The sequence below is a fragment of the Podarcis melisellensis genome, assembly GCF_964234715.1.
Source record: "Podarcis melisellensis genome assembly, chromosome: 8".
Taxonomy (NCBI): domain Eukaryota; kingdom Metazoa; phylum Chordata; class Lepidosauria; order Squamata; family Lacertidae; genus Podarcis; species Podarcis melisellensis.
Genome location: NC_138540.1, coordinates 62,316,966 through 62,438,861, shown reverse-complemented (window position 1 = coordinate 62,438,861; position 121,896 = coordinate 62,316,966). Strand labels below are relative to the sequence as shown.

Genomic DNA, 121,896 nt, shown 5'->3' with positions numbered 1-121,896 from the left:
TGAATTGTTGTCAATGGATTCTCTTTTTCAGATTTTTGCACTCCGCCGTTAAGTAGCTGCTTTGAATGAATTGGTGTTGGCATGACCTAATGAGACAGGCAGCTAGGGCAGGCTTTGCCAACCTGGTGCTCTCCAGTTATTTTGCACTGCTTTGAGTTGCCTGGGGAGTTATAGTGCAAATCATCTGGAAGGCACAAGGTTGCTGAAGGTTGAGCTAGAGGAAACATACCTGTTTCAAAGCGCTTTCTGGCCCATCCTTCACTTCTCCCTCCCACCCACCTGGTGCATGCGGAATTTTCACTAAGTGCCGTAAATGATGTCATTGCTGCACCCTCTATGGAACAAAGTTTCTGGGTTTGGGGTATTTTCCCTCCCGCCCCCCTTAGATGTTCTACTTAATGAGTTAGATCTCCCTGCATGTTCTGTGTACTGGAGGCTCCCTGTTCCATTCCTGCTTAGGTTTGGCAAAGCTGTATATTATGTCCTCTTGATAGTCCACAAGAGCACATAGGAGGTGGCATTCTTTTTTTTTGTACCACAGACTGTCCACTTTGGGGGGCGTTGCAAGGCTACCAATAAGATATTTGAATACGCATTTTGGAGCATTTAACCTTGCACCTGAAGTCTGTCTCTTGTCGCTGTGTTGCCCTTCTGCAGCTGAAAATGTTGCCAAATTCTCACAGGTGTGCGTGCAGTGTGTGTGTGTGTGTGTGTGCTCGTTTGCGTGAGGGTTGGGGAGGCAGCATAATTATGTAGTTATCCGTTGTTGGCTCTTGTTTTTTATTTTACCTGCACTGCTGCTAGTTCCAATTTAATGCTTATATTTGAGCAAAAGACACTGGGCTGGGTGGAAGATGATGATGAAGAAGGCAAGAACCTGTGCCGCGAAAGATTGCAAGGAGCAGTACAAAAACTGGACTGGGATTCAAGGTGGCCCTTAGGTTTGTGCCAAGGGGCTTATATGAGCCCAGTGGAATATTTAAACCCCCCCTCCCGCCAATTTTTTAAACTGCAGGCCCCAATGTCATGTCAGAAGCTACTGTTGACATTCTTCTCGGTTTCCAAAGCAACTTGACATACAGCATAAAGGGGCTGTTACCTGTGGAGAAATTATTCTTAAATCTCCCTTGGGCTTGTGGAAGGAGCTCCACAGTTCTTGGGAACTGTGTCTATGGCTGGTGTGGCTAATCTCTGTGGCCCTCTAGGGGGCTCTGGACTCCAGCTTCTATCAGTCCCAGGCAGCATGGCCAATGGGACTTGCAGCCCTCCAGACATTGCTGAACTACAAGTAAGGGCGAACCAAAATGAAATTGATAGGATGTAAAATAGAGGTATGGTAACAATCTTTTCATTTGGTGGGTGCAAACTTTCTGAGTTACACACCACTCTTCAGGCAGAGGATACACAGTACAGAGGGCAAAGCTGGGTAAATATGCGGCGACATCTAGATATTGTCTCTAGTGTAAATCCTTACGTGGAACCAGAGGTTCTCTTTAGTTTGCAAAATGAGCTGTTCTCATCTGAAGAATTCTATACAACTGCAAAACACGAAAAAATTCTCTGGCTACCAAACATTTGTCTGAAAAAAGGAAAGTTGCCGTGCCTGGTTTTTGTATCATAATCCTTTTGGGACCAACAAAGCAGCTTCTGTCTGTAGAAAACTGATGTTGTAGGAAAGCCTAAAAGCGTCAGCATTGCAAGGATTCAACAAAGAATCCCCTTTTAATATAATGTTCAAAGCAATTTGGCAGCAAGGTGCAAACTTGTTGTGTTGGTCCTATCTGGAGAGAAATGTGAGCAACATGGCAGAACAGCAATAAAAAAAGTGAAACCCGTATCACGTGTGCACATGTAATTTTGCACTTCCAAGAAATTGTGAAAGTTTTAAACTGATGGCAACTCTGGTTTGTGTTCAATTTTTTTTAAAAAAAAAGAAAAACTGTTACAAGGAAGCGTTGAAGTGTAAATAGAGAATGTTCACAAAACACGCTATTGGTTGAGTTTTGTTTTCTTGTTTGTGTTTTTTTAATTTGAAACTGAACATTGTATGGTCCATTTATTAAACAGATTTGAACAACTGCTGTACAGTCCTTATTGAGAGGAGCAAACTGGAACTCAAATTTTATAAAGAGAGTTTCAACACGGATATGAGTTTCTTCTGTGAGAGGCAGACATTTCACTTAAAAGTATAAACAAAATCCACATAGAATACAGTTGTGCTTTTTTTTTTTAAAGAAAAAACCAGGATGTCAATATTCTGGCAAAACTGGTATTTTATTTCTTGAACAAGGTTTGGTGCCTTTGGTGTGCATAATCCAGAATGCGGATTGGTGTACAACTAATCCAGAATGCGGCAGCTAAACTGGTGACTGGGAGCGGCCGCCGAGACCATATAACACCGGTCTTGAAAGACCTACATTGGCTCCCAGTACGTTTCCGAGCACAATTCAAAGTGTTGATGCTGACCTTTAAAGCCCTAAACGTCTCCTCCCCCATCGTTCTGCCCGGACACTGAGGTCCAGCTCCGAGGGCCTTCTGGCAGTTCCCTCACTGTGAGAGGCCAAGTTACAGGGAACCAGGCAGAGGGCCTTCTTGGTAGTGGCGCCCGCCCTATGGAACACCCTGCCATCAGATGTCAAAGTGATAAACAACTACCTGACATTCAGAAGACATCTGAAGGCAGCCCTGTTCAGGGAAGTTTTTAATATGTGACATTTTAGTGTATTTTTCATCTTTGTTGGAAGCCGCCCAGAGTGGCTGGGGAAACCCAGCCAGATGGGCGGCGTACAAATAATAAATTATTATTATTATTATTATTATTATTATTATTATTATTATTATTATTAGGCCATGCACCTCTGGATACCAGTAAACCACATGCCCAGCTTGTAATAAATGTCCCACTGTCATGTATTATTATTATTATTATTTAATTAAATTTGTAAACTGCCCTTCTTGCGAAGACCACAGAGCAGTTCACAACAGAAAAATGCAAATTGAGAACAAAAAATACATTAAACAAAAACCAATAACGTCCCCCCATCACGTTTAGAAGGTGATAGAATGTTAACCAGCCAACGTAGAAAAATGTTTTCACCTGGGGTCTTAAGTATGTAATGATGCCAGACGAGCCTCCTTGGGGAGGGAATTCCACAAATGGGGAGCCCACCACCCTCCAAACCTTTTATGGAGGAGGCACACAAAGAAGAGCTCAGATGATGACTGCAGGGTCCAGGCCAGTTCATATGGGGAGAAGTGTGTTGGGATACTGCCAGGGAGATAAAGCCCATCATGGCCCCCACTTCTCCTCCGGACGATCCATCGATCTCCCGTAGTTACAATATCAGCAATTAGCAACACGAGCTCCAGAAAATAGCTTGCCACATTCCAGAGCTGATGCACGCTCTATCAGCGTCCTTGAGGTATTGCTGTTCTGAGCTGTTGATTGCTTTATTGGTAAAAACCAGCACTTTAAATTGGGCCCAGAAACTAGAATCAGTGTCATACACTCTAAACTGTCTTGCCTCTGTGATCAACCTGGCTGCCAGCTGAAGTTCCTGAAGTTTCTTCAGACACCTTTTCACAGTCCCTGTGACCACTCATCACTACTCCCTGGGCTCTGGTTCCTCCCACCACTACTCTGTTTCCAACTAGTCCATGGCACTAACAAAGTCATCCAGCATAGCAGGACTAGACAGTGCTCTGGACACCCCTTGAAATTCATCTGCTGTAACAGTGGAGTCAAGAACCTGGTAGATGCAAGCACATTTATTCTCAAGACAGCTTGCAAGCAAGTTACAGTGAGCTACCTGCTTCAGGTCAGACTGCACTACTTGGAAAAGCTCTACCAGATGGCACAATGAGGATGCAATGGAGGTACCAAACTCTGCTGCCTTTGCTGCCTTCACTGCCACTAGGTAGGCCCTATGATGAGCCCGCCTGAACAGGTGGCCCTCCTGAATGGACTGTGTTTAAAGGATGGACTACAACACTTCTCCCTGTACAGCAGCCTTTGTCCAAAATATCTGAGGGTGCCAAGTTGGGGGAGAATTATGCGTCTGTAGAGTTAGTGGGACTGAAAATTCATAGCATGTCAGTCCAAGCACTACAAAACACTGCTTTTATTAGTTACTACTTTATAAAGTGCTGTACAAAGATTTAAAACAAGATGGTTCCTGCCCAGAAGCTTACAGTCTTACAAACACACACAAAGGGACACTGAGCCAGGTTGCCTGTTCTTTATGCGTTAGACTGTGTGTATGTGTCTCTTAAGATAAATAGTCTTGTTATTTTCAGGCAGAGACACTGTGTAAGTGTGAAAGCCATACATTTTTTCCTGTTTGGGAAGGGAATGTTGCATTCAGAGTTGTGGATTGAAGCCCCACATTGGGTGAAAGATCCCGCATTGCAGGGGGGTTGGACTAGATGACCCTAGTGGTCTCTTCCAAGTCTACAATTTTATGAAAACTCAATAGTGTTTACAAAAAGAATAAATAACGGTTAAAAACAAGCAATTAAAAGTAAAAAAAATTTAAAATCAGATAGCTAAAACTATATTAAAACTACATTACATATAATTTTCTGTTTTCATTTTTAAAATCAACCTAACTTTGTATTTATAGTTACATATAAATTGTTGCCTGGTGGGCGGGGAAATGCACCTTTTGCAGCTGTCTAAAACTTTAATGCAGTTAAACTAACCGAGTGTTAGTTTGCTAACTATTAAAAATATTAAACAGCCGCGGAATTTAAAAGTCCTCCAACTCTCGCGCTTACCTCAAATAACACATGCCGAGACTCGAACCCGCGGCCTTTCGTTCATTTACGGCGGCCAACCCCATAACCACTCCTTCCTTTTGCTTGTTCCCGCCTCCACACGGCCCTAGCTCCGCCTTCTAAATTTGCATTCGCCGAGGGCTGCCCGGCAACTCTCGTACGCATGCGTGCTGCGTTTATCTTAGTTGTTTAACAACAACGCGAGCGGGACTAAGCGCGAACTTGCGCGGGGTTGAGGTAGAGCGAGAGAGGCTGAAGTAGGAAAAGAACTTCCGGCGGCCAGAGGTGGTGGAGGAGAATGCACGCATGCGCGTGAGCCGGTGAGTGAGTTAGTCAGGCACCCTCCCCCTCCTGTTACAGAGTCAGTCATCGTAGAAAGACTACAGAGATAGTCTTCGCCTCGGAGCCGAAAAAGGGAGGAGGGGCGGCTTCCGGTAGAGAGGGAGGCGCATGCGCGCGCCTGCGGGCACCCGGGGACTGGTCCCTCCAGAGCGAGGCTCAGTGTGTGCCGAGTGGAAAGTCGGGTTTCTCAGTCAGTTAAGTCAGTCAGTGGAGAAGGGAGCGAGCCGGGGCTGCGGGCGGCCACGCAACTTCCGCTTCTTCACCCGTCACCGCAGCCCGAGACTAACTGACTGACTGACCGCCCGTGGGCGGCTGGGGAGGGAGAGTAATAACCTGAAAGACTCGAGTGGCTGCGTTGTGTGAAGAAGAGGCGCCGCCGCCGCCGTTGTTGTTGCCGCTGCTGTCTCCTCAGGCCCGGCCGGACCGGGACGGCGCCAGGCGAACGACGTGGGGGACCCGGCAGGAACCGGACCGGCACCCGTAGCCTGAGAGCGGCCGCGCCGAGCTCCATGAATGGAAATCGGCAGCGCAGGTGAGGCGGAGGCGACGCCTGACGGGACGCTCTACTCCTTAGGAGCCGCTGGCAGCGCTTGGCGTGGGCTGGATCTTGATACAATAGGTGGACTCGTGGAGGGAAGTTTCGGGGTGGTGGTTGGGCGGCAGTTCCCGAATAACTGACCTTGAAGTTATGGGGCTGGTGGCAGGTATGTATCTGCCATTTGGGTATGGAGGCAACCCGGGGCCCTGGTGTGTTTTCCTCAGAACTAAAAATAAAATAAAATATGCGGCTGAAACACAACTAACTGCATGAAGTAAATGTCCTCTGTGGCCCAAAGTATTGTTTACTGATAAGTTCCACTTAACTGACTGAAGTTGAGCTTATTCCTAAGTGCATTGAGGGTTGTAGCTTGAGGACCAATCCTATACTCTTGAGATGTCTATAAAATCAATAGTTGGATAGGACCAACGTGTCAGGCTGTGTGTGTGTAAGAGCTTGTAGGTAGGTGGACCTATGGAGAAGCCTGGGGAAGTGTGGGTCTGAAATCTTGGAACAGAATATGGGGGGGACTGGTGTAGGTGTTTTTGCTTCAGCAGGGTGGTCCTCCCAAGGTGTTTGTGGGGCAGCTCGGACCCTGAATATTTTATACATAGCCGTGGAGCAAGTGGCTTGATTATCATTGCCATTGGAGTAGAAACTTGGAATAACTGAGGTAAATGTGTTTCTGATTTGCAGTAGATACTATATAAAACCACATGTTTGCTTTGGTGATTTATCTATGCTAAAAAATTATTAGCTTCTTGTAACCTATGGTTACCTGAAAAATCAAGAAATGCATGACATAACTGATATTGAGAATGCAGTTTTTCTTAAATAGTATTTTCCCCCTGTGTATTTGTGCCTGACCTCAGATGAACCCTGGTATGGGTGACAGGTAGATGTGGTAGACATGTATAGCTTGTCTAGACATCAATATTAAATTCATAAAGTTGCTCAAATTTTGCAGAATATTTGTAAATCCTACTTGTCCACTTGAAATGATTTTGGGTGAATCAGTGGCTGAACTGAAAGAAAGGACGCTTCCTGAAAGTTTGGGAGTCATTTGAATAACTAACTGCCTTGAGATATTTGCTTTTTTGGATTCTCAAGTGGGAGGGATTCCTGTTCTTTCACAATCATTTCTTTAAGTTTGTTTATAAACATAAGCTGCTGTGTGGGTTTGTTGTCTGTTTTTGTTTTACCAAAACAGTGATTTAATTTTTAAAAATATGGACACGTGTTTGAATAAGTGTTTAAGCAATACTAGCATTGGATCATAGGTGTATATGGCCTGAGGGCATATGAAACAAGCATTCCTGGTCAGTGCCATATATGTCATTTTTAGTACTGTGACAGAATAAAAGTAGGATTTTAATGCACTAAATAAATAGCTACTTGTGTCTGAAAATACTTGTGTTGCAAGTTAAATGCATTGGTTAGATCATACACACACCAAAACAAAAGTTTTCTTTTCACGATTTTAGCAACGTGACAGCTGAAATCAGTTGCAGAACAACAACCCCCCCCAAAAAAACTGCACTAACATGTAACTTTGTATCTCTAGAGCTGCTTAACAATTTATAACTGGAGCCTGAAGTTATTACTGACAGTGTTGACCAATGAATACAAATGCTTGGATTTTCATGTTACAATGTTAAATGATAGCCACAGCATTTGTTTTCTTAACAATTTTGGATTCCTCCATTTTAGATTTCTAGCTGTTAAATGCTGCTAGCTTTAATACCATTCTTTAAGATAGGGTGCTTTGATCCACAACTTTAGCAGCTAAATTATTTTGAAATTAAAACTTTTACTAGCTTGATATGGCACATATGTAAGAAAGCCTTAGCACTCAGGTGGAAAATTGTAATGCCATTTGATACAAAGATATGTAAAGGTGTGTTGCTTTGTAACTTTGGGTTCAAGCATTAAGGGGGGGGGAATACTGTAAGTGTGTGTTATATGCCTAATACAGAGATAGACAACTTAGTAAGTTTTTGCTGGTTTCTTCCACTTTGCAGGATACTGTTGAGTAACACTTTTTAGAATTTGTTTGGCTTCCTAATGAAGAATAGTGATCTAATTGTTGTCTGTATGCATAGTGGTCATTAATGCCATAAGTTAGACTTAGTGATATGTACATTCTTTATATTCCTTCTTATTGTACAAAAAATTCCTCTTTTAATGTGGAGAATTGAACATTATTAATCCTGGAAAGAAGATATTAGTATAATTGCAGAACTGTGTGTCCCTAATAAGGTACTGAAAGAATCAGGAAAAATTTGGCTCTTTAAGTCTATGATTTTAAGCTTGTTTAGAAGTATCTTCATTAAAACCAGAGATTAGGTTCCAAGTAAACATAGCTAAAATAATGACTGCAAATCTTAAATTCTGCAAGCCTCAACTAGTTTATCTGCCAGTTGCACCCTCCCCAAAACTACTCTTATTTTCCTCTAACTTTCATATGGTTAATAATAATAGCATTAATACTATATCATACCTTGTATACAGAGTCAAAGTCATGTGGGATTTCCCCCCCAAAGTTTCATTTCTGAACCATTTTCTTACAATTCCTTTCAAGTCCTCTCTGCTTTCATTCTCTCTGTACATTGGGGAAATGCCATTAACATTTGTTTTCTAGAGAGGCGTACATTACTGTTTGATGGACATAGTAGCAGTGATGGCTATATGCTACCTCCAGGGTCAAAGACAGCATGCCTCTGAAAACAAACCTGTGACTACAGAGCAATAGTAGGAGAGGATGCCTGTGGGCTTCCCATTGACTTCTGGTTGTTCATTATGGGAAACAGGATGCTAGATTAGATGGATGACTTGATCTAGCAGGGGTGGTCTTATGCTCTTATACCTTGCAGGTAGCCTTTCTTTAATTTTGTCATAATTGGATATTCAATTCCAATATGTCATTATAAAAGCACTAGAACACAAGAAATGGTGTCTGGGTTTGCTCTACCTGCTCCTCTCCACCCAATTCCTTTTTCTCATGTGTCTGTTTTTAGATTGTAATCCTAGACAGGGACTCTTTTCTGAATGTCATTTGTAATTGTGAGCCACTCTGGGAGCATTTTTTGGTTGACGAGTGTGACAAAAATGCTATGAATAAATAATTTAAGAGGTCAGTAAATACTGAGGTGAGCGGGACTAATGTTTCTGATTTCTGAATAAAGTTTGGTTTTATTATGCATATTTTTGACATAAGGTTGATAATATTCTTATCCAAATAATGGATGCACTAAGAAGGTGAGCTTTGTGGTGCTAAACAACCTTGGCAATAAAGTCAGAGGATCTAAAGCTGGCTCTCTGGAAGTTTTGACTGTCACAGGAGGAAAATAAAAAGATAAAGCTACTCAGGCAGCTAGGGGCTCTTAGTAAAAAATATTTAATTGGTGTTTAACATGTTTGTGGGTGTAGCTGAGGATAGTTTGCAAAGCAGAGTTCTGCATTTAGCTTTCTTGGGAGTTCTGTGAGTCACTGGTATAATTGATCATCTATGTTAAACCCACATCTTAATTAACTTCATTCTAATGGTCTGAATAGCTTCAGAGAAAAATGTTTTATCAACCTTTGGAAAAGATCTACAAAATATTCATTATGTGCATCTGGAAATGCAGCAGTTACATGAAAACTAAGTTAGAGCATAAGGGACAGGTTTGGAGATCTCTTCCTTCAGCCTTAGGAACTCAACTGTCAGCTCCCTGTTTCTGAGTATGCAGTGTTTATGTTCAGAATTGCTGGCTGCCTAAAGGATGCTATAAAATTTGAGATTTTACTCTGGCATCAGGTATAGAGATAAGAAGGAACATGTCACTTGCGGCATGGGTAGCACATTCAAATTTAATGCTGACGAGGTCAAAGTCCTTCATTAGGTCTATGAAAAAGATGTATGAGGTGCATCGCTGCTCTCAACTTTTCTCCTGCAGTTTTCACACTGAGAGAATCATGTCAACTGTTGATCTCTAAGCTCTAAAGGCTCATTGTGACTCTGCTAAATTGTTGGGTGTGTTGCAACTCTGTTTAAGGCAAATAGCTGGCGAGATTGACATATATGATAGATACAAGACTTTTACTTATCTGCTAGACTGTACTGTTACACGTCTTACTCTGAAGTATTTTCCCATAAGCGTGTGCACAATAATTTTGCACATGTGGGTGGGGAGATACCATAGATCTTCTGCCAAGCAAGCAGGGGTTGGGTTTCCCCCTTTACTTGAGGAGATATATACAGCTGACATTTTAGTCATTTGGTGGTATTTTTTGTTTGTTTAATTATCTGAGGTTGTTTGTTTGTTTGATTATCTTGAGGTTGTTTTTTATTTATTATTATTATTATTATTATTATTATTGTTATATCCTGCCTTTCTTAAGAACATAAGAGCATAACTGAAGCAGAACAAAGGCCCATTTAGTCCAGCATTCTGTTCTCCCTGTGGTCAATCAGATGCCATCAGAAATCCACAAGCATAACATGAGTACAAGCGAACATTTTCACTGAACATACTGCCCTGATTTTGGGAGTAGTCCATAGTTATTGTGACTAGTCGCCGTTGATTACCTTATCATCCATAAATTGGTCAATTCATTTTTTTAACCCTTCCAGGTTTGTGGTCTTTCCTTCATCTTGTGGTAGCAAATTCCACAGTTTAACAATGTGTTGTGTAAAGGAATCTTGCCTTTTTTCTGTCCTGAATCCTCCAAACTTCAGCTTTGTTGGATGACTTTGCTTTCCCCTTCCTCCACACCATGCATAATTTTTGTACACCTTTATTGTGCCCCCCACTTAATCACTTTTTTTCTGACCTTCAATGTCCCAAACATTGTTATCTTACCCCTTAAGGGAGTTGATCTTGCTCCATGATCATTTTGGTTGCCCTTTTCTGGCTCTGCAACATCATTTTTTGAGGTGTGGCCACCAAAACTGTACGTAGTACTCCAAGTATGGTTGTACCAGAGTTTGTGTAATGGTGGTATGATAATGGCAGTTTCATTTTCAGTCATTTTCTTGTGGGATGCTACAGACTGCATCTTCGAAGATGAAATTCCAGGTGGCATACATAGGTTTTTCAAGCCATCTCCCATCCAAGACTGAACAGATACATTCAACTTTAGCAAGGTTACTGCTTCCTGTGCCTTCAGTCCAAATGTCTTTCTTTGTTAAAATTTGCAAACATACTAAGCTAATTTTCATAAATGTTACTTTTTTTTAATACCACCAGCAGGCTGAGCACACTTAATATACAAACAGTTGTAAAATCATTTGAAAACAGCAATTGTCAGGCATGCTTAAGGGATATTCAGTGTTCAGGTAAATCCTTTGATAACATATCCTTCCTTGTTTTGAACATTTTGAAATTCATATTTAAAAAAGCAGCCATAGGACAGGCTTCAGTGCCCAAAATTCACCAGGTGTATTTTGAGACTGGTGTGGGTCCAGTTGCGACCACATGGACATCTGTGGATGCCAGGTTGGGATCTGGCATCTCCATCTGGCTGACCTCTCTAGCTTTCTTAAGCAAGTACTGTAAGCATTTACCGTATATCCCACCTTTTTCTCCAAGGAGTACATGGTTCACCCCCCTCCTCAGTTTACTCCTACAAAAACCTTGTGAAATAGGTTAAAAGGCTGTGACTGACCCAAGGTCAGCCCATGAGTTTCATGATTGAGTAGGGATTTGAACCCCTAGGTTCTAGATTGACACTCTAACCACTATAGCACACTGACTATAGGTAATCCACCTGGATTAGCAAGGTGGATCAGACCTGGCAAAGCAAAATGTCACTTAGGAAGGATCTGAAAGATTTTCCTTGAAGCTTGAATTTGTTTTATTCTGGATTGTTTTATTTGATGCTTTAATGTATTGTAAACTGCTTTGAGATTTTTTTCTTTAAAATATAAAGTGGTATCAAAATGAAATAACTAATTAACAAACAACAACAAAATTTCATTGCCAAAAAGGCGCCTAGACATTCCATTGTGGTGACTGAGGTTTAAGGTGCCATTTGGTGATTAGCTTCTGTATCTGAGATTCTTTTACAAATGATATTTTATTAAGACTTCATAATACAATAAAAAGAAACTAATCTAGACAAAAATAGACAAAAAGGGGGGGACAAAGGGAAAGAAAAATGCAAAGACTTAGCTTATATATCTGAGTTTCTAACACTGACAGGCTTGTCTAAACTGTGGATGAATAGGGTTTTTGCAGCACTGTATCCCCTTGACACATATATCTAAGTGATGCACAGAAGTACCACATAAATATTTCCTCCAAACCTTTAATGTGCTTATTGTGGTTCTGAACTGTGACATGTTTTCACATAAAATCAGATTGCGTGGCTAATCCCTCCCCCCCACGGTGGAGAAAGAAGACACTGGACACAAGTATTTAGGTTAATGGGCGTAAATGGCCACAACTTTATTGATTACAGGTAAGAGAGGTATTGGCATTAGGCATTGGCCCCTATCCGACTATCCGGTTCTAACCGGGAAGGGTTAACTCCAACAGGGGGAGCCACCCGAGATGCATATCCCTAGGCGCTCCCCGAGGGGTTACCGCTCGGGGGCGCGCTTTAGGCCCTAGCCTCCGTAGGTTTCGGACGAGGCGTCGCCCCTCGGAGTCCTTTAACGAACTACCCTCCATGCATTGGGGGAGGTGATGGCGCTCCTCCCCCCCGAACTCATTTACATGACAATAACCCTGCCAATGCCTACCGCCAAACCGAGGAAGTTGTGACGATTTGCTACGAGGTAGGCGAAAAACCAAATGGCTCCAATAAACAGCCAATTAGCCAAAATGGAAAATTCCTACCCGGCCCCGTGAGGCGACCAGCCGAAGCCCATAGCAATGTCGCAGGCAAACCTAAAGGGCGGGTGGGAGGGAAAACGTGTCGGCTGCTGCAGAGAAAAGGGGCGAGCCCAGGGCTGCCCTGACCTAAATGGCCTGTAGAAGGCACGCCCCTGCCGCCAGCCGATTGGCTGGCGCGCGGGGATACCGGGGAATCCCTACATCATCCCGCGAGGCTGACTCCAGCCCCGCGGAAGCGTGGGCGGGATCGGGAGCCCGCAACCCCACCTCCTCCTGAAACTCGGTAGTGGCATTGCGTGGCTAATCCCTCCCCCCCACGGTGGAGAAAGAAGACACTGGACACAAGTATTTAGGTTAATGGGCGTAAATGGCCACAACTTTATTGATTACAGGTAAGAGAGGTATTGGCATTAGGCATTGGCCCCTATCCGACTATCCGGTTCTAACCGGGAAGGGTTAACTCCAACAGGGGGAGCCACCCGAGATGCATATCCCTAGGCGCTCCCCGAGGGGTTACCGCTCGGGGGCGCGCTTTAGGCCCTAGCCTCCGTAGGTTTCGGACGAGGCGTCGCCCCTCGGAGTCCTTTAACGAACTACCCTCCATGCATTGGGGGAGGTGATGGCGCTCCTCCCCCCCGAACTCATTTACATGACAATAACCCTGCCAATGCCTACCGCCACCCGAGCCGCGTTAAGCGGGCTCGCCGCCAATACCCTCAGACCTGTAACCAATCCTTAACTCCCTGGAAAATATCAGCCAACCAGATGTCATTGCCGGCATCGGATAGATGCACGCCATCCCAGCGATAGAGCGTGTCATTGCTATACTGAATTTCAGGGTGCTTGATCACCCGGCCGCCCAAAGCAATCACCCTACGGGCTACCGTACGCTCCACAATCCTCCTGGCCCTGTCCACCGCCGCGGGTTTCTCCGCATCCCGCCAAATTCTCCTTTCCAGCAAAGAAGACCATATTATTGTAATGCTTGGGTAGGATGCGCTTAACGACTCCAAGTCATTGATAATATTCCAAATTAAGCCCACCCCTTTACGATAGGCCAGATCATTCTCGCCCAGTTGTATGACCAAGGCGTCAGGTGGACCCTCATCAGAGATTCTTCTGGCTAGGGCTGGGTAGAACTCCTCCCAGCGCATACCACGCCTGGTAATCCAAGACACCTTGACATTGTTAGGTAGCCGGGGTTCATCAGCCCCACTGCGCTCTAAGCGCCGCTTCGCCCAATACGCGATACTGTGGCCGACAATCCACAGACGCACCGAAACTGCACCTGGAAAGATAGGATAAAGAGCTGGGTCAGGAGAAAACACGTGATGGGTAGGGGATAAGAGGGGGGTGTTAGGTTAAAAGGGCTTTCGAATATAACTCCTGAACGCATTGGACTTCCAACGGCCCAGATCCATGATCCTTTCGGCCGGTAAACCCATATGAGCGGCGGTGGTGGCGGCCCCAATGCGGAAGGAATGCGCGGCATAATCCGCTTGCGGAAGACCAATGGCCGCGATCGCCTTGCGCATGACCCTAGTGAATTGATGTTTAGAAAGGGGGGATCCGTCATCATGCAAGAAAAAGGGGCCATTCGCTTTCGATCTTAAGCACAGATATCTCCTAGCGTCTTTTACAGGGCAGGGGCCAGCCCTCTGCGTGGCCTGAAGACGAACGAAGGCTCCCCTACCGAGCTGATCCGTCTTAGAACTACGGATTTTTAGCAAAACATGCGAGCTAGTTACCGTTACATCCTCCATCAATAGTCCCCTGTTGGCCGAGTGGTCAACGCAGACCACCTCGCCTATGCGCAAGGCACCAAAGAATGCAAAAGAGAATGCGGCAGAGAATAGTCTGGCCTCATATCTCGACCAACAAAGGATCCTTAGCTTCCTACGGATTTGGGTGAGTATGTCAAGTGTTATGGGCCTTCTAGTGTCGCAACCCTGCGGCCTGGACCTGCGCCAGCCCTCCAGCATCTTCCTAACCACGAAATGAGCACAGGGGTCGACGGAGAATAGGGATTTGGAAAAGAAGGATATCGCCGCCGAATGGATGTTGAGGGTTTTGGGCGCGCGGCCTAAATCGCGAAGGTGAACCATATACTCAATGACTTCAGACTTGGATGGAGGCCTGCCCGGCTTGAACCGCTCCTTCTTCCTGCGGAAAGACGTAAAATCTAGCCATGCCTTGTTATAAGACCTAAGGGTAGAAGGAGCCAGTGAAGACAATACTCCCTTTATTGCTTCTCGCTGCCAATACTCCAGAGATGCTCCGGAAACGGTTGCGGCTGCTGCTGCGCATCCGGCGCCAATGAGCGAAAGCGCTCCATCTGGAAACGAGATAGCGCATCCGCGATGTTATTATCTATACCAGGGACGAATTTGGCAGAAGCGTGTAGGTTCAACCGCAGGCACGACAAGACAAAGTAACGCAAAAGCGATCCTACTCTCGGGGAATGTGCTGACTGTCTATTCAAGACCGAGACTACCGATTGGTTGTCTGTCCAGAAACATACCCTATGGTTCTTGAAATGCTCCTCCCATATGTGGATAGCGACTACAATGGGGAAGAATTCCAAGAAAGTCAAATCACGAAGTATAGGTTTACCTTGCCAGGAGGGGGGCCAACGCTGAGCACACCACTGACCCCTGAAGTAAACGCCGAAACCCAAGGACCCGGCTGCGTCCGAATGTACTTGGAAATCTGACTGTAAAGCCAGGCTATCCTGCCACAGTGATACACCATTAAAACCATCCAAAAATTGTAACCAAACTTGAAGGTCCGCTTTTACTGTTTTAGGGAGGCGGACCCTATGATGCGGGGACCGTAGACCAGCGGATAGCTTTGCTAGTCTGCCACAAAAGGGACGGCCAGGAGAAACCACGCGGCAGGCGAAATTGAGGTGACCCAGGAGGGATTGAATTTGCCTCAAAGTGACCTTTTTTAGAGGCAGCATTTGGCCAATGAGCTCTCTTAGGGCAACTAACTTGTCGACTGGTAAGCGGGACGTTTGGGCGATAGTGTCGAGTTCTATACCCAGGTAGGTCATGGTCGTAACCGGACCCTCGGTCTTCTCGCCCGCCAGAGGTACCCCCAGCTCGCTGGCCAGGGACTCGAACGCCCGGAGCAAGGTCCTACACTCACCAGCGTTACTCGCCACCAGGATAAAATCATCGAGGTAGTGACCCACACCCGCGGCGCCAGTTCTAAATTTTAAAGCCCATTCCAGGAATGTGCTGAACGTCTCAAAGGCTGCGCAGGCAATCGAACAACCCATGGGCATTGCTTTGTCGATAAAGTAAGCTCCCTGAAACTTGAAACCCAGCCAGCGATAGTCGTCTGGGTGAACCGGTAGGAGGCGGAACGCAGACTCAATGTCGCATTTCGCCATAAAGGCGCCCCTGCCAAATCTCCTTACCAGCTTGACCGCCTGATCGAAAGATGCATACTTAACCGTGCACATCTCCTGAGGAATAGCGTCGTTCACTGAGGCTCCTTTAGGGTAGGATAAATTATGAATCAACCGGAATTCACCCGGGGCCTTCTTTGGTACCATACCAAGCGGGGAAATATGGAGATCACCAATGGGGGGTGCCGCGAAGGGGCCGGCCACCCTCCCAGCGGTGACCTCCTTCTGGATCTTTTTGATGGCAATGTCTGGTCTTTCCAAAACTGATTTCTGATTGGGGGGGCAACACGCGTTGGGGGTAAAGGCAACTGGAATTCTAAATCCCAGGGAAAACCCTTCCTCTAGTAGGCGGGCAGCTTGTCTATTTGGGTAAAGCTTCAACAGTGTTTTCAGGGGCTGTAATTTAATCGGGGAGTACGCCAGAGCGAGGGAAGGATTAGTAACGAGACCCGGTTGTTCCCTGGGGGGGTCCCGAAGTTCCAGCCTGCGCGCCCCGGCCACCCCGGTTAAAGTGGCCCCTGCCTCCACGAAAGGGCTGCTGCTTCCCCTTGTAGCAGTTGATGGCGGGATGGCTGCCCAAGCACTTGTCACATTCATGTAAGTACTTACACGACGCACGCTGACAGGTCCCCTTATTGAAGTCCCAGCACTGCCTACGGCGCTGGGCCTCCACCTTACCAGACTTGGACGGGTCGAGGGTTTTCTTTTCAATGTTAGGACCCACGGTTTCCATCCAGCAGTTGTTGTCCTTCTGGTCCCAGCGCGTCGAGGACAGCAGCGAGGCATTCCTCCGGAACTCCTCATCATACGCCATGGCCGCGTCGTCCCCAGCCAACTCCCGAGCCCTCCGAACGTGGGCCAGATAAGAGGCGAGGTGCATGCCACGTTTAGGGTAACAACCTGACACTACTGCCATGAAAACCTGATATCCGTTAAGCCAGTTCTCAAAAGTTCGCTCAACCCGAGGTGTCCTGTACCTCTTTTTACCATTATACCTTCTTTTCTCCCCTTTTCCCCTAGTTTGAGCCGGGGGCAGTAAGGAAAACATATCAACATACTCTCCGTTCAATATCTTATTCCTTTTTCTCTTGGAGAGGTGATTCCCCAATACGAAGTCGGTAGCGGAGTTGGTTGAGACTTTAACGTCCTGGACCAGAGCACCGTCTTTCCATTCGAGAGTGCCATTAAAGGCCTTTCTGTGAGAGTTGGCCCTCCTTTCATGCACCCACAGGGGAAGCCCTGTGTCTTCGCCCTCCCCCCAATACGTTTCCATGGGAACGTCGCTGTCCCCGTCTGAAGAAGACGTACCTGTCTCCTCGTCGGAATCGGAAGAGTCCCTTTTCTTGCTCTTCTTGGACCGATGCTTCTTCTTCGACTTCCTTTTACCGCTACGTGAACCGCCGTCACGCGGGGCTGAGTCATTGCTTGCCGAGGCCACCTGCTGAGGAGGCAAATCCTCATCCGATGTTGACCCCTCAGAAGAGCTCTGCCGCGCTGGATTGTCCTGAAAAACACTAGGCACATCAATTACCTCGCGCCGCGGGACGGCCTGGGAGGCTTCTGCTGCCTTGGCCCTGCGAGTGTTAGCCTTAGATTTTTGCGGCGCTGCTTTACCCTTGTCGGGGCCTGGGTTAGGTTTCTGGGCCCGTGCTGTTTGTAAGCGTGTCCTGGGCCTACTAGCGGCCTGCTGAGCCGTAGAGGCTGCACTGGTGGAGGGACCGTCCTGGCCCTGCTGACTAGGAGGGGTGTCAGGAATAAAGTCCTGTGGTACCTCGACAATGTTTGGGGAGGGGGTAATGGGTGTCCTGCACTGAGTATAAAATGATTGAAGCGCAGCAAAAAGCTGAGCCACCACTTGGGGATTACCAGGACCCGTTGGGATCAGGGCATTGCCAGGTTGAGGAGCCAGTGGATTGCCATTGGCTTCCATGTTCAGGGGTAATATGCCCAATAAGGCTCCCAACCTCCCGAGATTTGATATTATTAAGCTAGTCCACTTGTTCCCTTCAGTCCCGAATTTATTTTGTTTTATTTTATTTTATTTATTTCAATTATTTATTTATTTATTTATTTATTTTTATGTGGTTTTCTTTATATATTTAATTATTTGTTTAAATTTGTACTATTAACTCTATTTATTTATTTATTATTTATTTATTTATTTTTATTTGTTTGTTTATCGAATTCTATATATAACTAACCGACAATTGCTATTTCGCTTGATTTTGTCTATTTATTAGCGTATACCACAGCTAGAAAATAAGGTAAAGCACGATAAACAAACCCCTGTTGTTTTACTGACTATTTCTTAAATTGCAGTCATAAGGGTATCAGACCTGGAACCTTGGCAGTATCAGCACCACGCTCTAACCGAGGGAGCAAAGGCCCCGATAAGTATCTAGGAAAATGCAGGTAGCAAATCACCGCGATTAAATTAACGCCGCCACCAATGGGATAAAGGGTTAAGCGGTTGTAACCATTAACAGCTGAAGGAGCAGAAGGCCAAACCAATTTGGGGGTACGATAGGAGAAAAAGGAATACCACAATCAAAATAATCAAAAGCCGAATGTTATACTGAAGCTTTTGGGCCGCTGACCAACACTTGCCACACACAAAATGGCCGCCGCTAGGCCACGCGGTACACTCAAAATGGCGGCCGGGCAGATAGCTAACACTTGCCACACACAAAATGGCCACCGCCAAGGACGCTCAAAATGGCCGCCGCTAGGGCCACGTGGCCCTCTCAAAATGGCGGCCGTCCGGGTCGTTGCCCGGGCAACCGGGACGCCGGAACTCAAGAGGCCGCTGAGGATGTCCCTATGAAGAGTGAAGATTACAACAGCTGCCAATGATCCCAGAAGAAATGCGCACCGCGTGTGCTTAATAACACGACGGATGGGGCCAAGCGAAGACAGGGAAGGGGGAAATGACACACGGGGGCGAGAGAAAAGCGAAGAAGAGAAAGAAAAACGGACGGGAGAACGTACCGCCAATGCCGCTAGAATCACCACTCCTCCCCCACGCTCCGCCCGCGTTACCCCGATCCCAAGAAGAAACCTCCAGCGAGCGCTGCAGCGGCTCGCTAAACGAAGATCCACCGGCGAGATTCTGGAGCGAAGCTGCCCGCTGTATGGTCGGGCCGCTACGGGCAGCAAGAGGGCAGCGTTAAAGGCAGCACTAGATCCGCGGCTCGACCGGCAGCCGCGCAAGGTCGCAACGATGGGGAGCTCCCGTAGCCGAGAAGACGGAAGCGCCGAAGAGACGGATGTATCAACTGCTGAGTGGAAGCAAGGAAGTCGCGGCTCAAGCTGACGCCAGCGGACAAGCCGCTGCGCAAGGTAACTGCGCGAAGGAAGGTTTGCAGGAAACGACCAGCCAAACACCAAGAGTTGGATCCGAAAAAAAAACGCTGAGATGCGAGCAGGATCCAAAACGTGTCGGCTGCTGCAGAGAAAAGGGGCGAGCCCAGGGCTGCCCTGACCTAAATGGCCTGTAGAAGGCACGCCCCTGCCGCCAGCCGATTGGCTGGCGCGCGGGGATACCGGGGAATCCCTACATCATCCCGCGAGGCTGACTCCAGCCCCGCGGAAGCGTGGGCGGGATCGGGAGCCCGCAACCCCACCTCCTCCTGAAACTCGGTAGTGGCATACTGTTATACATTTTCAAAAATATTGTTTGAGACCAGTGACTGGTGGCAATAGATGAAATGTAATAACTTGGTCTGTAATATATTTCTTCATGGCAGCACACTGCACATGCCTCATTGGAAACACATCCAGTTTTAAAATTCTAATAGTTTTCATTGGGTCTGCATGCACTGCAAGGGAAGGTTTAATCTTTCCTCCCCAACTGCGACACTGACAAAGGTAATCCCCCACCCCTGCACTACTATCAACATTAGTGGGGGGAAACTCCCATTGGTGCCAGTGAGAGATTTTCTTCTCTAAAGCTAATGGCAGTGTAGGAGAGATGATTCATCAGGATTTTGATGTAAGGGTTAAACCACTCTTCTCTCATGCTGCAGTCCCAGTGAAAAGCGTGCCTTTGTCAGCCTTCCCCCCCCCAAAAAAAACCCCACTCTGTCATGCATGCAAGATACCCATTTAACATCCTGTGCAGTTTGATACTGTAGTCTTAAAATGTATGTGGATGATTCAACTAACAGGGTGCTGCTAATTTCAAGCATACATCTGTGTGCTTGTGGGATATAATTCGAGTAACTTTGTTATGCAAGTTGATCAGGAACCGAGGTTGGACAGATTTCTAGCACTTTGCGTTACTGCTTAGATATGCTGCCTTTTGTTAACTAGAGTTCTAGAAGTTAGTCCAGTACTCAAAGATGATTGAATTCTACCTATTGTAGTAAGGCAGGGTTTTCCATTCTGTAATCGCTGTCTTTAGCACACATCAGGATTCTAGCCTCCTTACCCACATATAGCATAACACCACCCAAATTGTGTGTTAGTAGTATAAAATGTAGGTGGGCCAGAAATTGTAGGTTTAAAAGTTCCTGGAATCAAGAAATAGTGTTGCAAAATAGAAAGCACAAGCAAGTTTACTACATGGTACAGGAAAGGGAGGTAGGACGCAGGTGGCGCTGTGGGTAAAACCTCAGCGCCTAGGACTTACCGATCGTCGGGTCGGCGGTTCAAATCCCCGCGGCGGGGTGCGCTCCCGTCTTTCGGTCCCAGCGCCTGCCAACCTAGCAGTTTGAAAGCACCCCAGGGTGCAAGTAGATAAATAGGGACCGCTTACTAGCGGGAAGGTAAACGGTGTTTCCGTGTGCTGCGCTGGCTCGCCAGATGCAGCTTGTCACGCTGGCCACATGACCCGGAAGTGTCTTCGGACAGCGCTGGCCCCCGGCCTCTTAAGTGAGATGGGCGCACAACCCCAGAGTCGGACACGACTGGCCCATACGGGCAGGGGTACCTTTACCTTTACCTTACAGGAAAGGGAAATTTATTGGGTTGTTAGTTGACTTGACCTGAAAGAAAACTCAGTTTTAGGGATTGGATGGACAAAGTTTGGAAGATCATCATGGTTCATAAACTGACTTGACAGATATGAGCTAACCAATAAACTAAAGCTCAAGTGAACTGATGCACATGTCTTGCTACCTGCTTAGGTTTCTTTTCTTGGCTCGTATTGATTCTCAACATAGGAACACAATACCTGATCATAGTACATGTATTTCTTCTTTGTAGCATTTGCAGTCAGTACTCACCACCACTTTGTTGAGTGATAAATACATACATTAAACACTAGCCTTTATAGTCTTATTGCTATGTTCATACTTAAACTCTGGTCTGAAAGAAATGAACTAGTTAAGTTCAGTATTAATATTCTGTTCTCTCCTTTCTTATAATAATATGTAGGCAGTTAACTCTTCAATGGTTTGTTTTACTTTCATTTTGTATATTTGAAAAGCCTTGAATAAATGATAGGTAATATACAGTGAGACCAGACATCTGCATGCATAATGGAGCTTCCCTTCTCTTACCTCTGACAGGTACCCCAAATCTGCTTCAGACAGTTGAGGACCCTCCAAAACAGATTTAGGGGATCACAGACTGTAAGGTAGAGGAGAGAGGATGGAATTCCCTGCATGCAGCACTGAATATGAGCTTTTTAAAAAAGCAATATTTTCTGATCCTAGGCAAGGAACATTGCACAAAATCTGTTCACTCTGCCTTTCTGAACAGGGTATTCACTTAGCCTGTAGAACAACTCCATCCCACTCAACCTTCCAGCCCCGAGGAAAAGGCGTAGTAGTGAGAAACCAAGATTTGCTATTTGTATAAGAACTTGGCTTGGGAATACTTCTGTGTTTGCAGTGTAATTTATTTACTTAAAATTCTATGCTACCCATTAACAAAAGATCTGTGGATAGTTCTCACACAAGTTAAACTGAAGTAGAAAATGGAGAAGTGTAAAAAGAACTTTGATGTAAACGTTGAGCAGCTAAAACAGCATCAGAATAAAACCATCAACACAAAACAATTGTTTCACAGAACTTAAGTCTTCATCTGGTGCCAAAAAGATCCCAGTGTTGAGCCTTTCTGTGGTGGGCATTCCTCAACCAAGGTGTCACCGCTAAAAAGTGGCACTGGTGATCATCCACCTCACGTCATTTTGCAGCGATACCTGGAGAAGGGTCTCTTAAGATATTGGTGTCAGTCCACTTGTGCAATGGGAGTTTCCTTTTCTCTCCTGCCCTCCCTCCCTCAGTCTCAAAATCTGCTCTGGATGAACCTCTGGAGTAAATGGAGGGTATGTAGAACTGTAATGAGGTAAGAGAGGAATGGGAAGTCTAGTTGCATCTGCTGATGTAACATTCAATATCACTTGATCTTAGGGTCTAGGCAGTTATAATATGGGAAGAGACAATAGTTAAGGTAATGTATTATAAACACAATCCATATTGTAGCAAATGTGGCTTGTATCACTTTATTTCTTTATATTTGAAAACTTTTCAATAAAATATTAATACCAAAAAGAGATAAATGTGGCTAATTACCTATATAGTTGTTTGACCTGCTTAATTTTTGTTATGTTCATACCTTTTGGAGGCCTTGGTGGTTAGGATTTGTGATGAGATTGGTGCATAAAACAAGTCACTTTGAAATGTTTGCTAAGGAATTTTCATATGAATCTGGTCTTTTAATATATGTGTCTTGTGTTTATTGTGTTTTGTGAAAGCTTTTTCCAATACAGAGCAGCTTGTATATAGCCCCTGAAACAGTGGGCAGGGCAGATTTTAGTGTAGGTAGAAAGAAACATGATGCTATTTTATCTATGATTTGCTTTTCTCCACATACAAGAGATAAATTAACAGCTGATGTTAGAAGGTGGGAATATACAATTTCTGTCAATGAGTAGGTGTGAAAAAAGGTGGGGTCATTTTTGAGTTTGTCGTATCTACATATAATGACATTTGTTGGTTGACTCATTCCAATACTGTAGCTCCAAATGAGTTTCCAGTGTTTATCTTTTTGAATATGTTTCTTTTTGTTTGAGACAGTGTTAGTAAAATGAGAAGTGATAATATTACTTCCTGTACAGGGAATTTCTACAGAAAATGCTAGAAACGGAAGAAGCAATGTTGCTGCCTGCATAGCTAGATATGCCTGATTGCACCTCTTGAAAATGCATCCTCCTTCTGTTTTGGTAGTATTGGCTTTCTATTAAATACTTAAGCTACTGAAGCTGATTGCTGTGAGTAGTGAAACTTCTAATTGGCTCAGTAGATATGGTTCACTTCTGGTTTCACTGTCTTTCAGCCCCATCTTCAGTTTTGCTAATCATTGTATGATCTTTTCTTTAAAAAAAACTTGTGCTTCAAAAACATAGGAACTAATTAGAATGTGGTTCATTACGTAGGGATTGACAGGGTTCATTACGTAGGGACCATCTGGTGGGCTGAATACAATGGTATCATTCCATGAACTGAATGAATTCTCCAGTAATGGAAACTCAGGATCCAGCAGAGGCTCCTGCTCACAAAATGGTGGTGGTGGAGAGGTGCTTTTTGCCAATTCTTGCTTGCATGCTGTTCTAGAGGGTTTCCTGCTACTTCAGAGCTGATTTGGAGAAGCTGCAAAGGGGGGGGGGTGTTGATAAATCACCTCTTCAGTTCCATAAGCAGGAGCCTCTTTTGGATCCAAGGCTACTCCGTGAACGGAATTCTCTCTTTTTTGCAATGCTACATTGCCAAAAGATAAATTTGTTTATTTACACATATTACAGTGTGAAGGCCCTCTACTAAGGGGGAAACAGTGTTTGCGCCTTTGTGCTGAAAGCTAATGGCTTAGCAAAAGGGTAACTTAAACCAGTGGTCTTTACCCTTTTAGGGTCAGGACCCCTACTCCCTTTATCCCAAACATGCATTTGAGAACCTACTTGTTAATGTTTTGCTGTATCTTTGAATAGTGTTAGTGCTGAAACCCACCTTAGGTCAAGCTGCGACCTTGCAGTGGGTTCCAACTCACTGGTTGAAGGCTGGTGGCCTACCAAGGCACTTTCTGGAAATCCTTTGCTCCAGGAAGCTGAACTGAGGCTTTCCCTCTAGCATGGGGATTGTGATGTTGGGCTGTTCTCTTTAAACAGAGGACTCTTCTGCTAAAGTTGGCATACTTTTCTTTATATTTTATTCAAATAATTTTAAAAAATAAAACACCTTTAAGAAGGTGAGGAAATTTGGAATGAACTTTGGAAACTTTAGCTTTCTGAAAGTTTGGCTAGGTCTGAGGATAGTAATGAGTGTGGAAAATATGAAGAGGGTGAAAGGGAAACTGGTGGAATATTAGCTTTCTCACCTTGGCATATTGATCATGCTGGCAAGGAACAAGCGCAGAGGCATTGCAGGAAGTGTTAATTAGATGTATTAAATGCAGCATTTATAATAGTAGTAAGAAAGTTCAGCAACCTTTTGTCAGGCACTGATTGGACCATACTGGAGAATACTGTGTTAATAACTGGCCATCTATATCTGAGAAGGATGGATTCATACTGAAAACTGATGTAAAGAACAAGATTATTACAGAAATGGATGGAACTAGTCCAGGCATAGGCAAACTCGGCCCTCCAGATGTTTTGGGACTACTACTCCCTCATCCCTGACCACTGGTCCTGTTAGCTAGGGATGATGGGAGTTGTAGTCCCAAAACATCTGGAGGGCAAAGTCTGCCTATGCCTGAACTAGTTCAAATTCTATTATATGTTCCTCACAAGCTCCATTGTGAGAGGGAGGAATGATTGTGGGTCCTCCCAGGTGACAGCTCCATAAATGAGTATGTCATTTTGCCCCACCTTTCAGTGTGAGCTTAAGTTAGGGAGACAGTTGAAACGAGAGTGCTGCTGCTACCTTGTATATTTGATGGGTAGAGCTGGTTGTCTCTGCTGCATATTGGATCTGCTAGAAGTGGTTATGGTATCCATAAAGGTAGAGCTAAAAGACCGGTCAAATTTGACTATGGGGTGTGGCTCTCATCTCTGCTTTCAAGCCGAGGTACCCATATTTCATTTTAGTATATAATGATTTTTAAGAGGCTATCTTATTTAATAATTATTTCCTGCTCTAAAATACAGATTTTTAATTGCAATTTTGCTGATACTTTTATGAAGTTGCAAACAGCTCATATTTCTTTTGACTTATGGAGTGGTATATAAAATCCTTAGAGTTACTTGGCCTGTTTGGCTTCAATGAAGGAAATAGAAGTACAGTACATGTATATAAGTAGTTGCAGAAATGTATTGGAATTATTTAAAGGGCATAGAGATAGTTGCATTAAAGAAGACTGAGGGCAGTGGAACTAATAGCCGCCACATTTTACACAAGGTTTCAAACTGCTAAATCAGTGGTAAGAAAGAGGGCCTTCTCAGTAGTGGCGCCCACCCTATGGAACGCCCTCCCATCAGATATCAAGGAAATAAACAACTACTGTATTTGACATTTAGAAGACATCTGAAGGCCACCCTGTTTAGGGAAGTTTTTAATGTTTGATGTTTTATCTTGTTTTTAATACTCTGTTGTAAGCCGCCCAGAGTGGCTGGGGAGGCCAAGTTAGATGGGAGGGGCATAAGTAATAAATTATTATCATCATTATTATTAATAATTCTCAAAGGGTTTGGTGTGTGGCAGGAGAGGATGGTAAGTGTGGAAGGAAGATTCAGAGACAATCAACAAAACATTTAAACAATTCAGTGTAGTATAGTGTAGTATCAAAACATTTTTTTTAATTTTCAGAATATGGATAGATACCTTTTCAAAATGAGAGCAAGACATCAAGTGATACTGAGGACAAATCCTAGCTGTGATCCAGAATCACTGTTCAAAGAGAGTGCTGGAGAATAACATTGACTATTCTTCTACAGTTCTCCATGACATAGTGTTGTCAACAGGATTTTTTAACTGTGACAAATATGAAAGATCAGAAAAGAGAAAGGCTTATTTGTGTTGATGAGGAGATGAAAGTTTGTTCATCTCAAATTAGACCTAATATAAATGAGATTACCAGGCACAAGCAAGCTCACACCTCTCACTGAGTTTGTATGCATGCTTAAGCTTTGCCTGATCACAGAAGAAAACTTTCCTTTAGGTAAGGTTGGTTAGGTACAATGTGTGGGTACTAGCATTTTTGTGTGTTGGTTGGCTTGATTCCTTGAATAATTATTTCTTTCCTCTGCAAGCACATTCTCTCTGCTAATGGCATAGCTTGGTTTGAATTGAGTGGATCTGTGGCAGGGTCTGAGTACTTGGTTCTGCAAAGGGGTCAGATTAGGTGATATTTTGGGCAGGTTACCAATGTTACATGCTTCTGAGTCTCAGCAAGCTTTTTCTGTAGCCTTTTCAGTAACTACTTTCCCCCCAGGGTCTCCTAGGGTAAACATGTTTAAATACATTTATTTAATGTGTCTGCTACATATTGCACATTTGAAACTCTAAACTATATGTTATATTTATTTGACAGGACCCGTTGGGGCTCAGCCCCTGCTGATGGTGCCCAGACGACCTGGCTATGGCACTATGGGCAAACCCATTAAACTGCTGGCCAACTGCTTCCAAGTTGAAATCCCAAAGATTGACGTCTACCTCTATGAGGTAGATATTAAGCCAGATAAGTGTCCTCGGAGGGTGAACAGGTAAGTCAGGGTGTTTAATATTACTACATCAAGCAGATGTTTAGGCAGTACTTGATGAAATTGGATGTTGGATGTTTTTGTAAGACTATAGCTGCTTTAACAGCTGGGACTAATCAGACAGCCTTGTTTGAGCAAAATATGTTTGCTCTAGTTTCCCTAGGTATTTTGCATGGTTGCTGCCCAGAGCACTGTTTTAATCTGTATTACAATACAGAGCACATGTGAATGTTCGTACAAGATACAGAGCAAATGAGGACCATCTGTAGACTGAACATGCCTTCTTTTATACTGGCACTCTAAACCTGGAAAATAGCAGAATTAAGAATTGTTTTTGAAAACTGTCTTTCTTTAGTAAATGGGCTAGTGTGTTTAGAGGCAAGTATTTTATTTGTGTTAGGAATCACTAGGACATTAAGTATTCAGTGAGTAAATGAGAAAACATCACATTCAACCAGGAATTAAAAACAACTTTTAAAGTTAGCATTTGTTTGAAAAGAATTTGATTCCATCTTTTCTGATAACACCCTTTGTACAGCTGAAGTTCTATAAGTGGTCTCATGTCTTTATGATATTTTCCTTTTGCAGTTGGAACTGTTTGCTTATTTGTGTGATGGGGTCAATTGCATTCCTTGGTGGGCTGCTTAATTTCTCAATGGAAATGCTTGCTTCAGTTCCAGCAGACAGAACAAAAATTCTGCCAGTCCCAGTTTTGATTTGGATTGGTTCTGTTTATGATGCGAAATAAGGCTTTACAAGCAAATTATAATCTGTAGCTTGAATGCACCTCACTTAGCCATTTGTAGAAGAATGGCCTCATGATTAATTAAAGTAGATGCTAGTTATATTTAATAAAATTAAAATAAAAGCTGGGCTGTAAGACTTCTGTTCTGCCTCTTGTGATGGACAGTCACACTTTCCCCCAAGAGTAGCTTATGTTGAAAGTGCAGTTTGTAAATGGCATTAATATTGAGTAATGTAAAGGTAAAGGTACCCCTGCCCATTCGGGCCAGTCGTGTCCGATTCTAGGGTTGTGCGCCCATCTCACTTAAGAGGCTGGGGGCCAGTGCTGTCCGGAGACACTTCCGGGTCACGTGGCCAGCGTGACGAAGCTGCTCTGGTGAGCCAGCACCAGCGCAGCACACGGAAACGCAGTTTACCTTCCCGCTATAAAGCGGTATCTATTTATCCACTTGCACTTAGGGGTGCTTTCGAACTGCTAGGTGGGCAGGAGCTGGGACCGAAAGACGGGAGCTCACCCCGCCGCGGGGATTCGAACCGCCGACCATACGATCGGCAAGTCCTAGGCACTGAGGTTTTACCCACAGCGCCACTTGCATCCCTTATTGAGTAATGTAGGCAGAGCTTTATGCCTTCTCTTAGTAATAGTTCTTCTTTAGCTTTTATTCTTGCAATGAACAGTTTGTGGAGCTTTCTTTCGTTCCCAGATCCCACCTGGCCAGTCCTCTGCATGGTGAAGCCTTCCAGGCAAGAAAAGACATTTATCCAGCCTGATGCTGTAGAGAAATGAAATGCATATTAAGAAAAGTTTAGTTTTAATTGGTTTCAAATAATGCTTCAATATGCTTTTAACTATTCAGACGCTTGCAGTAGAGTGTGAGAGAGTGTGTGTGTGTTTAATGCTATCCTGAAAGTCTTTGCATCCAAACAAGTGAGAACTCTTTCCTGGGCCATTAGGTTAAAGATGCTCACTAAAACGCTTGACAGACTGATTTAACTTTAAAGAAAGTAACTGTCCAAAGTCCCCAGGATCAAATAGTTTTAATTCTGTACTAGAGCTTTGAGATGTTGCTTTTATTGATAAGTCATACTTGGGAAGCAAATGTAAGCATGTAATTTACAGAAAAGGCAGATTACTTGAACTCTAGCTCTAGTAGATACTGCAATATGCAGTTGGTGTGAACTCATGCTTTTATAACTGAATGATTTCATACCTGCTGAGAAGTTTCATCACCTAGTGTTTGTACAGTGTGGTGGTGGATGGCTCCCAAGTTCTCAGAATAACTTTATTTTGCATTTAAATTTTTGTTTGCTATGACCCCATAATGTTGCTGGATGCTACTATTCAAGTATATTCAAGATAGCTGCTTTGATCTTCGGGTTAGCTAATGTGCAGTGGGAAATCATAGTTTATAATGAAATGATTTTAGAATGTTGTATCATTTTACTGTTGTTAGCCGCTCTGAGCCCGGCTTTGGCTGGGGAGGGCGGGATATAAATAAATAATAATAATTATTATTATTATTATTATTATTATTATTATTATTATTGAAGTATTGTGTTCCATTGCTGTGCACCTAGTCCTCTGATACATGCTTATTCTAGAGCAGGGTCATCCAACTTTTCACACCAAGTGGGCCACAAGAGTACTTCATCGTGGAACCTGTGGGCTGCAAACTGCTTTGTTGCGTGGGGGGGATGGGGAGTGAGGCCAAAATTTGATGCCCATGAGGTGCTGGGATTAGTATGGAGATCACGTTGACGTGTTTTCCCTTTTACTTGCTTAATATACTGTGTTTATCTGTGAAAAGAAGTGACAAAAATATTTTTAACAGTCTAGCAGCCAGGCCTCTAGGATTTAGCTGAGCTAGGACAAGGAATAAGGATATTGTTGGTGCACACCTGATATGTATTCCTAAGGATGTCAAACTGAGTCTGGCTGGCCTTCAGGAAATGATAATGAGGCAGAACTACAGTAGCATCTTGCTCTTGGTAGCATCAAATACAATTTTACTGAAAGTGCCACAAGCCATATAGGTGCAACTCCTTGTCTAAGAGCAGGTCTGAACACAGTCATTGTGCAATTGAGACAGCTCCAGATGATTTGAGGAGGAAAATTAAGGCTATAGTCCACCAGCATCATTTGTTTTCACTAGACTTCCATACCATCAGATGCACAGTCTGTATTTAATTACATTTTTATACTACTTTCAGGCAAAATTCTCCAGTTTGTAGTAGTAAAATACAGTCAAGTATGTAACTTAAACAGACAGTAACTCCATATACAGTGGTACCTTGGGTTACGTTCCCTTCAGGTAACGTAATTTCGAGTTACGAACGCGGCAAACCCGGAAGTGTATACTTCCGGGTTTCGCACCACGCACATGCACAGAAGCGCTCTTCGCGCGTGCACAAAAGTGCTGTATCGCACCGCACGCTTGTGCAGACGTGGCGCCTCTGGATATGGACTTTTCGGGGTAAGTATGGACCCCCAGGACGAATTAAGTTCATATCCGGAGGAAAACTTTAAGAAACAATACTTCAGCTTAAGTTCTATCTCAATAAAATTGTTTTAGTTTTCCCATCTTGTATTCTGAATTCCCTTTTCACTCAGCTTCATGGTGGTCCTATCTGATGTGTTGGTAAGTGGTTTGTTGCAAAGGGAGGCACCCATGTGTCTATTCCAGTCTTGGTGGATCAATGGCTACCTTTGGTGTATTTCCCTTCAGCTTTTGTCCATGCCCTGGTAACCTGGGTTGGATTACTGCAATACATTCTAGGTGGAGCTGCCCTTGAGATTGGCTGCAACTAGTGCAAAATGCAGCAGCTTGACTGCTCACAGAGCAGACAATCACCACCATGTCATTCAGCTGCTAAAACAGTTGCATTGCCTGCCAATTAACCATGAAGCTAAGTTCATGGTGTTTGTTATGTGCACAAAGCCCTATATAGACTGGGACCAGGATACCTCAGAGAGTGTTTAACTCTCATATACCCAATTGATTCTGTGCTTTGCAGATCATCTGTCTCATGCAGAAATGGTTTGTATATATGGAATTGTTCTGAATTGTTTTCATTGATGTTTCTACACAAAAATTGCCTTGAGATACTTTGTGGAAAGTTTACTATAAATGGAATAACATAAATAAACAAAACTTTATTGGCAGTACTGGTAGTGCAGAGATGCGCCTTTGAAAACCTCACTCCCACTGAGAAGCATTCCCCATGATGTTTAGGGCCATGTCACTCGCTACACAGAAACAAACTGTTGTTTAAGCCATCAAATATATACTCAACATGAAGCCACAGCCAAACTCATGAATCTGATATATGTGCATTCTCGAACACATTCCCATTGTGCCACGTTGTGTACCCTTACAATCTTGAGGTATCCACCTAAGACGACTAAATGTGTGAAGAAATCCTAAGGCTGGAAAATAACTCATCATAATATTTTATTTTTACTCTGCTCAGCCAAAAAATCTCATTGAGTAGTTTTTCCTAAGATCAGTAATAAAGATCAGGAAAATAAGCAGAGGGGAGAGCAATAACTTTTTGCCCTCAGATACAGATAGGTAGCCGTGTTGGTCTGCCATGGTCAAAACAAAAAAAATTTCTTCCAGTAGCACCTTAAAGACCAACTAAGTTAGTTCTTGGTATGAGCTTTCGTGTGCATGCACACTAGCAGTGTATCTGAAGAAGTGTGCATGCACACGAAAGCTCATACCAAGAACTAACTTAGTTGGTCTTTAAGGTGCTACTGGAAGGATTTTTTTTTTTTTTTTTTTTGCCCTCAGTTCAAGTATCCATAAAAACTTCATTTGATTTTTTGCACTGTGATTGGGAATTTCTTTGCAATGAGATGGGCAGTTTTTTCTTCTGTTACTGCATTAAACTTGGGAAGAAAGTTCAATGCAACTTATTATTTCTCTACGAAGACTTATGTTTTCAGTGGCCTAAGACAACAATGACTTTTAACAGGATAAGATGCAGCCGCAAGGTCACTGTGCTGTAATTGTTGCCATCACCAGTCAGAGGAGTTGCAGTAACAAGAAATGTTCACTGGAATATGTAAAGAACTGAATTGTTCTCAGCTTTGCATAAGGAAATTAAGAGTGTTGGAAAGCACAGGGGCGTAGCATTTCTCTTGTAGCAGTTAAACACATGCAGCAACCTGTCATTTTGAGTTCTTTTTATTAAAATTTTATTTGGCACTGAGGAAAAAGCAATAACCATTCTCTCCCATCTTATGCACACTCTTAAAACTTTGTTTTGTTCTGACTTCATAATTCAGTGAACCATTTTTTAGATAATTGCTCTGTAATGACTTGGTTAAATGCTGAAAATATTAAAATGGGCTGAAATGTAGTGTTTTTCTTACTTTCTCCCTTAGTGCCATACTGTTTTAAAATTATATATATTGTTTCCCTAGGGAGGTGGTAGATTCAATGGTGCAGCATTTTAAAGTGACAATATTTGGGGACCGCAGACCTGTTTATGATGGTAAAAGAAGCCTTTATACAGCCAATCCGCTCCCCGTTGCAACAACTGGGGTAAGATAGTTTGTCCTTCCATAAATTCTAATTGTAAGATAAATGAAATCTTTTCTGAAAATGTTAAGGTTTTATTGATTGTTATGGTACATTGCAACCACTTTGTGTGGTATTTTTACAAAGAATGGCAGGTCTTGGAGGACCTTACTATCTAAATCTGGGCGATGGGAGAAATGACAGACAGGATGAGGGGGAAGGGGAGGAGTGGGGATTAATGGGTTGAGTATGCACAAATGCAGTTGAGTTTATTTTAGTTGGGATTGAGGACTAAATAGTTGAGTTTTTGTGTATGAAATTGACAAGGTTTACATGGTAATTGGACACATTTCCGCTGGACACAGTCTTGCAACACAAATGGTCAGTCTAGTGTGGGTGAGATACATTGAGTGTGCACACACATCCAGTCTGCAGCAACATAGCCAGTGGATGCAGTTCTTAATTTCACTGTGAGCTCTGGCATATCCTGGCAAACAGGCAGAACTGTATTCTCTGAGGGCCAAACTACATTACATTTGAAATATGTGATCACATGTCACAACAAAAGAGCAGCTACACTGGAGGGAAAAGTTCAGGTTTGGGACTTCGGCAAGGTGGGGTTAAACACATCCTACCATCCTCCCAAGGGCACAATTCTCCCTTAAGGACATTAGCAGTAGCTGCTGTTGTGGCCACTTTCAGCTTTCTTTCTGAAGCAAATGGTTTCAGCTTTTATTAGATCTGTTGCTTGGAAGGAAAGGGTTAAACCTTGGTGGTCCTGATCTCTCTGCCACCGTTGTGGGTTTTTGTTGTTGTTTTTAACATGAAATGCAATCGCACACTTAATGCATTGTCTAGTTTGGCCATAAGACAGTGTTGGAAATCCAATGACCCACCAGATTTTGGGCTCTAACTACACTCACCTCTATCCATTGCCCATGCTTGCTGAGACTGATGGAGTTGGGAGTCCAAAAACATCTGGGATCCACGGGGTTCCCTGCCCTTGCCACAGTAGACTGGGTTGGATACATTTAGAAATTCCCATGACAGCTGCTGTGTGATGCATCTGATGCAGAATCTGATTACAGTGGTACCTCTGGTTACGAACTTAATTCGTTCCAGAGGTCCGTTCTTAAGCTGAAACCGTTCTTATCCTGAACCGTACTTTCACTGCTGGGGCCTCCTGCTGCATCCTGGGGCAAAGTTCGCAGCCAGGAGCAGCTACTTCCGGGTTAGCGGAGCTCCTAACCTGAAGCTTTCGTAACCAGAAACGCTCATAACCAGAGGTACCACTGTTGTGCTGATGTGTTTGATTTTCTAACTTCACTGGTGATGAGAGGTAAAAGGATTCAAGGCACTAACATTAGGCCTTGATTTTCCCATGGTTTCCCATTTCTGTATGTTGAATTAATCTGGAATGCCATTTCATTGTCATTCACATAGATGCCTAGCATTTCTTCAGTCTTCTATTTGGTAAAATAGGTTTAAATCCTTCAGTACAGTTTGGCCAGAGGAAGAAAAAGAGTAACACTTGCAGATAAATTACTTACTTTAGGATTCTACTTCTCTGTATCCTCTCCTATGGCTTTTTCTCTTAACAGGTTGATTTGGATGTAACATTGCCTGGAGAAGGTGGTAAAGATCGTCCCTTCAAGGTGTCAATAAAGTTTGTTTCCCGGGTGAGCTGGCACTTGCTGCATGAGGTTCTGACAGGACGAACCTTGCCTGAACCTCTGGAATTAGACAAGCCAATCAGCACTAACCCTGTTCATGCTGTCGATGTGGTGCTACGACACTTACCCTCCATGAAGTAGGTTCCCTGTCATTCTCTGAACACATTATCTATCTTTTTAAAGTTCATCTTTATGAATGGATCTCTTTACACTCCTATGCACATTTTTCAGGGTAAGGGAGAGAAAGGGTTCATCCACATTTTGCATTAGTGATATGAGTAAAGGTTTCTCAGTTTTGTCCACTGAGCACATTGCTACTTCTAGACATGTACATAATTCTTCTGGAAGACCAATGGTTAATTGGAAAGCCTTTTCACAATGAGGTCGTTCAGAAGTGATCAAGGACATGAGATGCTCGTGTTGGCAACTGGCAGGCAGTAAGATAATGGCCACAACAGAGCAGTAAAAGAATACCAATCACACTATGACAGTGTTTTGCTTGTCTAATCTACTAAGACTACTGTGGAGCCACATTTGTATGTTTTATAGCAACTTTCTGTGTATGTATGCTTTCAGAAGTCTGCTATTTACTTTTTCTTTAAATTTTGTTGAATCTTTTCATCATACAGTACAATAAAAAACAAACTAATCTAAATAGAAAAAGAAAGGAAGAGCAAAGGAAGTACAAAGTTCTATCTCAAAGGAAATTTTTAATCCTTGTCTCATACAGAAGGAGGTGGACCCTTCCAGCTCTTACCTTGGAGCTTCTCTTCTCCCAGCTTCCCACCTTGGGATATCTTTCCTTCCCCACTTCTCACACAAGGCCCTTCATCAACCATCCATCACCTTCATGTGTGTCCAATTCCCTTAGTAATCCAGAGTAGAGGACACCAAAAGAAGCAAAACAGAAACAAAAGCAAAGCAAGGGAAAAAAATAAGAAAAAGAAGCAGGAAGATAAAAATAATAAAAGAGATAGAAATAAAAAGGGCTTCCGATTCTCCATCTGTCAGGTATTTCATATAAGGATTATTCAAAATATTCACAGTATTCACTCCACGGTAGTACCCAGCTGTTCCTCTTTCTGCTAGGCAATATTTTCCCAGTCTTCTGACATCTCAAGTTCATTCATTTTCCCTTCCACACAAAAAGTCTAAAAGGGGTTCTCCAATTATTATTATTATTATTATTATTATTATTATTATTATTATTATTATCATCATCATCAGTACATGTCCACAATCAGTACATGTCCACATGTTCTTCCAGTTTAGCACAACAACTTTACTTCCAATGCTGAAAAACAAGAACTTTTCATCTTTATTCACACAGGAGTCTTTCCACTGTGGTCATATATTGAAACAGTAATCCATAGTTATTTACTTATTGTATATTCATTAATTCACACCCAGTTCCATATCTTCTGATCCCATTTCTATGGCTGTGATCTTCCATCCTAATTTATCTTTCCAATTCTGATTCTTTCTTTTCCAGAAGAGTTGCCAAAGGCTTGGTAGCTTTTTCTTCTAAATTCATTCCAAATTGTACACAGAATCCTTTCTCAGCTCTATCTCTGCCAACTCAGAACAATCTCTCAGTCCATGGCTTCATTCCACTTCTCCAACATTCATAAGTCCACTTCTTGACTGTTTTAGTCCTCCAGGCACCTGTGTGAAGGTCCTCTCCATTTCATCATCTACTGTCTCCAGCTTTACCATTCAACTCTCCTGTTGTGACAGTACTTTATCAATATTGTTCTCCAAAGGTTCTGTGTCTTTTTTAACCTCATCTTCCCCATGTTCATTTTCATTCACCATCTTATCCACCTCAGCTCTTACCTCTTTTAGTTGCTCATCCAATAATTGCTGCACAATGCCAGTGGTCAGTGGGGTGTCCAACAGTGTTTTTACCATACTGAGTGTTGGTCTTATTAACAACTTACTCTCCACCTTAAGATGTTACAGTCTCTGCCTTAAAAGCTTGAATTGCCTGTCTCCTTATCAGAGCACATTCTTTTCTCAAAGTAGCATAGACAAGATGGAAAGTTTAAAACAAAATAAAATGACAATCAGAACAGCCCTTGGCCATTAAAAAAATTAAAACATGCTCTTTGTTATTGCTATTATTTTCTGATGGAATTCTCAGAGGGGAAAAAAGATTAAGTCAAACAACTTTTGTATACTCTTAATTTTTATTCTATTTTTCACCGAGGAACCCCAAATATAACAAATACACAAACTTCAAGTTATTAAACCCAAATAAAGCCATGTGTTAAAGCAACCCCTTGCTGGTTGTGGATTTTAGAGGGATCTCCCAGCAAATATTTAACACAAAATTGGGCTGACTACCTGGTAGTTTAGTCAATAAAGGCTTAATCATTCATTGAAGATCTCCTGCATAAAAATTACAAAACAAAAGAACAACTTCTGTTGGTCCCACCTTCTGGTACTGTAATTACAAGGACAAAATTTTGAGGAAAGAGTAACAGAAGCATATCTGCTCCTAAGTTGAGAAGGCAACACATTAAAGCTGCTCCAAATGTCCTAGGTTATCCTCCTTGTCATTGTATTTTGAATCCAGCTTGGGAAGTTGGAGAGTCCCTCATTTGCCAACATATTTTGATGCCTTCCAGCTTCAGCAAATCATTCCTATGATTTCAGCAGGCCCAGTAATATACTGGATCAAGCTTGAAGCATGAGACTCCCATTTTCAACCCCAAATGAGGTTGACAGGGAAGTGTCTATCCAACCCTTTCGCATGAAAAGTGTGGAATAGGTGCTGTAAAAAATTAGTCTCCACGCTCTGACCTTTAATCCCACTTCCATATCTATTGCAATTTCAGACCCAAGTTAAATATGTAAATATATGTTACTATTTCAAAGCAGGACCTTGCAAGGCTGTTTATTTTCATAATAACTTCTGCCACTTATGGAATTGCAACTCTTGGAACATTTGAAAGATTCATTCCTAGATTGGCTATGCACCTACCATCTAAATATTTAGCTACAGGAGTAACATAACTTCTTCTTGATATAGGTATACACCTGTAGGCCGCTCCTTTTTCTCTGCTCCAGAAGGCTATGATCATCCCTTGGGAGGTGGCAGGGAAGTATGGTTTGGATTCCATCAGTCTGTTCGACCTGCAATGTGGAAAATGATGCTGAATATTGATGGTAAGCCAGTTCTCTGACAGCATGAAGAAGTATGTTGTCTCTACAAATGGCTGTTGTATCGGAGTATGAAATAGTATACATATATAGATATAGTTCATTGCAGTAAATTTTGATAACTAATCAAAATAGTTAACATGCAAATTGCCTTGTTCTATATATTGTTCCTGCCAGCTTTTCTCCTTTGTAGATGGTGTGAGGTGTGCTGCAAATATTTTCCTTCATAATTTTTTGAATTATAGAAACACTTAAGCCCAAGAATCCAAGAGCATATGATAGAAATATTGTCTGCTAATTAGAGTAACAAGGTAGATGGGAAAGCAGGCATTACTAATGAAAGCCATGCCTTTCATCAGGCAGTGATAGGTGCATAAGCAAAATCACATTGACAGAACTTGAGTTGGTTAATTACTAACAGGTCACTGACTTTGGTATGATTTCATGGGGGAAGGCATCTTAACACTGAAATTATTTGTAATACTTGCAGTTCTGAAGAATGCCCCCCTCCCAGTTTCTGACATGAAGGTGCTTTGCTTTTAATCTTATCGCTAGAATAGACAAGGTTTAAAAGTTATGAGCAACATACTAATTCATATTTAGGTTAAACTGCCTGTGTGAATGTTGTATTTGAGGAATGAAACTATTAGCGCAGGATAACTTCATTCTGTAATGTGGTTTGAAGATGAAACCTGTAAGAAGTCCACTGAAACTTCTTAATTGTTGCCCATCCAGAACTGGGTACTTATAAAATGTTTTCTAATTGGTGTAGCAAGTTTGGTTACCATGGTGACAAACTGCAGCAGGTTGAGGTTTTTGGGGGGATGCACACAAGCTATTTGTGTTCATTCAGTTAATCAGCATCTGTAGGCGTCGGCTAGCATGCGTCATGTGAAGTTGGCGGGCTGCTGGTGGTGACGCATGTCTGAAGAATGTTTTGTTATATTTGTATGGGGACATTCTGTTTGGTGCACTTGAGGCCTGGGAACCTCAAAAACGCCTCGTTAACTGTTTCACAGTCTAGTAATTCTGCTGTATGGAAAGCATTTGAAACGTATTGCCTTGCATTCACCCACACACAGCATGGCAAAAGTGGCAACAAATTCACCCCTAAGTTAAGTAAGCCTTTATAATGTAGCAAAGTCTCAAATACCCCTAAATGCTTTTTGAGTGATGTTTTACAGTGACATCATGTTTAAAATATGGGAGGAAAAAATAATTTTGGACGCTTGCAGTTGTATTATCTTATTGCAATTGAGTAATTTATTTGGAGCGCTAAACATTCCTGAAGTCCTCCCAGTTGTGAAAACTCATTCAGGACCTTGAAACGTTTTTGAGGTGTCATGATCTTATGAAGATCATTGAAACAGGACCTTATCTGCAAACCTGTCTCCTCTCAGCTGCTTTGAGCATTCTTCAATACAATAGTCATTTGTTTTGCGCCATATGGTTGTTTGTAAGCTTTGTAATTATAATGATATTTCGACTATTGTTAACTTCTTCTTGCTAATATATTGCTGTTACAGTTCAGTGCCTTTCAGCATTTTTTAAATGGTGTTGTATAGAATTGTGCCCTTATATGTGAATTTGAGTGCCTGCTATTTCCCCTCCCCCGAAACTAGATTAATGGCATTTTTTTTTGGACTTGCTTTGGAGATCTTATTAGTTTGGGAGAAACTTCAGGCTTGAGTCTAACTTGCAAGTTTAACATTTTGTGCAAGTATGAAAATATGGATGCTGGGTGTTCTATTTCTTCGTGGGTAGAAGGAGAACTTAGGCTGGTTGAAATTTGACAGAGTGATATAGGAGTAAATGTGCATAATTATTTGTGTAACTTACTATGAGACTTCCACTGTTTTGCTCACTTTGGTAGTCATGAGTTTATTGCCCTACATAAGATTAATTATTACTTGTTTTCAATATGAACCCTCTAAATCAGTGTTTCCCAAAGTGGTTAATATTGCACCCCTAGTTTTTGTTTTTATTTATGTGGGCATGTACAAAGTGTACCTTCCTTGCCATTGATAAACCTCTGTATTAATATATATTTTTACATTTGATGATTCCTGTTATTGGTGATTGATGATTAATAAATGTTGATTAAATATTGATATTTTTAAACTTTATTTCATTTACTTTCCTAAGAATTTGCAGAGTGGATGGGTGATGACAAAGGATCAGTAAACTGAGAAGTTTGGGGAAACTTGCTCTAAATTCATGAGATAATAATTTTAATTAGAAAATGTACTACATGGCATTTTGTTGTCCCAAAGCATAGTGGTGATTTTAATGATTTCTTCTTCAAATGTATACACAGAACTAATTATTGTGTACCAATGGTTTATTTTAGTCTTCAGAAAGAAGCCATTTCATTTGCTTTTAAAGCTTTGGAAAACTTATACTTTTTAACTGCTCTATTTTCTGCTCTTAGTTTCTGCCACTGCCTTCTACAAAGCACAACCTGTAATTCAGTTTATGTGTGAAGTTCTCGATATTCACAACATTGATGAACAGCCACGACCTCTGACTGATTCTCACCGGGTAAAATTCACCAAAGAGATAAAGGGTAAGAAGAAAATAGAGCACTCATCCATGTAGAGTAGCTTATAATTCTCTCAGAAGCCTTTCCTCTGCTCTTCTTGAAGTTCATTTAAAGTGTATATGATTCTTCATCTTTTGTGCTGCTCATACACTAATTTGCATGAAATGTGTGTTCTGGTAAGAGATTTGTATTCTGGAAAAGGTTGCCTTTATCCCAGCCCCTGAAAATCATACAAAGAAGTCTCTAGTCCTCTTAACTGTGGAGACTTGAACATGGATTGTCAAAAGGCCATACTGTCTAGGAGCATACTTCTTCAACATTGTATCTTTGTCTCATAACCGTTAGCCATTTTTGGCATCAATATTTGTTTCATATTTTCACTTAGTATTCCTTCAGCCACCACAGTGCTGCTGCTTGCCAAAATAAGATTCTCAGCGTACAAACTGAACTGTTGGCACTAGTAAGTGCACCTGTATAAGTTAGAAGCTCATGCTCTTCTGCTTCTTCATCCCTCCTCTGGCACAGCCATGAAGAGGTGATTTGAAAGCTTTGACTGATAGATTCATAAAATCATAGAATCACAGAGTTGGAAGAGACCCCCAAGGGTCATCTAGTCCAACCCCCTGCAATGCAGGAATCTCAACTAAAGCATCCAAGACAGATGGCCAACAGTCCTCTCTTTAAAAACCTCCAATGAGGAGGGTGGCTTCACCTCAATCACTGCACACAATGCTGCTAGAGGAAAGTGGTATAGTGTACACTCATGTTTATATGTCATGCTATTTTAGTCAAATGGCAGTTTGACAGTAAAGGTCCCGGAGCAAGCAGAGCGAGAATGCATTTATTATCTATTATTATTATTATTATTATTATTATTATTATTATTATTATTATTAAATTTGTATACCGTCCTTCATCCGAATATCATAGGGCGGTTGACAACATAAAAATACAAAATGAGAACACAAAATACATAATAAAACAAAAACAAGCCAATACCACCCCTAAAGACTTAGCTCACCAGATTTCATTGGGACACACAATTACAGATAAGAGTGAATGTATTTTGGTAATGTCATAGGTGCCAAGCCATGCAGTTTCCTGTACATTTGTACCATCTTCTCCCAGTTGCCTTATCAGCATGAGATCAAGTCATGTGTATGTGCTTGTGCAAAAGGGGCCCAATGGAAAGTTGGCATTATCTGTCCAAAGGTCTATTGGACCCTCTTTTCCCCCAGACTCCCTTGCTTTGCATATGAAATGAGACATTCAGAGTAACCATTCTTTGTAGAATTGTTCCATAATAAGAAGCCTGATGGCATTCTTATTCTGCTGTACATCAGTATGCATGTTCTGTTATAAAACAGCTTGTGCATGTACCATTTTGGGTGCAGCCATTCTGTGACATCAGTAGTTCTCTTCCCCCCTTTGTTTTCACATAGGTCTGAAGGTTGAAGTGACTCACTGTGGAACAATGAGACGAAAGTACCGTGTCTGTAATGTTACACGGAGACCTGCCAGTCATCAAACGTAAGCAAATGTTTTAAACAATTGACTGGAATGTTGCATACATGGCCACAGTAAAAATCCACCATCCAATTTTTCTAGAATTTGGAATGCATGACACTGTATTGGTTTTTTATTTACACATACACATAACTTTATTGGGGTCCATAGACCCAAATTGCACAGTACTTTTTAAAAATACATTGTTGCTGTTGTTTTTATTTTTGTATTATTCCCTTGTATTCATGGATGCACACACTGATTTGAAGCCACTTTGTGTCCTTCCTAAGAGAGGCTCCTTAGAGGCCGGAGGGACATTACTGGAACAACTCTTGGGTTGGGGCAATTGGCTAAAATGTTTTAAATGGTTCTCATTTTGGTTCCTCTGCTTTGTTTTTGTTGGGTTGATGTTGGTTCCGTTTCTGAGCACAAATCAAAGTGTTGGTGCTGACCTTTAAAGCCCTAAACGGCCTCGGTCCTGTATACCTAAAGGAGTGTCTCCACCCCCATCGTCCAGCCCGGATACTGAGATCCAGCGCCGAGGGCCTTCTGGCAGTTCCCTCATTGTGACAAATGAGGTTACAGGGAACCAGACAGAGGGCCTTCTCGGTAGTGGCACCCACCCTGTGGAACACCCTCCCTTCAGATATGAAGGAAATAAGCAGCTATCCTATCTTTAAGAGACATCTGAAGGCAGCCCTGTTTAGGGAAGTTTTTAATATTTAATGCTGTATTGTTTTTAACACTTGATTGGGAGCCACCCAGAGTGGCTGGGGAAACTCAGCCAGATGGGCGGGGTATAAATAAATTATTATTATTATTATTATTATTATTATTATTAGTTAAATATTTAGTTTGGGCTGGTGGTTATTTTATTTGGGTATAACTGTAATCTGTTTATTATTGTTATTATTGGTTTCTATTGATTTATTGGTTTCTTTGTTGCTCGTGTAGGATATTTTGTTTTTTTAATGTTTGATGCTTTGTTGTGTTTTTATATATATTGTAAGCCGCCCAGAGTGGCTGGGGAAACCCAGCCAGATGGGCAGGATATAAAGTTTAAAAAGTTATTTATTATTATAAGACTGACATAAAATAATGTTGTGTAACTTCCAGAAAAATCACTTACCGTAAATTTCGCTCCATAACACGCAGATTTTTCCTCCTAGAAAGTAAGGGGAAATGTCTGTGCGTGTTATGGAGCGAATGCCTAGAGATGGCGGGGGAATCTGCTGCAGTTGTGAGCTGTCCGTGGCTCGCTTTGAAACAGCAAAGCGGGTGTAAGTGGCTCCTGTCAGCGAGCTGAGCTGGGGAGGAGGGAGAGAAGCAGAGCGGGCTTGGCTGCTTTAAAACAACCCCGTCCTCTTTAAAACAACCTCTCTCCTCCCCACTGAGCTGCTAAGTAGCTGCAAAGCTTTTCAGCCAGCCTAGCCGGGAGGAGGGAGAGAAGCAGAGCGGGGTTGGCTGCTTTAAAACAACCCCGTGCTCTCTGTCCCTGCCTGCAGTTTTTTGCTGTCCGATGTTGGATTAGCCACTATAGGGGCTGTGTGTGTGTGCTTGAGCTATCGTTCTCCTCCTCCTGATTCCCTTTCACTCTCCCTGCGCTCTCCCTCCGACTTTAGAATTGACACTCTGTGTGTGTGTGTGAGAGAGAGAGAGAGAGTGAGAGAGAGAGAGAGAGAGGGCTCCTTCTCCTCCTGCTTCCCGTTCACTCTCCCTGCGCTCTCCCTCCGACTTTAGAATTGACACTCTGTGTGTCTGTGTGTGTGTGAGAGAGAGAGGGCTCCTGCTCCTTCTCTTGCTTCCTGTTCACTCCCTCAGCGTCCCTGTGACTTCCAGCGCCCTGCGACTTTAGGTCCAGTGTTCTCTCTCTCTCTCTCTCTCTCTCTCTCTCTCTCTCTCTCTCTCTCTGTGTGTGTGTTTTGACCTCACTGCGCTTGTTGGGGGAGAGTGTTGGTCGTAATTTTTCTTGATTTCTCTCAGAGTGGTTACTATCATGGTTTCCTTGCCGGGGAGGAGGGAGAGACGCAGAGCCTGCTTGTTCTAAAGGAGCAACGCCAGAGAGGAGCCTCTCCTGCATTATCAGCAGCATCCTTCTCCACACCCCCCACGCCTGCTCCTTGTCCCTTGAGTTATTTTCCTTCCCTCCCCACTTAAAACGTGGTTACAAAGCACGGATCCACATGGATCCTCAGGATTTTTGCACTAGGTCACCCCAAATTCACCATCAGATCACATAGCATATCCATGGCTACAGCCTGCACCAAAAAACACACGCACCCACTGTTTCATGGGGCCGCAATGGTGCAAAAACGTGGTTACAAAGCATGGATCCACATGGATCCTCAGGATTTTTGCACTAGGTCACCCCAAATTCACCATCAGATCACATAGCATATCCATGGCTACAGCCTGCACCAAAAAACACACGCACCCACTGTTTCATGGGGCCGCAATGGTGCAAAAACGTGGTTACAAAGCATGGATCCACATGGATCCTCAGGATTTTTGCATTGGGCTACCCCAAACTCACCGTCAGATCACATGTCTGTGGCCACAGCATGAACCACAAAAATCATACATCCACTGTTTCGTTTAGAATATTTTTTTCTTGTTTTCCTCCTCTAAAAACTACGTGCGTGTTATGGTCAGGTGCGTGTTATAGAGCGAAAAATACGGTAATTTTTTTCCAGAAGGCAGTTAACTCCCTCAGTTCTCCTCTGATTAAAACTCAATTTCTCTTTTCAGTTTCCCATTGCAGTTAGAAAATGGTCAGACTGTGGAGAGAACAGTAGCACAGTACTTCAGAGAAAAATACAACCTGCAGCTGAAATATCCTCATCTTCCTTGTCTACAAGTGGGACAGGAGCAGAAACACACCTATCTGCCTCTTGAAGTAATTTATTCAGAACACTGTTACTTTGCGTAGCCAAAAAGTATTTGCCAGATGTTTTAATTGTGTGCAGTACAAGCAGTTTGCCAAACTTTTTATATAAAGGAAAGATTTTGTGGCTTATTTTTTTAAAAAGTTAAATAGACATTTTTAAAAATACACCCATTCTCTACAGCCATGCCTGCCATCTAAGGCTAACTCCATTTATCTGATGAAATGAGCTTTAGTACATGAAAGCTTATGCCATAATAAACAAGCTAGTTTTTAAGGTGCCCACAGGACTCTTCATTGTGTTTACGGTGTGCGTGTATGTTACAAAACTAGCTTTCAAATATTTATTCATTTAAAAGCTTTGCATTTAAAAATATTTAAGTGGTATATAAAAATACAACATAAAAGCAATATAAAAACAGATAAAGCAATATAAAAACTGAGATGCAAGTGTAAAAATGGAAAAAGTAAATCCAGTAACATCAAGATCTAATTTTATGGATAAAGGATATGTCTTTACAAGACATCTGAAGCAACTGATGAATGATGAAACAAAAAAAATTCCTTCCAGTAGCACCTTAAAGACCAACTAAGTTAGTTCTTGGTATGAGCTTTCGTGTGCATGCACACTAGCAGTGTATCTGAAGAAGTGTGCATGCACATGAAAGCTCATACCAAGAACTAACTTAGTTGGTCTTTAAGGTGCTAGTGGAAGGATTTTTTTTTGTTTTGACTATGGCAGACCAACACAGCTACCTATCTGTGATGAATATGGTTTATGTATGGCAGGGGAGAAGGCATACTAAAGGGAGGTGACAATTATGGAATGCACCTGTTTTCAGGTCACCACCCGGTGATGCTCGGTAGGATTTGGTGCAATAAAATGCCCCCCTGCACACTGCATTAAATAATGTTGCTGAAATGAGGGAAGTTTGGGGTAAGTAGGTTTTTGTGTGGAAGGATTGCAAGCTCTATTCACTTCAAGAACTGGCTCTGACTGGTGGATTACAATGAACATATGAAGCTACCTTATTCAGTCAGATTGTTGGTTCATCTTGCCCAGTATTGTCTACTTTGACTGGCGGCTCCTCTTCAGAATTGCAAGCAAGAGGCTCTTTCTCAGCCTTGCTTCTTGTTAATCTTTCAGCTGGCAATGCTAGGGAATGAATCTGGAACCTTCTGCATGGAAGGTATGGGCTCTGTCAACTTGTCATAAGAACATAAGAAGAGCCTGCGGAATCAGGACAGCAGCCCATTTAGTCCAACATCCTTTTCTCACACTGGCTAACCAGAAGCCTGTGGTAGGAAGGCAGGATCTGGACCCAATAGCACTCTTCCTACTTAGGATTATCCACTGTTGGTGTTCAGAGGCATACCTCCACTTTCAGTGAAGGTAGAATATAACCATTGATAACCTTATTCAATATGAATTTGTCTAATCCTCTTTTAAAGCCATTCAATTTCTCCTATGCTGAATGTTGAATCTTAGGAAGATTGATAACTTTAGGAAAGCTTTAGAAAAGCTAACTTTTGTGGAAACATGTACTGCACTGAGGTTCTTACCACATAGGAACGCTCACATTACTAGAACACAGTTCTAAAATTGCTTTGGCAAGCAATATGATAGGTTCATAAATGATTTCAACAAATTTGTTTAATGTACATCATTAGACTGACATGTTCCATTTTTGCAGGTTTGTAACATCGTGGCAGGCCAGCGATGTATCAAGAAACTAACAGACAATCAAACATCAACCATGATAAAAGCAACAGCAAGATCTGCGCCAGATAGACAAGAAGAAATCAGCAGATTGGTTAGTTTGCTTTTGAATCAGAAAGAGGACTTGTGTACCCTTGAATGGCTAATGAAGATAAAACACGGCCTTTCCTAGTTTGTTCTTAAATCCCACAGCCTCCTTTTTGCCATTTTTTCTGCTTAGTGTTGTAGAGTGTGTTGCTACTGACTTCATAACTGTTATCCCCACCTCTGAAATCAATTAGTGAGGACAAAACTTGGGTTAATCTGCTTTGTACATGAAAGTTAGTGCAACATTTATCTCATTATCTCTGCATCTTCAAGACTTATAAATACCAAGACCTATGGCTAATTTGTTTCTTCTAACCTTTAGTAAGATGCTTTGTATGTTTTTTTCATTTGCGTGAGAAAGTTGGGTGTGATTTGCCCAAAACTGTCTGGTGGGCCAACCTTAGAGGCCTAACAGGCCTAATGAGGCCCATGGTCTGTAGGGAGTGAGTACAAACCTGGGACTATGCAAGCCAGGCTATAAATGTTATATGCCCTTGTGCAAAATGGACCTGTTTTGGAAGGAGCTGTACTCACCCTGAAGGTGTAGATATAGAGCTTAGGGGCACTTCTGGCTCAACTGCTGTGCTCAGTGGTGCACAGCATCTTCTAGCAGGTTTGGCTGGTGATCCAGTTGCAACCCTGTCTGCACAGGGGTAACTTAACTTCAGTTGTCTATACTCTAATAACCTCTAATTTATATTAGTGCAATACATTAAACATGGGACTGCCATTGAATACTGTTAGGAAACAGTGACCATATTACCAAATGGGACCAGCAGGTCTGAGTTTATTAAATCACTTCTGGCCCAACTGCAGTGGCTACTGATTAGTTTCTGGGTTCAATTCAAAGTGCCGGTTTGGACTTATAAAGCCACCATCCTCAGGACCCCAAAGTCCACCTCTTCCCACTTGAACCAGCTGAGACCCTGTGGCCCTCAGAGATCCTTCTCTGTGTACCTCATCTGAGGAAAGTGTGGAGGGTGACTACATGAGAATGGGGTTTCTCACTAGTGGTTCCCTGTTTGTGGAATGCTCTCCACCAGGAAACACACCTGGCACCTTCATAGTCACTTTTTAGGTTCTAGGCTAAGATGTTTGTATTTAATTAGCCCGTAATTAGCTCATCCTTAGGTAGGTATGGGTAGGATGTCATATTCTATTGTTCGATGAACATTTTAGGAATGTTGCATTGTATGTAAATTTTTAATTTGGCTTTTAATATATTTTACTTGTTTGTATTTCATCTTGCTGTTAAGTTGCTTTGAGATTTGTTTTTTTCTAAAGAGCCTAACAAATGCAATAAATAACAGTAATAGTATGTCATCGTCTACTGAGGCTTAGGTTGAACTTTTGGAAGAAACTCTGCTTATATTTAGTTGTAGATGCTTTAGATTTCTCTTAAGAAAGGGCAGCTTCCCCTCAAATGGAGCATGATAAAAGGTATGTGCTCTCCTTGCCACTGGTCTAGGAAATATGCATGCCTTAATTTTGCCAACCTTTGAGCTTCAGCCTTAAGGGCATAGCAGCCATCTTTAGAAAGTTTTTAAGCATCTTCAAATGAGGTATGAATAGTAAATATTAATGGAATTTTTTTCAAATGGCTTGTAATTTAAGGCAGCCAAGTCTGTCTTGAAGAATCACAGAAGGACCTTGTTCCACATTTGGAATACGTTGTTTACTTTTGACTTAGAGGAGGAGAAAGGAATTGAACCCTTAAATTAGCACTTCTGCAATAGCAAGTGTATTCAATATGGCTGTTTTTGGTTCCACTTTTATGCCAGGTGAGAAGTGCTAATTATGATGCCGACCCATTTGTTCAAGAATTTCAGTTTAAAGTCCGTGATGAGATGGCTCATGTGACAGGGCGTGTGCTTCCAGCTCCCATGTTGCAGTACGGAGGGCGGGTAAGAAACCCTTATTTGTTTGTCTCCTAGTGTAATATTCAGATGGGATTCTAACTTTGATTAGCGGCTCTTCCCTTCGTAGAACCGTCTGAGTTTAAACATCTGTGGAATGATTTATTGATGCACATACTGTAATTTACCAGTACATTAATTTAATTTTTTTCTCCCCATTTATTTCCATAGAATCGAACAGTTGCCACACCAAGTCATGGTGTGTGGGATATGCGGGGAAAACAATTTCATACTGGTGTGGAAATCAAGATGTGGGCAATTGCTTGCTTTGCAACACAGAGACAATGTCGTGAAGAAATACTGAAGTAAGCCACCTGTTAATGAGGCAGTGAGCTGTTTCTCCCTTCCTTCCCCTGCCCTCATGTTACACAGTTTTTATTGCATGGTAGGTCACCGATTAGAAGAGGCTATGAGTTTTGTGTTTCTGCCTTAAGACCTGTGAAGCTGTCCAACCTTTGCTGCTGACATTGTTCACAAATGAGATTTATTTACCCAAAAGCTGCCTTGCTGCTGACAACCTGTTTTTCACATCTTTACTTTTTGGTTTATGATTGAAATTCAAGGGGTTGTTTTGACACTTTGGCAAGGAGGGACTGAATGAAGGGTTAAAGACGTGAGATGGGCAGTAGCACCTGAGCAGGACAGTTTCTGGGGAGCTGTTCTCACTTGTTTTTCTTCAGCTCTCTTGAACTGTTCCACCTGCTGTTCCGCTATGCTGCAGTTGCAGCGTCTTGGAGGCCATGCCAACTTAACTGCAGCATGACAGTATATTTTAAGATTTTATTATATAGTAAAACAGTAACCATTGGCTACAAACATTGGCCACAAAGCCTCTCCTTTGTGTGTAGTTTCTCCTTTAGCAGCCCCTGACAGCCTTATGTGTGGTTAAAAGCTGTGCTGGCAACGCTTTTAATCATGTGTAATGCAAACCAGTGATCAACAGGAACTTGAAACAACATTTTAAATGGGCTTGAGAGTGGTACCATCATAACCATAAATCTTGTTGAAGGCTCTCACTACAGAAAGAAGTAGCTGGAGGGAGAAAGTATGTGATCTGTGCACCCACAACTTTAGGGATTGGAAGAAAAAGGTATTCAGGGTTTTTTGGGGGGGGTATGCTTAGTTTCTATCGGTGGATGGTTCATTATTCCTCCTTCAGAAAGCTTTCCATTTTTTGCCAGGGGTTTTACAGACCAGCTGCGCAAAATTTCCAAGGATGCAGGAATGCCAATCCAAGGTCAACCATGCTTCTGTAAATATGCACAAGGTGCCGACAGTGTGGAGCCTATGTTCCGACACCTTAAAAACACATATTCTGGGCTCCAGCTCATCATAGTCATCCTACCAGGGAAAACACCAGTGTATGGTAAATAAATATTAAAGTTGTATTTTGGTTCAGCTTGTGCTTGATCGCTTCTGTTTTCAAACTTTCAAATGGCAATCTTAGCATAGCAAGTTGCTGTAGGAAATGGCCAGTTGGACATGCAACATAGGTCAGACTTGTTGTATGTGTCTTGCTATTTTGTGAGGCTGAGAAATAGACAAGCTGGAAGAGGGGGAAATGATGTTCAGGATAAGATAAAACTCTTGCCTGGAAGGAGAGCTTTGCATTCATATTTGCAAGGAAGGAGAAACTTTTGTCTTGGGTTTTCTTTCTCCTGTTGATCTCTCTCATTCCAGCTAAGCTTCATTGCTTTCCTCCCTATTAGCTGCTAGGGAAGATTAGCTCCATATGAAGAAAAGCAGATCAGCTCCTCTTGTCAGCATGAGTTCAATTCTCTCCAGTTTTCTTTGCCTATCAGGAGGGGACCTCATTCTGTACTGAAGATATAGAGTTGTGCTGCTTTTTTAATATTGTACCTTTCTCTTGACATCCTGTGCATTGGGCATGACTTAGTGAGCTGACATTGCAGGGACAGATTTTAGAACTGTGCTGTGGTGTAAAATATTGAAGTCCCTTCACATCAATGCTTGTTTCTCAGCCGAGGTGAAGCGTGTGGGGGACACACTTTTGGGGATGGCCACGCAGTGTGTTCAAGTCAAGAATGTCATAAAAACATCTCCTCAAACCCTCTCTAACTTGTGCCTAAAGATTAACGTAAAACTGGGAGGAATCAACAACATCCTTGTACCTCATCAGCGGTAAGAATCCTACCTTAATGTTAAGGCAATTGTCAGAATTGTGTACTCTGTAGAACTTAAGGGAATTGCTTTTCCCCCCAGATGTGGCATGAAATGATCAGTTGGATTGAGCAATTAAAAACCACACTGATTGGCATAAAGTGTAATAGAGAGCACTTTAAGACAATCAAAATGGTTTTTAATTGCAATTATTAAGCATATATAGTCATAACTTCAGATAACAAGTGCCATCTGAGAAAATATGTTTCTCAATTTTCATACTTGGGGAATGCCTCTTCTTAAACACCTACTGCAGCATGTACATGTATAAACTAAAACAGGAATGGTGGAGAACTATGGCCCTCCAGGTGTTGTTGAACTTCTAATTATCCCTGACAACTGGCCATGCTGGTAGGGGTTGATCGTATCCAGAGGACCACAGGTTCCGACAATCCTCAGCTAAAGGCAAATTACATTTTCCCTGCAGAGCTATTCTTCCATATTCAGATTTAATTTATTGACTTAAAGAATCTTAAGAATGTGGTTTTTAACCAAGTTATAGCCTTACTAATGTTACGTGCTTGATTTGATAGCCAAATTCATTTGCTAAAGCAACGTTGGTCATCACAAAAGTACAGTCGTACTTTGGAAGTCGAACGGAATCCGTTCCGGAAGTCAGTTTGACTTCCAAAATGTTTGAAAACCAAATCACAGCTTCTGATTGGCTACAGTAAGCTCCTGCAGCCAATCGGAAGCCCCGTCGGACATTCGGATTCCAAAAGAATGTTTGCAAACCGGAACAATCACTTCTGGGTTTGCAGTGTTCGGGAGCCAAAACGTCTGAGTTCCAGGGCATTTGGGAGCCAAGGTATGACTGTACAGACATAATAAATATTTGTAATTTTTGTAGCTCTTATCTTACTGAAAACTTTAATAAGAAACAGGGTTTGACACAGCTAAATCTAAGTGATTTGGGGAACTTTATAATTTAAAATTTTGATAATTTGATAACCTTAGACTTTCTTGATGGTTTTGTGTAAATCATATTGTAATGGCTATTGGCTGTAATCAATAAAAATCTGACTGATTAGATTGCAAAAATAAATAAATACATGCAATCAATTTGAAAGGTACATTTTAGGAGATTGGATCCCATTTTGCAGGATAATTTTTGTCTGATCCGTCCGGATTACTATAGCAACCATACCCCTTGTATATAATATAATTATTCCTATCATCCAGTAAGTAACAGTTTTTGTCACCACTATTCAAAGAATAAACTGTACCATGAATCAATTTCAAAAACCTATCCCTGAGGAATTATGCAGCGAGCAGTATAATTCACAGTGAGCAATATTGTCCACCTCTCTCTGGCCACACGATTTGAGTCATCAGCTCCAGTCACAGGAATGTGAGACTGACTGTAAGATGCCCTCTGACTTGCACATCTTTAGTAAGCCTATGTATTCAGAGCTTCCCTGCCTCCTACAGCAATGTGGAGTGTTTGTTTTTATTTATTTTAAGTAAAGGAAGTCTGGTACATCCAAAATCTGTGTGTTCTAAAAAACTAAACTCGGGCATTTTAATTTTCTGTATGAAGATTTCTAGACTCCGTGGATGCATTTCAGGAATAGTTGCTTACCTTCTAGAATGTGAGGTGCATAGTCTAGGACCCTTCTGAGGAAGGCAGTAGATGAAGTTGGGATTTGAGATTGACATGTCACCTTTTTTTTTAAAGACCTTCTGTGTTCCAACAACCAGTGATTTTCTTGGGAGCAGATGTTACTCATCCACCTGCTGGGGATGGAAAGAAGCCATCTATCGCTGCTGTGAGTTGCATTCACATTTGTGTGTGCCCCCCACCTAACCTTCGTTGAATACCTTAGTTATGAGAGAGTGAAAGAGAGAGAACGTTCACAAGCATTGACTGCCTTAAATAGGCCCCTTGTCTCTGTCTCATTAGTTCTCCATGCCTAATACAAAATGACTGTTGCTTGGGGTTCCAGGGCTAACCATGTGCAAGATGGAGCATTATTATGAATTATAAAGGTTCAGTTTGCACTTATGTAATGCTGCACCATCCTCATTGCAGAAACAGGAAGAAGCCAAAGCAAATCCTTGGGCTTTCACACTACCTTTTCCTCTTGCACAGTGAGGAAAAGGACCACCTTCATTTATGGCACACTGTTTGAAAACCACTGCACTAAATCATCATTTAGTATTTTCAGTGAATGAAGTCAGTGTATAGATAATAACATCGTGATAGCTGTGAGAAGAAGGCAGATCTGGATATGCTGGTAGATATCCAGTTTATTTGCAATTGATCAGCAAGGATTTCTGACTCCCCATTTTTTAACAAAACCAACAGCAGCAACAGAATGAATCCCACCACCCAACAAAATAATACTGCTGAAATGAAGAAAGCTTGGGGTAACTAGAAATAGATTTTGCGTGTGAAAGATCTGGGAGGCTTGGTTTGGCGCTGATACTCAAAACTGTTGCTAGACTCAGAATTAGGCAGTGGAAGACAGGAGTGCTTGGCGTGCTCTGGTCCATGGGGTCACGAAGAGTCGGACACGACTAAACAACAACAAGAAGAACATGTCTTTTATGCAAATACTAGTTGGTGGATCTTGAGGTTATAGTAAAAACAAGCAGATTCCACAAGATCTCTTAACCCATGCATTAGGATCACCAGTGCTATCAGATTCAGTTTTGTCCAAGTGGGTGTGTTTGCTGTGTGTATGTCATGAGAGCTCCACTAGATGTGTATGACAAATTAGCCATGCATTATTCACATGGCGAATGAAGCACAGTTGTTTAGACCTCAATGGATAAAACATACTGCATTCTTAAATGTGGATGACTTTCCAAGCTTTTATACAGCAAAATTTAGTAATAAGCGGTTTTCACAGCTTTCTCAACTGTCACTCTCTGAAGGCTTGTGCTTCCTGCTGGGGAAAACTATTTACGCTGATTAGAGAAAGTGTTGTCTGTCTGGAACGATCATTTTTCTTCATGTGCCTCCCTTGTTTTAGGTTGTAGGTAGTATGGATGCCCATCCAAGCAGGTACTGTGCCACAGTGAGAGTTCAAAAACCTCGCCAGGAGATCATCCAAGACTTGGCCTCCATGGTTCGAGAACTTCTCATCCAGTTCTACAAGTCAACACGCTTCAAGCCGACACGAATAATCTTCTACCGTGATGGGGTGTCAGAAGGGCAGTTTCGACAGGTGTTTATGTCCCACAACTTTTACCATAAAAGGGCCCTCAGAGCAGATTACGGCACTTATAAAACTATTTTTACAAGGGTCATAATTTGGCCCGCAAGCCCATTTCCCCCAAGTGACACCTGATGTAACATGTGATGTCATGTGTGAGGAAGGGGACAACATGACTGCAAAGAAGCATCTGGGAACCTTAAAATATGCTCCTGATAGTACCTGGGCATTTTAATTTGGCAACAAATGCAAGGCTTGGAGTGTAGCTGATCCCTTTCAGAAACAGAGCTTGAACACAGCGCTAGTCAGCTTGATCACAGCGGCTTCAAGTTTCGCTGTGATCAGCTACACTTCAGAGTATCAGAAGCTTTCAAGTGTAGCCAGTCCAAGAGTTGATGTCAAACTCTGCTTTGATTTCCTGGGATTTTCCTTGGCAGCACAGCTTGAACTTCAAAGGAAAAATGGGTCACCCGATGGTCACCTAAGGTTCTTGAGAGGTGGGTGCTCCTGTCAAAGTGGGAATACTTAGAAAGGTGGGCAGTTCAGAACCAGACCCTTCAGTCAGGTCCTAGTCCCCCACAGAATTCAGTGGCCAAGTTGCTTGATGGTTTGAGAATATAACACAAATCCTTTCCCCACTGCACTGGCTGCCACTTAATATCCAGGCCCAATTAAAAGAGATGGTTTCGACCTATAAAGCCTTAAAGGGTTCTACCTTTTAAAGACTACCTCTCCCCATATGAACCAATCCTGCAATCATCCTCTGAGGCCCTTTTGTGCCTCCTCTACGAGAAATCCGGAGGGTGGCAATGTAAGAATGGGCCTTTTCTCCAGGGGTTCCTCATTTGTGGAATGCCGTCCCCAGGGAGGCTCTTCTGGAGCTTTCATTAGGCTCCAGATGAAAGCACTCCTCTTCTCCCAGGCTTTTGGCTAATGAAACAATATATTACTTTTAAAACTGCCAGGGGGTGGGGATTGTGTTTTGTTTGTTAAATATTTTTGTGTTGTATACTGTAAAGTGCCCTTTGATCCTTACATGAAGGGCTGTATATAAACTTAATAAATAATAAACTCCACTTTAGATATTTTAAATAGCGATAGTATGTTCTAACATGTTTGGTTGAACTGGTCACAGGTCTTCTGACCCTTCCAGGGCCATCTCCCTTCTCCCTTTATTGCCCTTGGCTCCTTGGGAAATCATGCCAGTCACCAGGCCATTTATTCTTTCCAAAGATCAACCCAGGACTTGTGTGTACACACACACACACACACACACACACACACACACACGGTTACTCTGGGAAGCCTGCATGCAGAGCCTGAAGGCAACAGTCCTCTTAGCAACTGGTGTTCAAAGGGTAACCTGGAGGTCGCATATACTATCATTAGCACTAATTAGTAGATCTGTCCTCTGTGAATCTATCTAATCCCATTTTAAAATTGTTCTTGATGCTGGCCATCATAACATCTTATGGCAGTAAATTAATTATGCACCATGTGAATTACTTGATTGTGTCTGGCCTGACCCTCCTGCCAATTGGCTTTTCACAAAATGTTTATCAGTGTCTAACAAATCTAAACCCCGCCTCCTGACATCATTCCACTCATATACTGAGACTCCTTAACACCCCATGTCCAGTGGTCTTGCACATGAAATAGGTAGCATTTGTGAGAATTCTACAATAGGGGTTGTAGGTTGCATCACCTTACCTAACAACGTAATCTTACTTGCAAAACTTCACTTCTGCATTTCCCATTGTCATTGCTGCTAGTATGCACTACAATACCACTACAATGCACCACCCAGCCTATCTAGCCAATATGTGATGCCTGCAACCTTTGATATGCATTAAATGCACCCACCAAAACCCATCTCTCTGTATGCCTAATTATCAAATTGACCATTACAAGGAGCCCTAGAGGCATAGTCTCTGCTCAAGAAGATGTTTATTTGTCACCCAAGGAATACTTCCTTTGTAAAGGAGTGTTTTCCTCTTCCTCAGAAAGATGCTCTCCTTCCTCGAGACCCTCATTCTCCATGCCAGCAGAGGAGCTGTCAGCTTGGCAGCAGGACGTTTCTATTATGTCCCTGATGTGTCAGGACCAAGTAGTGATCCATCCACAACAATGGAGCTATATTAAGTTCCCCACAATGAGATCGCCCTCCTTCTACCCAGCACAAAGCACCATATCAAATACATGACCTGTCGCCTGGGTGGGACTTGATACTGATTGTTTAAACACACTTGTTCTAATAACTGCACCAGGATGCTAGCTTCCAGACTGAACTGCAAGTCCAGCCCAAATCTGTATAAATCTATATTGTCTGTTTTGCAGTTCTGCTATATATAGACCTTGGAAGTTCTAAACCAGCAAATACTATAGTGTCTTCTACATTTTAGTAGACTTAAAGGTTAGACACACTTCAAATGTATGTGTGTGTCTCTGCAATAGAATTAAGTAGTGTGTGTATTTTTTAAAATTGTTAATTTATCATGAAGACTCGGGGTGGGGGGGAGAAAACTAGCAGCATCCACCTATACAACAAATAAACAAGGATCTGGAATTTGAAGTGTTCCCTTTAACTACTAATGTTTCAAGAAATAAATTTCTAATTTCATATTTTTAAATTAAAATAGCATAAATTAGTATAATGTCCATACCTTTATACCTCAAAACATTAAGATCGGTGAAGCAATGAGTTTTTTTCTAGAATGTTCAGTAAAAGGCTTGCAGTGTACCATAAAGTTGTCTTGCTGTTACCTTTCCCCTTTTATTCTTAAATATATCAGTTTTTCTACTAGAGCAAATTCTGGTAGGTTTTCTGTCCACTCATTTGTTGCCGTTTTCTTTGTGATCTTGGTTTCTTTTCACATAAGAATTTGATTTAAGTGTCCTGTTTTATTTTCTATTTGAGAGTAAGCTAACCATTCTGTTTCTGCACTATAGGTGTTGTATTATGAGCTGCTAGCAATTAGAGAGGCCTGTATCAGTCTTGAAAAGGATTACCAGCCTGGCATAACATATATTGTTGTTCAGAAGAGGCATCATACAAGGCTGTTTTGTGCTGATCGGACAGAAAGGGTAAGACTTATCTAATTTCAGTGTAGTTGCTTCCAAGTGGATGGCTGAAGAAAGTGTAATGTATCATTATTAGGATGTATGTAGTGGTTTAGAAGTTTCACAGCACTTCAGATGAATCATCTTGTTGTAATCCTTACAACAGTCCTGTGAGATAGCCCATTATGATTTCCCCCTGTCATAGATGGAATTGAGAGGCTGACAAAAGATGGTAGAGGCAGAATTTCAATGGAGGATGTCCTGATTCATAGCATGGTGCAACAGCTTAATTCCCCCGCTTTGTAAATGCTTCAATGAGGAGCCATAGCACAATGGCAGAGTAACAACTTTGTTTGCAGAAGGTCCCTAGTTCAGTCACTCCAGTGAAAAACATATTCAGTAGCAGGGCTTACTAAAGCCCCTGTATGAGACCTTGACAATTTGCTGAGTATCTAGATATCAGGCTAGATGGGCCTATGGGTCTGGTCTGATAGAAAGCTATATGTTTCTATTCTTCCAAGTTTACTGTTCAGTTTCAAAGGCAAGCAAAATTGACTGATACAAAATGGCATTCCAACTTCATTTTGTTGTGAACCTCACCTCTATGTTAACAACAGACTTTATTCCAGCTGCCAGCCTCTTTGTACCATCAGGTTACAAGCCTGGTGTCAGCAGCCCAGTTCTGGACTTGCTTTCATGCACAAAAACTAGAAGCTGATGTTCAAAGTTGAAACAAATAAAAGCAGATTTTTCAGTATTTTATATCATGTGTTCATTGCATAATTATCAAGCTAACATTTTTGTTCCTCTCCTGTGGAAATGCATTCTTTTCTAGGTTGGAAGAAGTGGGAACATCCCAGCTGGAACAACTGTAGATACGGATATCACACATCCTTATGAATTTGATTTTTACCTCTGTAGCCATGCAGGAATACAGGTAGGAACTAAAGTACAAACCTATTTGACTCAGTCTGGGTTTGGTACCATTCGTGAGCAGACATGAGTGGTAATGTAAGTGAATCTGCAGGGTGCTTTCTATTTAAACCAGTTTTTTAAAACAACCAAGGCTGACTTAAAGCAAGCTTTTTATGACTTGAGCTTTTTTTTCAAGTTTGTACCCTTTAGATTTGCCATGGAACAAAAATGTCATATTAGCCATATTAGCCAAAAATGTCATATTTGGCTCACACACTAAATCTTTTCTGTGACATCTGAAGACAGAAAATGTGTTAGGAATTGTCCCCTGGAAGCGCTGCTATGGCTCCAGCATTTGCTGTTCCGTGCTTGTATTCACCCATATACCTTTCGGAAGCTGCAGAAAATATGTAATTGCTGTGCTTCATAAATTCGAAACTGAAGCAGCTTGGCATCAAGCTCTTACAAAGTAAATTTGTTTAGTTACGCCAAGGCTCCTTAAAACTATCCTCACCCTCTGATTATGGGCTGTATCCAATGTAGCAGCAAGTCACTTGTCTTGATCTGCTGGTGAAAAGCTTTGTGCCAGTGGATCATTGTTGCACCAGAGAATGCATAAGCAGGTTGCTGGTAAGTTTGTTTTTAACACAACTGTTGCATTGGTTTTCTCTGTTGTGCAGCATTAAAACTCTCATGTCCAGTCGCACAAGAGCTGTTGCACTGGTGAATGATACAGCCCTATATTTTAGCACTTGGAAGTGTTCATTTGAAATAAGTGACAGGATAGGACTGTGGTGGTGTTCTGCAGGATGCTAATGTGCTGCAGTGCCAAGAGTGTGCAAGAGTGGGCTACAGCAACATGGAATCCCCTTTTCACATTAATAAGAACTGTATTCTCAGGAACACAGTCAATATCCTTGGCATACAAAAACATTTGCTATTCAGTTTAATTTTTATAGAAATGTGATGCAGAAAGTTAATTGGGCATTTGAACTGATGTTTCATTCTCCCTAGGGTACCAGCCGTCCCTCACATTATCATGTATTGTGGGATGATAACTGTTTTACTGCAGACGAACTTCAGTTGCTAACTTACCAGCTCTGCCACACCTATGTGCGCTGCACACGATCCGTGTCTATACCTGCACCAGCGTATTATGCTCACCTGGTGGCATTCAGAGCAAGATATCACCTTGTAGACAAAGAACATGACAGGTAAGAGTAGTGTTGCCAGATGACTTGGCTTCTCCGACCTCTGGGCTAGTTGCCATAATTTTTTATGTTAAAGTATGGCATTTGATCTCATTGCAGACTTGTTCCAAACTTGATTTTTATTTTTTAGTAAAGGTCAGCAGCAGCATTTTCACATGTTTAAACAGTATAGTCAACACATGTGCACTAGGGTGCCTGGTTGTTTAGCTCAGTCCTAGCACATTGTTTCATACTGCTGCATATGAAACCACTGAGTATAGTCAGAGTTAGCTTACAAGAATGATCCATTAACTTCACTTTTTTGTGCAACCCTGATTGGATTTTGAGAGGTGAGTAGGGGTGTGTGCATGCTCCATGGAGACCACATGCATAATTAGACCCCTTTGGGCATTGCCCTGTCTCTCCCACCTCAACTAGCAAACCATCAAATGTGCATGATTAAATGTGTACAGAGTTCTACAGAAATGGCAGCAGGCAAGCTAGTTAGCGATGAGGTCCATTGAGGTAAAGTCGTCATGATTGCCAATCTATCCTTTATAAATCTAGCACTGTTATAAATATGACGCAGAGTTCCTGCAGTGTTCCCATACAGCTCATTCATTCATTCATTCATTCATTCATTATAGAAGGTTGCCCTGTGGGTGTGGTGGGGAACCGTGGATTCCCATAGATGGTTACCCACAACTTTAATCTTTTATTAGGTGTAATTGGGTGCACAAATTATTTGCAACAGTCCATTGTGCTTTAAGTATGTGTTTGTGAGAAAAGATAGCACATTGTTCATGCTAACCACTACATCACACATTTGATTGTACATGTTGCAGGGCAGTTTCTTCAAGCTTTCCCATGATGTCTATGGCTAGCCATTTTAAATGAGTGTGTGAATTTGCCCATAGAAGTGTTTGGAATATGTGTTCCAGTGACTTGTTCTATACTGATAATTGGTGGTGGGGACCATGCATCTAGTACTGAAGTTCATCCATGTGCTGCATTAGTGTAATGTATTGTTTTTGAGAGCTGAAAAGAACACGGAATACAGCTTTCTTAAAGCTCTTTTCCTGGTTGATGTTCAGAAGCAAAGGAATTAGCCCAAGGCTGTACTAATGGCTGCTCAGTGCAGAAATTGGAATTGTTTTTTACAGCTTAGTTGCTTAAAAATATTCTTCTCTCTTTTCCCCGCTATTGCAGTGCTGAAGGAAGCCATGTTTCAGGACAGAGCAATGGGAGAGATCCCCAAGCCCTTGCGAAGGCTGTACAGATTCACCAAGACACCTTACGCACCATGTACTTTGCTTAGCTATAAAAAAAATAAATCAGTGAGACCGGAGCCTATTCACGAAAGGAAGAACTGCAGAATTTAGCCACATACAGTGTATGTTTAAAGAAGGGTCAGTTCATTGGGGAGGGGGATACCTCTGCCACGGCTGAAACTGATCCTATGGGAGGGGGCATGGGCCTTATCCTTGTTTTGACGCAAGGAAGATTGTTTACTTCACCGAGAACACGGCACTTATTATGCAATATGAAACCAGCCAACTGCTTTTGAAGCAGCCTCCAATGGGAAGTGCTGCCGTCATCGTTGTTGTCTTTTCCTTTGTGTGTGTTTTTTCTTGTAGTCTAACCCTTTTTTATGCCTTTACCTCAAGTTGCTCAGCAGCACAACTCTTTCTGCAAAAAAGAAACAATTATTACGGTATTAAAACTTACAGGAGCAATCAAAAAAGTGATTGTTGGGGTGGGCAAGTGAAGTGAAGTAGAGAATGTGCAAAAATGTTTTTATCCTTTGGGTGCCCCTACGAGGGTAGCCGGTGGCTTCCCCTCAATGGCTGTCAGCACTTGAATGTGACCATAGCAAGTGTGTTTGTATGTTTGAGTGAGCAACTCCACAGAGTATGTTGTGGGAAAGGCTGTGTGTATAGTGCATTTGCAGATCCATTGATCCCAGTGTGGTTTAGCCAACTGCTGCCTTTTGTGTCTGTCTTCATTGCTTGGAGTTGCTCAACTCAAGTCTATTTCTGTACCATAACTAAGTTAACCATATACGTTGATGCTGGCAGTAGCAATACAACCTAATGAGATTAATGAAGCTGCTGCTTTCTCCTTGTCCAGAAGTTTCAGCTAATTTTACATCTTGTGTGCCATGTGTATACCTTCTGAGCTTCTTGTGACAGCAGATCTCCTCCCCTGTTTTGCCAGGGTGACGTGTAATATCCAATCAAGTACGGACACTAAGTTGAGGTCTCTCTTTTTTAAAAATGAAAAAATATATATTAGTTGACTCTCTGCCTCTCACTTTAATGTGATTGCATATATATATATCTATATATACGTGTACTTTGAGGTTTAGCTTCCTTTTTTCTTTTATATTTATTAGAGTAATAATAATGCTTTAATTTAAGTCAGTGTATTGGCGACATCAGTTTTAATGTTTAGAAACATAACTATTTTGTTTTAGAGAACTGACAATGTTTTTGCTATCTTTTAGTGCAATAAGCCTTTGCAAAGGAGAAAAATCTGTCCATTTTTGCTGTGCACAAACAGCAGCATTTTGCACCACTAATAGTGGGAGAATGGACATGTTCGTGCACTTAAAAGGACAAAGTTAGCCTTAATTTTGAAAGGAAAGTCTTGTAATAGGGAGGATTCCCTTTTTTAATGCATAAAAGGCAAACCCTTTCATGCTGCTAGCAGACAACAAGCTTTAATACTGTCTAGTAATGCAGGATTTTTGCTCTGCTGCACCCTGGGGTTGGAGGGCATGGTTTTTCCCAGCACAGAAGAAATTCAGGTTTTTAGATCTGTCCAGATGACATTGAGCAAAAGTCTAAAAGGGGGCATGAAGATTTTTTAAAAGCAGTTTTTGATCATGTAGACTTTCCTTTTGAAACTGAGTGCTTCATTTCATTTTACAAATAAAGCTACAGAGGGCTGGGATACACTTAAGTGAGATCACTGAAATGTGAATCAAATGAATGGGCCTCTTTTCATTCCACTTTGAAGCTGAAGCAGAGTATTTTACAAGATGATGCAGATGAGCATTGAACTCAGTAGCAGGGATTCAGGGGCGTTTTGCACTTTGTAAACACATGAACTGCATTTGTGACTGCTTTTTTTGCACTGGTTTTATAGTATATATGCATAGATATATACTGCAGATGGTTCATATGGGCATTGCTAGTAACCCAGCCCTGCTGAAACAAACAAACAAACAAACCGTTCTCCACATGAAAACCATTTCACTGGTTGAAGCATCTTTCTTATATTGTGCTGTCTTCAAAGTGACCCACTATATTTGCCAATTTACTGTATTTTCAGCTGAAAAATCTGAGCCCATTTTGCTCCAACAGGCCTGAACCTTTCCAATTTCTTCTCTCCCCACCCCACCCCCACCAGAAAACTTAAGTACTGTGTTTTATATGCTTTCTTGTGCAGGCATATGCTGCTGTTCATGGTGTCTCAAAATGCTTTACTGCACTTGTGATCTAGTGAAGTTTACTCCCAGTTTCAGCAAAATGGTACAATGCACACTTAACCTCTTGGGGGCTAGAATCAAAGTGCACTTGAAATAATTGTGATGGGGAGCAGCTTGCCTTAGGGGGTTGGGAAGAAGTGTGCACTAAGATGAAAGGGGAAACTGCTAGAACCAAAAGAGTTCTGAATGAATTGAATTGCAAGTGGCTGCTTTCATGCTTCAATCTCTGGAAGTTTCCTAGCTGAGGATACTTCATGCACTGTACTTATGCTTGAATTCCTAGCATGAAGTGACTGCGGGGAGTTCAATACCAGCCTGCTTAGGCCCCATGATGTGGCCAATGGACTCAGACTTCACCTCCTTTGTCCTTCACCCCCCTGCCTAAAGAGAACATACACCACTTGTTGTCAGGGTAGCCTAGTAAACCTCCCTGGAGCTTAAGGTCAAGTTTAACGGTTCTAATATGGGTGCATCACAACAAATCTTCACTAATATTAATGTTAAGTGTTTTCTCTTCCAAGGATTGTCACTTTAAAAGGCTCCAGTGGGAATTCTTACTCAGTGTTTCACAATTGAGATTTTAAAAGTGAGTTGTGGAACATTGGGACCTCTGCCCCCCCCCCTTTAAAGACCTTTTAGCTGTTTATACCAAGATGCACTATAATATTTATTTCCTGACCTGTCCCTAGAATGGTGGCTCTAAAGCCTCCTTTGCTGCAGCCATCACCCTCATCCTTCCAAAGTGAAAATGATTTAGAGCCCAACAGAGAAGCACCTTTAAAATACTTGTACACAGTGCTAGTGTGATTGATTTTCATGTGGAGAGGAGATGGTAACTTAAAAACAAACCGGAATATATTTTAATTTTGAAACTGTCAAGTGCCGATAAAATTTGTAATACACTGGCCTGGTTCACACCTAAATGCTAAGCCATGGTTTGATTAACAAACCACAAGTTAACCACCGGTTGTCTCATAGACGATCAACAAACCATAACTTGTTTCTTCAAAGTTGCTTTGGGTTTTCCAGCTGCTCTTGGTTTGTGCCTATGTAGCTTAGTGAGAGGGTGGGGTGGCCAAAGAAATGTTTAAGGAAGGGTGAAGGGTTTGGGTGTAACAGCAAGCCATAGTTAAAACAAACGAAGGTTTGTAAGCCAACAAAAAAAATCATGACTTCAGGTTGTGGTTAGGCGCTAAACAAACTGTAGTTGGGTTGATGGCAGAGTTTGGAGGCTCAAACAACAAACTATGGGTTAATAAACAATGACTTAGTATTATCTGCGAGCCAGGCCAATATCAATGTACTGGCATTGAAGGCCACCTGTACTACAGTACTGTAGCTGCTATATTTATTTAAATGGAGGTGGGCAATTACTGCACTAAGGAAGAAGGGCAGGTGAACAGGAATCCAATTTAAGAAGTAGTATTCTGATTTTTGTTGTTTCAAAAGCAATTTTAACAGTGTGATATATCAAAGGGTGCTGTCTTAACCAAGATTATAAAATAGCCAGATATTCTTCCTTTGTTTTGAAAGACTTAAGATATATTTTGACGTTTGCAGTGGATGGGTGGAGGTGGGGATGGGAGGAAATAAACGGTACCTCATCTGTCGTGGCAGTTTCCAGTATATTTTAAACAAGATTATATGGACTTTTATTTTTGTACATGCTCTCTGTTTTTGTTTTCTAAAAAAGCTTTCTTGAATTTTAATGTGCTTTCATGAAAAATTCTGCCTGTACAGCCGAGACAGCTGTCTGTTCAGCCTATATAGGTACAAAAGTGTACGTTTAATGGTTTTTTGCACCCAGTTTGGCCTTGTTCTTTGTTCAGTATGCTTATTCCTGCCTAGGATGGTTGCTGTAACTCCCCCCACCCCGGTTGTCCTATTTCTCACTTGTACTTACAAGAGCCACTGTCCTCTCTCCATCACCACTCCATACCTGAGAGTTGCTTGGTGCTGAGTTCTGTCCACCATGAAAACACAGTGCATTGTTCTCCATATGTTTTGAACTACAACTTCCATCAGCTTCAGGCTGAATAAAGCTGAGCTAACAGAATGTGCCCCTCTGTAGGTAGGGACTTTTCTTTTGTGCCATTGGGCTTGCTCTCTGTCAGGTACAATTCCCATTAATTTCAGCAAGTCGGTAGTGCTAGGGCTGGATTTTCAAAGGCAGAATTGACGACTTTTGGGCAACCCTAGTAGTACAAAGCATTAGAGTCCTACTGGCTAACCGTTGTCATCTAAGCAACAGCTGCTAAGAGGGGCATTATTAAAAGACATCAGACCGAAAGGTTCATTCTGTGGGGTCTTTCACACATGTGTGTGTGAGACTGTGTTAGAACGTAAAGATCTCAGGAGTGTTAGATGAAAAATGTTAAAAATAATGGCAAGGGTGCTTCCCAAAGCTTCCTTTGGGATATTTCTGCAAGACTGAAAATCTATCTGCTTGTAGATATCCTTTGACTCTGTGTGTTCCCCTATGCAAATTATTGTGACTTATTAACCACCCATGTAACCTTCCTGTTGTATAGCTTTTCTGCTAGCTGTTTTTGATGATGGCAACACCCTGAATCTGTCAGATTTTCCCACTTGGTAGGTAAGTGATTCATTGAATGGATTTTTAGTGCTATGAACTGATAGAACAATTACCTTTTCAACTGGAAGAGTTGTTTGTGTGTCTGCAAAGTGGGAGCAGGACATATCTTTTTAATCAACTTCCACTTCCCATCCTTTTCACTTTAGGGCAGTTTGTCCATGCATATTGAGCTTGTGGTGAATGGAACCTCAAGCATAGTCTGGCATATAGAAAATGGCCATCATGGGTTAAACACCAGGCAGAGCTTTCACTATTGCCTCAAGCACAGCAATGTCTATTAAGACATGCTCAGCTTCAAGTTATCCTCTGATGACCCTTATGTTTTTTGGAAAGCTAAACAACTCCTGGGGAATTTGCAGGTCTGCTAATACCTGCTTGTTAATTATCATATTTACAAATGCTTGGATTTCACTATGATGAGAGACAAAGCTGTTAGATGCCAGACCCTCCTTTATGACTTGCCAGTTTATTCTCTGTAACCTTGACTTTGCTGATGAAGAGGTTATGACTAAGTAACCACTGGGGAATGAGGAACAAAAACCATGGAGTGGGAACTGGAGAACAGTCTGAAAAATTAAACTGAAGGATTGACTCTACAGGAGGTAAAATGTTGACAGACGAGAATCATGTCTAGCATCTTTCAGTCCCATTTCCATATTAAAATTGTGTCTGAATTACCTCTGGCAGGTATGTAACTATAAAGACCTATTTAAAAATGAAGTAGCTCTGCCATCTGAAACTTGGAGGGTTTTATTCATTCAAAGCAAGACAGTCCTCAAAGTGCCTTTTTAGAAGATGGTGCTGTAGATTTTTCTTTCTTTCTGAAGTTGTATATTGCTGGGTGATGGGGGGATAGAAGCATTTAGTGAAAACACGCCAAGTTCTTGATGATATCACTTGTAGTGTTGAGTACTGTGTACTACCCCACCCCAAAATAATCAGGACCAAGATAAGAGTGGACCATACTATATTTGGGGAAAATAATGGTACTGATAACTTGATTAAAATCCACTGTGTGGATCTAAGATACTTTAGGGTTTTTAGGGCAAGTAGCCCAGGACACTTGTAAGCACTAATTGTTTATTCAGAGGCCACAAACTATGAAATTGTGGTAAGCAGCATGTGCCCCTGAAGCTATATGTGTATCTTTAAAGTTGTTAAAATTCTGAAAATCCCAGCTTTAACTGTAGACCTTTTGTAAAAAGCAGGACCCTAGTCCTCATGGTTGCAATGGCAAATGTTGATGGCAAAAATTTGCAGCATGGTCTTTTGGTGCTGAGCAGGTCTGCTGCCCCGAAATAATAAAAAAAACCTTTTAAAAAGAAAAGTGCTGTACAGCCAGTCTTGTCTTTAAGCTTTTTATCAGTCAGGAAAAAACTAACACTGCACCTCTGTAGCAGCAAAATGCTGTAAAAGTAATAATAACAAAGTTGTAGTGATTACACTGTAAAACTACTTGCATACACCTGCAAAAAAATCCAGTTATGGTCTTAATGGTACCAATAGAATATTTTTCAAGGAAAATTTGTGTCCCTTTGTGGTTAGATTATTGGTCACCTCTGTAGTTTATGTGCCATCATCTCTTTTTCCTGACTATTGGCTGCCATTTTTATGGAAGAGTTTATCAGGCTTTGTCTTTACAATAATGTTCTTGCTATAACTTTGCAACCCAGGGTTTCAGGGGAACTGCGAGGGCAAAGGATAATCTCATCCAAACCTACTTTCATATCCGTCTTCGGCATCCTGGAACTCTCAGTGCAATGCTGGATTGTAGAGGAGGCCAGTTGTTCATTTGAACAATAGTCTAATGCTTTGGCACAAAAAGAAAAAAAATGTTATTTGAATTAGGCAACAGCCTATTTTAATTTGTTATGATGCAGGCTATCGGAAAGAGTAAGAGTTGCGGCCTGCACATACATTCTGCCTGCCTGATGCTCACACCATGCTTCTCCATGTTACATGGCCAGAATGCTGACTGCCTATACTTAAGGATGAATGATCCCTTCTCAACCACTCTCTCCAGAGGTGTGGAAGCTTTTGTGACTCCAAGTGATGGCTGCCTTAATTCACACGTGCATTGCCCATTAATCTTCACATATAAGTTTATATAGTTCCCTTCTTGAATAACCTTATCCAAAGACAGTGTATTAAATTGTTCAGTATGCACTGTGGCATCTGTGCTAATAGTAATTTAACTAACTTTTTTTTAAAAAAAAGAATTATATAACCTGAAATCAATTGCTCTGTTGTTTTTGACCCAGTGGCCAATCCTAGCTGATAGCTTAATAGCACATATGGTATGGTTCTAGTTTAAATGTGCACACATAACTATTAGTTATTCCAAAAGGGTTGAGCAAAATACTGAATACACAGCAGTGGGAAAGTTAAGGGTGGATATTGAAGTACATACCTTTTTTTGTAAGAATGACTTGCTATTAGAATAGGCTGCCTCCAAAGATATGGTGGTATTGGCTTTAACTGTACTAGCTATCTAGAGGTGCAGATGCTACTCTAGTGGCAAAACTCTCTAACTGCAACCCAGTCAACTTTTAATTATTAATTATTCAACTTCAGCCAATTAATCAATTAATTGATCAATTAAATTTGCATATGGGTAAAACCAATATTTCTGAAGAAGCATTTTTTTAGTTGATGCATACACGTCATAACATGCATAATCTTAAAATGCATTATTCCTGTGTGAAAAAGGAAAGTGATTCTTTTCAGATTATGCTCACCCTCTGCAATTTTTATAAGCACTTTTATTAAAATTTTAATGTATATATACGTGTGTGTGTGTGTGTGTGTGTGTGTGTATCTTCTGCCCAAGTGTCCTCGGGAACATTTTCCATCCCTACTATGAATGTTCCATAAGAGAAAAAATTAGGTGAATTGTCACAGGCTGCAATCCTATATGTGCTTACCTGGGAGTAAACCCCATTGCACTATTTGGTGCTTACTTCTCAGTAGACATGCATTGGACTGTGCTGTGAAAGTACCATAGAGGTGCCTCTGACTTTGCCATGTATGAAAACAGACTAGATGTCCCATTTCAAGTGGTCTCTGGCAGAATTTGTTTACAGATACTTCCAGAACTTTTTCTAATACTTTTATTATTTTTAATGTTAAATCATAGAAATAATTTCAAAACCTAATGCACTTTCAAATGTAGGGAATGGGGGGGGGGAATGGAGCAACCTCTGAATGCAATACTTTTGTTGGGACCGACCCCAAAGTCTAAAAAAAGTGACACATTTTTATTTTATTATTAATTAACACCTTAATTATTAATAATTAATACCTTTATTGAACTGTGGACTTCAGAGGGTTGCTGTTGTTTTTTAGATGGACCAACATAGCTTCCTATGCTTTTTAAATTAGAGGAGTTGCTTCTTCCTGGTGACTTATATCTGATTTTGCAGGCTCTCCTTTAGTGGGAAATCTACTTGGTGTTTGGTTTATTATGCGTGTCTAGCGGGGGTGGGGGGTGGGGAAGCAGGGAAGCGTATGTGTGCCTCACTCTTAAGATGGGGTCTCATTCATCCTCCATCTAGAGCACTGATCAGGTCCGCACCTGCTTAACTTCAGTAGTAGTTGTACCATTAGTTGTGTGGAGACCATTTGCTAGACCTGACCTTACTAGGTGTCGCATGTCTTGTTCTCTCTTTTTTAAAAATTTATTTGCAGCTTCGAGAGAGAAAAACACTCATCATTTCCTACCCACTCCGAGCTCTCCAGACAAGTGCGGGATGCTTCTATAATCATGCCCTCAGGGTGTTTAAGTGCAATATCCATCATCTCTGACAGTAGCTGTGCTGACTGAGACTGATGGAAGGGCACATCTGGAGGGCACCATGTTGGCTACCCCATTTATAGGTTATTTTGTCAAAATGTGTTTATGTCTATATTATATACACATATAAACATAGATGTACACTCTATAAACCAGTGGTTGCCAACATGGTGCCCTACCATGTGTGTGCGCGCACACATCCTGTGTCTTTTCCAATGTGCATTGATGATGCAATGCAAGTGCAATGTTGAGAGGAGAGGCACAGGCTAGCTGGGCTGGTCAGATGCAGCAGATTTGAACATGACCTGCTGCCGAAACCATACAGCAGAGTTTTGCAGAGCTGGCACTGAAGCCTGACAGGAAGGTTCGGCTCCTGACCTGGTATCTTTTCTTCTGTTATCAGAAGTGTGCTGGACTCAGAGGTGCTCTTTGGGAGCTGAACCCTACTTTCCCAAGATAGTTTTGGGGACTAAATCTTTTCAAAGTTTGCTGCAAAACATTAAATAACTTGGCCCAGTTTACTAGTTCTCAGTCCACATTTTGTTTCTCAAAAGAGCCAATCAAAAGCTAATGGAGAGCGTTATGCCAATCCTTTATTTGGAACAGATGATGCTCTTAACAAAAAGCTTAAAGCCCTTTTGGTCTCAGACTGGGAAGTTGACAGGAGAAAAACCATAGAATCCTCCGTATGGTGACAAAATCATTGTCTTGCTTTCCATTCTGTGCTTTGAACAGTACACCTGTTTCTTGCTTCCTTCCTCCCTGCACTCCACAGCATAGACTAGTAAGCACTTCAGACAAGCAAGAAACTGGTGCCTTTGTAACTGCATTATCCCCAAGCCGCTTTCCTGCTTAGAATTCAGTGGCATTGGACTTTGGTGTGAGGCGTTAAGTAATTTATCTCAGTTTACCAATACCCAGTCCACAATGTTGCTTTTTAAAATAGCTGCCCATTAATTTTTTTGATATCTGTTTAAGTGACTTTAAAGTTACTCCTGCCCATTACCTAAGAATTCATGTAGTCATAGTAGTCACCTGAACTGATCTAATCTGCCGTCTCTCTTTCACGTTGCTCATTTTTACTGATTCCTTTGTTTATGGTCCCTTTGTGCTTGCTGTGCACTCGGCTTGATGGTAGTCTTTTTTTGAGGTGGATTATGAGGAATTGTAAGAATGTTGTGTGGTGAGTATAGTGGAGCAGGGTGATGAAGGAGAGCTATTGTAGAGTCAGAAAACTTTGGTTGCAGGAAAGGAGCAGGGGCTGAGAAGAATACATGCATATTCCATGGGCACACTGGATCATACTAGTGGAATTGTTCAGATGGATTGTACAGCAAAATTCAGGCACAGAAAACTTGTTTGGCATGAGCAGATTCAGGCCCACTTAATTTAGATTCTATTCCAGCAAATGCCCCAGGGAAACTCACAAGCAGGACATGAATATAGCCTTCCTCTATTATATCTCCAACATCCTGGTCCTCCAGACTTAAGCACTGAGGCCAAGAGGCTTGCTGAATGTCAGGTTTGAGCAGGAGCAACATAAAGATTTTACTCACTCACTCACTCACTCACTCACTCACTGTATTGCCTGTGTCTAGTCATATCTGTTTGTCTACATTTAAGGAATGAGTTTTTTGTTCAGAAAAGTTTCAGGCTGTACTCTCTGAAATGCAGGCAGCAGAAGGCAAGACTATTCCACTTTTAATCATGAACACTATTGACAGTTCCTCCTCCTCCTCCCAGCAGCAGTGTGTGTTTGGGGGGTGGGTGGGTTCAAACCTATTCAATATCTCATTTTAGGAGAAGCAAATCTCCAGGTTTTTTGATGGAAATTCTTGAAGCCTGTGATATGACAGATTTTTCATTTTTCAAGTAGCAAAAAAGTCTCATTAGAAGGGACTCTGATGTAGCATGGGCATTTCTCCATGGAATGTTCTCTGTATTGGAGAATGTTGTTTCTCAAGATACAGTTTCATAAAATAAGCAACACAATGAATGATTACAATGCTAGTTTCAAAGTGTAATTAAGTTTTTGTTTCAGGTGATTATCCCTAGGAACATTAATTGTGTTAATGATTTTCCCCCCTCCTGATTAAAATTGTTTAGTTTTACTACTTTTGAATATTGGGAAAATGTGTTTATAGAATACATAAAATTAATGTGGCATACTTTTGTGTACACATGCCAGATACTGAAACAAACATCGCAAAAATGTTTTGAATCAAAGTTTATGAAAGACCATTGTTAAGGGATTTCAGTACATGCTAAAGTAGAATATTTCTAGTAAAATGTTTTTCTAGCTTTGACTTTAGGGTCATTTTTTCTGACTATTGGCTCTGTTAGAGACTGTATTTTGTTTTGTTTTTTTTTAAGAATTTTTATTAATTTTTCAAACACATAATAAAAAACAGACACATTACAAAACAACAACATACACAACATTAAACATATACCGACTTCCCCATACCTCCCTTTCGCTGCATCCTTATTCCAAAGTTCTTTAGCAACCCTTTAATCAGATTATCTATTGATTCCCTTTCATTGGATTTCCTTAAACTTAATAGTTACCGCTGTATTTCTCTGCTTCTTACCCCTTGGCATCTCAACACTCCTCAATTTTACAACAGTTTTTAAGATATAATTTGAACTTCTTCCAGTCCTCTTCCACTGTCTCTTTCCCCTGGTCTCGGATTCTGCCGGTCATCTCTGCTAATCCCATGAAGTCTGTCACCTTTGTCTGCCATTCTTCCAGAGTAGGTAGTTCTTGCATCTTCCAATACTTTGCCAGAAGGATTCTTGCTGCTGTGGTAGCATACATAAAAAAGGTCCTATCTTTCTTTAACACCAATTGGCCAACCATGCCCAGGAGAAAAGCCTCAGGTTTCTTAGGAAAAGTCCATTTAAGGACCTTCTTAATTTCATTATAGATCATTTCCCAAAAGGCTTTAATCTTTGGGCAGGTCCACCAAAGGTGGTAAAAGGTACCTTCAGTCTCATTACATTTCCAACATTTATTATTGGGCAAATGGTATATTTTTGCAAGCTTGACTGGGGTCATGTACCACCTGTAAATCATTTTCATTATGTTCTCTTTTAAGGCATTACATGCCGTGAATTTAACACCAGTGGTCCATAACTGTTCCCAGTCAGCAAACATAATGTCATGACCAATATCTTGTGCCCATTTAATCATAGCTGATTTCACCGTTTCATCCTGTGTATTCCATTTCAACAGCAGATTGTACATTCTAGTGTTAGAGACTGTATTTTGTTCTCAGCTCAGCTTTGACGTGATCTAGGAGTTTGGACTCCAGGTTGGATATGGCTTGCTTGAGTATGAATTTATTTGCACATGTGGAATCATTAAGTTACCTGTGGGGAGTGGCTGTTGGGTTTTAAACAGCAAGCTGCCATTTTGCCATTTCCCCATACCTGAAAGGTATGTATTAGCAACCATTCTCACAAGTCAATTATTCCCAATACACATTGAAAATTAAAATGGATTCTGAAATTATGTTTTATTGCACAGTCATGTGGTCAGGCAAGTTTTCTGAGGTTTTCCCCGCAGACCATGTTAAAAAATGACTTGTCCTAGACGATTGCTCTTCCAGTTTGTCCACACTAAGGGACAGGGGTTGATGAGGTTTCGGTTCTGCATGCTTGGCACAAATGGTCCATTGTGACAGGAAGAAGGCAGCTTGCAGTGACATGTAGGTTGATCACAGGGCTCTTTGATGCATGACTGCTAACTGTATGGGTACCTTCTATCTAAGAGAATTGTATGTATGCTACATGTGACAAGCACACGGGTGTCTATTTGGCCACATCCACACACAGTGAGAACCTGTTGCCAATCACTGCATCCTTTCCACATGCATCTGCACATGGACCTATGCATGTTGGTCTCGTGTTACAGGGGACAGGTGGTATATGCAAGGTATTCCTGTATGGAAGCTGTATCCATGAGAGAAATGACCCTTCAAGCAGTTTCCTTAATAAGGCAGACTTTAAACTGTGTAACAGTATAGTATTAACATTGTGTGTGTGTGTAGTTAGGGGGACAAATGTAAGCTCCATCCTCAAGACATTCCGTTCACTGTGGGTCCATCAGGTGCTTGGGGCAGCACTGAGCAGTTGGTCCGCTATAAGAAATGCATAGCATGGCAGATTGGAGGTGCCCTTTTGCCTTTGTGTGGGGCATTGTGTTGGTGATGTCAACACTATTCTGTGTGCCATTGCAGGGACACATTTCTTAAGAATCCAGCTGTAGGCCAGCTATAGTTTCACATTCTCCTAGGAACTTGTTGGTGCAGCACTTCAGCTTAAGGCCCTCGGTTGTAAATTTCTGATGACTTCTTGCTTTGTGGGGCACTGCCGTTTTGCTTTCTGAGAGAAGCACAGGATGAGTTTAAAATCTCTGGGTGTTCTTGTAGGTTCTCTCCCCCCCCCCCCTTAACAAAAGTATGCTGAAGTCAAGCAAGTTTGTTGCACCTGAGCTATTGTAGTTAGCCTTCCTGCAGGTGGACAGATGGATGGCAAGTGCATTGGTAAAAGCCTTCACAATTTTTACTTATTAAACCACCTTGACCGTGTGTGCCTCTTTGTATTGCAAATGTGAGCTGCAACTATTTGGGGATAGGGTGGGAGGGTTGGTTTATATAAAATATAGATAAATATACAGTATATATACATATATATATAACAAATCTGTATTTCAGTATGTTTTTAGAAACGTAACTCTTTAACCCAGAAGCAGCGTGTCCACTGCTCCCTTCACTCATCACCCCCGCCAAGTTTACTGCCCTTGCCAAAAGTTTAGCTATCTTTGCATTTTCTTCCAGTTTGGTTAAATATCAGCCTGTCACCTTCTACAATTTTCAACTTTGTTACATATCCATCAGCTTTGTGAGACTTGGGTTGGCTCTTAACACACTTCGTTGGAAGAGGATGGCTCTTGTAAGCCTATCTTAACTACTTAAGGACCAAGCGTTCTTGAATTGGCACACAAGTCCTTGTTGCTTTTAGTGGCATAAATTTCTTCCCACCCCACAACTGTCTTAACTTCCAGGGTGGAGGTTAGTGTATCCACTGTCAGGGGCAGGACGCCTCTGGATACCCGCTGCTGTGAATCATGAGTGCTGTTGCACTCTCTTCCTTCATACAGGCTTCCCACAAGTATCTGGTTGACCACTGTAAGATGCTGGGCAAGATGGGCCTTGGGCGTGATCCAGCAGGGGTCTTACATTCTCATAGGTCTCAATCTTGTAATGCCACAGAAGCAGATATTCTGAGGGACTTCACAAACCTAGTCTGCCAAACTTTTTGTCAGTGTGATTTTTTTTGTGTGTGTGTGTTTTCTAAATTTTCTCTGACAATTTTTCCAGCTAAGGGAGAAGAGGAAAAAAGGAAAACTTTATACTTAAAAAACAACAACCTGGACTGACATTTGCATAGAAATAACAATGTTTGCCATAAATAAAATGGCCCTGGCACATGGTTAGTTGCATGCATGCCACTTAGGGTATAAGCAGGAGGGAGTTTGTGGCACATGTGGACAGCAGTCCAGGTTGGCTGAGATAGTTGGACTTGCACTCCTTGCTGCCTCTCTAGCCAGCACTGTGATGCTGTGTGCTCCTCTGTTCAGCCTTCCCTAACCTGGTGCCTTGCAGATGTTTTGGAATACGACTTCCATCAGCCCCAGCCATCCCCACTGTGCTGGCTGGGGCTGATAGGAGTCATAGTTCAGAATAGCTGGAGGATACCAGATTGTGGAAGACTGGTCTAGAGGCAAAACAACATCCAGGCACTGTAGGGGGGGTGGGGGTGGGAGAGGGAGTGGGGAAGTTGGTTCCACGTACGTACTCATACTTTGATTTACGGCACACTTGCCAAATAGGTTGGACACCACTGATTCCTAGCGTAACCTGATGTGTTATGTTGTATCAAATCATGGTAGTGCCTCTGAAATTCTGTCACCATGTCTTGAATATCCAGTTAGGTTATGAATTCACCTTAAAATACTTTGAGGGTACAGATAAAGACTGGACAAGCAGGGTTTGTTTTGTTTTCTCCCAGACTTGTTGCTAGTTATATCTTTTGGGGTCAATCCATTGTGTTACAAAACACATTGTCATATCTGTCAGTTGAAGTTACACTTTTCTGTTCTTGTCTAATGTTCTGTCGCTTACAAGTATGTAACAGTACATAATTCAGTCATGGAACTCCTGAGCCAAATCTGTCCCCAAAGTTGTTTTTCTGTGACAGATTCCACTCCTTTTTATGTTTTGTTTTGTTTTGGTCCACTTTCTCTATACTGGAAGGACTCTATGTTGTGGGTTGTTTTTTTTTTTAAGTAAAACAATTACTTAGCATTGCTTTGCTTCAGTTTGAAGTGTAACTTTCACTAATAACTGCAATAAATACGCTTATGCTCCAGAATTCAAGTTTGTGTCCAGACTTTGGTTATGGTGATTGTCAGGGATGGGAAGCAATAAGAAATTTTAATGTCTAAGGTTTTACATCATAGTTTGTTTCATCATTTACACCTAGTTGCACCAACCAAATTCTGGAAAACTGCTTCGTTAAAGAAAGAAAGAAAAAAATTATAAGCTCTTACGATGGCATTACACACAGCCATTAATGAATGTGAAGGAAATGCTCTTGCTGTGTTCCGTCACCTAACTGGAGGGAAGTTCCATGCTTTCACAAGATCTATATTCTTTTGGAGGAAGAATGCTAGAAACCTGTGTTGTCATATTATACATCTTCAGTCAAGGTAGTGTAAGACCGCAGAAGCAAGCACACAGATCAGTGCACCTGCACCTTCTGCCAACTAGCCCCATAAAAGCTTAAGGGTGCATCTCCTGGCCAGATTCAAAAGCGTTCCCTTTCCAGGTTTCTTGGCCTCACACCTCACAAGCCACTTCACAGCCTTCTCCTACACCGCAGGAATGTGCATTAGGATACCCTGCTTTGATCACCCATTGATTAGCATGTGTTATTAGTAGCCCAGCCACTTTGAAGCTAAAACTGAATTGCAGGACATCAGTGACCTATAATAATCATCAAGGTATTTTTGTTCTGCAGAACCCCAAATGACATGTTGCATACAATCACAGATGGGAGTGGGTGAGAAGACAGACTGCTTCCAGACTGTTACTATTATGTAGGCTGTTCGCATGGTTCAACCAATAACTGATCCTTCCTTATGGGGAACAAATGAAGCAGGCTTCTGGTAGGTAAGACTAATTATAGTCACCTTTTCTTCAAAAAGGAACACAAAGCAACTTACAAAGCCTAAAGATGGATATGATACAAGAATTAAAATATCCTAAAATACTCACAACATGCATATAAGGGCAAATCCAGCTTGCCCCCACCCTGCTAAAAATATGCAAAGAAACTCCAAAGGCCTAGGTGAATAACAGTGTATTTGCCTGGTGCCAAAAGACAGAGATGGCACCAGGCATGCCTCCCTGGAGAAAGCATTCCACAACCAGGGAGCCACCACTGAGAAGACCCATGTTTCTGTCGCCACCCTCAACCTCTCCATTGGAGGAGCACACAGAGAAGACCCTCAGATGAAAAACATAGAGTGGGGAGAGGCATACCATTTGGTTTTGAGCTGCAGTTTGAATTGGGCCAAGAAACTCATTGGTATCCAGTGTAGTTGGAGCAGGACTGGTCTTGGCTAGTTCAGTACTATCTTCTCTGTCAGTGGCTCGCCAGAGGTGTGTCCCCATTACCTGTTACTCCTTTACCTAGCGATACTGGAGACTGAACTTAGGACCTGCATGCAAGCAGGTCCTCTAGCGTGGAACTATGTGTTCCTCTTCAAACGCAGTACCACCATTGATACTGGAATATTGCACACTTTTGAATGCCCAGCTCACACTAGCTTGAGGCAAAATGGGAAGTGCGGTCCTGCCCTGCTGCTACTGCTGCTGCTCCCACCACCATCTACCTGCTCCTGCCACTGCCAACACAGCCTACTCCATCGCCACAGCACATCCATTACTGGCGGAGAAGCACTGTCGCTATCAGTGCCAATTTGAGGTAAGGTCACATCAATTCTGGGCAAGTTCTCATCCAAAATGGACATTTATCTTGCCTGTTAACTTGGTGGAGGCAGCAGGGCAGGCAGGGTGCCTACAGGGGTGTCACCGGGAGTGTGTGTGTGTGTTCTACCTTCTGAAGCTGTGGTCTTGCCCTGCCTAATAGCTGGGCCAGCTCTGAGTCGCAGTGTGAAAGGCATATGTGACTCTTGAGGCTCTATCAGCTCCCTGCAATGTTGGGCTGAATATCTGTACCAATACTGAATCCTTGGGTGTATGGGGTGTTAGGGGAGGGGGAGTATGACTTTTGGTGGGGGACACATGCTCTTTCTTTGGTAGTTATCCACCTTTGGTCTGCACCCTGCACTCAGCGCTCACCTGTGGTTCCTAGAAGTTGTTAGCATGCGATAGTCTAGGTGAGGGCAAACTGATGGGTCTCTAACCCTTGGTGAGATACTTTCCCTGCATGCAAAGACAGGCTCTGGCAGATTGAGCAGACAAGACCAAGAGTGGGTCCAACAGTCAAGAAAGCAATTTTTGTTTGTGCTGTAGAGGGAAGTGAGGGACAGATGGGGCTCGTCAACCTGGGAAGGGAGCCCACCTAGGAGAAGGAATACTCTTATCCTAAACCTCCACTGCCTTGCTAGAGATCTCCAGGTGAAGAAAAAGCTAAGGAGTAAACCCTACACAAATCTAGAGTGGAGTCCCTAAGACGGTTGGATGGTACTATGTACACCTCCTTCCAGTGAATCTTGACCACATCAGTGAGCCCAAGAAGAGGGGTTTGCCATCTGGGCAGCCTGGGACTCCATACCCACTGCCCAGGCTTGAGCCCTGGGGAGGTCAGTTCAGTGCTGCTAAAACAGCAGTTTGACTTCACCTCTGGAGGTGCACTCCATTGTCTTTCCAGGCAGATGGATGTTCAAGATCCTCTTTGGCAACCCATTTAGAAAAGCCTAATTTAATAAGATTCTTTCTTTTGGTAGAAGATGATTTCACTGTTGGAATATAGGACTTATGAAAGATATATAGGCCTCACTTATAAAAAAAAACCTATACCCTCTTTACTAGCCCTGCAGAAGATGAACACATTTTTTGTGTGGGGGGGATGCTATCTAGGTGTATTCCATTGATCTTGAAAACACATATGCAGAATTAAACCAAGCCAGCAGGGCAATCCACCAGATATGCTTAGGGAGGCATTTATTGCCCTGAGACCCTCTGAAATCCACTGCTCCTTGTTGTAACCTCTGAGTTGGATGGGCAGGGTGAGAGTAGCCCAACCTGCTCTTCTGTGATCGAATGAGTTTCACCAGCCCTTTGAAGCCTTTTCTTTTTCAGATCTCCAGGTTGCCATGGCTTCCCCCTCCCCCTCCCCCTTTGTAAACACTTGCAGGGGGATTCTATCTGATTGGCTTCTGTTGAGAATGGCTGCCTGGCAACAGGCACAAAGCGTGCTTAGCAACCAGGCTGATAACACAGAAGAGCAGTTGTAGGAAGCGGAGGCGAGAGGAGGACTGCCCGCCTGGAGAAGAGGAGTGGTGAGTTGATGATGGAAGGGTAGAGACAGTTGTTGTTGGGGATCTCTCTTTTTCTTTTTATGCAAGTCAAAATTGTGTTCCGCATCCACTTTGTCAACCCTCTGTTCCACCTCCCACTTCTGTCTTAAGTAATTTCGTTCAAAATCTTTCCACAGCTTTTCCTACTGAACCTGCAGCTTTTCTACTGGGCAGAGTACCCTCCTTTTCTCCTACCATTAACAACAATTCATTAGGCTAGCCTGATACATTTTGGCAAAACAAAATGCCACTACCACCACCTCCTCCTCCCTCACGGGCCCTACAAAAACATCTGCATGTTGCTGTCTAACAAAGTGTGTGATTTTTTACATTGAAAAAAATTAACTTTATTTTTGAAAATAGAACAGGGTGGGACAAGAAACCTCATCAGCTCCTATTAACATTAACAGGGAGGGATAAGCAGGCTGCTAGTAAGCTGTTGCAGAATACACACCAATCTCAGGCAGGAGGAGCAGAAGGCATAGTTCTTTAGAGCAGAGAGAGTTCGGAGAGGTTTTACTTTTTCTTCATTCTCCCTGGATTTTAATACCCTGGCCCACCTCACCTGAAGCAGCCTATCAACTGTCTTCTGTGACCTGCCCAGTGGAATAGACCAGAACAAAGCTTTGCAGGTGGGTGGGGCCACCCACCTGTCAGTCACCTGACATCATAATGACACCAGGTATTTGACACCTGTGAAAGTTACAGCAACCTTCTCTGAATATATGCTATCAGCACCTATCGGCTAGAGTTACAAGGAACCCCTTTGTAATCTCTGTGGAGGTGAAAATGTTCCCCTCTGCAGAAGAAGCAGTTTGGACATAATTTTTGCTGCTCACACTTGGTTCAGATTAGTGTAGAGGTTTTATTGGACGAGGACTGGGGAACTATGGGTTCCAATCCATACTCAGCTCTGGATTGTCATAGGGTAAAAGTGGGCTTGGTTTTCTTGCTGTCTTGCTCCAATCTACCTCACAGGGCTGTTGTTAGGATAAAAGGGATCGGATAACAGAATGTATGCCATCATGAGCAGCATTGAGGAACGGGCAGGAATAGAAATAGAGCATGCGCTAGGCAGCAAAACAAGGAGGGTTATTGACTCAGTGGGTCACAAATTTTACAGCAAGGGTAGAGAGCATGTGGCTTTCCAGATGTTGTGCTTCAATTCCCATAACACACAACCAGATGGCCAAGGTCAGGGATGATGGAAGATGTAGTCCAACAACGTCTGAAGGACAATAGACTTCCCAACCCCCTTTGTACAGGTTTATTCAATGTACATAATAGTGACAACTGAAAAGAGGTAGATGGAAAGAGGGTCAGCCAATATGGCAGGGGAGTATACTGCAACTCTGCAACATTTTAAAATTTGAAAGCAAGGATGTGTGTTTTCCAGGAATTTTTGCATCAGCTGCCCTAAATGGATAGACAACTGATTTTGCTCTTTTGAATTTTGTTTGACTTTGTTTTAGTAAATAAAAATAAACAGATGAGAAGTGTCCCCAACCCCTGTACTCCACCCCCAATAACCAAAGGTATTTCAGTGGAGACATTGGAAGTCATTTGCTCTGACTCTCTCCAGTTTGCTGCTTTTTCCTCTAGCTCACATCACTACTAAAACTCAACTTTCACCTCTGGCTTTTCCCTTCTAACTCCCATGCGGGTTGGGGAAGGTGATTCTATCCACCCATTTGCCATCTCCCACAGAGCCCCTTCCTTTGCTCTCCTTAGTGGCCCATCACCAAGGCTGTCACCTCACTAGGAGGCTAGCCTGACTATTCCAAGAGTTAGAAGGCTTGATTATTTTTTTTGTAGTATTTTCTATTTTTTATGCAAGCAACTTAGATTTTGTTTATTAAGCAGTCTGTAAATTTTGTTAAGTAAAATAAAAGTCATCGTCACCCCCCCAAAAAAACAATTTGCTTGTAATTCAGAAAAACAAAGTGTAATGCATAGCAGAGTGCTATGTGTTGAGCAAGTATGTTGGCCCCTGAGTCCAGGATCTCTGAATGTGTCACCTTCATTTTTGTCTTTCCTAGAATGTTGCTGCCATGGCTACTCTGAGTGTGAAGCCCGGCCAGAGGTTCACACTTCCAGACTGGCGCACCCACTTTGACCTCATTGCAACCAATGCTGAGCGACAGCGCTTGGCATCCCACCAGATCAGGCAGGAGGGCCGGGTCCTTCGCAATGAAACAAATAACCAGGTGGGCAAGTATTTGAGCTTCTTTTCTGTGTTTCCAAACAAAAACAAACGAACTAAAATGATAATTTGGGGTCCAAAATCTGGAGGTCGTGGTGGGATGGGGAGAGGAGAGCATGGGATCATTGCTGAATAGGCAGAACAGAAATACAAATTGAGAAATTATGAGGAACCAAAATTGGCAGATTGGTTCATCCTGAATTGTAACTGAAATTTAATCATTTGAGGGTTTTTATTGTGTGTGTGTGTTTGTGTGTGTGTGTTGTTGTTGTTGTTGTTTTTTGAGAAAGTAGAGTGAAGGAAGCTTCAGCCTTTCCTCACAAAACCAAGGAAAGTTTGTTCTCAAATAATTTCCACACTAGCATGTCTGTGTGAAATGTACATGTCTAAAGAATGGGCCAGGAACTTGTCAAGATAAGGAAGGGCATGGTAAGAACCTATAAGAACCATGCTGCTGATGCCCTGAAAGTGGGGTTTGAAACCATTGCCTCTCTCCTCTCCAGACAAAATGGGATGAATATGACAACCGTACACGCCTTCTTGAGCGGATCGAAGTCGTCAATCGAGCGAAGGAAACTCTGGACAAATGCCTCACGGACATCGACACGGAAATCTATGCCTTGACTCAAGTATGTAGTGCAGACTTACTCATTTATGATGTTCCTAAACTGAATTTCACCAGGAGAGTCCAGGATAGTGTGCAGAAGTGTGAAAACAATTCACACAACGTATTGTTAGGTGCACCCCAGTCTCTTGGGGTGGGAGGTCTCAGGGGGTCCCAGCACATGCCTTGGATCTGGCTTCCTTGGAATGAAGGTCATCGGAGGCCACTGGCATTTCTGTGGCATGTAAGGATTATTTATGCTTTTATCCAGGTTGAGTGTGCGTGCATGTGCACTTACCGATTCACTGTTAAAAGCGTGTTCATGGAAGACAATCTTACAATGCTACAAGTGATCGCCGAATAAGAAAGAATTGCGCAATGAAGGGCAAAGGTCATGCAACTCAATTTTGGTGTGCTGAGAAAGTGGTTTGGGTGGTTCTGTGCAGTAGCTGGCATGTAGCCAATGTTTTCTGTGATGCTATAGATGGAATGAAATTCAGTGACCTCTTTGAGATGAAAGCTGAGCAACCCAGCTTTCATCTCCCTGTGTCAGAACATGCTTGGCCCATCTGCAAAGCATTCCCATTGGAAACCTGATTGGTTAGCAAACCTATGTCACGTGACAAGATGCCCACAGAGGGAGTTGGGAAGGTGAGGTCAACCCCTTATCTTATTTTTGCTTCTTCCCTTCAGATGAAGGAGGAGGCAGAGCGTGCCCTGCAGGCTAAGAACTTGCAACTGGATGTGGCCATTGAAAATCTCACTCTGCGGGAAAGTCGCCGAGACATCGATGTGGTGAAGGATCCTGTCGAGGAAGAGCTGCACAAAGAGGTGGAGGTGATTGATGCTACTACGAAAGATCTTCAGCAGAAAGTGAGCGAGGCCTTTGAGCAGCTCTGGTGAGTCAAAAGACTTGGTGGTCAAGTACAACATATTGGTATTGTGTCTGAGGCATCAAACTGAGTTAAATGCAATGTGGGATGCCAGAGGAGGTGCAAAACACTTGTCTTAATGGTGCCGAATGACACATAGCCAGCCTTTGGATAGGAAGGGCTTGTAGGGTGCGCATTGGGGCAGGGTTGTGGGGGCCAGGGAGGGAGGCAGGTGTGGGGTGTGATGGGAAAAGGCAGTGAGGGGCCATTTCTGGCATAGCATAGCAATACTTAGATGTTTGTAGCAACAGTGCATTTCAAATTTCCACCACATTTGAGCATCACATACATTCTTTCAGTAATAATTGCACCAACCTTGTAAGGCATGCCATACTTCATTTATTTACTTACTTTGGCTGCAATCCTAACTCCACTTAACTGAGAGTAAGCCCCATTAAATTCACGTAAGATTTACTTCTGAGTTGGCTTGGTTGGGATTGTGCTGCCAGTTAATATCCTGCCTTTTGAAAAGTATTCTAGGGTTATATATTATAAAAGCAATACTAATACAATAGGGGGACACTTTTTAAGAATCACTGAAACAGTATTATCTCTAGTAACCAAAATCATAAATTTACTGGCTGGTGTTAGAATTTAACTGGACATTTGACAACTCAGGCTCCCACATTCCAACAGATTTTCAGTGTACCTTGTAGAACACCTTTTATATCTTTGCTACTATTTGGTCAATTAAAAAAACAAACAAACTGAAACGCCACCTAGTATTACATACCCAAGAGAAAGGCCATTGCATTGTTTATAACTTATTTTATTTGGCAGAGAAAGAAATGGGATAATCAAAGCCCCCCAATTACTTGGGGGCTCATTCCCCATCATATTCAGCTCCCCTTTAGCATCTGATTGTCTTGTTTACACAATCCTAGATTTAAAGTGATTTGGGGGGATTGTAATTGCTCTGTTTTTCTTAAAAGAAGTTCTAGCAGTGATACAAGGACTTTGTGTTGTAGGCAAAATATACAGCTACACTTGTATATGGTGTGTGCTGCGTTCAGCATTAATGGCACCATCATGTGAGAATATATTCTGCTACAGACGGGAGACTTTTTTGACTGCCAACAATTTATGGGAGTTTTAATTGCTGATTGCTAAACAAAATGAAAGGGGAATAAATCTGAAGAATTCCAACTGAATATTCTCTTACATCCCTTCATGTCTGCCCTTTGCCTCCCCCCCCCACTTTTAATTCATAGCTTGTTGCAGGAAGCCCGCCAACAGCTGAACTTTGCCCATCGAGGGAAAACGGAAGCCGTGGAGATTGACCGGACCTGTGTTTCCCTCAATATCAACTCTCCAAATATCTCCTATAAAGTCAATCCTACCCGAGTGCCGATTGGGTAAGGTTGTGTCCAAAAGATCTTGAGTTCCACCTTCATCTCAGGGCCAGCCCTCCTGTTAGACAGAATGTGGCAACTGAGGTGCCCCTTCCCGAGTGCCCTGACTGTACCTTTCTGTTGGAGGCCCAGAGCAGGGTGTGGCATGACAACTGGAGGCCTATGCAAAGCCCTCGTTATGACTGCAACTTCTTGAAATTGTCCCTCTCTGACAAAAGAGGCTTTTGTTTTTCTGCCTTTTTCACAGGGTGCTTTATAATTTCCTCACACTTTTGGTAAGCTTGGAATTAGGTCTCATCCTTGTGAGGTAACTGTGGGTTGTGGTGGGACGTGTTTTTCTTCCCATTAAACATCTCTCCTGCCCTCTGCAGCCTCCCCAGTTGCTTGGGCCTTCTCCCAAAGGCGGAGTTAACATCATGTCTTCCCCTCAGCTTTGATTGAAGTGTAGGAAACTGGTGAAAGTAGTTACCAAGCACCTGCAAACAATGCGTTCACCGATATTGTTTAAAAAGTGCTTCCTTTTGTCTTCTTAAAAAGTACGTCATTCTACCTTTAATCTTTCTGTAATGATTTCCTTAAAAGTAGTCTCATTTTTTAAAAACAACAAGCAGCGCCCAGGAGGGGCAGCAGCCCTACCTTCTGTACTTAGAGGAAAGCCCAGCCAAGGACTTCATGAGGCTTTCAGGAAGGACAGATATGCAGGTGTGTGTGGGGGGGGGTGCTGCAGAGTGCAAACTGCTGGAGAGAAGATTTGTAGAATGAAGAGAAGGGCACTCAGTCACTCAAACAGTCGCTTGCCCACCTCAGAATTAAGGGAAGTACATCAAAAGCCCATGTGTTTCGCTGAATTTTGTATCCCCTTCAGTATTTTCCCCAGTGTCATTTCTTTCCTCATTAATTGATGGAGAATGGTCAGGAAAAAAATGCAGAAGAAATATTTGGCACACTGCTAGCTTAGTGTGCTTTTATTAAGTGCACTGCATGGGTGGGTGAGTGAGTTAAACTTCATTTCTACAGTATGCTCTTTTCTGACCATTGGCTTCCAAAGCTGCAGATATATAGTTTAAAAATATGCAAGGGAATACAGGGAGAAAGTGTGTGTGAAAAACTGATCCTAACAACCAGGCCATCTTTTCCTTCTGCCTATTGTAGAACTCTCACTCCAGAGGAATGGGATCAGATCACTCAATACAACAAGGATCGAGCAGAGGCAGAAATGAAAGCAGCCTCAGATCTGCGAGAAGCCATGGCCCTCACCATTGCCCAGGTAAACCACATGGCTTCCTGTTGGCTCCTAGGAAGGCTCTTGATGGAGAAGATACATTACTGTATGTTATAGAGCAGCCTTTGCCAACCTGGTGCTTTGTAGGTATTTTGGACTGCAATTCCCATCGGTCCTAAGAAGTACCACACCTCCCACCTGATGGGAGTTACAGTATAGTCCAAAGCATTTTGAGGGCTTCAGGTTGCAAAGCATTTTGCAGGGCTTCAGGCTGTGAGTAGATCCATAATTAAGGTGACTTGTTTTCAAAGTAATTTACTGAATGTCTGATCTGGATCTACTGGAAGATCTTTTAGTGCAAAGCTTTCCGGCGCTTAATGATTTATCAATGGCAGCAACTAGATGGATCCCTGCAGCCTAATATTATACTGCTGAAATGAAACTTTTTTGCTCAGGATCACCAACCTTTACTGGATAATAATAATAATAATAATAATAATAATAATAATAATAATAATAAAATTAATAATAAATTTTATTTATAACCCGCCCTCCCCAGCCAAAGCCGGGCTCAGGGCGGCTAACAACAATAAAACAGTACAACAGTACAACACAACACTCTAAAATCATTCATTATAAAATTAATTCAAAACAAACCACTGGCAACCATTGGGCCAGAGCTCCGCGAAGATTGCCGAAGGAGGGAGTCAGGCTGTGCCCTGGCCAAAGGCCTGGTGGAACAGCTCTGTCTTGCAGGCCCTGCGGAAAGATGTCAAGTCCCGCAGGGCCCTAGTCTCTTGTGACAGTCTGTTCCACTAGATCGGAGCCACATCCGAAGAAGCCCTGGCTCTAGTTGAGGCCAGCCTAACCTCTCTGTGGCCTGGAACCTTCAAGATGTTTTTATTTGAAGACCATAAGTTTCTCTGTGGGACATACCAGGAGAGGCGGTCCCGTAGGTACGAGGGTCCTAGGCCGTATAGGGCTTTAAAGGTTAAAACCAGCACCTTAAACCTGATCCTGTACTCCACCGGGAGCCAGTGCAGCTGGTGTAGCACCGGGTGAATGTGATCTTGCAGCGAGGGCCCTGTAAGGAGTCTCGCTGCAGCATTCTGCACCCGCTGGAGTTTCTGGGACAGTCTCAAGGGCAGCCCCACGTAGAGCGAGTTACAATAATCCAGTCTGGAGGTGACCGTCGCGTGGATCACAGTGGCTAGGTCAGGGCGAGAGAGGCGAGAGAGGATGCAGTAGAAGGAGGAGGAAAGAGGCAAGGGCTATTTAATTAAAGGCTGATTATTCCAACAGCCGACCCCCTCCCTCTCCTCTCTCACTCATCCCCTTCCCCAAATCTGCTCCAGAGGGTTGGGGAAACCCTGGAACAGATGTGGGGGGCTCGTGGGGGGGGGAGCAGGAGGGAAAGTTCCACTGTGCAAGTAGTAGTCCTTGTGCTAATGGAACAACTTTGCTAGATGCAACTGGGGATTTTATATATATATATATTTTAGAATTAAAAGTGGTTTGAAAGAGGAATCGTTGTTTGTGGCATATATACTTGTTCAACTTTTTTTCCTTTCCAAAACCCACTGTGCCCATCTACATTTCAAAATCCTGTAAAATCTGTTTGGTCAACAGCGAAGTCAGTATACATCATTGCAAAGTGATGGCTCTCTCAATCTATGTGCAGTTATTAAAGTATGGTATCATAGTGGCCTAACATTTTATATGTGATTCCATGGGTGTAGCCAGGATTTTTGTTAGTAGGGGCCAGAGGGGGGCAGAACCTCAGTTAGCTATCTATTTTTATTGCCTTTTATTGATTTAGGAGGGCAGCTGCCCCTCCCTGCCCCCCTCTGGCTATGCACATGTGTGTTTCCTATTCTAGACTGAGAACGAACTAGAAGCTCAGCGCGTGGCCACAGAATTTGCCTTCCGGAAGAGGCTCCATGAAGTGGAGCAAGCCCTTGATGAGCTGAGGTGGCAAGAGAAGAATGTAAGTCTTTGGCTGGCATTGGAGACCTGCCCTGCATATATTTTTTTTAATGACACATATAGAATGTCTGTTCTGAGTGCAGAGTCTCCCTCGGATCTGAAGGGTTTATGCTAAGGTTCTTTCTCAATTCAGAGTGTTATCATCTGCAGTCTTGGAGGGGATTTCTCCTTTTTTTCCAGTGCCTGAAGGAGGGGTAGGGAGCCTTTTTTTCATGACCTACTTTAGACCCTTCAACATTTCTCTGATGAAAATAGGGACATCCTATTTCATCATCATCATTTTATTATTTATACCCTGCCCATTTGACAGGGTTGCCCCAGCCACTCTGGGCAGCTTCCAACATTCATAAAAACATGTTAAAACATTAAACATTAAAAAAGCTTCTCTGTACAGGGCTGTCTTCAGATGGTTCTTTACTAGCTGCTTCTGTAAGTCCCTCACTGTGACACTTGGTTGATAAAACCCAAAACTCTCCCAAATTTGTCTGTGACACATTTTCTCTTAAAAATAGTATTCCATTCCATTCCATCTCATCCCATTTCATTTAGTTTCTGACTGTTTCTGCAGGTCCCCTTTTGGAAGGCAGCCTTGAGAACCGCAATCATTGCCACACTCACTTTCATACTTGGGTCACACCCACTTTGCCACGTGGCCGTCAGAGAGCTGGCTATGTGTCAGTGTGGCCCTTTCCCCAAGAAAGATGAGCCTTAGTTAAGTTGAGCAGGACAGCTTACTCTATTATATTAACCCTTTCATGCATTAATTAGACTTAAGTATTTTGTTTGTTTGTTTGTTTGTTTGTTGATTGAATTAATATACTACCCTATACCTGGATGTCTCAGGGCAGTTATCCCACAACCTGGAGATACTACTGGGGACTAAACCTGGGACTTCCTGCATGCAAAGCTCTGCCATTGCATGTGCCCCTCCTGTATGGCCCACCTCACAGACAGAGGTGGCAACCACTTCTAAGCCTCTCTCCCCATGGTGTCTTTGCTTTTTTCAGACCCTAGAAGAAATAGCAGAAATGGAAGAGGACATCAGGCGCCTGGAGGATGACATCCGGGCAAAGGTGGTGAATCTGAAACTGGCTCATACCCGTCTGGAGACCCGGACTTACCGCTCCAACACAGAGCTTTGCCGTGACCAGGTACAGCAAACCTCTAGGTCTGTAAGCTTAGAATTGTGGGCAGACAGGAGTGACAGCTGGCCTTGTGCACCAGAGGCAAGGCAAGGCAGAGAGAAGGCATTAAGCACATTTTAAAGGCTGCTTGCAGAAGGCTTTAACTGCTCCACTCCACTGCCTATTCACGTGGGATGTGTGTGTGTGTGATTCCTTTTGCTTGCTACTGTGTAATGTATTTTTCTGTTTTTATATTGTAAACTGCTTGTTATCCTCAGTTGAAGGGTGGTATAGAACTACTACTACTACTACTACTATTACTAATAGTGATAGCCTTGCAGTTTCTTGGGCTTTTTTGTATAAGCCGGACCATAACAGTAATATTAGGGGGAGCTGACAGTTTAACCCAGGAGTAATCACCTTTTCTTGGCAAAGCTACCATTTGCGACGTATTGAAGCTTGACGTCCCTCTCTCGTCCTTGGCTTTCAGGCTCAGCATGGATTGACAGATGAGGTGCATCAGCTGGAAGGCACCATTGCTTGTCTGAATCAGAAGCTGGCACAGTTACAGTATGTACCTCCCTAAAAACAAAAACAAAATTCAACAGAGAAAGGGAATAGGCTGTTTTTAAGTAAGCATCAGTTGCAAGTTGTGGCCTTGGGTCAGCATATGCTGCCTAGGTTGCAGGAGGCCAGGGCTGTTCACTAGGATCACCTAGATATATGAGTGAAAACAGAACATGGGAAGCTGACTTTATACAGGCTAGGAGCATAATCCCCAAATCTTTTGTGATGCAGCACCAATGTGTCTTTCACACTGCAGCATTATAAGAAAGGCTGGTAATGATTAGGTCAAAATAGTGGGCTCTGTGCATGATCCTTAGGTGATAGATGCAAGATGGCACCTCCTGGATTCCAGTGCCTGGGATGACTTGCTAATATCTGGTCCCAGTAGGAAGTCCACAATAATAAATCCAAGACATAGTGTATATTTTATAATACATAAGCTTAGAAGTCAGAAACATTTCCCCTGTTCTTTTGCACCAGGGGTGGCTAATCTGTTGCCCTCCAGATGTTCTGGTACTCTAGCTCCCATCAGCTCCAGCCAGCATATCCAGTGGTTGGGGATGATGGAAACTGCACTCCAAGAGCTTTTGCTTGGCTGGACCATGCTCCTGAACTCTCATAATGCCTCTTGCTTGGTTGGATAGATGGAGTATGTAGTAACTAGCCTACCATGATACACAGGCAAAATTTACATTTGTGGCTCCCTCACATTTGCTTCTCATCCCATCCACTACTCTCGCATGTGGCCCTTGGAAGGTTGCTCAGAAGGGAATGTGGCCCTTAGGCTGAAAACGGTTCCTTACACAATTTACAGGGAGGCCCTGCCATGGGGAGAGAGATCCTTGTTCCTCCAAGATAATCTGCCATCGTAGGCGTAACTTGTACCCAGCGCTGGATTTATGTATAAGCTAAACAAGCTATAGCTTAGGGCCCCACTCTCTTGGGGGCCCCAAAAAAATTTAAAGGAAAAAAAACCTGGATGTACATTTCCAAAATATAAGATAAAAAACAAATAGAATAAAACCTACATACAGCAACAGTGTTTTGTGTTGTGTAGGCTCCTGTGATGTAAGTAATGGGCCCCGCCTGCTAGCCTCCTCCCTAAAATATCACTGGTTTGCTCATTTCTATATATAGGGTGCCTACATTCAACACAAAAAACAGCGACAATTTGTTGTTGACAAAGAAGAGCTGGACATATAAAGGGCCCCATTACCTTCAGTAGCTTAGGGCCTCATCAAACCTAAATCTGGCCCTGCTTGTACCTGATAGAAAAATGATTAATGAGACCCTTGCAATGGAAAATCAGTGTTACCCCACCCCCAGTGCCATAGCTGAAATTCAGTTGCCACCAACCACACCAAAGGATAAGGACGTGCTTTGATTTAAAGGCAAATGGAGGCAACCCCCTGTTTAATTTACCTTGGCTTCTTTCCTCAGGGATGCTCTGGATGCTCTCTACAAACACCTGGACCGTATCCAGGCAAACATCGCCTACAAATTGAACTCCCTGACGCTGGATAACAAGTGCATGGATGTCAGGCGGAAGCTGACAATCCCGGCTGAAAAATTTGTGCCTGAGGTGGACACCTTCAACCGAACCACCAATCGCACTCTTTCACCCCTCAAGTGCCGACAGCTGGAACTGGCTTAGAATAATGGCATGAGATGTATAATCCCTTGAGTAATACTGAAGAAGGAATTGGCTTGGGAAGTGAGTGACACAGTCCCTGCCCCCCGCCCAGTGACTTGCTTCCATGCCAAGCGCAGATGACATCTGTCTCATGTTAAGAGTGACATGACTTTCCTTCTCCCTTTTGACCCATTTCTGTTCTCAAAGGTTGTATAAAACTTCCCCTTGTTTACAGCTTTGGTATTTCAAGAAAGTGTGATAACCAATAAATCTGTCCCCAGCGACAGTATTTCTGACACGTCAAATACTTTCATGCTTTGCTTTTTGCATCTCTTTAAATTTGGCGGGGAACCAAAGTTCTATGTTTTAAATCAGGCATAGGCAAACTTGGCCCTTCAGATGTCTTGGGACTACAACTCCCATCAACCTTAGCTAACAGGACCTAGTGGTCAGGGATGATGGGAATTGTAGTCTCAAAACATCTGGAGGGCTGAGTTTGCCTATGCCTGGTTTAAATACAACAGATAACAGAGTCACTTATATCTCAAAATTAATAATTCCGGCCCATTGCAGGGCCTTTACGTTAGCCCGACCAAACGTTTCCCCCTCAGCTTTTGACAAGGACAGAAATTTAAACATCCCCAGAAATGATAAGACATTGTGGATGTTCTTTGAATATGCCGGACACTGTAGGTAAAGGTAAAGGGACCCCTGACCATTAGGTCCAGTCATGGATGACTCTGGGGTTGCGGCGCTCATCTCGCTTTATTGGCTGAGGGAGCCGGTGTACAGCTTCTGGGTCATGTGGCCAGCATGACTAAGCCGCTTCTGGTGAACCAGAGCAGCACACAGAAAGGCTGTTTGCCTTCCCACCAGAGCATTATCTATTTACCTGCTTGTACTTTGACGTGCTTTTGAACTGCTAGGTAGGCAGGAGCAGGGACCAAGCAACAGGAGTGCAGCCTGTCACGGGGATTCAAACCTTCTGATCAGCAAGCCCTAGGCTCTGTGGTTTAAGACATTGTGGATGTTCTTTGAATGTGCCGGACACTGTAGAACATATCCTTTTCTACTAACCAGCTATGCAAACGCGTGCTATCCCCTTTTTTGGGTAGTGTAACATCATGGCAAAATGAAAATATCGGATTCTATCTGAAATGAACCCGGAAGTAACTGCAAGGGTGGCTGAGTTTTAGCGGGAAGAAATCCCAATGAAAATCCTCATTATATATTTTACATGGCTGTTTATTTGTATATATTTAAAATTTTTATATATGGTTGTTTTATGATGGCCTATACTTGTAACGCCTAATAAAGGTTTGGTGAAGTACGTTTGGGGAATCTCAGGCCAGGGATCAAATGCAGTGCTCAAGGCAACTCTGTGTGGCCCTTGAAACTCTGCCATGACCACACTCCTCACTGACACATGATGTGTAAAATGTTTTGGCATAGCTGGAACTCTAATAATGCCCCTTACTTGTTAGGACTGAGGACAGCAAGGCATGTGTGAGTGTATGTAGAAACTAGACTCCTCTATACAGTGGTACCTCGGGTTACATATGCTTCAGGTTACATACGCTTCAGGTTACAGACTCTGCTAACCCAGAAATAGTACCTCGGGTTAAGAACTTTGCTTCAGGATGAGAACACAAATCGTGCTCCGGCAGCGTGGTGGCAGTGGGAGGCCCCATTAGCTAAAGTGGTGCTTCAGATTAAGAACAGTTTCAGGTTAAGAATGGACCTCCGGAACGAATTAAGTACTTAATCTGAGGTACCACTGTAAAGGCAAAAGACTCCAAATGGTGCACTCTTGCTTCTTGCTGGATAATTAATTTGCACACACACAAAAAGGGTTCTTATCCTGCACATGTGCAAATATCCCATCACTTTTCTAATCACAGGAAGTCTGATAAGAAAATTGACAGAAAATTGACAAATGGGAACTGTAAGATAACCACTAGCTGGTTGTATCACTTCTGTGTGAATGTATCTGGATGAATGCTCAATAAACATATCATCTGGAATCTCCCATACAGAACACAATTTACTGGGAATTAAGTACAATATTTTGGTAAGGCTTGCGCCCATGTCTAGGCACAACATGCTTAAGACTCTGGCCAAGTTAACTCCAGAGGTAGCACTGCTCTGATGGTGCTGGTGACCTAATGCATCAGTGATGTGAGATGCCAATATAGATTTAAAAAAACCCTTTTCCTATTAAAGTAGCTGACACCCCACACCCCCAAGGTCAGGTAAAACACCTGTAGGGTTGCAACCCAAGGACACAAAATGACAGGTGTGTCCTGTGCATGCCCTTCTTAGTATACAAAGCTATTCCGCGGTGGAATTTCGCTACTCCAGAAAGAGATTTATTTTTATTTCATCTAGAGTAAGAGAAGAAAGAGTTGTTCTTCTTCTTGACGCTGTGCTGTAACAATGCTAGGCTTGCCCAGGCATTTTTAAATGGGGTTTTTACATTTGCCTGCGGTCGATTCTTTTGTTTCGTTTTGTTGCTATGCCCTACACCGCCCCGTTCTCTGCCTAAACAAAGAGCGGCTGAGGGAAAAACTCAACGAGACACAAAATGCTGTTTTTTCACAAGGGCAACGGGACGGCGAAAGCGGCGACCACCTCCTCCCGTCGGCGGCTAGCGGGTCCACTGCAGCCGCGCGGGGGCGGCACGTGGCCGCCGGGGCCGCTCTTCCCGCCTCGAACGAAAGGAGCCAAGATGGCGGCGGCGGTGGTGGGGAGCGGTGGGGCCGCCGCGGCTTCTGTGCTGAGCCGAAGCCGGTTCCGAGGCTGCCTGCTCGGAGCGCTGCTGGGCGACTGCTTGGGCGGCGGCTTCGAAGCTTTCGAGACGGTCAACTTGGCGGAGCTGCTGCGCTTCGTGCGCTCGCTTCAGCCGCCCGAGAAAGGTAAAAGGAGGAGGGGCTGAGGCGGCCTCCGGAGTCAGCTGGGCCGCTTTTACCTCAGCAGATGGTGACCCTCAGGGGTGAGGGAGGCGGCCCTTCCTTTTCGGGGACTGGGGGGGAGGGAAAGCCCCCAATTTATTTGGGGCAAGCGACCCTTCCCCGCCGCCCCTCATACATTTATTCCCGAGGGGTCGGGGCGGCTCACGCCTCGGTGTGTCGTCGGGGCTGTGACATTTTCTCTACGGTAAACGGTGGGCAGTCACGAGAGGAAGACTAAGTGTCGTGCGATTATCAGCCCTTCCTTGCGAAGCTCCCCTTGCTTGGGGCTGCCTTCAGAGGCCGCAAATTCAACTTGCGCAGTTGAAGCTGGCTTTTTGGAGGTCTTGCTCAACAAGCCCGCTTTCTCGAAAGCGTCGGGGGGTTTTTTTGTTTTGCAGTAAGGGGAAGGCAAACGAATGATTTGACCCAACGGAGCCTAGCCTCCTCAAATCGGAGTGAATCCTCATTAAGTAGGGTTCTCCGCGTCGTCACAAACAGCAAACAGGTTGGGTGGGAAGCACCCAAGGTAACAGAAGATGCTGTATATGAGAGTGAGAGAGAGACCTTGGAGAGCCAAGCCTGAGGGTGCAGAGGACAAAAAGTGAATTTATTTCTGATGGAAACTTTTAAAGAAATGGCTTCCTGGCTCTGTGTATGGTCACTGTACAGATTCGGGGCATGGAATCTGAAGGGTGCACTCGGGTGCTTTTATTTTGGTTATTTTATTTTGGTTATTTTTAATGCCTTGACAGAACGGCCGGCCCAAGGCAGGTTGGCACCTGAGGCGCACCACAAAACATCCTCCCCAGCCAGGGAAGAAGGGGTGTGTGAAGATTTGCACCAGGAACAAGGGGGTTATACGGATCCACATAGGGAAGATTTGGGTGAGTAAAGATCTACATCAGGGACAATGTGCGGTGGGGGGGGGGGAATCAAAGCAGCCTTCCCTTTCCATTTTCTCCAGAGGGATGGGAGGATACAAGCCACATCTCTTGGTCACCCTGATGTACAGATGGCATTGGGGAGAGCGGCCACTGTGGAAGCAGTGTTAGAAACTCAGATATATACAGTGGTACCTCTGGATACGCACACCTCCGGTTGCGTATCCTTCAGGATGTGAACGCGGCAAACCCGGAAGTGTTTTTCTGGGTTTTGCCCCACGCGCGTGCACAGAAGCGGTCCCTCCGGTTGCGGAAACCTCGGGATCCAACCAGATCTCCGGAACGGATCCTGTCTGCAACCAGAGGTACCACTGTACACTAATCTCCAAATGACACCTTAAGCATAGGTTGCAGTTGCCACAACAGAATGTCTAGGTTCCATTTTCCCCCATGAAATTTATTGTTGTTGTTGTTATTAATAATAATAATTTCATTTCTATACCACTTTGTATTTTAAAGAAAAAATCTCAAAGCAGTTTATAACACATTAAACATCAAATAAAACGATCCAGAATAAAACAAATTCAAGCTTCAATGAAAATATTTCCAATCCTTCTATGTGACATTTTGTTTTCCCCATTTATTTACCTACTTACTGTATTTTTTGCACCATAACACTCACTTTTTTCCTCCTAAAAAGTAAGGGGAAATGTCTGTGCGTGTTATGGAGGGAATGCCTACGGGTGGCACGCCTATGGATTTTCCTCCTCTAAAAACTACGTGCGTGTTATGGTCGGGTGCGTGTTATAGAGCGAAAAATACGGTAATTTATATAGCTGCCCCATAGCAGAAGTACTCTAGGAAGCCAGTGTGGTGTTGGGGTTACAGTGTCATCCTAGGACCTGGAAGATCAGGGTTCAAATCCCCACTCAGTCATGAAGCTCACTGGGTGACCTTGGGCCAGTCACAGCCACTTAACATATCTCACAGGGTCATTGTAGGGATTAACTGAACCATGTATTCCTTGGAGAAAAAGGTGAGATAAAAATGCAATAAATAAGTTCTTCATCTTATCCTCTTAAGAAAGCTGGAGGGACCAGCTATATGGAATGTCATTTGCTAACCTGGCATCCAGAGATCTCCATGTGGTTGCAATTGGACCCGTGCTAGTTGCAAAATGCACCTGGCTCCTTGGGAATTTTTAACACTCTGGTGGCAGCAGCAGGTGCTTTGTTCCTAGGATGCTGCATCTGCTGCCCCTGTGGATCCTGCCACCCAACGTGGTCACCTCACCTTGCCTCATGAGTGGGCTGGCCCTGCTTGCCAGCTGCTCTGAGCATTCTTTTTACAGTGAAAGGAATATAAATTGTTTTAAAAAAGAGTCTTTATTGACTGAGGGCAGTATCAAGTAGTTCCATTAGTGCAGGAACTTTTGGCTGTGGAACAAAACATGTCCTTCCTTTCTCTGAAACCCTCTTAAATTTATTCTGGGTTTCCCCGAATAATTTGAGGAGTGCATGAGGAGAGGAGAGGAAGTTCCACTGTGCAAATGGAAATCCTTGCACTAATGGAACTACAGTGGTGACTCTGGATAGGAACTGGAACCGTTCTGGAGCCCCGTTCGCATCTTGAAGTGAACGCAACCCATGTCTATGTGTGCGCGGGTCGCAATTTGCCGCTTCCGCGCATGTGCATGACATCATTTTGAGTGTTTGCGCATGCACGAGCGGCGAAACCTGGAAGTAACATGCTCCGTTACTTCCGGGTCACCGCAGAGCGCAACCCAAAAACGCTCAACCTGAAGCATATTCAACCCGAGGTATGACTGTACTTTATTAGAGCATAAGCTCTCAATGACAACATTCTGCTTCAGCAGGTGTATGAGATTTAATCCTAAATTGGCAAGCATACGTATTTATGAAAACTTGTACATCCCACCCTTTTAGAGTAAAAACAGTTCCTTCAGCGTAGCTTACAGCATTAGGATTCCATAAAACAATGACAAAAAGAGAGAGTGGCAGCCACATTTAGCACATAAAAACAATTCTTTACCTCATAAAATAAAAAGATCCTCAGTAAGCAGCAAATAACAATGAGGGGCTGCTTTGGGGGAAAGGGTGGAATACAAATTCAAGCATCATTATTTAATAATAATAATAAAGTGTGTATTATACATAATATGAAAATTAGGTATTTTTAGCGTCTCCACCCAGATTATGGAACACTTTTATTTGTTCCATAATCTGGGTGGAGACACTAAAAAGACCTATGCGCGTATTGTGGCAGGGATCTGGAGCAAAGGAAAATAAAATGCAAAATGAACAGTCAGCTGACAATTACCTAAAGCAAAATAGTTACAATGGCAAATTGGTGAGCCTTTGGTGTAATGAAAAACATGCTCTGGAAATTCTTCTGTTGACTACCGCCATGGAAATAACCTAATTTTGCCATATCATGTTATAATAAGATGTTTGTTTATAATTGTTGTTATTGCACAGTGCCAGTATTATAACTGCAGACAGGGAGTGTCTGGTTGTGAGCTCTGGTATCTCTTTTCCCCACCAAGTGAACGTTTTATCTGAGCCCCACTTGTGTGTGTTTTGAATGCTAAGATTATTCAGAACTCAGTAATGGGTGAAGTTCTCTGAACATGTACAGAGTGACCTTCTTCCTCTAGGATTGCCTGATACCTCTTTATCAGTTAACTACTCTTCCCAAATTTTTATTGAGGGGAAAGAGGAAAGGGAAAAGAACACACTCAGCACACATCCACGTGCTTTCTAGTCTATCCATCGTATGCTGACATTTCTGTACTTCCTACCTTGTAGGAATCCACTTCTACAGTGATGACACAGCTATGACTCACTCGATAGTGAGGTCACTACTAGCCAAGCAGGACTTTGATGAAGTGGATATGGCAAAGCGGTAAGGAGGGTGCTGTAGTTACAAGAGATCTTGAAGAGTAGGTGTGGAAAATCTCTTTCAGCTTGAGATCCTGGACAGGTGCACCCAGTCACAGTTCACAGTAATGGGCTGGATGGACTGATGGGTTTGACAAAGAAATCATTGAAATGGACTCTGTCCCTTTTTATTTTTATGATTATTCATTCCTTTCTGTATCCTAAAACGCTTCTCAACTGCTTCCGTGGGAGTAGGAACTTGCACGTTCACATTGTTTTTTGAAAACTTAAAAAGACAAGGCAATGATCCTGTGCAGATTTACTCAGAAGTAAAATCTACCCTGTTCATTGGGACTTAGCTCTCAGTATATGAGTGCAACTTAAGGCATCTTTGTGTAGAGTTTCCTGCATGCTTACCCAACCATACCAGTTTTTAACAAAAATGAAATGTCCTGGAGGCTTTTTGTGTGGCGTGGTGGGAAAAGGGGTGAGAGTTTATGTAAGCATTTCTCTTCCCAGGTTTTGAGGAATTTCTCAGTCCTCCTTTTTTGTGTTAGGCAAGGAAAAGAAAACCTTCCCAGAGTTTCCTTTATTCTTATCTGATTGTTTCCACTACAGAGATGTACATGTTTGGCAACGTCTAGGGTGCTTCTTTGCATGTATTTCCTAAACACACAGGGACAGCCCCTAAGATACTGTTGAAGAGGGCTTGAGAAGAATCTACGTCCTGTGTGAAATAGAGTTGCGAACTTTAACTTGATTAAGTAGCATGATCAGTTAATTCACCCACTTTGCCACTGCTGGGCAATCAGGCACTGTACTTATTGTTCACCTATTGGCACCTGTGGAAGACCTTCCTTTTCCAACAAGCCTTTTAAGTGGAAATTTTTATCCCAGTCCCCCAATGATTGGCATTGGGACCTGTGCATTTTAACTTGTTCATATATGATCTAAAAATTAGGAGAGAACAGTGCAGTAGTCAGGTTTGCTGAAAGAGGAGTAGACCAATTAATTTGTGGAGGCAAGGGCTATCAGTGGCTATTAGCCATGATGTCCGTGCTCTGCCTTTCCAGTAGGAGGCAGCAATACATACTTCCAAATACCAGTTGCTGGAAACCATAGGAGGGGAGTGTGCTCTTGTGTTCATATTTTGCTCGCTGGTTTCCCACAGACATCTGGTTGGCCACTGTGAGAATAGATTGCTATTCTTATGTTCTTATGTAGTCTTATCTTCATTGGCCTAGAAATTGAATTTATATGTGTTTTCTTATTGGTTTTCTTAATGGTAAATTGCTTTGGGATGTTTCATGGGAAGCAATTTATAAATGAAATAAATATATCCTCCAAATTCACCCTGCTAACTGGACAAACTAGGCACTATTCTTTTTTCATATTAGCAGCTGTCCAGTGATAGCTCAGAGAATGTAAGTGGAGTTGCATTTCAACATAGTCTCCCTGCAGGTTTGCTGAAGAATACAAGAAAGACCCTGACCGCACCTATGGCGCCAGTGTGATTACTGTATTCAAGAAACTTCTTCGCCCAAAATGCAGAGATGTGTTTGAGCCAGCGAGACAGCAGTTTAATGGGAAAGGCTCCTATGGGAATGGTGGTGCCATGAGGGTAGCAGGCATTTCACTAGCTTACTCTAACGTTCAAGACGTAAAAAAGGTTTGTTGATTTCTTATATGTAGCCTGCTGAAATAATGCTGACTACATAACAATAAAAGCGCATCACAAACATTGTCCTAGGCTGGATGGACATATCTGTGTGTATGGAATGCTGTCTCCAACAACAGTTAGTGCTGGCATTAACATCTTTCCAGTGCCACGTTGACATGTATGATGCTTACTGCTGTTTCTGGGTGTGCATGGTTTTTTTGGTGTGTGTGTGTATTGCGTCATTAAACTGGATGGCGCTTTTTACTTGTGCATGTAATTTGCATATTAGGTGACAGATAAATAAATAATAATATGTTAGTTTAATTAGCCGAGATATGCAACAGTCTCATATCTGCATGGGCCATTGTTTTTGTAATATTTGCATAAACTCTGTAAGGAGCAATCCAACAATATCATCCCCCATAATCTCTCCAATGCAGCCATTTGCTGGTTGCTGTGCTTGTGGGATGTCAGATAAGAGTTACAGGATTTGGTCCTGCACATTGTGGTGCCAATATCTTAGGAAGTTGCGGCAGTTGTACCTACTGTTATAGTAGTGTTGGTGGGAGCTCTCAGGGACTTGAAAGTGAATGGTGTGTGTGTGTAACAGTTCCCCTCACATGTACTGTGTGGTCATGACATTGAGAAGAGTCATGTTGCAACATGCAAAAAGTCTTAGGCAGGGTGGTAGCAGCATCGGACTAAGGAGCAGTATCAGAACAGATTGAAGAGAATTCTTTTCGTGTTGTGATATCAGAGAAGTTTAGAAAAGTTCATTCAGGATTTTTATAATTTGTTGCCAGAAGCCATTTATTTATATGGCTTGTAAAAAATGATGAAACAGATTCAAGGAAAGTAAGTCCACTAATAACTACCACCAGATTCAGAGACAAAATTCCTCTGAATAAGGAGTTGCTGAGGAACAACAAGGGTGGGGGTAGTGCTTTCATGTATTGTTGGTGGGCTTTCTGAAAGCATTGGGTCAGCCACTGTGGAGACAGGCTAAGAACATATGAGCCATGCTGCATCTGGCTAAAGGGCTATTTAGTCCAACTTCATTCCTGTCCTCATAGTGGTCCTTAAGGAAAGCCCATAAGCAGGACCTGAGCAGAACATTTCTAACTTGTTCCCCAGCAACTGGTATTCAGAGGCATACTGCTTAATAGCTAGAAGCCACTGACAGCTATATCCTCCATGAGTTTGTCTAATCTGTTCTGAATTTTCTCACATTCAGCTTCAGATAGTGGCCTGGTCTAGCAGGGTTGCCTTACCTTCTTAGGTTCAACTGCATATATTGATACTGTGGGTAAGTCAGAAAGGCAAGGGAGTCCTTAGACTGCTTTGTCACTGCTTCCTACAACATTTGTTGCCAGCATCTGTCAAAGAAGATGCTAGGCAGGTAAGACATGTACCCTGTTGGTTTAAGACATGCACCCTTCTTCAGGCTTAATTTTTACAACAATGTCTTCTGCTTCTGCAGTTTGCCAAACTGAGTGCTGAATTGACCCACTCCAATTCCTTGGGCTATAATGGAGCCATACTGCAGGCTTTGGCAGTTCACTACGCTCTACAGGCTGTAGAGTTGAATCGGGAGAAGTTCGTGGAGCAGCTGATAGGCCACATGGAGGAAGTGGAAGCAGATGACAAGTCTGTTGCGGATGCACGGATGTAAGTAATAGCCATCTGAGGGCAGGCTTACATTTATACTTGGCTGTAACACAAGGGGGCAGCATACCCTTCCCCCTTTGAAACACATGCCTCAACCCAGTCTCTCATCTCCAGGCTGGGCTATGAGGAGTTGCCATATTCAAAGCGTCTAAAGAAGATCAAAGAATTTTTGGAGCAGAGCACCGTGTCAAAATCAGATGTGGTGTCAGAATTAGGTATGTACAATATTGAGCACAAGGCATGGACTCCCATTTTGTGACCAGAAAACAGTAAAACACTAATCTGTAGAATTGTAAAATTCAAGCATGTGGTTTATTTAAATCATCAGCATTGGGGAGGAAGTAGATAGAATAGTAAAATATTTGCTCAATTGTGTGTGAGAGAGTGGATGAATTGTGGGAGGTTTAAGACAAATTATCTTCACACAGTGCTTACTTGGCTGTTGGAAATTTTCATAGGATGTTATGAAAGTTGTGGTATAAATAGCTTAAACACATACATACACATGAGTTTTTAATGGTTAGGTCTTTTGGGAACTACCTGTTGATAGGCAGAAATGCAGCTTCAGCATTCAGAGTAGCCACAATTCCAAGTATCTGATCTTGGAGGTGCACACTAGGATGTGTTTATAGCCAGCATAACATGCTTGTGGATTTATGTGAGGCATAATGGTCATGTATATAACGGTATGGGTACACACACATACACGTTTCTATAGTAATCACTTTGTACTGAATATAATGAGTTTATGGTGGAAGGCTAGATGCATGTGCTGTTGCTTGCTAAAAGGGAATTAATTCTTTTGTCAGGCAATGACATTGCAGCCCTGCGCTCTGTCCCCACTGCTATCTATTCCTTTCTGCGCTGCATGGAGTCTCACCCAGATATCCCTGAGGACTTCAACAGTCTGCAACGGACCATTGTCTACTGCATCTCATTGGGTGGGGATACAGACACCATTGCTACAATGGCTGGGGCAATTGCTGGGGCGTATTATGGGGAAGAGCAGGTGCCCCAAAGCTGGAAGTATAGCTGCGAATCTTTTGAGGAGACAGAGAAGTTGGCTGACAGCTTGTATGAACTCTACTGCCAGCGGATTTGAGCCATGGAAAAAGGAACCCTGTACCTCGTCATCAGAACTGTGTTTCTGTTTCATCTTCCAAAGAAGAACTCGTTTGCAATGTGGGGCTTCTTTTCCCTCATGGGAAACATGCCTAGGATATTTTGTGTGGCAGATAAAGGTTCCTCTTGTAACCAATTGCTCAAAGTGCCAGTTGCTTTCTGCTGCATACATAATATCTTGCTCCTCTTACAGTCTCTGATTTTTAGACTTTTATTATTAAATCTCAGTTGGAGTCGAATCTCTCTCAGTTCACTATGCCCAAGTGTTGGGAACCCTTGGTACTGAGCTCTGCTAGGAGCAAGGTAAGGATTTGTAAGCATTGTTATGGTGCAAATTCATCAAACGGTAGCTACAGAAATTGCTTTTGGATTTCCTGTGTGGTTGCAAAAGCCAGAGGACGAAAGACTGGACTCTCTTGTCTTGTAACTGAGTAATCTTGGAGTACTTGAAATCTGGAGATTTTACATATGTCTTCGATAACCAGGAATGTGTGTTACCAGTAGTAAATTTAAAATCAAGTAAAATACACTGCTGCCCTCAATAGAAAACAAAAGGCCAAATGGATGGTGCATCCTCCTAAGTTTGAAGGGGAGCAGGTGCCACATTTCTGTCCACCCAGCATGCCTGTCTGGACTCCAGTGCCACCAGATGTCCACGTCGGGGACTATCATTTGTGCAAATGTGCAAAATCCAGATCACATGACCCTACCTCCTCTGAACTTTGTGGTGGTGGTAGAAGTAGTGCAATGCCCCCAAGGAAAATGGCTCAGGATATCCTCCTACCTGGTTTGAATTCTTATTTGTTTTTAAGAAACAAATTAGAGTTTAAATTCTAACAAACTCTAAACCAAAAGCACTGTTGGTGTCAATGTTTGTGGCACTGCCACCTTTCTCGTGAGACCTCCCTGTGCATACAGTGGCCTCTGGGTCAGTCCTTAGCTGTCCTGGTCAGCTTGAAAACCTTCTGTTTGTTCACAGTGGTGATCAAAGGGCTTGCTCTAAAGACAAGGAGTGAAAATACAATTATTACTATTATTTATTGAATTTGCTAGTCGCTTTAGATTGCCCAAGGCAACCCAAAGTGACTTACAAACAAACAATATTTACATTGGCATGATTTTTGCAGGCAGTAATGTGAAATGCAAATCTTTTTGTAAAATAAGATTTATTGATGTTGGGTCAATACAATCAAGTACTGTAGTTTCAGTTCAAAAGTGAAGACCAGTTTTTGATCACAAAACAAGAGTGCATTTTAAAACCAAATTTACTATGAAACAGTGCATGTAACATAAGTATTTACAAAACTAAAAATTCGCTATATACTAGGTTAGCAATGAAGATACTAGAGGCAAATTTCTTTTCTTTAAAAGAGAGAGAATTTGTATATAAAAATGCATATTGTAACGCACAGTTCAAAGTAGTTTCCAAACCTGATCTTTCTGCTGACTGAAACCTAATTCCCACATGCTCTCCAACAAAAAACCCCCAAACTTTGTCATAGACAATATCTGGCATCTCATTAAAAAAAAAAAAAGCTAACTCATGTGAATCAGCCTCTTCATCCCACACTTCATTTCTTATGTGTAATAACAGCCTCTATATTAAGAAGTTTAAAAAGTTGTATAAATGCAGAAGGGTTATGCCCTGTATGAGAGAAGGGAAGAGTGAGGCTGCAGAACAGCACCCATGAAACAAAACAATTTAGTTTGGAGATAAATGTGCTTTTTGTCATTGTGTTTTCTGTCTTACCAGTCAGATCGCAAATGTTGAATCTCCAAAGGAGCTGAAAAAAGAGGTTATCTCTGTGTTAGAACACAGTATAAATAAATTGTGTACCAACACACCCAGGAGCAATTCTGGGGTTTATGTGATTCTCTGTTGCTGTTAGAGTACTTATCCACCACACTTTCAATCTCTGCCAATCTGACTTTTAAATAGTAACACATTTTCTTAGATCTGATGGTGTTAAAAATGGAAGCTTAATACTCTACTTCACAGAAAAATAGACTTAAATTTAGAGCACCAGTCTCTTGGAAGCCTTCTTCCAATATTAGGCACGTAGAAAATGTGTGCACTTGGCTTCTTCAGTTTTAGCCTGTGGTGACCCAATGTGAAACCAAAGATGTTATTGCAAGCAGAGTGTGCCTTTGGCATTCTTGTCCTCTCCAGGAATTTAGAAAACATCAGATGGAATCAGAAATCTTGGGCCTATTCTTTTGCTTGTGTCTAAATCATACAAGTTTAAGTTAAATGAAGGAAAGAAGAAGAGGCAGTTGGCAGCGCAGCTGAAATAGCAGGTGACCTAAATTTCAATTCTCCAGCATCCATCTATCAGTGTTAGTTATTTTTACAAACCAAAATGTGATTATTTTTTTCTCTCTCAACCATCGCCCTAGAATACTTGTTCACAAATTTAAAGTTCACTGCATTTTAATGTTTAAATACCTTTATCTACATTAAACCTGGGAGATTGAACTAAGCCACTCTCGCTGTATTGTTGGCATCCTGGACACTTGAAAAGAAGCTCTGAACTATGAACTGGATTAATTCCATCTATTTTTTTCATAACAGGGCTAAACAGTAAGAGGCTCTTGCTTATTTTTATGTGGTATCACCAAAACAGCATATTATTTCTCCAAGATGAGAGAGCTCACTCTTCAGCAATTTAAGGGTATGTGTTACCACTTCTGAAAGCACTGTACACATGATCAGTTATCCCAAAATCTGTGAATAACCTTGTAAGGCAGGTGACATTTCAAGCATTATTGAGAGAAAGTGGTAAAAAAAGACAAATTATTCTTTTCCAAAATCACATAAATCTTTGCACACAACACTTTGCACCTTTTTAATAGATATTGCACTATACTGAATAACATTAAGTAGCTAATAGCACCGTTGTAGAAATGATTGAATGGAAAGTTACCATGAAATCTACTTTTTTTAAAAATCAACATTTTTATGGTGGTTGGGTACTTCCACCACCCTGAACAACAAATAAGTTTACACATCCTGAAAAAAATGGTCTTTTAACTGGCACTTCGAAGATAACACAAGTCAAGCTAGTAGCAACTGAACCTATATCTGCAGTGCCTTTACACTGGTTTTGTCAGACAACAGCGTTCATAGAACTATCTTTTTAGGCTGCTGACTCATGAAGGATATTTAGCTACTTGATTTGCTTAGGGACTATCAAGCATGTGCACTTTAGGGAGTCCTGTTTTTTGTAGAGGATCACAAAAGTCTCTGGCTTTGGAATATGTTTCACTTGCCATCCCTTTCCCGTATACCTCTGATGGCATGATTTAAAGATGTGTTAAGCATTGTGTAAAAGGTGCTCATGCAAAGCATTCCACAATTAATTCATCACTTTGTCACAATTTGACTGACTTGAATCACACTTTTAGAGCAGAAAGATTAAAAGTGAACAAATGCTAAATTTGGAAGGTGGTGTCTTAAGTTGATACGTCACACAACCTGCAGATCCCCGAGTGCTGCTGTCCATCGCATGCCTTCCGTGCATCCTAAGAGAACTGACGGGCAGCTAATCCTCAAGTTAGCATCTGTGGTCAATGTGCAGTCACTAGGGTAAACTAAATTCTGAATACAAAGATGGTATGAAAACAACAGCAAAGTTTTCTCTCTCAAATTATCTTCTCAGCTTGGTCAAAATAGTTCCACACACCATTGGTTTTCACCATCTTCCCAGTGACACTTTTTTATTTTATTTTTAACAGACAAGTTTATGGCTACAGTGGATTAAAGGAGGTGTGCCCAACAGCTGTTATGTAGGGCAGAGAAGGAATCCAGAAAAAGATGAATGGATGTATTCAGTGGAGTACAGACCGTTGGCCTGATCCGATGGCATTTGGATCCAGACCTGGTCATTCTCTTTGAGTTCAAGCACTGCACTACCGGAAGCTTGGTCCAAGTAGCCTTTTTTGTATTCATCGTAGGTATAGGTGGCAGGCACGTTGTTTTTGTAAAGTGCCACCCAGACATTAGTTCCTTTAACGTGCACGTGATAGGCAAAATAATAGATGCCAGAGATGGGACAAGTGAAGATTCCTGTCACTGGGTTATAGCCGTTGTGACCATTGTACAAAGTCCTGTCGAATTTTACTGGCATTCCTGAGGCTGGGAATGGTGATGTTAAGATGGCAGTGAAGGCAGGTACCATCTGGGCAGATAGTTCCCCTCGGCCAAACTGCGGCTTCCCAGGCTTGCCATTCCCCAGAACTGCTCCCTCTACACCTCCATTTGGCAAGTGGAGGCCAGCAATCCCAGTCTCATCAAACATCCCGGGTGCTCCTGGGGGTCCAGGTGGCCCTGGTGGTCCTGGAAGCCCATTTAATCCAGGATTTCCTGGAACCCCTGGTGGCCCACTGGGACCTACAATACCCGGCTCCCCTACTTTGCCATTTCCTGGTTGGCCTGGGAGGCCAGGCTCTCCTTTCAGTCCTGGTAAACCTTGGGGCCCCATTGGACCAGAAGGGCCTTGCAGACCTGGTATCCCTGATGAGCCTCTGAGGCCTGGTTGCCCTGGAATACCAGAGTCCCCCTTTGGGCCCATGGGCCCTGTTATCCCAGGGACCCCAGGGAGACCAGCGAATCCACCTTCCCCCTTGGGGCCCATTGGGCCAGGCATCCCTTGTGGTCCAGGCAATCCTCGCTCCCCAGGAATCCCTGGCTTCCCCACAAAACCGCTAGGCCCTTGGTCCCCACGCATACCTGGTAGCCCTGCAGGCCCACTTGGTCCAGCTTCACCTTTAGGGCCTGGAATGCCATGTTTACCTGGCATACCCATAGAACCAGGAATCCCAGGGGCCCCTGTGATACCAGGGGGACCCATTTCACCTGGCTCACCATCCATTCCGGGCTCCCCTTTTTCTCCGCTGATTCCTGGCACACCTGGTTGCCCACGATCTCCCTTTAAGCCAGGCAACCCAGGCTTCCCGTACCCTGTAGGCCCAGGCATGCCAGGAAGGCCACGGTGACCAGGTTCTCCCTTGGGGCCCATATGCCCTTGCAATCCAGGCACACCAGCTGCCCCTGGCACACCAATTCCATCCACACCTGGTGGGCCACGTGGGCCCATAGGGCCAGGCTGCCCAATGAGCCCTGGCTCTCCTGGAAGCCCTGGGTCACCTTTGCCACCTGGAGCACCAGGCAACCCATCAAGTCCAGGTTTCCCAATTCCCTGTGGCCCCGGAGGTCCTGCAGGGCCTGGGGGGCCTCCGTTTCCCCGCGGCCCTATCAACCCTGGCTTCCCAACTCCATTTTCACCCTTCATGCCACGCTCGCCACGCGGACCGGGCTCTCCTTTGGCCCCAGGCTCCCCCCGGAATCCTGGCAGGCCTGGGCTTCCTGTTGCGCCTGGCTTTCCGTTCACAGAAATGCCAGCTGGGCCAGGCACTCCTGGAGGGCCTGGCAAGCCTCGTGGCCCTTGGTCTCCTCTCATGCCCGGCTCACCATTAATTCCAGGCATCCCTTTCATACCTGCCTTGCCAGGGAGCCCTGGGATGCCTGGTTTGCCAATGCCAGAAAAGCCAGGTGGGCCTGCGGGGCCTGGTTGGCCGTGGAGCCCTGGTTTGCCAATGCCGGGTTTCCCAGGGTAGCCAGGTGGGCCAGGAGGTCCTCTTAGGCCAGGCTTTCCAGGAGGTCCAGGTTCTCCTTTGAGGTCCATTGGCAGCAGTGGTGGCATATCTGCGAAGAGAAGCACATCAGTATGAATTGGGAAAGAAAGGACTGGCAACTAACATTTTGGAAGCCAAGGGAAATGTAGATGCATGCCGTCTCTTCAGCTCCAACTACCAATGGCTCCCAGCACCATTATTGGTTAAACTTCCTTCTGTTGCTCTCAGAACATAGTATCTGGGTAGGTAACAACCTTTGTTGCCTGAAAGTCTTGAGTAGACACATTGATGCCATCAAAGGACATTGCACAAGAACAACATCATATTTCCAAATATGTATTTAGATTTGAGGTCCTTTGGAATAATTAGCTGCATTTCTGCATTGTGACAATTAAACAGCATAATCCAGACAACTCCAAAATAAGAACAAGTGATTACGTTTCTGCATATGCAAAAGCACCTGTACAAGAGGGTGACAGATGGAGGTAAAGGCTTGGTGGTAGATACCAAGCCCCTTAAGAAAACTACATTCGTAAAGAAACCTAGCTTGCAAGATGCACAAAACAAAGAACAGTGCTCAGGCAGGCCTCCTGCTTTTCTGTTGTTGAAACTGTGCTAAACTTACATTCTTTTAAATGCCATGGTGTTCCCCTAAAACTCATGAGTGATGTAAAAGAGCCTTTGTTCACTTTACACGATGCTGAGTTTGAGTCCACCCCCCTGCATGTACTTCTGTTTAAGCACTGTCTTGATGCAGCGATAGACAGGATCAACACCATCTCTTCAAAAGAAAGAAAGTCTCCAGAGATTTGGCCATTGTGAAACAGTTTCCCTCAGCCAATGGGAGACTAATTCTGCAAATGAAACACACATGCGAGGAAAAAGACCCAGATGGCATTGACAAAGCAGCCCTCATTCCAGTAGGTGAGTGTATGGAATACACTTATCTTATTTTAAAATCTGAAAAATTAGCACCAGACATTCCTGATGTTACTCTCCTCCTGTTAGTGGAAACATTTGTGGCTTATCTGCATATCAAAGGCCTTGCCCACATCCACTGTCCTAGCTAGGGTTGCAAAAGCATCTCAGGAAATCCTTGCCCATATAGCTCTTAAGTGGCCACAGTAGTAATGCAGCCAAAGAGCCATTTAAGCTTGTATGCTCAAGCAAGTTTTTTTTCGTTCTCTTTCGGCGCCCGGAAAAAATGCTTTCCCGAGGAAAATTATTTCAGTATGTTCTTATGCTGCAGTTAATAGTTTGAGAAGAATTAGCTTTCTAGGTCATCAGAACAAGGAAGCAGTCAGGCCTACAAGGCAAGGGAATGAGAGTGAAAGAAAAAACAACACACACACACACACCAGTCTTATGAAAAGGAATTGGGAGGTGGGGGAGAGAGGTGGAAAGGGAATGAACAGATGCAACTTTGCCAACTTCAGCCGGTCAGGAAAGCAGACAGGAAAACCAAACCGGGGACGCTAGCACGGAGAAATTGGGACACTGCAGCCTTGATGTGATCCAATTTCAAAAGAATTATGTCTCGCCGCAGAAACAGAGTGTGTGCTCAACAGCAACAGTGTTTGTATGGGGGTTTATGCCCTCCCACTGAGGCATGAGGAGAACCTCAACTAGTGCTTAAAGGCTACACCCACCAAGAAAGGGGGGGAGGGAAAGCCTGGTGGGTGTTAAGGAAAGGTTTCTTCAATTGATGGCCCCCATTTCTCTTAACATCTGAGCTCTGCCTCTTCTTGAATGGGATTGTTCTTCACATTCTAACTGTTATGGGAGGCTCTTTGTTTTAGTGTATTTCATTCTTGATTTTAGTTAGCTGCCGTGAGTGATGCATAAACACTAAGCCCTTTGCACTCATATAGTCATAGTCCGTCCCCCCCACTTTCCCATCTACAGTGGGGATAATAATACTGGCCTATGTTAAAAGGTTGCAAGAATTAACGTAATTTAAAATGGAGAATGTATTTGAAGTGCTGTAAATTCTCAAAGGCACTACATCAATTTTCTAAAACCAGATCCATGCCTCTGATGATAAATCCTCATCAAGAGCCATTTCAAGAAAATCAGTTGCCAAAGTTTTTCCTGACACTGCAAGTCATGAACAATTAAATCAAAAATGTTGTTGCTAGGAACCTGCTAGGAGAAGTTTCTTTTTTGCTTTGCTCTGCAGGTAGGCTTAGTTAAAGGTGATGGTGGAAGCAGAATACCTCTGCACATAAAAGCAAAAAAGATTGATCTAACCATCACCCTGACATGTTATGTGTTTTATTTGCAGGGATGTTGTCTGCTTCTGGGAAGGAGCACATATGCAATCAACTCCCACTCCCTGGTAGACTTCAGAAAAATGCCTTGACACTTGATTGTGCTGGCAGTACAAAATGTGTTTGTGGCCCTTTAGATCACAGGTGGAGAAGAAATCTGATTTCATTTTCAAAATGTTCTCCATCTGAACAATCCTGCAAGGTCTTTTACTGATCCTATTTTACAGGTGGAGAACTTAGGTCAGAGACCAAATGCCGTCCAGAGTGCCTGGGGCAATCCAGCTAGATGGGCAGGGTATAAATAATAAAACTACTATTGTTTTTGTTATTATTAGTTAGTCACACACTTTAATAAACACACTTAACCTGGCTGTATTTACTCTGGAGAAAAAGCAGCTTCAGGCCCCAATCTGGATTACGCTTCTGATTCAGGCTGTGGCAACTTTCTCCTGAAAATCACTCTGTACCTGGCTTCCTCCGGAGGAACCAGTGATGGGATCATGGCAAACCCCAATGTTTTCATTGCACCTAGACTTTCCCAGTTCCTGTGGTTCTGTTCCCGTGGTTCTGTTTGTGTCTCAAACAGACAAGCTTCCTCCTCAAGCTGCCTTTGATATTGCAATTTGGAAACTGTGACTTTGAAAGACTGCAAATTCCAGAAACAGCCACTGGGTGGTGGTGTTACATAAAACATCAGCATTTTTCCATTGGCTATGGCCATCACCTGATCATGAAGCTATTCACATCTTCATATTTGTCCCCCCAGTTTACTCCGGCAATATACTTTTCTTGCCTTGTAAAAGGCACTGGGGCTAAGCCAGGGCTCTGGTTCAAGCCCTTATGCCTGCCTCCTCGTTTTATTTTCTTACTTGAGAACTCGAAGTGCATATTTTCCACATTCAGAGTATGTTCTCTGCATGCTTTTGAATAGTTAGTTATCATGTCCCCAGAACATTTGTCTTTTCTGAGCAGTCACCATGCTGTAAGTTAGTCCTTGGGGAAAATGCAAAGTGTTTGCACATTCACAGGATGCTATGTCAGGCCACTGGTCCATCTAGCTCAGAACTGTCTACTCTAAACTGACTGGCTCTTCAATGTTCCAGTTAATTCCATTGGATCTAACTGTCAGTCCTTGGAAAAAGAGTGTGTGCAGGTACTTTCTCCCTCTTGTGGGTGGGGCCACGGGTGTAGAGGTGTGTTTTTTTTGGAGGGGGCTGCTGGAGTGATGTACCCCATGCTTGAGCTAGAGAATGAGTGGGAGTGAAGGGGAGGAAGGAGGTGGAAAAGCCTAGTTCTGAAACCTGGACAAATCTTCCTTGCTTGCCTGATCAGCTTTTCTTTCTTTTCTTTTGTTGCCTCTCACCCAGGGTGTGCTGCTGCTGCTGCCTGCTGTTTTCACAAACACAGCCTGCTCAGTGGCAACAAGAACACATTGGAAGAAATAAACACTAGCACAGAGAGATACTTGAATCTCAGCCCATCAGCAGCCAAAAATGTTACTTCTCAGTAAGGCTGTGCTGGAGTTTGTGCTTTGTTTTGTTCTCCTTGGCTGCAGTTCAGATAAGAGCTTCACAACAGCTGGAAAAGGCAGGGAAAAAGAAAAGAAGACCTTTGCTCCCTTTAATGCTACATAGAAGGGTGTGCGTGTGTCTTTTAACCTCCTTACATACCACATTTAAACATCTGATGAGCCTAGTTGGTTGAGCAGTAATTCCTGTGCAAGAGATGCCCATCTTCTCTGCTAGCCTTTAAGACACCTGGGTAAAAAGATACCTTTTCCCTTACTCTCTCACAGTTCTATAAATTATAATTCTGCATCAGCAATACACGTACTCTGGAATGATGCTGAGAAACATCTTGTTCTATCACCAAATGCAACAGACACCATGAGGTAGAGTGAGGCAGCTGCCTCAAGGGGCGGGTACTGAGGGAGGGAGCGCAGTGCTCTCAGGACAAGGGACACATGATCCTATTTGGCTGCCCCACTGACCCGCCTAGCAGTTGCATTTTACACTAGCTGCAGTCTCCAAACTCTCATAAAGGGCAGTCCTCTTCGAGGCAGCAGCAGTTGGCACAGAGCATGAGGAACTAGAGGGCTGAGTCAAAGAATTCAAAGAAAAGGTAGGTTTAGAGTGAGGGGAGGCAGTCCCAAGCACACTGGGCAAAAAAGAAGTTAGAGTGGAATCTTTTGTAGGCATGGGGGACCTTAATATTTATATTATGTTTTATGTACATTATGTACATTACCTAACTGCAGTCTTTGCAACAACTCTGTAAGGCTGCCTTTTCTCCAAAACGTCTGTGCTGGCTTGGGCCAATGGGAGTCACACCAAAACATCTGGAGGGCACCAGTTTGGCAAAGGCTGCTGTCAGGTACACCAGTGGCATCTTTCCATTTTGCAGATAGGGACGTGGCAGGGGAGGAAGGCTGAGCAATAGACTGTGGCTTGTCCAATGCCACCTATGGAGTTCATGGCAGACATGAGAGGTGAACTGGGGATTGCCTGATTTGTAACTGTCTCTGAGCCACTATGGTACACCACTTCCGGGATATGCCTGGCAAGGATTTTCTGGTGCCCAGAGCCTACACTCCCTTTCCTGAAATTTGTTTTGAGAGAAGCATTCCATTGTAATCAGCAGAATAGGCTGTGGTGTGTGGTTGGTTGTTGTTGTGTTGTGCTGTCCACAATTTCTCTAGTTTGCAGTTGTGTCCACAGGCCCCACAAGGTTGGTGACTCCTGCGGCCCTAAATCTCATATACCGCTTCATTTGTGAGTGCCATGCCGCCTATTTCTAGCTTAAGCCACTTTCCTCTAAAAAATGCACCCAAGCAGAGACCTGATTTTCCCCAAATTCCACTGAATCTTATTTATTTAATATCATTTCATAAAATTTATATACTGCTTGATTGCAAAAAAAACCCTCAACATTGTTTACCAAAAAATGCTTTGAGGGTTTTTTTCCAGCAAGAAGTTTTATACATATTTTACCTTTTTGAGGTAAATATCCCAAGTTTGCATATATACATTATGGTAGTGTATATATGCTTTCTACACCAATATATACTTTATACCCTGTGTAAAGAATATAACAAATGAAGAAGCATCTTTGGAAAGCGCTGCTGATAACTTATTAAATGTGAACTCTTACATGGTTGTGAAGATGGGAAACAGCACTTAAACATTTGCTAGATTTCATTTATTTTAATTGGCATCACCAGCAACCCAGCACATCTGATTATCAGGTGTGCCAAAACACAGGTGCCATGTGGGAAAGTGCTTATGCCACTTGTTTTGCAGACAGGGAGGTAAAGCTAGTCTCTTCAAGCCCCAGGGACACAGGGAGCTGCCTTATACCAAGGCAGACAAACAATCCATCTAACTCAATATTGTCCAAACAATCTGGTAAGCAACTCTCCAGGGTTTCAAACAGGGGCTTCTCCCCATCCTACCTGGAGCTGCCAGGGATTGAACCTGGTATTTCGGCATACAAAGCAGATGTTCCACCACTAGGGCCTGCCCTTCTCTTTCAGGGATCTACACCTCTGGATCTGCTTTCTCTTGTCCATGTGCCTTTACCAACCTAGATAATAAGTCTGCAGTCTCCAGCAAGGTTCAGCAAAGCTGTGTCTCCAGTTCAGAGTGAAGCAGTCCCCAGGGACCATTGATTACTTCTCTAATTTTGTCTGTTGTCAGCCAGAGAAGCCTGTCTGGATTTCATACTGTACTGCCCCCTGTATCCCTCACCAATGACCGGGAAGCCCCTTCGCAGTCCAGCTGTGCTGCTGCAACTGGAGAGTGCCTGCTATCTCACAGTGGTAGCCTGAAAATCCTCCCTTCACACCCAGCCTGCAGCAGTCACAAAACGTCCTCACCTTTAGGGCAGAGCAAGAGTATTTACCAAAAGACAGTTTTCACGGGTGCCAAGTTACTTACACTGTTTTAACAGCAGCGGCTTTATTTACAAGCCCAGGAGTTTTTAACTTGACCTTGTCATCATTCTTGGTGTGGAGTAAAAGAATTAATAACGGTAATTCACCTCCATCCTGAGGGGGCAAAGGGATGCAGCGGCCTAAATGTCAGTACCCTTCTCAGGCTTGTGTTTCCTGCTTGTGTGCTTTTGTAACTCTAATAGTAAATTTCCCAAGGTTTGGGTGAATCACCTGAGAAGGTCTGAAGAACATCTCTTTTCATAGCTCACAGATTGTTTGTTGGAGAACTGCACTGCAAAATTTGGGTAAGTGTGAATTATTGAAGGATGCCTATGTTTTGGTTCTCATATTGCTTTGATAAATCCAGCTTTGAATGCAAACAGAATCACCCCCACCCTTACCAACTGGCAGTGGCTGCTCAGAGTTTCAGGAAAGAATGTTTCCTTGCCCTGTCTGGAGATTCCAGGGATGAAATCTAGGACCCTCTGCACACAAGTCATGTGATCTACTACTGAGCTAAAGCCCTTTCCTGTGAAAATGCTGATTGCCGCACATCTTAAAAGAAAACTGTATGAATAACATGTTTTAAAAACAGACTGGGTGTGATATGTCGCCCAGCTGAATGTCTGACATCTTACTTTAGGATGGGAAGAGGGTTGCTGCCTGCCAAGTGCCTGAGCCAAGCTCTCTTCTATTCTGGAGAAGTCTTCCTGTGCAATATGGGATGTGGCCCTTGGGTGGGAGACATGGCTGAATAAGCCACTGTGTGATCATAAAACTGATGATTCACTAGCCAAATGGAACAAGGCAGCCACACCTATATTTCAGCCCCTCCTCTAGGGTCTGCCCTAACTTTAGGTAGAGTGAGGCTGATGCCTCAAGTCCCTTGTTACAAAAGGGCAGCAATTGGTTTCTTGTTTTATACTCATAGATTTTTCTGCCTCAGGTGGTAAAATAACACATACATAATGCACACTTTGGGGGGTGGGGAGGGGAATGGTGCAATTTACTGTTCTGCTTCAGGCAGCAAAATGTCTTGGGCTGTCTGTATCCTCCTGTGTTGATCATTGGCTGCTAATACTGAAAACAGCACGGCACTAACAGAGAACTGGGGCACAGTAGGAATCAAGTGCTCCACATATATATTTAGACCACAACTCCAGTCATCCCTGATGTTTGGCCACACTTGCTGAGGTAGATGGGAACTGACAATAAACTAAATCTGGAGGGCACCATGATTGCTACCCTGCCATAAATGATGAAGTTAGATATAAATTACCCCATCAAAAACCAAACCAACCAACCAACCAACCAACCAACCCACAGGCTACTGAGGAAGGCAATACAAGAAAATAAAAGAGTGAGGGAGCCTCCCTCCACGAAGCAAAATACAACTACCCCACCTAAAGTCACTAGCCAAATGAAACAGCATGCCAATTCATTCTCTGGCTGTGTACACATTATCAGCTTAAAGTGCATCTTGGCTGTTCTTCTCAATTTGGATCAAAGCTGGCTTGGGAGAAAATGCATCAAAATGCAGTGTTTCCTAAGAAACTGCGGGATATACATCGATTGTGCTAACATCATGTGTACGCTGCTTTCCAAACCAGAAGTGGAAGTGCACTGGATGCAGACTATATTGGAGTGTGTATGCATCCTCCATCTTCCTGAAGGGGACGTTGTTATGGCACATCCATTCCACTCAACATCCTGCCTTTAGCCGTGGCTGTCTCTAGCAGGTACCCCAGAGGGAAGGAAAAACCCAAAAACTCAGGCTACTGCAGCAGGAAACAATGTCCTGCCAGCCTGGGCCCCAGTTTCCTCTCCTCTCTGGGTGGCCTGCCTTGATTGCCTGCCTTTCCTCAGCTGAAAAGCACACCAGGCTTCCTGTCCAATGGTCTCGCTCTCCAAACCAACACCTGCATGAACACGATGGCAAGCCAATCAAAGGAAGCACTCAAACAGAGACATATTCCTAGGCTCCCCCGCCAATACAAACCCACTTGAGCCAGCAGAAGTGCAAAGGCTCCTGGGAGTCATATTCCACCTCTAGGCAAAACAAAAGGTGAATTATTTTACTGGGCACCATATATTCTATAGCATATCTCCTTTGCTGGCCCACACCAGTGTTTCAGACCTGCATGCTGCCCTGCCACAGTTATTTTGCAGTTTGAGGCAAAATACACAGGAGTCCCTTTTGTAGCTCATTCACTGAAGCAAGGCTGGAGTGCGGGGGAGGTCAGAACAGGGGAGCAAATTAAAATATTCTTCCCAGCTACATTGCAGAAATTGGAACCCACTTACTCAGCTAGCTTCTGATTATAAGAAGGGGGGAAATAATAAAAAAGATAATTACATCTCCTGTCACAGAAAAGGCCAACATCACACCCTGGTCCCATTATACAGCACCTACACTCTCAACAACAATAGACTCAAAGGTGGTGTCTTGTCCAGAACACATGGGGGGCGGGTCTAAACCCATGCCTTCCCAGTCCAGCACTCCAGCTACTGCACTCTCCAGTCACCTTTGTCTATTAGCAGGGTAGTGAGGCCATTGCCATGTAACCACAGTAAATACTAAGGGAACTGATCTGAGAACCCAAGCTTTTCAGGGAAAGCAATAAGGTTCAGCATGTCCTGAGATCTGACAAGCCTCAGGCTGAATAATGTGTGTGTGCGCACAGATGCCTAGCAACAGCCACAACTGTTGTTCCATCATCTGAAGGGAGCAGAGCTAACCTCTATGTGCACAGCTGAACTGTGAACTTATATCTGTTTTATATCAGCTTTTTTATTTTTAGGTATCTACGCTGCTTTTCTGGGGAAATCCCATCCAAATAACCTTTCAACAATAAAAAGTACATGCAAAAAACAATCAGTATCACTAATACCAAGGAAAAAGACTGATCACACACACACACACACACACACACACATACTGTATATGTATTTACATATAAAGAAAGCATAAAAATAAATTTAAAGCAATAAAAACAGACTCACCATTCCAGTAATACAATGATATACCAACTTACTTTCAGTGAGTGAAACATAAACCACACAGGGGAAGGGTCAATCAATGCAAATCAGACTTCAAGGCTTTACAAAAAGGCAGAAGCCAACCCCAGCTCTACTGGGAAGCTCTGTGTGTGTTGAGCCACCACAGAAAAGCCTTGCTCCCTTGTGGTTCCCTCAAGCTGACTGGTCGGTAGTTTCCTGAATCTACTTTTTGCCCCATCTTCAAGAAGATGGGGGAGACCCAGGAAACTCCCAAATGATTAGCTTGACACTGATACCAAGAAAGGTCCTAGAATAGATTGATATGTGAGCACATAGGAAAAAAGGATGCTGTCATCAGCGGCGGAGCATATGCCTGCGCTGCCCAGGGTGGGTGCGCTCCCAAAGGGGGCAGGGCATGGAGGGTGCCCTCCCAGGCATGGGATAGCCGCTTAGGTGACGGAGTGGCATGTGCACCCTATAGCTGGGGACGGAGCAAGACGCCGATGGTGGACATCCAGCACACCACATGCCCGCGACTCCCAAGCCTCTCCCAGCTGCCCAAACAGCTGCTGGCAAAGCGGCGCAGTTCCCCCTTTCCCCCGACAGCTTCAGGTAGGCTTGGGAGTCGCAGGCGGGCAGGCGGTGCGCCAAATGTCACCCCCTCAGCGAAGACACCTGGGGCAGTCCGCCCCTACCGCACCCCCCTTCCTCCGCCACTGGTTACTAAGACCCAGTATGGGTTTCTCAAAAACAAGTCATTCCAGATGAACCTCCTGTGTGTTTTTGATACAGTTACAAGCTTTGTGGATCAGGGGGGTGCTGTGGACATAGTGGATCTTGATTTCAGTAAGGATTTTGACAATGTTCCCCATGATATTCTTGCAAAAAAGCTAGTAAATTGTGGTCTGGACAAGGTAACGGCTAGGTAGATTTGTAGCTGGTTGACTGAACCTAAAGAGCGCTCACTAATGATTCCTCATTATCCTGAAAAAAAGTGACAAGTGGGGTGCCACAGAATTCTGTCCTGGGCTCACTGTTGTTCAACAACTTTATAAATAAAACAAAAAAAATTCCTTCCAGTAGCACCTTAAAGACCAACTAAGTTAGTTCTTGGTATGAGCTTTCGTGTGCATGCACACGAAAGCTCATACCAAGAACTAACTTAGTTGGTCTTTAAGGTGCTACTGGAAGGAATTTTTTTTGTTTTGACTATGGCAGACCAACACGGCTACCTATCTGTAACTTTATAAATGAAAGGGATAAAGGAATGGAGGGGTTGCTCATCAAATTTGCAGATGATACCACACTGGGAGGGGTAGCTAATGCCACAGAAGACTGAATCAGGAATCAAGATGATCTTAGAAGTTTGGCCCATACTGGGCCAAAACTAATAAAATGAATTCCCAAAGAGACAAATGTACCAGCTGCACAAATATAAGATGGGGGACACCTGGCTTTCCTGTAGTACATGTGAAAAGGATCTAGGGGTCTTAGTAGACCACAAGCTTCATGTGAGTCAACAGTGTGATGCAGCAGCAAAAAAAAAAGCAAATGCTATTCTAGGCTGCATCAACAGAAGTATAGTGTCCCAATCAAGGGAAGCAATAGTACCACTTGCTTCTGCAGCCATTCTGTGGCCTAACTACCACCATCACGAATGCAGACGACACACTGCAGCCTTATGGCCTCCAGGCAACCTCTGCTAGTCAACAGACCCAGTGCCACACACTCTTAGGCACCACTGTGAGACAACCAAAATGGCACAATCTCTTCATCACATAGCAACCAGCACTGGGAGACACAGCATGATGGCCTCCTTTCTCCTAGCAACTACCACTTAGAACTTAAACATCTTCTCCGTTAACTATGGTTTCTACTTGTAGGAGAAAAGGGCAGGGATGGAATCACCATAATTACTGTGGGGTCTAGGCAGAGGAGGTGTGAAGCTAACATTAAACATGGAAAGATGAAGGCAACAATTAAAAAAAAAATCAGTTATATGCCAACCTATAGCCAAGTTCTCAGGGCTACTGGCAAAAAGAATACAGTGGTACCTCGGGTTACAGATACTTCAGGTTACAGACTCCGCTAACCCAGAAATAGTACCTCGGGTTAAGAACTTTGCTTCAGGATGAGAACAGAAATCGTGCTGCAGCGGCAGTAGGAGGCCCCATTAGCTAAAGTGGTGCTTCAGGTTAAGAACAGTTTCAGGTTAAGAAAGGACCTCTGGAACGAATTAAGTAGTTAACCCGAGGTACCACTGTACCACTGTAAAAGTAATCTGAACATTTTAAGTAGGCAAAAACAGTAAGAGGCCTGGGCCTGGGAGTTGTTGTTCCTTCAAGATAAAACTCTACAACCCCCCCGCCCCCACTTCTGCTCCTCCGGAATCTGTGCACCCGAAGGCTACTTACCTATATACTGCCCTTTGCCTTCCCGAAATGGAGGGCCGAGAGGTCCTTTCACCACAGGCTGCATGTATTTGATCTGCCCATAACCACCTCCAGCTCCCCCTCCAGTCACCGTGGAGATGCCAACCACCAGCAACAGCCACAGGGTTACTTCATGGAGCATCGTGGCTTTGTTGGTAGTCTCTCTGCAAACAAAATGTGACAGCAAAATCACCTTTTGAGAAGATCTCTAAGCTGTTCCTTGGGTATTTTTTAGCAAAAACAAAGCAGGTGTATGTGTGTGTGAGAGAGATTTTGCTAGAGCAGGGATGGGGAACCTCAGGCCCTGGGACCAACTACAGCCCACTGGGCCAAACACCCTCCCAAGCCACTAGCCCTGCTGTGCACCCTCCCTGAGTGTTTTTGTCTGGCTGGAATGTGCCCTTGAGATCTGATATGTTTCTTGCTAACCTTGATGGAAGAGAGAAAGGTGTCTGCATGAAATCCTGTGTAGAAGAGGTCAGCTTAATGTCCAAAAGTCCACATTTCTTTCTCTGCCCACTTTTGGTTCTGGCCCTCCCTGTGGCTCTCTGGCTCAAAAAGGTTCCCTAGTGTTTTCCCTCTGCTACCTCCTCCTGAATTTCCCACTCCCCCAACACCCCAGTTCTCCTCCTTTGTAGCCACTGGTTCTTGATGCTGCCAAATTATTTTGCTGAGGCCTTTCTATCCATGGTCCTCCACGCAGAAGACCCTGTATCTGTTGTTGCCTCTCCTAGAATGTGCCCTTCACATTGTTGACAAGAACACCCCATCTGCTGTGCAGACAGATGGAGGCAAGATACAGAAGGGCCACTGCATTTCTGTATCATTTTGATAAGAAGTGGGAATTTCAGCTAGCATGATGTGGTACCTGCCAACCCCCTGTTTAATACATCTGTTGAACATGGGCAGACTGGCCCCTCCCTAATTCTCATTTGTATCAGGCCACCCCCAAGAAACAGTGTGGGCATACAAAGTGGGGATACATCATGAATGCATAGCTGATTCTTGAGGGCTTGGGGAAGAATCCATGCAACCACGTCTTTTAGATCAGGCCCCTTGTTTCAAAAACAGCCGAAGCACATATTTATTCATTCAAAAACATTCCTAGGTTGCTTTTCAGTAGAACAAACCACAACTCACAGGCTGAGCACACACCGTACATTTAAATCAAAGAATCCTTGGAACTGTAGTTTGCTAGAGGTGCTGGGAATTCTAGTTCTCTACAGTTCCCAAGATTCTCTGGGGGCGAGAAATGTGCTTTAAATGTATGGTGTGTACACAGCTAAAGTTTTAAAGCACATTTCTCGCCCCCAGAGAATCCTGGGAACTGTAGTTTGCTAGAGGTGTTGGGAATTCTAGTTCTCTACAGTTCCCAAGATTCTCTGGGGCGAGAAATGTGCTTTAAATGTATGGTGTGTACACAGCTAAATTTTTTTTTAGCTGTGTTTTACAAAACAGCAATATAAGAGCACGGTTGTAAAGCACTCACAGGGCTGCATAACTAACAAAAACAAAAACCTGACATTGGGTAGAAACAAACCACTGTGGATGCCCATCCTATTTTTATTTTATTTGTTTATTTATTAGATTTCTATACTTTTATTTATTAGATTTCTAAACTGCCCTTCATTGAAAGATCTCAGAGCAGTTCACAAGACAATATCACAGGGCCCTCTTCAACCCATAAGGTAGGGACCCCTGCAGAGAATGCCTGCCACTGTCTTTCCACCAGATGCTTCTCTGAAGGCTGTTGTACGATCAGCATGGCATTCTCTGATTATTTTAAATGAACTCACAGATCTATTTCAGGTATTTTGGTCCCCAGTGCAGTGCTTTACAACCTCGATTCCCCCATTTGTTCCTGAAATACAACTCTCATCACTCCTGACCTTGAGCTTAGCTGGCAGGGGATGACAGGAGTTGTGGTCCAACAACATCTGCGGACCCAGGGTTGAAGATTACTGGTGCAGGGCTTTTTCTGCTATCAATGACTTCTTACAACTAGCTTGGTAGCAAACTGGCAGTCTGCGCAGCCCCTCCAGCACAGGAGCTATATGTGCATGGCTAGATACCCTGCTCAGCATTGTAGCCGCTGGGTTTGACCCCAGCTGCAACTTCCAAACCAGCCTTAAGGGTAGCCCCACACAGAGTGCATTACAGCAGTTCAATTTTGAGGTTACCAAGGCATGGGTGAGAGCAACTAAGCTATCCCTTTGTATATCCAGGAACAGGTCTAGCTGTTATGCCAGCAACGGCAAATATGCCTCTGAAGTAAATGACACCCACTCTAGAACGCTCCTTACAGATTCATCCACCACCGCCTACCCTTTAATGAGATCATAATGAAGCAACAGTGGGGTGGAGGGGATGAACAAGTTGAGGGTTATTATCACGTATTTCGACTGAGCAGGATTTCCTCCAGCAAAAAATGTGTGCGCTTGGGAATTGGCTCTTGAGAGCGTCTCTGATTCCAAAGCCAAGGCCTCACTGTGCTGCCTTTGAAACCCTCTGGCTTGAAGAGGGGGTGTGAAGAAACCCTGTTGTGTTTGGCGACTTGAAAAATGACTATGTCAGAGACACAATTCCCTCACTTGGAGTATCGCCAGAGCTAGTAACTCTCCGCTGTGGTGCTTCTTAAAACGTCAACAGGAGTTTGTTTGGTCAAGTACTTATGAGTAACCTTGACTGCTTATGATGCTCAGTAATGCCAGACGCTTGCTAAAGTGCCCACTTGTGTAAAATTAAAGGGCCTTCTATAAATACTGCCTTCCACTCTTGCGACATTTTCCGAGGCACAGGCTTCAAATGAGGCCTGTATGAAGCAAAGGACAGTTTATTTTCTGACAGGTTTAATGACACAGAACACCAAAAGTGCTGTGGACTAATTGAACCACAATTGCCATTAATAAAAATTAAAGACCTCGGCCTTTTCCTGCCTCCGAAGGAATGAAGAGAGCTACTCCTCAGCTGGATTTGATTGGAATTTCCTGAGCTGAAATGGGAGCGGGGGGGGGGGGGGAGAAAAAAAAAATACACCATGAAGAAAGAGGAAGAAGAGTTTTAACAGCGGGTAGCGATGGAGATTGGCCCCCACATGGAAGTGATTTGAATGCTATGTGGGCTTGGCGGGAACCTGAAAGATCTTTAGTAGCAATGTCATTCCTTGTCTAACCCAAATGATGTATATTAAGTCTCCTTTTATTACTTTTACCTTTGAGAAGAGGGCTCCTGCCCTCACCCGGCCAAAAGGTGGCTAGCGCTGCAGCTGACGTTCCAATGATCTGAGCGAAAGAGTTTGTGTTGGCTGCTTCCTTCCATGTCTCCCAAGGTTTCTGCACAAACTGCCCCCTTGTCACCAGCAGAGGAAATGGCTCCTCGCTCAGAGAGGAAGCTGGTGCAGGGCAAGAATTAATGCAAGCTACATGGGACCCCGGGAGGAATAAGACCTATCACCTTTCCTTTAAAGGAAAAAAACAAACCCCAGCAACTTTTGAGGGTTCACGTGAGACTAATTTTTCAATGAAATCGGTGTACAGTGGTGTCCAAACTTTTTTCAAAGAGATTTGATGAAGTGAAGGGTTGTGAGGGCCGACCAATGGGTCAGCCATTGGTTGTTGACCTTTTTTAGAGTTGAAGCTGTTGAGCTTTTTTAAGGGTTTAAGTTGTTGAGAGGTTTTTTAGGATTTTATCCCAGGAAACAAACTGCCACAGGGGCTGGATCAAACTGACTGGTGGGCTGGATTAGGCCCCCGAAATGGACTTTGGACTTGCCTGGTGTAGACCTAGAACAGCCTTTGACAATCTGGAGCCCTCCAGCTCTTTTGGACGACATCTCCTATCAGCCCCGGCCAGCACAGAAAGCCGCCCTGGAGCAAGCTCATTGTGGAAGGACGTGAGTGGGGAAAGAACTGCTAAGCTGATCTTCTAGGGAGAAGAGAGGATACAATGGACTATCCTGGAAAAGAACATGGCTAGCAGGCTAAAACCCTGAACAGGAGCATTCCTAAATTTGGCATTTTTACAAATCTTCAAGTCTCTGTGTGACTGCCTGATCCCTGACTTGTGAAGACAGCTTTCCTGGGAACTGAATCATAACCACCTAAGAAAGTAAGTTAGTAAGGGTGGCTTCTAATCCAAACTTTATTCAATATTCACCTCATCATTAGATTACTATCAAACAGATTCCTCTCTCGTGATGCCTCCTTCTTACTCAGCATAGATGAGATATTGGAGATGTACTATCAACAATCAGAAATCCATGGCAACTGAGCATACTCAGCCTCTTCACTGGGTTGTTTATTGAATCCCCCCCCCCAACTAAGTATTTTTTTAGGAGGTACACCTGCTGCACACTTAGCTACTTGCATTTTGGGGGAGTGGGAACAGAGAAGATGATGGAGAAATGCTGCTATTAAATGGAACCCAAAGTATGATGTTCAAAGGGTGAATCTAACAATAGGAAACTATATTTTCCACTGTCCCTCCCCTTTTAAATCTTGCCCTTACCAAAACAATGAGGACCTTGCTA

At 43.1% G+C, this 121,896-nt stretch overlaps 4 protein-coding genes and 3 long non-coding RNA genes across 16 annotated transcripts in view; 5 read left to right on the top strand and 2 right to left on the bottom strand.

The window, feature by feature from the left end:
- Positions 1-4,648: 4,648 nt before the first annotated feature.
- Positions 4,649-61,036, top strand: LOC309375601 (protein argonaute-3). 3 transcript variants are annotated; one of them, XM_081921438.1, is made up of 19 exons: positions 4,649-5,096; positions 26,363-26,534; positions 31,705-31,825; positions 33,403-33,611; positions 36,509-36,645; positions 39,071-39,205; positions 40,624-40,711; positions 43,436-43,583; positions 45,266-45,385; positions 47,160-47,282; positions 47,466-47,599; positions 48,476-48,660; positions 49,277-49,436; positions 51,154-51,244; positions 52,454-52,648; positions 55,586-55,720; positions 56,532-56,633; positions 57,626-57,825; positions 59,011-61,036. In XM_081921438.1, the coding sequence occupies exons 2-19, from the start codon at positions 26,389-26,391 to the stop codon at positions 59,117-59,119; spliced, it is 2,538 nt and encodes an 845-aa protein (XP_081777564.1). In that variant the 5' UTR covers positions 4,649-5,096; positions 26,363-26,388; the 3' UTR covers positions 59,120-61,036. The 3 variants fall into 3 exon arrangements, with proteins under 3 accessions (XP_081777564.1, XP_081777565.1, XP_081777563.1); XM_081921437.1 differs by lacking the exon at positions 4,649-5,096 and adding an exon at positions 5,121-5,650; XM_081921439.1 differs by lacking the exons at positions 4,649-5,096; positions 55,586-55,720; positions 56,532-56,633; positions 57,626-57,825; positions 59,011-61,036 and adding exons at positions 5,119-5,650; positions 54,640-55,544.
- Positions 61,037-76,967: 15,931 nt separating this feature from the next.
- Positions 76,968-89,224, top strand: TEKT2 (tektin 2). Of its 3 annotated transcripts, XM_081921502.1 has the most exons (11): positions 76,968-77,278; positions 77,434-77,492; positions 79,335-79,503; positions 80,003-80,128; positions 80,797-81,002; positions 82,247-82,390; positions 83,540-83,654; positions 85,489-85,596; positions 86,603-86,746; positions 87,210-87,289; positions 88,727-89,224. In XM_081921502.1, exons 3-11 carry the CDS (start codon positions 79,348-79,350, stop codon positions 88,938-88,940), a joined length of 1,293 nt encoding a protein of 430 aa, XP_081777628.1. In that variant the 5' UTR covers positions 76,968-77,278; positions 77,434-77,492; positions 79,335-79,347; the 3' UTR covers positions 88,941-89,224. The 3 variants fall into 3 exon arrangements, with proteins under 3 accessions (XP_081777628.1, XP_081777627.1, XP_081777626.1); XM_081921501.1 differs by lacking the exon at positions 77,434-77,492 and having other exon boundaries at positions 76,969-77,278; positions 79,336-79,503; XM_081921500.1 differs by lacking the exons at positions 76,968-77,278; positions 77,434-77,492 and adding an exon at positions 78,045-78,224 and having other exon boundaries at positions 79,336-79,503.
- Positions 89,225-91,615: 2,391 nt separating this feature from the next.
- Positions 91,616-101,973, top strand: ADPRS (ADP-ribosylserine hydrolase). 2 transcript variants are annotated; one of them, XM_081921498.1, is made up of 7 exons: positions 91,616-91,834; positions 92,623-92,754; positions 95,580-95,676; positions 97,113-97,320; positions 98,792-98,979; positions 99,094-99,194; positions 99,789-101,973. In XM_081921498.1, the coding sequence occupies exons 1-7, from the start codon at positions 91,648-91,650 to the stop codon at positions 100,079-100,081; spliced, it is 1,206 nt and encodes a 401-aa protein (XP_081777624.1). In that variant the 5' UTR covers positions 91,616-91,647; the 3' UTR covers positions 100,082-101,973. The 2 variants fall into 2 exon arrangements, with proteins under 2 accessions (XP_081777624.1, XP_081777625.1); XM_081921499.1 differs by lacking the exon at positions 91,616-91,834 and adding an exon at positions 91,881-91,911.
- Positions 93,019-94,123, bottom strand: LOC309375674. The gene is made up of 2 exons (XR_014170997.1): positions 93,574-94,123; positions 93,019-93,402 (listed from the first exon to the last, which is right to left on the bottom strand). It is a non-coding gene; the product is annotated as an uncharacterized lncRNA (long non-coding RNA).
- The window catches only part of COL8A2 (collagen type VIII alpha 2 chain), a 194,666-nt gene continuing 174,398 nt past the window's right edge, over positions 101,629-121,896 (bottom strand). For 4 of the 5 annotated variants that reach the window (XM_081921467.1, XM_081921466.1, XM_081921468.1 and 1 more), the window contains 2 exons: positions 117,351-117,532; positions 101,629-105,805 (listed from right to left, as the gene is read on the bottom strand). In XM_081921467.1, coding sequence (XP_081777593.1) covers positions 103,884-105,805; positions 117,351-117,510 — 2,082 coding nt within the window. In that variant the 5' untranslated portion in view covers positions 117,511-117,532 and the 3' untranslated portion in view covers positions 101,629-103,883. Of the gene's footprint in view, positions 105,806-117,350; positions 117,533-120,579; positions 120,890-121,896 lie in introns of those variants that run through there. The other variant, XM_081921469.1, reaches the window with a different exon arrangement.
- LOC309375676 lies at positions 105,816-109,848 on the top strand. Its single transcript, XR_014170999.1, has 2 exons — positions 105,816-106,659; positions 109,373-109,848. It is a non-coding gene; the product is annotated as an uncharacterized lncRNA (long non-coding RNA).
- LOC309375671 overlaps positions 111,222-121,896 on the top strand; it is a 15,240-nt gene continuing 4,565 nt past the window's right edge. Inside the window, exons 1-2 of the long non-coding RNA XR_014170993.1 lie at positions 111,222-112,241; positions 118,979-119,056. This is a non-coding gene — a long non-coding RNA (uncharacterized lncRNA). The remainder of the gene's footprint in view (positions 112,242-118,978; positions 119,057-121,896) is intronic.

Bases quoted from the DNA above. Each gene is read 5' to 3' on its own strand.
- ADPRS (XM_081921498.1), top strand. From the start codon at position 91,648: ATGGCGGCGGCGGTGGTGGGGAGCGGTGGGGCCGCCGCGGCTTCTGTG. The intron at 91,835-92,622 runs GTAAAAGGAGGA...ATGCCTTGACAG, and splicing joins GCTTCAGCCGCCCGAGAAAG to AACGGCCGGCCCAAGGCAGG. The intron at 95,677-97,112 runs GTAAGGAGGGTG...GTCTCCCTGCAG, and splicing joins GAAGTGGATATGGCAAAGCG to GTTTGCTGAAGAATACAAGA.
- TEKT2 (XM_081921500.1), top strand. From the start codon at position 78,186: ATGGGTTCCAATCCATACTCAGCTCTGGATTGTCATAGG. The intron at 80,129-80,796 runs GTATGTAGTGCA...TCTTCCCTTCAG, and splicing joins AAATCTATGCCTTGACTCAA to ATGAAGGAGGAGGCAGAGCG. The intron at 81,003-82,246 runs GTGAGTCAAAAG...TTTAATTCATAG, and splicing joins GAGGCCTTTGAGCAGCTCTG to CTTGTTGCAGGAAGCCCGCC.
- LOC309375601 (XM_081921437.1), top strand. The intron at 55,721-56,531 runs GTAAGACTTATC...ATTCTTTTCTAG, and splicing joins GTGCTGATCGGACAGAAAGG to GTTGGAAGAAGTGGGAACAT. The intron at 56,634-57,625 runs GTAGGAACTAAA...CATTCTCCCTAG, and splicing joins GTAGCCATGCAGGAATACAG to GGTACCAGCCGTCCCTCACA.